A 144,179-nucleotide genomic window follows, 5' to 3' on the forward strand; every position below is an offset into this window, starting at 1 on the left:
GGCAGCCGCCTTCCACTCTGCCCTTTGCTCCCACTTCTCCAAATGCCTTCCTGTCCCTACAAACAAGCACATGGATTGTTAACTGTCTTCAGAGTTTTCCAGTTCCTCATTATGGAAAACCAGCAGTCATTAAAAAGAACAATGAATCTGCAAGGAGGAAAGATTTCAAGCCTCTTAAAAATCTTGGTCCTTGGTCTAAAATGAGTAGATCCGTACCTGGGTTTGGAGTTAAATACTAGTAAGATTTGTTTCTCAGTTTTTATTTCTCAAGGGGAGATCCTCACTAAACCCACCCCCCACATTCTGACCCCATCAAGGCAGATAAAACGGTTGTCCCTTTGCCTCAGTGGGAGTTCTGCACGTTTGAGAAATGATTACCTTGATGCATCTTCTCACTGGAACAGACGGGGTCCCCGCCAGAGTTCTAACGTTATTAGTAATTGCCTTCAGGGAGCTGATTCCTTTTTGTCCATTTATTTGACCAATAAAGCATGGTGTGTGTTGACATAGTTATTTTAACTTTTTGCACTCATAATCTGACACGAATTGTGGGGGAAGTGGTTGGCAACCAAAACGACAATGCCGCGTCAAACAAACATACGTGTTAATGTTCGTAATCCTTTCCCAAACAGCCCAGTGCTATGAATTTCCAAATTCTGCTGTGAAGTTTTAAAGCTCGCTTATCTTATGATGAATTGTAGAAAATACTTAACCAAGTAAAGCAGCTTCCTCTAGAAAATGCCATAGGACTGCTTTGCTATCCATCCTTCCCTTCCTTGCTCACTAAATGTGTCAGAGTTCGTTGAAATAGGGTCCGTTAAAGATTGCTAAGTGAAAGTTTAAAAGGCAGATAATTTTATCTTATGAATGCTCTTCCAGAAAAAACAAAGATAGCACAAGTCATTTTATAAATTTAATATCTTGATATAAAATTGAATAAGGACAATATAAAGGAAAAAGGGAAATAAATAGTCTTAGTTCACGTCTGAACACAGATGAGAAAATGAGAAAGAAAATTGTAGGCAAATAAATTCATAATCAGTTAAGAATAATACAGCGTGAATTGGTAAGAAGTATCTTGGGGATGCTATAATGGTTTACTGATCAAAATTCTATCAATGTAATTCATCATCATAATGGACTAAAAAAGTAAAATAAATTATCTCAGTAGATATAGAAAGGACTTAATAAGTTTCACACCTATGTAATGATAAATGTCAAACTAAGAAAACTGAAAACAAATATGATGCCTTTAACTTGATAAAAATATTTACTCAAAAGCCTCAGTTAGTGCTTATGGAAGAATTTTTGAACTCAACAAAGCAAGGATATCTTTTATCACCACTACTATTCACTATAGTACTGAAGGCCCCAGCCAACACAATAAGACAAGGAAAATAATTAGCAATGATAAGAATTGGAAAGGAAGAGATAAAACTGTCATTATTTGGAAATGATAAGATTATCTACATAGAAAACCCAAGAGAATGAACAAACTGGTGTATCTAATGAAAGAGTTCAGTGAATTGCCAGATACAAGATAAACTTCAAAGATTAATAGCGTTTTTCTACCAGTCTCAAAATATTGGTTCCCCTAAAAGTTGATAACTAAAATTAAAAAAAACTTTAACTTAATCTTTAAAAAGCAAGCCAAGTCCTCCTATGAGCCTCGCATGACTCCAATATTCATTTATAAATTGCAATTCTGTACTTTACATATGATGTAGTGTATGTATTACGAGCAAGATTGCCTTGGGTTCAAATCTTGGTTCTGTTACTTAACTCCTTGTGTGTACTTAGGCAAGTTACATAAGTCCTCTCTGCCTTGCTTTTCCTTTCTGTAAAATGAGAATAGTAAGAATAATAATAGCAGCACTTACCACTTGGGATATTGTGAAGATGAAGTGAATTCATACTTGGAAGGCTTTTGTACCTGGCACAAAGGTAGTGCCTCCTAAAAATTAGCTATTCTTATTATTATGGAACTAATGTATTAATACACTAGATACATTTGCCTAACATAAAAATGTTAAAGTAAAATAAAAAATAAGCATACAGAGAAGTGCTAATATTTTCTTTCCTTCCCCCACAGGGTGTATATGTTTCACTGTGTAGTCTAGCACGTCATATAGGAAAAACAACCACAACAACTAAAACTATAATACAAAATAATATTCCACTTGAAATATCAACCCAAACAATACAATAGTGAGGAATTAAACCCAGGGAGAAAACACAATTTCTTTACCTAGAAACTTATAAAATTTCTAAAGTTGATTAAATGAGACCTTAATAAAAGCAGATATGTTAACATTGCAAAACTATGAATGGCTTCCCAAGCTTATCTATACGTTTTCTGTATTTATAGCCAGTATTTCTGCAGAATTTGGGGGAGAACAGGGAACGTTGTCTAAATAGAACGTGAAAGCTTAAACACTCATACAAAGCCAGTATAATTTTGAGAAGGAAGACTGAAAAGGGAGAACCCACAAGACATTGAGACACAGTATAATAGCACAGTCATAAAAATAGTATAGAATTGGTGCAACAGCAGATAGGTCAATGAAATACAATGGAGCCACCACACACATTAATATATTAAGGATAACTTTGCACATGACAATGACGGCATCGTCACTAAAATGCCTAAATATAGACATAAGGGTTTTAATCAAAGTTTCCTGGATTATGCTGTATAACAAACCGTCCCCAAAGTCTCCAGCAATGAACATTTTATTTCCCATTCACAAGTTTATGATCAGATAAGAGAACTCACACTCCACTGAGCCAAGGTAGTCGAACGGCCATTTCTGACAGTGGTATGGTGAGGTCTATCCCTCTATAGGAGCATGCGGCAAGGGTGGGGTTAATAAGTCTGCTTTGGCGGAGTGAGTGGATAATTGGGAACAATAATCTATCATAAGGAAACTATAAATAAAGTTGGTAGAAGAAAATGTAGAGAGATATTTTATGACACTGAAATGACTTTGAATGGGGGAAGAGTGTGAATCATAATGTGAAATACTGACAAGTTTGAATAAATCAAAAGTAAAACTTTCTGTTCAAAATAGAAAACGTTAGCTGATGTATAATGGATTGGGAAAGGAAATTAGCCTTATGTAAGGGATTATCTTCTGGAATATAAGAAGAACTCCTATAAATTACTGGTTTATAAACATCAAGAGAACAGGAATTCTGTTAGCTTCCTGCCTTGATCACTGTTGTATCTCCAGCACTCAGATAAGTGCCAGGCGATGTTGACATCTCCTTCCTGTTTATTCTCCCTTAAGATTTGCTTCCCATTCACCCCATCCTCCCAAACAAATGTATTAATTTCCTATCGCTGCTATAACAAATTGCCACAAGTTAAGTGGCTTAACGCAACACAAATTTATTCTCTAACTGTTCTGGAAGTCACAAGTCCAAAGTCAATCTTCCTGGCCTGACATCAAGGTGTCAGTAGAGCTGGCTGGTTTTGGAGTCTCTCAGGCAGCCTCTCTCCTCACCCCTTCTAGCGTCTAGATGCCCCGTACTTTCTTTGGCTCCTGGCTTCTTCCATCTTCAAAGGCATCAGCCAGGTGACATCACATCTCCTTCATTGACTGCTTCTGCGCTCACATGGCCTTTTCTGACTCTCCTGCTTCCCTCTCATCAGTGCTTGTGATTACATTGGGCCCCCAGATGATCCAGGATATTTGCCTCATCCCACAATCCTTAGTCACATCTGCAGTATTCCTTTTGCCATGTAAGGAGACAAGGTGACAAGTTCCAATGATTGGAGCGTGAACTTGGGGAGCGGGGCATTAATCAGCATTCCACACCAGGGTTTCTCAACATTGGCACTATGGACATGTTGGCTGGAGACCTCGTTGTAGTGGTGGCACTGATAGCTATTTAGCAGCGCCCCTGCCTTCTGCCCCTTAGACGCCAATAGCACTCCCATTCCCCTAGGTGTGACCAACTGTCCCCAAAAGTGCAAAACCGCCCTGGTTGAGAATCACGACTTCACACTTTTCTGGTGATTATTGACTAAAGCTTATGTAATCATGTCACTTCTGCATAGGTTGCTTTATTTGCTCCCCCCCCCCCCGCACCCATTACTTGCGAAATAATATCCATACTTCTTTGCATCTCATATTAGATTTTTCACCATGCTAACTTCTTTGGGCCCCAACAGCCCTCACTCCCTGGCCTCTTTCCATCAGGTATTCTTAACTGTTCCCATAACATGACGTTCTCTCACACCCCCGGGCTTCAAAAATAGCTTCTTCCCCATCTGCCTGAAAATCCCCTTCTCCTATTCCTCCTCAAAATGTAGCTGGAATATCTGGAATCCCAGTCCCCTTAGGACGTCTTCTCGTGGTGCTAGGAGTTACCTGTTAGAGAACCCGTACTTCCTCTTTTCCCGGCACTAGTCTGGGAGCTGCTTAGATCTCTGACTTTGATCTGTACCTGTGGATCTAGCATCTTTCCTGCAACATATGAGGTGCCCAATGATCATGGTTTTTTTTAAGTTTATTTATTTATTTTGAGAGAGAAAGTGGGGAGCGGGGATGGGGCGGCGAGAGGGGCAAGGAGAATCCTAAGCAGGCTCCTTCCCGTTAGTGCAGAGCCCAATGCGGGGCTCAAACTCACAAACCGTGAGATCATGACCTAAATTGAAACCAAGAGTTGTTTGGGTTTTTTTTTAATTAAAAAAATATTTTTTAATGTTTAATTTTTTTTGAGTGTGTGTGAGAGAGTGTGTGTGCAAGGAGGGGATGGGCAGAGGGAGAGAGATACAGAACCTGAAGGAGGCTCCCGGTTCTGAGCCGTCAGCACAGAGCCTGGTGCAGGGCTTGAGCTCATGAACCATGAGATCGTGACTTGAGCTGAAGTCAGGCACTTAACCGACTGAGCCACCCAGGTGCCCTGAAACCCAGGGTTGTTGGTCAGGTGCTCAACCGACTGAGCCACCCAGGTGCCCCGCCCAGTGATTGTTTTTTGAATGAATGAGTAAATGGTGCATTTCCTGCCTCACCGGGAATACATTCTCTGGTGGCTGAGGCTGATATTAAGATGCCTCAAGATATTAACAAAAAAAAAAAATAATAATAACTCGCTGTTCTATTTCAAAATACAAAAGAAATCAATCCGATCCTGTATCATGGAGGGAGTCACAAAGGGATTATTTTGGCTTCTGTGACTGTTTAATAACTATTTAGTTATTAATTTCCTCCAAATCAAGTTCATGCATAGAAACTACCTCTGCTTACTTATGCTTAAATTACAACATAAATGAGAAAAAATCCCTTCCATGGAGAATTTTGCAAAACGCCACAATCCTGGATTTCCCAACACTGTGAATAGACTAGGTAATGTCAGGGTGGTTTCGTGTATCACCTAGGAGGCCATGGTCGATTCTGCAATTTAGATTGTGACTTTGCTGGCAGAAAAGAGCCGCCTGGCACCTCCAGCCTTCACAGTGGAACAAAATCCACCGCTCTGCAAAGTCTCAACATTTGGTATGTGCTTCCAACAATAAAACTGTCAAAATGGTTTCTGTTGCTGTGCGTTTTATTATTCTTCTGGTAGTCTAATGTTAAAAGTTTCTCTTAATGGCTGGAAACTGGAGACTCTTTAGTAAATACCACCAAAACACCTGCACGTAATGTTCACTAATGACTGTTTCCTCTATTCAGAGCTTAGATGAAGAGGATGTTGAGAGAGGTTTGATGTTATCTTTCTATCTGTTAAATATATTCAGGTAATTTGTGTAAAACACAGAAATTAAAGAAATTTCCCCCTTGCTACATTTTTATCATTCCACCTAAAAATCTGCCCACAGGCTTTGTCAAGAGAGGGCTAAAAACAAATTTTCACTATCCAAAATATGTCAAAACTTAATATGCTAAAGTAAGGTTTTTTAAAATTGTCTTTAATGCCTGTGTAAGGCTAACTAAAAGGTTGCTTTTCCCCTAAAACACCATTTCTCAAGTCATTGCTAAAAATATTTGGTTGAAGGCCAGTGTAATATAATTGATGTTGCTGAAAATATTTGGCTAAGACCATGGCTTGCCTGGTTGAATCCCAACTCTGTGGCCTTGAACAAATTACCTAACCTCTCTGTGCCAGTTCCTTCATTTGTAAAATGAAGATAAGAATAGTACTCATCTCAGAGGATTATTGTGAGGATCAAAAGAGTCTGCAGAACACTTTGAGCATTGCCTGGCACATAGAAGCACTAAATAAATATCTGCGATTATTGTTAGTGAAAACAGAGGGATTCTGAACTAAGGACTCTTCAAGGCATTATGAACTCAGCAGTATATAAGCATCTGCCTCCCTACTGTGAGCAGTTGTGACCCATCTATTTCTCAAGGAGGAATAAATAAGCAAATAAGGGCTCCAAACTGCAGAGCCCGGTCTTCTCCATGGTCGGAATGGAGTTCTGAATTTCAGTTTTAAGAAATAAGTATGGTGAATTCGTGGGCTTGGGGTCCCTACACTGGCTCAAAGGTGTCATGGCTGCCCATATCCCAGGAAAATGAATTCTGCTTTTCAATTGTCCTGGGTTCTCCATGTGGCTGAGGAGAGGAATCTTTCCAGTGTTATCTGCCACTACTCCCCTCCCTGACAATTTCTGCTTTAATCATTGTGTCTCAAATACATCACCTGTTTTTCTGTATTCCTGTTACTTAAAATTCTCTTAATTGACCTTTCTACTTGCCTAGGGCTCTCCTTCTTGAAGGATGGGCTCAGACCCCATCTCTTCTCTGAACATGTTCCACAGTATCTTACTTCTTTTTTTTTTTTAATGTTCATTTATTTTTGAGAGAGAGAGAAAGAAAGAGAGAGAGAGAGAGAGAGAGACAGAGTGTGAGCAGGAGAGGGGCAGAGAGAGAGGGAGACACAGAATCTGAAGCAAGCTCCAGGCTTCGAGCTGTCAGCACAGAGCCCCACGCAGGGCTCGAACTCACAGACCGTAAGATCCTGACCTGAGCTGAAGTCAGACGCTCAACCGACTGAGCCACCCAGCCGCCCCCCGAGTATCTTACTTCTGAGTGATGTGTCCCTTCAATGAATTTCCTTAGCATCTAAGTCCTTTGTTGTACATGAGATCTCTTTTCCTTTTATGGTTTTTAAATGTCAGTATCTCTAACCACATTGTAATTTTTTGTGTGCAAAGGCTTCTCTACATCCCTTCTTACCGCACAGCCTGACTCAGTGTCTCCTATGGAGCAAGGATTCAGTATGTTTTTATTAGTGAAAGTCTTTGCAAGTAAAATTCATGTTTATTTTCAGCCCCTCTCCATCTCCTTTTGGTGATTTCTTACCCTTTTCGACACATTCTCCACTCATGCCGTGGACCCATGTCGTATGTAGTAGCCACTTGAGGTCCCGGAGAAAGCTATCTTTTCCAACGTTTTAGACATTTTTATTTCATTTACGCTCACCTGCGGTGTTAGTGAAAAGAATATTGGTATCAGAGTCAGAAAACGTTTCATTTCTGTACCTTTCTTGGTCCCTAATGTCACCGTGGAAAATAACGACTGGTTTAAACTCAACTTCTTTATCTATAAACTACTAATATCATCTATCCTGACTATCATACAGGGCTATTGTGAAGATAAATACACACAAATGAATGAACACAAGTGACTGCACATGTGGTTGGTCTGATTTCCTCAAGGATGCATCAAGATTCTTGGCTTGTTGATCTAATAAAGAAAATATGCCGGGGCGCCTGGGTGGCTCAGTCGGTTGGGCGTCCGACTTCGGCTCAGGTCACGATCTCGTGGTCTGTGAGTTCGAGCCCCGCGTCGGGCTCTGGGCTGACGGCTCAGAGCCTGGAGCCTATTTCAGATTCTGTGTCTCCCTCTTCCTCAGACCCTCCCCTGTTCATGCTCTCTCTCTCTGTCTCAAAAATAAACAAATGTTAAAAAAAAAATTAAAAAAAGAAAATATGCCATAGGGTAATGATGTATTACCTAGTTTTGTCGATGTTGATTTCTAACAAGGACTTCTGAAAACATAAAACCTCAATTCATGAGAATGACACTAAAGATATAAGGAAAGGTATTTGGGGACAGAAAAGTCCAGTATTTTCATTTATAAGTTAATAATGCTAATCCAATTCAACAAATATTTGTTGAATGTCTATTCTGTGCAAAAGAGCATCCTGGGTGTTATAAGAAGTATCAACAGGACACCCACTCTACTGTCTTCAAGGACAAAGCTAGTAGGAGACTTGCAGGTACCCAATTAACTTTAACACAAGGGAAGTTTGGTACAATCTGTGGAAGAACCAACTTCAAAAGACAAGAGATTAGTTCTGACCATACCTGGAAGATTTTTTAGAGGAGATGCATTCAACTAGGACTTCAAAGTTGGGCGGATTTCAGTGAGCTGGGTTGAAGAGTTCAAAGGGGAATAAAAGGTATGGGGCGCCTGGGTAGCTCAGTAGGTTGAGTGTCTGTTTTTTTTTTTTTTAAGTTTATTTATTCATTTATGAGAGAGAAAGAGTGCGCATGAGTGGAGGAGGGGTGGAGAGAGAGAGAGAGAGAGAGAGAGAGAGAGAGAGAGAGATTGAGAGAGGGAATACCAAGCACAGAACCTGATGTGGGGCTCAAACTCATGAACCGTCAGATCATGACCTGAGCAGAAACCAAGAGTCAGATGCTTAACCGACTGAACCACCCAGGTGTCCCGAGTATCTGGTTTTTTATTTGGCTTAGATCATGATCCCAGGGTCGTGGCATCAATCCTTTCTGTGGGCTCTGTGCTGTGCTTGGAGCCTGCTTGAGATTCTCTCTCTGTCTCTGCCTCTCTTCCCTGCTCACTCACTCTTTCTAAAATACAAAAAAAAAAAAAAAAAGTAAGAATAACAGCACGGGCCAAGAAACAAAAAGTACAGAAAATACTCTAGGAGTAGCAAGTCGAATTTATCTTAATTCCTTCAATTTGTAGAGTGTCTTCTATTTCTCAAAGTGCTTTCGTATGTGATGTTTGAGAATTAGAACAATCATGTGGATGCTTATAGTAAAGTTGTATTTGATTTTACCTATGAAGAAAGTGAGGTTTAAAGAAAACAAATGATTTTTATGAAGTCATCAGTGAATAGATCCTGCTTAAGAAGATTACTCTGATAAGAATGTGACAGGGTAAGTGCAGGAAGGATGGCACTTAGGAGGTTTCTGACGGTTTTGAGAGAAACACTGAGACTGTAAACCAAGGTTGGTTTGTTTGCAGTGGTGAAGCAGCTCTTTATAGCTACTGCAGATGCACCACCATGTGATTTTACTGTTCTTTTTAATTTTTTAAATGTTTATTTATTCTTGAGATAGAGAGACAGAGACAGAGTGAGCAGGGGAGGGACAGAGAGAGAGGGAGCCACAGAATCCAAAGCAGGCTCCAGGCTCCGAGCTGTCAGCACAGAGCCTGGTGTGGGGCTTGAACCCACAAACGGTGAGATCATGACCTAAGCCCAAGTCGGACGCTTTACCTACTGAGCCACCCAGGTGCCCCTTCCCCACCCCCCACCCCCGATTTGGAAGGATAAGAAAGAAGCATCAAAAGACTCAGAGGCTAGTCACGTATAAACAAAATCTGGCTTGGCTGTTTGGGGCACATCAGTGACGTCTGTTAGTATTTTCAGTGTTCCTGCCCAACTCTTACTGAGCTCTGTGGGGAATGGTAAACTTAATTCTAACTAAAGATTATATTTGATCTAAATGTGCACCCAGCACAACCTGAAGAGAAATGAGAAGTCCATGATGGAGCATTCAGATTAATGATCATTGTGATGGTTTTAAAATATGTTCACAAATTATTTAATACTCCTCCCTTCAAGAGATAAAGCTTCATTCCCCAGCTCTAAACCCTTATGGGCCATACTGACTGACTGGATTCTAAGGAATAGAAATCGTGAAGGTGTGGTTGTATCACCTCGGAGACTAGGTAATAAAGATCCTTGCAAGCTTTCTCCTTGGCTTTTCTTGTAGATCACACCTCCCGGGGAACCCGGCTGGCACGTTAGGAGGACAGCCAGGCAACCCTCAGAAGATGAGAAACCAAGGCCTCCTGTCAATAGCTGCGCAAGTGAGCCACCTCAGAAGTGGATTTTCCAGCTAAAGTCAAGCCTTTGATGGTGGCAGCTTTGGCCAACGTCTTCACTGCAAATGCTTGAGAAACTCGGAGGCGGAACCAACCAGCCAGACCACTGCCCAATTCCAGACCTGCAGAAACTTTGACATAACAAATGGGATAATTTACAAGGTAGCAATAAATAGTTAATGAAAAGGGAGAAGCAGATAAGCAAATAGCACTTTCCTGCACCAAAGGGGCAGAGATGATGACTGAATTTGGCCTGTAATGAACAGGATTCTTTCTTGATTATTCAGTAACTGGACCTAGAAGAGTAAACACAATTAAACAAGGGACTAACGTACAAAGAATCTTGAAGGTGATCACGCTACCTTGACCACTAATCTCTCCCCACAAAGAAAAAGGTTGAATTCTTCTCAAATGTTTGAATTCAAGTCTCTAATATATATTCTTCTGGTTTAAGTGCAGCACAGTGATAGGCTTATTGAATCACACACAAAGTAACATTTTATTTTAATGCGCTGTATTTTAATTTTCAAAAAAGATTTAAGATTTTTCATTATTTACAAAATTGTATGGAGCCATTAGCTTCATGTATTTACATGGAAGATCTTCGTATAAATTTGAAAAGCTATGCATTGCCCTCATATTTGTATAGACCCCTGGCTTTTACAAAGTGATTTCATATGGCATTCATGCAGCAACCCGTAACAGGGTTGATGAATTTGGGTACAACTTACTTAGCTTAGCCATCTAAAAAATGAAAGGGTTTTTAATATGAGACACTAAAATATATTTGGTATATAAAGCCACATTTTCGAAAGCATGCTAACTCTATCCGAGAAAAAATACAAGCTGCTTGTTCTAAAAACCCTCCTCCAGGGGCGCCTGGGTGGCGCAGTTGGTTAAGCGTCCGACTTCAGCCAGGTCACGATCTCACGGTCTGTGAGTTCGAGCCCCGCGTCAGGCTCTGGGCTGATGGCTCAGAGCCTGGAGCCTGTTTCCGATTCTGTGTCTCCCTCTCTCTCTGCCCCTCCCCTGTTCATGCTCTGTCTCTCTCTGTCTCAAAAATAAATAAACGTTGAAAATAAAAATTTTTAAAAAAAAAATAAAAACCCTCCTCCTTACCTACATCTGAAGAGGGCATACAAAAACTAAAGCCTGCAAGGCTGTGACGACCTTGAATTTTTGAGCAGACTAAGAGGACAAGGTCACAAAACATGCGTGTATGGAGTAGTTCAAGGACAAGAGCAAAAACCTCAAAACAAAAAGTTGGAGTTTCTGACGTCCCAGTTGCCCGGGCTCTTAGAGTTTAGCGGCGTTGGGTGGGCTTGGTGCACCCTGGACGGGGAGGAGCCTGGCAGAGCTGAGCGCCGCGGGGCCGGGGCGGAGCCAGGCGGATCTCAGGGGGCGTGACGGGGGCGGGCACGGGGCGGGGCCTGGCGGATCTCGGTGGGCGTGACAGGGGCGGGGCCAAGTGGGCTTGGGCGGGGCCGGATGCGCGGGAGATTTGAACTTCCTCTCTGCGCCAGCGAGGTCCCGCGCAGAGCTTCAGGTGCACAGCGGCTTTCTCCGCAGGGCCCTGCAGCTAGTGAGCCACAGTGCCGACCGGGAGATGGTGGAAGGACCAGGCTGTACTCTAAATGGAGAGAAAATTCGGGCGCGAGTGCGCCCGGGCCAGGCGGTGACGGACTTGCGGGGGAGCGCCTTGCAGAGCCTGGGTGTGGTCTCTTCCCAGGTGAGCCGTTAATATAATTTGCTATGGGGCCAGCAGGGGGAAGTGGCATAAAGACCCCATTAGGTTTCCAGGGCCCAAAGTGTCATCTCTTTGCTCTGGAACAGACTCGCTGGGGCTCCGCGTTTCCCAGACTTTAACTTGATTTTGCTGGTGGAAGGCCGTGCTCGCGCGCCTGCGTTGTAGGGACTACTGGACCGCTGCGCGAAGGCCACCAGAGAGAGCTGCCCAGGCAAGAAGTGATGGAGATGTTTCATTAAGAATCACCTTGCTTAACTTTTTACAACCCTCCAAAAGATGGTCTCTGTATAGCTATAGGTGCGTTTTCTGCTGTCAGTATTATCAGATCTCTACATTTTTTTCGCGTGGTTAAAACAATAAGCTTCTAGCACGAAACTCTCGCTTCTCGCTTGCCTGCTATTCTGCAGTTGAGAAGTGTATCACAACTAACATATAATTCTAAAATTGCGTATAGAAAATTTAGCCCTGACCCTCCCACTCAACTTAATATTGCCATCTAATGAAGGGGCTGTGAAACCCAATTCTGGTTCCCTTAAGTGAATTTCTTTCTTTTTCAAATAAATTGTAGCACAGCTTCTGGCCACTCAAGGCATTCATTGCAGATGGTGTGATATTCATTTGGTAAGAATTTATAACTTGTACTAAAAATATTCTGATTAAGCCGTCATGCTTTAAAAGCCCTTTAGATGTGTGGATGATTGTATTTCACGGATGTATGCAATATTATAGTGCATTCATTTCTCCTGCAAAGCTTCCTCCTAGCCTTTGGTCCAGGAAGAAAAGTTGCTTGCTATGAAATTAGCATACGCTTACAACTTGAAAGAAATGAGGCTCTCGGTCTGGGGAAATACATTTTCAAACTTGGAAAGAGAATAAGTTTTGTATGTTCTTCCATTTGTCCTTGTATTTTATTCCTTTTAACTTTATATGTCCTTAAGTGCTCCGCATTAAGCATTAAGTGCTCTTACTGTTTTTAGTGTAGTGTTTCTCAAAATCATGTCAGGGTAACTCGGGTTGATCTTGGGTGAACTCTCAGTAATATCAAGGTTTATAAAAATCACGCATTCCACAAAATTCCGAATATGAAAATCACCTGGGGAACAAAAACAAACGCTTCCCCTTGTGGAGCCTACACTTTAGTTGGGAAGATACACGGGCAGTCGTTAAGGAAGAACGTAAATATAAATTGGTCAATTCCCTGAGGGCTTTCTTGTATGGTTCTGTAAGAGCTCAGGAAAGTCACGAAAGGCTTGGGTGGGGAAGTACAATTACACTCAGTTGTGGAAGTTTGGCAGGGAGAACAACTTCAGGCAGAGCGTTCGCAAAGGAAGAGAGCTTCAGACATTGGAGAGATTGGAAGAAAGCCATTGTGACTGGAAAAGGGAGAAAGAGCTAGAAGGAAGGCCATTTGAAATAAAACAGAGTTGGAGTTGCTGGGCAGGAGCCAGACCATGGAGATGTTCGTAGACTTGGTTAGGGACTTTGTATTTATCTTAGGAGTAATGGGGGTCTTCAGAGTGTGGTGAGATCTACTCACACTTTGGAAAGATCACTCACCTTGAAAAGGAAAAACGAAAGACTGGAGGAAAGTCCAAGTAGATCCTGCAGCCTCCCTTAGGAGAGGGCCACAGGAATCCAGGGGCGCGGGGAGGGGGGTGGGGGGGGCTGGTGGTAGAGGTGAAGAGGAAGGGACAGAGTCGCTATTTCACAAGTAAAGGCAGTAACATGAATTGTGTATGGGTACCATGATTTACATATTCAGCAGTAATGTATTTCATGTTAGGTTTTATGCTAGCTCCTGGGGATGCAAAGACGAGTAAGATAAAGTTCCTGCTGTGAGAATCCAACTTAATGTTTTAAATAGATATCACCTCATTGGTATTTAGGCCAAAATAGCATGAACATTTCCTTTAAGTTTGTTGTGATTATCTCTAGTGGCAAGGCATAAAGTGCCTTTGAAGAACGTTTATGTTTCATGTAGCTGAGAGAAATAATAACCCTATGATTCTACAGTTGAGGGATGTGAGATTCAGAGTGAGTTTAATTAAATGGCACAAGATCACATGACTGGTAAGGGGTTGAACCTCAGGGTTTGATCTCCCTCTTTCCCTCCACAGCTGATTCTCTTAGCTCTAGCTTTTCTCCGTTGTAAAAGATTCAGTAGGGAAAGTGGCCAATTCAGCGGCAGGAACACCATATTTCTTAAAATGTAGTACTGACTAATTAACTAGGAAAGTGAGACCTTGGGTTTTTGGTGGCATCTCCCCACAATTTGTAGTTTTGTTTACCTATGCTGTTTGTTTAGCTAGTTTTGTTTACCTTCGATTTACCTACACTGATAATTCTCTTCTGAGGGCTTCCCGTCCTACATCCAGATCGAACAAGAGAGTGCAGCCTCATACTATAACACGAATGCTTCATGAATTGTTGGGCATTTGTTAACATCAGTTGGCAGCAATATGAAATAAGCAGTACCTCTTAAAAAGCTGTGCACTTAAAGCTGTTAAACATATCTTGACATAAGGAGGTGTTAACAATTGGAATACATCATTATGATTGGGATCAAAAATCTGGTTTGATGGGAGCTGGATTTGAAAATTAATATGGAGGGGCGCCTGGGTGGCGCAGTCGGTTAAGCGTCCGACTTCAGCCAGGTCACCATCTCGTGGTCCGTGAGTTCGAGCCCCGCGTCAGGCGCTGGGCTGATGGCTCAGAGCCTGGAGCCTGTTTCCGATTCTGTGTCTCCCTCTCTCTCTGCCCCCTCCCCCATTCATGCTCTGTCTCTCTCTGTCCCAAAAATAAATAAACGTTGAAAAAAAAAATTAAAAAAAAAAAAGAAAATTAATATGGAATTAATAATCTCTTTGTGGTTATTGAGAGAGTTGTAAATATTTTGCCATCGTTTCACTTGCTGGGCCTTTGATCATATAATAATAGCAACAATAATAATCTTTATAAACATCAAAAGTCTCTTGCATTTTAGAGGGTTGTTGGATCCATGGTAAATTTAATCAAAACGTGGTAGGTTGTCCCCAGACTTCCAGAATGCTCATTACCATTACCGATGATCCCACGTTTCCCAGGCATTGATGGCATGGAATTAAAGGTATTAAAGGTATTCAGATGCTACTAGTTTTCGCAAGGCAGAGTTTAAAAATAAATTAACAACAGCCTTGTGTATTCTTTACATTGTACTAAACATGCGAAAATACAAAGGAGAGTTAAATATTAACCGGGCATTTAAAATAATGGGCATTTGGGGCGCCTGGGTGGCGCAGTCGGTTAAGCGTCCGACTTCAGCCAGGTCACGATCTCGCGGTCCGTGAGTTCGAGCCCCGCGTCAGGCTCTGGGCTGATGGCTCAGAGCCTGGAGCCTGTTTCCGATTCTGTGTCTCCCTCTCTCTCTGCCCCTCCCCCGTTCATGCTCTGTCTCTCTCTGTCCCAAAAATAAATAAAACGTTGAAAAAAAATTTTTTTTTAAATAAAATAATGGGCATTTAAAAGAATTCAGATAATCGTTGTACTGAAAAACCACCCCCAACCCCCCACCTATGTAGCTACTGCCATTTTGAACCAGTTAAGCCTGTCGTATGATGTTCCCTCCTCCTTGCTTCAGTTTGGAGTTCACAGAGAACACACTTTAATGTGTGTCTCCTTGTGACAGCCCATCCTCATTTTGAAGAAGAAAGCCTAGCCATACAAGATCTCAGCATCTGCAATTCGTGTATGCATTATATTATTTTTCCGAATTTTGATCCACTGTCTTGTCAGCATAAAATTAGGCGACTGTATAAGCACGTTGCATAAAAATTGTGCTGGAGCTCCTGGAACCGTATGGTAAGAAACCGTGTTGGAATATCAGTGACCATTTCTGCTTGACGAGCTGTGAAGAGTCAATCCTCCCATTTTAATTGTTGGGTGGGTACAATATTTTAGTCAAGTCGGTATGTAATCTGCATATGTTTTTAATCTCCTTTCCCGAAACTGGATCTGAAACCCAGTTTATTTGCAAGCATTCCTTTCATTTGAAACGTGACCCTCTGGCTGGTCTGTCACTCCTTATGATTTGATACATGTATTCAGTATGCTGGCGAATGTTGTTCATCTTTTTTTGTGTCCTTCACAGTGTTGTGAAGAGAGTAGGCATTTAGTAAACATTTACATGGATGGAGAAGAGCAAAGTTTTGAATAGTCCAAAATGCATAAGGATTTAAAACTAAATTTAGTTCGGAATCTGGGGCGCCTGGGTGGCGCAGTCGGTTAAGCGTCCGACTTCAGCCAGGTCATGATCTCGCGGTCGTGAGTTCGAGCCCCGCGTCAGGCTCTGGGCTGATGGCTCAGAGCCTGGAGGCTGTTTCCGATTCTGTGTCTCCCTCTCTCTCTGCCCCTCCCCCGTTCATGCTCTGTCTCTCTCTGTCCCAAAGATAAATAAACGTTGAAAAAAAAAATAAAACTAAATTTAGTTCGGAATCTTTTGTTATGAGTATGTGTATCTTGTTATGTTTGTTACTTGGAAATTCCTATCACAAAATACTGGAGACGTTGACTAAAAGATTTCCTTCTTCCTTTTGTTCATAGTGGGGAGAAAAATCATAGCTTGTTTTATTGTCATTGTATGAAGGGATGAGCTAATCCACAGAGATTCATTTCCTAGCTAGATGAGCTTATTCCTTTAAGTCCAAAAGGGTTTTAAAATTTTATACAACATGCAACGTAATACTTAGCTGGCCGGGGAGATACCATGATCGGGAACATGCATGATATGATTCCTTCCCTTAAGTACATACTAATGGTTCCTTAATGACTGAGGATCATTATTATAAGCATATTCAGCATTATGTGGAATCATGGAATCAAAGATAATGGAGAACAGGTAACAATCTTACAGGTGAGCAGGCTAAGGAAGGTGATTGTCCGTGACCATTGTGGCTTAATCAGTGCAATCCGACACTGAAGTATTTGGTTTGAGGTAGAGAAAAGAACATCTGACCGTCTTGATTTTGAATTCTAGCTCTTTTGTTACTTCCTCCTATAGAAATGCTTATACTGAAACCTTTGCTTATTTGGTCAGGATTAGATGAGAGGATGCATGAAACTCTTAGCTTAGTGTCTAACAAAGTAATCTTAGATGCCCTGGTAAATATCCTGGTAAATGTTTGCTCCTTTTTTTTTTTTTTTTTTTTTTTTTAATGTTTAGTTTTGAGAGAGACAGCGTGTGAGTGGGGAAGGGGCAGAGAGAGAGACACACAGAAGCTGAAGCAGTCTCCAGGGTCTGAGCTGTCAGCACAGAGCCTGATGTGGGACTCGAACTCAGGAATGGTGAGATCATGACCTAGGCTGAAGTTGGACACTTAACTGACTGAGGCACCAGGCGCCCCAATGTTTGCTCCTTTTTTCCCCCCCAGATCAGGGCTTTCTCACTAGACCCATATATTGGAGGAACGCCCTATTCCCTAATGCAGGGTTTGTAATCATTTGGGGCCTTCACATTGTGCACAAAGCATTTAGCCTTTAGGTAAATGCTTGAAAGCTCTGCTTTTAAAAAAAACTGTAGAATGTGTTTTGATATATGAACCTAAAGACCTCTCTTTTGGAATTTAGAGACCATTTTAAAGTTAGGTTCTTATATGGTTTAAATTGGTAGGTAAGTGACCTCTGATTAAGAAAAATGTTGTTGTATTAGGTGGGAAAAAGTCATGTGGGGAAAAAAAAAGGAGAGACTATGAAAGTAAATATGGTATTTTCTTTTCTCTGTGGGGAAAATATATAGTTGCAAGGTGTTGAAACATTTATCTATGGAAAAGTCTTGCTCTGTTCTGAAAAGTTCATCTTCCTTGTTCACCCATGGATAGGCAGGATAAATGGTAATCAGCACAATAAATCATGTGCTGTCTCTGAAGATGTATGTTGTTTTGATGATTTCATATTATTAAGCCACTTGAAAATGAGAAGGTGAACCCTTCTCAATCATACTTAAAATTGTGGCAAAGGAGAATTTCGTCTCTATTTCAGGGGGAGAAAAAGGATGAAATGTTCAAATAACACAGTAACAGGATTGTAAGGGTCAATGTGAGAAAGTCAAACATATATTGGGCAATTGTGTACGGTTATAGCAGAGATAATAGGCTTGTGGAAATTAATTTTTGAATTTGTCTGGCCAGCTGGAGCTTGTACAAAGAGGTGATAACCCCACATTCTACAGTAGGATGAGTGGATATCTTGCAAATCTTAGATTTCTTGCAAAAGCCATGGCCAGTTCATACACAATAGATTTCAGAATAAGTGGCACAAACTATCACTGGTATACCAGAATTACCTCTTAAAATGGAATTAGAAAAAAAAAAAAAAACAACAGTTAAAAACATATGCAGGTGCTTGAGATGGTCAGTCACAAGTGGAAAATTTTATTATTTGCCACGTATATTATCCAAAGCTGATTATTTTATAAATGATAGTGTACCAGGAAACAGTTAACTTGGGTCCAACGCCCACATGATGGACAACTGAACTAAAAGATCTTTATCATTTCCCCCAAAACCCAAATGAAGTATCAGAATGGGTGTTTTTAAAGCAACCATTGAAATGCTGAGTAAACATCTCCAATAAAAGCTAGGGTGTGCTAGGACTGGTTGCTGAAAATACATCAGTCCCTTCCTAAATCCCTCCCCATAAAGAATTACTAAACAGACTTCCTAAACCTTCCCATAAAGTTCTTCTTACTTTATGGCCAGTTCTGGTAAACATTAGTACTTTACTCCCATCTAGTTTTTGGTCCTTACGAGAATTTGGTTCTCTAATATTTAAACCTCACTCCATTGCAGAAAATTAGAAAACAAGAGACTGGAGCGTTCATCATGTTCAGTGGTAGAGTGGAAGTTGTTGCCAAGAAATCTGGGGAAAGGTTAAGCAAGGATGGTGATGGTAGGTGGGGAGACAGTGAGCCTGTGTTTTTTTTTTCAATCATTGAAGTGTAGTTGATGCACAATGTTACATTAGTTTTAGGTGTACCACACGGTGATTGGGGCAAGCCTGTAGTTTAAAGCCACGCTTAGTTTTAGGAGGAGGGATCTGATGGATCCCCCAGATGTTTACTTAACTCCAGGCAGCGTGTGATGGGCTCACGAATATTAGTCAAATGCTGTAGTCTCTGTCCCCAAGGAGCCTAGAGACAAACAATGGAGAAATGCAAATCACAGACAAATAATCCTTGTGCATCGTAAGTACCATGATAGTGGTTGCCGGGTTTGGCAGGTAGAAGCCTCAAGATTATTCTGCTTCCCAGGTGGGAAAATTCTAGCACCAGAGAGAAATACAATCTGTGTATGTGAGCAAGGAAGAAGTTACGCTCCCATTTCATTTTAACTCCCAAGCACCTCATCGAGTATTAAAAAACGGATTCTGGAATGTATTCAAGCCGAGGTCACACGGCATCTGTAGCTGGAAGAGTTTGTGCTGAACCGAAGTCATTTGACAGTTGCAGATCTGTTTCCACGGCGACTGTTTCCCTACCTGCCATCATTCCTCCGCTTGCCCTTCTGCTGACATCTGTGTTGTGATGCTCCCCATCGTCAGCCCGTAACCGTCTTTTTTCAGTGTTTGTAGAGACCTTAGTATCATAACTGTTAGAACATTTCTTTTTTCGATGTCATGTTGTGTGTTATTTTTAATCATGGAGAATAGGACAAAACATCAGTAAAATGAGCCCTGGGTTACACCTTTAAGGATTTGGTTTGTGGTTCTCTTTGAGGCTCTTTCAGCCAGAACGACATACTTCGCTTTTCACTGACAGCTGTGCAAAGAGATTTAATGGTCTCGTGCATTTTAAGTATATTGGCCTTTATATTTTTGGATTCATCCTCCTATGCACAACAGAATTTATTTACAAGGGCATGTACTCCCCTTTGTCTATTAAATAGGTGGTCTAGTATCTGTAAAATTTTGGAGGGCCATCCGCTGAGACTTTATTTTGCTAAATAACCAATTTTCCCATGGTTGGATCCATTAGGTGTTCTAAAATCTCTGATAGTTGACAGTAATTTGAGGAGCATATAGATGTCTGCACCAGGACAGTCTCTGGTGCCTTGAGGAATTAATCCTGGCAGTAAAAACTTTTTTTTTAACCTACCCTTTAACACTGGTTATAAAGGATGTTTCAGCTCTGCTCTCCCTAAGCTGTATATGGAACTCAATTTCCCACAGTGCAGGCAGGCTCTGTGCAGTCCAGAGACAGGAACTTACAGACCCCATTAGCACATAGTTAGATGTTCCCTGGCAGGGCGGCGGGTGGGGAATTGGGATAGAAATCAGGATAAACTGGGCTTGAATTTCTTCTTAATAGACATTATTAGGAGCTCTGGGGCATTTGACTATTTGGATAAAAAAGGTAGAGGTTTTTTATTAGAAACCCTTATTATTATTTTTTAATCAGATTTTTATTGTTTCTTTCAGTTGGTCTCTGCTGAAATATATGTTATGGAGTGGTTGAAGAAGAATGAGTGACACAAATTTCGTAAGAATTGTGCTTAAGTGTTTAACCAGCTACAACAAAGCCCAGTGAGGTATTACTGCTGAATTAGATGTAGATGTTTTGATAATGGGGCAGCTATGGATTGTCCAGTCTAGTCATTGAACAGTGAGCAGTAGTCCTTAGGGAGTGGGAAGCTTCCTAGAGAATAATCTAGGTTTTCAGAACGCATAGAGTAAAATAAAAATCAGGGAAAATTATGATCCTGGTAAGTGCAAGATTGTGTAGACAAATACAAACAGGTACTTACTTTTAATATTAACACCGTCAACTGATGAGCTTTAGGTTGGTGTCAGTAATTAAGGGTACCTAATGTGGTCCTGACAGTGAGGTGTGAATGACATTTTTTCTTGGCTGTCTCCAGGGTGCAGTGAACGGCACCATTTGTGTGACGCCATGGGCTTCTCCCTGCGAGTGATGACGCTGGAGACATAATGTCAGAATCTGGCAAAATTGAGTCTTACTATTAGGTGCTACGTGTGACTGTACAGGAACAAGGGCCTTGGGGCCTGCCTGTCTCTTAGCTGGTACCTTGATTCCCGTTTTACTGAGAAAATTCATCACCACGAGAGAATGTGTGCAACCACAGGCCCCTGGCAGCACCTGGACCTGTGTAATACGCCTTCCTTCCTGATGCTGTAGATGGGCTGTCCTTGTTCCTGTCAAGACCAGCAGGTGCCATGCGCCCTGTGTGTCCCTCCTTCCCGGTGGAGACATTGCTCCAGCCATCCTGTCCCCCGTGTCACTGCGTTCCTCTCCGCTGAGATGGCCTGTCTGCAAGCAAACAGACCCTCTCGCCTCTGCTTGCCCTCAGCCGTCACCGCGTTTCTGTTTGCCCTTTACGGCGTCCTGTGTTCACCCTACCTCGCCGCCTCTGATGCCTCTGCGCGTAGCCCCTTAAACCCACTTCAGCCAGGCGTTTGCTTCCTGTCACTTCTCCAAAACCCTTGTCACGGATCACTTCCGTATTGCTAAATCCGGTGGTCGGGTCGCAGTCTCCATCCTGCTTGATGTGTTGGCCGTCCCGGGCACGTGTCTTCTTGGCGGTGTTTCATCCGTGGCTTCTGGGACACCACCCTGGCTTGGTTTTGTTCCTGCCTTGCTGGCCGTCTTCTCTCCTGTGCCGTTCTTGGCCCGCTTTCCTCTGACGGTTTGCTGGCCCCTCCTCCTCTCCCCACCACCGTGCCATTGGCGTGCCCTAGCCCTCAGCTCTTGGGCCCCTTCTCTTCTTGAGCCGGACTCCTTCTCTTGCTGATTTCATCCAGTCTCAAAGCTTGAGAAGCCGCTGCAGTGCTGACGACTGGACAGATTTACATCTGTAGGCTCGACCTCTTCCCTGACCTCCAGACTCATACCCGACTGCCTGCTCGACATCTCACCTTAACTTACCAAAGCCTAACCCTCACCTTCCTCTGCTAACCCCTTCCGCCCAAATCTTCATCTCAGTTGATAGCTCTGCTGTCTTTCCAATAATCCAGGCCCAAACTCTCCCCCGTTCAATGTACCAGCAAATCGTCTCCCTTCCACCTTCAAAATACATCCAAAAATACATCCAAAACTCCGGCCACTTTGCAGCACCTCTGCTGCTATGACATTGCCCAGATTTCCTTCGTCTCTTGTCCGGATTGTTGCAACTGTTCTTCTGAGATCTTTTCCAGCTTCTACCCTGATCCCCTTAGCCAGAGATCCCGCCCAGCACCCAGAGAGAACTTTTTTTTTTTAGTATTTATTTATTTATTTTGAGATTGAGGGAGTGAGTAGGGGAGGGGTAGGGAGAGAGAATCCCAAGCAGGCTCCATGCTGTCAGCATAGAGCCTGACACAGGGCTTGATCTCCGAACCGTGAGATCGTGACTTGAGCCAAAATCAAGAGTCAGACCCTTAACTGCCTAAGCCACCCTGGTGCCCCCAGAGGGAGCATTTTAAAAAGTAATGTTAGATCATATTTTTCTTCTCTCTCATTTTTGTCAGAGAAACCGCCAGACCGTAGAATGGACCCTGTGGGCCACATGTTCTGATTCTCACAGTGTCAGGCTTTGTCTGTCTGCACCTTCCCCTGTTCTCTGTGCACCAGCCATCCTGACCTGCTCACTGTCCCTCATACATCAGAAACACCTTGCCGCAGGACCTTTGCATCACCGTTCCCTATGTCCAGATCATGACTCACTCAAAACCCCTTTCAGACCTGTTCAGATGTCATTTTCTTCATGAGATTATGACTGCCTTATCTAGAATTGTAACCTGTGACACGTTCCCCTAGTCTTGATCTCTCTTTCCCATCTCGATTTCTTTTCCAAATGTTCGAATGCACTGTCATTATATTCATTGCTCACTCTTCCCTGCCCAGAAGACCATAAACTCCGTGAAGGCAGGAGGTTTTTAATTTTTGTGTTAGTTTGTTTCTTTGTTTTTGTTTTTCACCGATGCTTCCTCAGGATCTAGAACAAGGTGTAATACGTAGTGGAGGGTCAGTTAGCTTTTCTACAACGAATGAATCCCACGAGCAGCCACGAAGGGTGCATTTTCAGTGGCGAGGGACGTCTTTCCAATGTCACGTGCCACCTTTGTTGTTGCCAGAGGGTGTCAAATTGAAGACACAGCCAAGTGAATAGCTGACCTGTGGTAGCAGTTGTCTGTGAGCGCGTTAACCTGAACGGAGTAAGTTCTCGTCAAAGCCGTTCATTTAGCGACATGAGCAGACTTCACACGAGACAGTTGGGACTCATTTACTGTTTTATTAGGTGTTGTGACAACCTGTCTGTTTCAAGGTTACCGTGTCTGTCCCTTTGCCGGGAACCATCATAAAACCTGGTAAAGTTGGGATTAAGTAGAGGAAAGGAGGTCTGGGCAGGGCACAGGGAAGTGGTGGACGAGCTCAGTCATGGGGTTTCCCGTTGCGGGTGGGGCAGCAAAACGGGGCACAATTAGCTTCCGGGCAGCACAGTGTGAAACAGTGATGTGCAAGTGAGCAGGACAATCTTCCGCTGGCCAGTGAGCTACTGTGTTTCACTGTTCACTAGGGCATCAGTCTGTGCCGCAGGATAGATTGTATTAACAGGAGCGTGAGCGAGGTTAAGTGCCGCTGGAAGTTACTGGTGCCTGATTCCAAGTTGTTGAGAAAAGACACCTTGTACACCAGGGTCAGGTGGTACGGTAGGTGCTCAGAGCCTGAGGCCAGACAGGATCGAGTCCCTTGCAATGCCTGGGTCCCCATGGCCAGTGGGTCTGCCGTGCAGTTGACACGCACACTGTGCCTGTGCGCGCACCCCACTTTGTGCTGAGGTGGAAGGACCCCTCTCCATCCCCCTCGGGGGTGCAATGCAGAAAGCTGGGGTCGTGCCCGAGAGCCATTGATGCACACAGGCCTGTACATCAGGCCTGGAAGAGGGAAGGATACTGCCCCCCAAGGCAACAAGGGGAGCACAGGCTGTGCGGGCCGTCTGTCTCTAGACAGGAAACGTTCCAGGCCCGAGGGCCATTCTTACGCAGCCCAGGGGGGTGGGGGTAGGACAGACCATTGCCTTCCCAACACACTGGAGAGAGGGTGAGTTAGAGATGCGCTTGTAAAACTTGCAGGGTTCAAGGAGATTAAAGCACTGTGGTGGCAGTGGTCACCAATTCCCTCTTGGCCAAGAGGCCTGGAAAACCCCTGTGGTGTCTAGGGCTGTGTGTGTGAAATGGGCTCACGTTGATCACCCAGCCTCTGCCGGAAGCTTAACGGAAGCCAGAGGACTTCAGAGGGCATGGCTGAAACCGCTTGCTAGTAACGGGTATTGGGCGAGAATAAGGGATTGTTGACATGGGAGGTGGTGGGGAAAACATGAATTTAGAAATGAAGGTTTTTTAAATGTCTCCAGGACCTTAAATCCAAGATCCAAAAATGTGTAAAACCTAATCTATGTTGAGGCAAAGGCCACCCCTAACAGATCTGTATCTGCTCTGTGTATCGTCACGTCAGAGGTGTCCTGGCTGGTTTAGAAGCGCTTTTTACCTCCTGATTGCTTGTCTTGGGAACCTGCACTGAGGCAGACTGTCTTAGTCGGCACCTGGCTCCAAGCACGTAGATGTGAGGAGGGCAAGTCTTCTCTTAGGCAGACTCCCGTGCCTTCTCAGTTCAGGGCTGTAACAGGTTCACTTACGAAAATGAGGCAGACGCGCAAGCGTATTTTTCTCTCACCGAGAGAAAGTCACCTGCCGCGATAGGGCTTGGTCATCACCTGGGCCCCGGGGTTCAACCAAGAAGGAGAAGGGGACTGAGAGGCAGATGTTCTGAGGATGTGACATGCGCCTCCGTAGCTAGAACCTCCCACGGGTACTTTTTTTTTTTAACGTTTATTTTTTGTTATTATTTTTGAGAGAGAGAGACGGAGACAGGGGGGGAGAGAGAGAGGGAGACGCAGGCTCCGGGCTCCGCGCTGTCAGCTCAGAGCCCGACGCGGGGCTCGAACTCTTGAACCTTGAGATCATGACCTGAGCCGCAGTCAGACGCTTAACCCACTGGGCCACCCGGATGCCCCACCTCCCACCGGTTCTTTTGTGGTTTGGGCAGAACTGGAAGGCTGCCACTTGTAATTACCCCCTGTGCATCTGTTGGTTGGTCGCTCTGAGCCTGTGATGACCCCCCGTTCTTACGGCGTGAAGGAGGGATGTGAAGCCCGTTCCCCGAGCTTCGGGCAGTTGGGGGGATCTGCAGCCCGCTGTCGCCATGATCACTGAACGTGGCCTGGGTGGGAGGGCGGTGTCTGCTCCTGCCCCAGTCGGCTTGGGCCACCATGATGAATGCCATAGACCGGGAGGCTTGCGGACATTTATTTTCTTACAGTTCTGGAGGCCAGAAGTCCAAGCTCAAGCAAGGTTCAGGCCAGTTGGGTTTCTGGTGCAAGCTGTCTTCCGGCTTCCTTCCCAGGTGGTGTCTCCTCTGAGCACAGGGGACTGAGCGCACTCCTCTCTCTCTCCTTGTAAGGATCCTAATCCTGCTGGATCAGGGCCCTCACCCTTATGACTTCATTAACCCTAAGCACCTCATAAAGGCCCTCTTGTCAAACGCAGTCGAACGCTCTAACTGGAGGTTAGAGCGTCATTGGAGGGGACAAAACTCAGTCCCTAGATGTTTTCAGTCTTTTTTGTTTTTATTTATTTGTAAATCCATTATCCCTCTGTTCCTTTGAACTAAATACTATGTGTCTTTTTTCACAAGGGCTAATTTCGTAAACTAAAGAATAGAGTGGACATATCATCTTAAATATTTAGAATGACAGATGTCTGTAAACCACAAGTTTGAGAATCACTGAACAGTATCCTTTGACCATAAGTGGAGGGCAAGTTGGGATTTGCTCCTCGACTCTATCTAAAGTTGTTTTGTAATTATCTCCCTGTCACCCCCACCACCACTATGTCACCCACAACCAAGATTTTACCCTGGACCTTCTGAGAATGCTGAGGTCCTTTTGAGAAAAAGGAAAGAAAGAAGTGTGTGAAGATAGGAGATTAAGGGTTAATGTGTAAATATAATTATATGTACTTATGGTATCTTATAGTTAGACCTTAGTTTTAATTTTTTTACTATATTTTGAGGGCAAATTTAAATGATAACTTCCAAAGCATATCTCAAGAAGGAAGAGTAAGGATACGAACCATACCAGGATACCCACTGCCCACAGAGAAAAAGAGCCTTACTAATGTCTAAACAGTTGCATTCCTGTCCCTTCTGCACAGAAGGGCTGATACTTTGTTTATAACTTCCTCCATCCTTCCCGTGTTTAGTACATGGATTGTGATCCTAATAATAGATTGTTTGGTTTTGCAGGGTGATGGGAGGAAGTGGGTTTCTTTTTCCTTTATTGTTAACATTGTGGTTGGGGAGGAAGAGAAGAGCAGGTCTTGCATTAGATCCCTTTCTTGGGGGAGCCCCAGGCGTCACCACTGATGCCCTACCCCCAACAAGACCAGGGAAACGGCCACTCTCAGTCCTTGGGGCCCAGCAGTGCCCTTCTGATAAAAACCTGCTGCCGTCTTTGGGGGTCCCTCCCACTCCTTCTTGCTTTGCAACCTCTTATTGTGCCTTCCTGCCTTCTGAGTTCATCATGACAGGTAAAAATACTTTGTTTTCATATTTTATCCACTATTTTTAGCTGTTTCGATCCGAATGCTCTACTGGGACATTGACTAGGCTTCTGGTCAATGGAAGGCTCTATCCTATGTTTAGTTTTAAAACACTTCCATCATTTTTCTGTGCTTTCTTTTCACAGAGCCATATGGTCCTGGAAGAAACTCATTTTGATTGTGAGCCAATTACTTTCTTTTCCATTTATTTATTTATTTATTTATTTATTTATTTATTTATTTAGGCCTCCCTCTTTTAAATGACTACCTAGCAATTTGACAAGATGTATGTAAACAGCTGATTACATTGCTTGACTTGCTGGAGATTATTCTTTTCATTGGGATGCACCTGGGTAGGAAGTATTATAAGTACATTGAAGAATGGAATTGTCATTTTGTTTAGAGTTTGTATGTGTGTTTACATGTGTGTATGTATTCTCTACCAGGCTGCTGCACTGAATAGTAATAAAGATTCCGGCCAGAACTTCTCGAGATTGTTTAATGGACACGTTTACAGTGGTGTACAAACTTTGGGGAAAGAGCTCTTTATGTACTTTGGACCAAAAGCTTTACGGTAAGATAAACCTGTACAATGCATCTTATCTCTCTCCGTTGAAAGATGTGTAGGAGGCTTTTCTTGTAGTTCGCCGGGTGTCACATTTAATCATGTAGAAAGTACTCCATTTTTAAGAGGGCTCTCGTATAAGAGGTTGAGATTCTATCATGGAAAGCCATAAGCAGCAGCAGAATAAATTGTGATGTCATCGTTACTTGGAAGGCTAGTCAATGTCTTTCTTCTAAGAAAAACCGATAGGCTGGAAGGGCTTCTGGGAGATGTTGGAGGAGCGCGGCGGGGCACTGCTCTTTGCGGATTCCCCACACGGCTCTTCTCCCCTCCTGTTTTCACCAGGCATTTATCGTATCAGTGACAGCAGTTTCTCTGCATTTCTCACAGCTCCTAGTTTGGTTTAAGCCTGTCTGTAGATTTTTATATTTTTCCATCTCCCTTCTTTTTCTGAAGTCTTGTATGCAATCAGAAGCTTACTTGTAGAATTCCAAAACTGTGCACAGAAGTCACAAATTCTCCATTCTTTCACAGCGCTTTTGCAAAGTCATTGCTAATGTGTTGGCAGTGAACGACGAGCAGTCCGCTACCTTGGTTGACTTAACTACAAAAATGTCACAATGTTTGTACCTGCCAGAGCGTGATCCCCTGTTTAACGTTTGCAGGAAAATGAGAGAGGCCTGTGGATTTGTATCTTTGTCTTCTCAGAGTTTAGCCTAAGGTATCGCAAACTGTAAAGAATGGTAGCGCCTCCTTGAATCTCTTTCAACGTGTCTTTAAGATACTGAGCGATTTCACCTTGACAGAAGAGTCCTGTTCCTAGAGACCTCGTGTTTCTAACTGAAGGCGGCTGATGGTCATGAGGAGATCATATGACTGGATGATGGTTATTTACTGCACCTCGTCTCCCACACGTTTAGAGAACTTCGGAGTTGATGACATGGCTTTTCCTTTGAAATGGGCTCTCTGTGTTGTCAGCAGCTGCTGTCCTTGGACAAGTATCACTTCATGGTTTTGTCTTAGTCTGGAAATGATCGCATCAGCGTATGCTTACTGGTTCACGCAGTAATGACCCACGGAAGGCTGCATTATCGTTTTGGTAGATGGATGTGATTGAAAACTGTTGACTCTGAACGGAGCGGGACACAATGGAGCCCACGTAAGGTAGTTGAAACACTGATGTGTTATTGATTCTCTGGTGTTAGGTGCAGATTTATTTCTGTAGGATGAGAGGGACGTTTTTATCAGGCATTCTCCAGCAGACTGAGAAAGGGGGAATCATTTCTCAGTGCTCGGCTGTCAGTAAGTGTTCCCTGAAGTTCTAAACAAGGGCAATCACCTCTTTAAACGAACTGAACTGGTACCATCCCTGGGAACTACGTGTCTCCACGTATGGATGGAGAAAAGTGCAGTGTCTGGCTTCCTTTCAATTTCCTACAGCCCTAACGACTATTTGATGTAATAATTCAAGGTCGGTGGCAGATCAGCTATTTGAATACGAGCCGAGTAACCTAAAATCAACTGTATCCCCCTTCGCAATTTAATATAAGTTAAAAATACACACACACATATGCATATATACACTCCCAACCTGCGCTTCTTAGAATGGGTGACTGTCAAAGACATGTGATCGCTGCGTGAAGTTGCGAGTCTGTGGGCGCGAGATAGAAATGTAGTGTTCATTTCTGACCTCGTGTTGCTACCCACCGGGCTGCTCTGCATCTTAGAGAGCAGGTAGCAGGAAACCCACTTAGTGATCGCTTCCATTTATCCCTTAATGCGCAGCTTTTTACAGTTAAAAGTGCCCTGGGCTTTAATACATCTTACAGGGCAGGCCATGAATCTTCCTGGTATTCACGCATAATGGAAGTAGAACATGGCCCGGCACTCTGTAAGAGGATCTGCCTTGCAAACATCCACACTTCAGAGGGATACAAATTAGAGTGAGTATTTCTGTTGCTAAAAGATGTATCAAAGTGCTCCAACGTTCCTGTGAGTGCCATAGAAGACTGAACTTATTTGCTACGCGTTTATTTTTTGGAGCCCAGTTGTGGCGTCCTGTGTGACTAATACCTGCACTCCTTCTGAACACTTTAAAGAAGCTTGTCACCTATGACAAAACAAAAATCATTTTAAGTTTTTGGCTATACACGTGGCAAATACTCATTAGAGGAGGCCGAGCCGTAAAGAGCAAGCAGGAATAAATGTATACGTTGGCGGTCTCGCTCCCAAGGATCACCTCCCTTAACTGTGGGTGCATGCACCAGCACCTGGTACTGTGTGGGCACACAGACACACACACCCTCCAAGCTGCCATTTTCCATCAAACTGAACCCAGCTGTTACATCTTGGACCAACATTCAAAAGATATTTTTTTAATGAATCTCTCTTTCCAAAGCACTTCGCTATTTCCAGCTTGTGACTTATATGACTCCGGTGGCTTGTATCGTATTCGGAAACTGTTATCTGAAACGTTTCGGAGGCTTTGCCATTTTAGAGAACCTTTATACATTATCGATTTTGTAATTTATTGGAGTTTAAGTGATACTATCCTCTAAACAGATTTGCATGAGACAACATGTTTGCTGAACAGCCTTTAAGGAATCTATCCTACGCTACTCACAAAAGGGTTTTACAGCTTAGACGTGGTTCTTGCGATCTGTCACTTAACATGTTAGAAAAACCGAAGCGTGGGGAGAGATTCTAAATGAAATCATGTACTTTAAGAGGAGTCACTCCTCCGATGCGTCTGCCTCCCTTGCTGACTTGTCTCTTAAGGATAGCACTTCTTCTGGAAACTGGTCGTCTGGCCACACTAACTGCAGAGTTCCTGTTGACTCTGACACAGTGTTACTGAACCTTCTCTCTCACACAGTGGGTTGGGTCAGTGTGGGTTCTTCTGTGAGACTTTCTCATCTGAAGGCTCTGTGATGTAGGCAAGCTGGGATATGAGGCCTCAGGACTTGTCGGTGGCCATGTTCCCGGGCTTGTGAGGTGGTGCAGGATAAAACCAGCCTCTGCACAAAGGCTTTAGCCCCTCCTTCCATCCATTCCTGCGATCCGGCTGCTTTCCTGCCTTTGCTGTGCTTGATTCTTCAGACTTCCCCTCCGATTCCATGAGCTCAGTATTCCTAAACCTGTTTCAGTTGGGTTTCTGTTACCTGCAAGTTAAGAAAACTGACCATTATCCAAAGGTACAGACTTGCAGTTTACCGTGTATTTTCTCTAAATACATCCTGCGATATAACATACAGCATGGGGACTACAGCGTTTGATAACACTGTATTGCATGTTTGAAAGTTGCTAAGAGAGTAGATCGTAAAAGTTCTCATCACAGGAAAAACATTTTCTTAACTGTGTTTGGTGACCTATGTTAACTAGACTCACTGTGATCGTTTTGCAATGTATACAAATACTGAGTCATTCTGTTGTACAGGTGGAACTAATATAATGCTCTCTGTCAGTTGTACCTCCGACTTAAACGAAGGAAAGAAAGAAGGAAGGAAGGAAGGAGGAAAGAGCGGAAGAGAAAATAAGAGCACTCACCGTTAAAAGTAATCTGTGGGCAGAAAATTAAACATCTTTAGTTCGTGAGATGATAAATTGCTGACATTTTTATTTTCTTTTTCGGTTGTGATGGTCCTGTCAGGCGTAACTGGAGAAAATCTGGAAATCTTCACCTCTTTCTCTCCTTTTTCCTCCTGCACCTGATGGCCTGCGTGATCACCAGTCCTGCCTGCCTTTTCCTGTTTCACTTAATAATACACGCCATCCTATTGCAATTTTTTTCCTTATTTTAAAAGTAATGCATAAGTCGATTATAAAACATTAAGAGAGTTCCAAAAAGTCTAACGGCAAAAGTAAATACCACCCATAATTACAATCACCAAAAAAGGGCACTCTTAACAATGTTTGTACACATCATAGATAAAATGCAAATTGTATACATACCATATATTCATACACAGTTTATATCACATGTGCACGGATCATATGATATTTATGTATTACAGTCTTTATATAAATGGGAATTTTAATTATGTGAGGCTTTTGTTTTACACAGTATGCATATTGGTGTCAAAATATACGTGTGCCTTATTATTTTGCATAGTATTCCACTAGATCATGTATATCTCACTGCTGATTAGCATTTCACCCCATTTTTCGCTCTAATAAATACCTCTGTAGTGAACATCCTTGAGCATGTATCTTTTACCATTGTGATGTTTCCTTAGGATAAATTCCTAGATGTGGATTTGCTGGATCTTGGTTACTGGGGCTTTTTTTTTTTTTTTTTTTTAATTTTTCAACATTTACTCATTTTTTAAAAAATATTTTAATGTTTGTTTATTTTTGAGAGAGAAAGAGATGGAGCACGAGCAGGGGAGGGGCAGAGAGAGAGGGAGACACAGAATCTGAAGCAGGCTCCAGGCTCTGAGCTGTCAGCACAGAGCCCGACGCGGTGCTCGAACCCTCGTGACCTGAGCCAAAGTCGCTCAACCGACTGAGCCACCTCGATGCCCCTACTGGTGCTTTTTTATATCCCTTTTGAAAGCGTATGGAAATCTATCATGAGCAGAAAGCACAGGCGTCTGCACCTGGTCATACAGTAGAGAACGGCCCGTGCGTGGCCTACCTCTGCTCTGATTGTGTAGTATTTATCCAAACCTCTGTGTGAGGTTATAAAAGCCCAGAGACGTGTTAATATAAAACGCATGCGCAGCACCATTATAGCTGTGGAATGGGGGGCACCTGGGTGGCTCAGTCGGTTGAGCGTCCGACTTCAGCTCAGGTCATGATCTCGCTCGTGGTTCATGAGTTCGAGCCCTGCTTTGGGCTCTGTGCTGACATCTCAGAGCTCTCTACCCCTCCCACACTCATGCTCTGTCTCTCTCTCTCTCTCTCTTTCAAAAATAAACATTAAAAAATTTAAAAAAAATTGTGTAAGGTTAGGGACCTTATCATAACAGATTGACCTGGCCTGCTATTCTCAACTGATAACTGTAATTTTAATTGTTAAAATGATTTAAATATACCTGCTTCATAATTCAACATCTGGCACATCTTTGGATCTGTTTCTGTTGACTGCTTTATCTCTTGACATTGAGTCCCTTTGTTTTTCTTTCTTGTTTTTTGTTCTTTATCTCCTATTTTTATGTGCCATAATTTTTTTGGATCCCAGATAACCCTGTTGAGAGCAACAGTAGAGACGGGTAAATAATATTTGAGCTCAAAAATAGTCAGGCCTCTTCCATCAGGTCATGTGGGAGATTGAGGAGTTGAGCTTGGTTTGGATCCTGTTGTGTTGTCATTGGCTCTGGGGACAGTGACATCGAAAACTTGAGCTGCTGCTCAAACCTTATGCCTCGAGCATGGCCTGGTGTGGCTGCGGCTGGTTCTCTGTGTTTTTGGCCTGCTCTCAGCTTTTACAGACCCTGCATATTTGTGTCAGGGGATTCCTCCACACGCTTCTCCTCCCCACCCCCACCCCCACCCCCACCACTGCTGTTGCCTGTCGTCCAGTGAGAGGTGCATGATGGGGAAAGTGGTTCTTCTAGGCCACTGTGCATTTGGACCTCAGGGTTGCACTTTGCCCAGAGCTGCTGACCCTCTCTTCCCCCAAGGCAGCCACATTCTTACTTCCATGTGGGGGTGGTCTCTAGTCAAAGGGCATTTCTTTCTTCTAAGTGGAACAGATGTCTCGTCATATCCGTGCAGGAATCCTTGACAAAGCTGATTCCCAGTCTCGCCCCTAAAGACTGACGGCTTTTGCTCTGCTTGTCCTCAGGCACGGTGCGTTTGGCCTGAGCCCACTGGCCAAGAGTTTCCTGCCCTCCCCGGTGGCAGCCTGCCTGTTTTAGCTCCAAGGAGAGGACTTCCTGTGGGTGCGGGGGGTTCCCGTTACCCCTGAGGACCCCGGGCTTTTTGTTTGTACCTCTCCCTCGGCTACAGACAGGTGCCGTGCCACCGGGGGGCCTCCTTCAGTCCCCTCCCAGGACTCCCCTTTCTCCCGCCCAACTGCTGCACGCCGTGCAACAGAGCTCACACACCAGCCCTCACACACGAGCCCGTGCTCTCCGTATCTGGGACTCCAGGAATTCTCAGCTGTTCCAGCAGCCACACTCAGGAGTTAGAGGTTCTTAGATTCAGCAGTTTCCTTCTTACCCATTTCTACAGTTAAGTAATTTGTGTGTCTGTGTTTCCACATGGAGGGACTCGGGACTCTTCGGAATTTGGCTTACCTGGCTGCCTGCAGCCCCATGTCTCTGACGGGCTCAAGAGAACTTAGCATTTTGTCAATAATAACAGTTTTCTCTCTGTATCGGGAGACGAGCTCTATGTGCTTTCAGCTTCCATAGCCTAAGCAGATTCAGAACTCCCTGCTGCTGCTTTCGCATCGTTAAGTCCAGATTGTTTAATAACTTCTTTCTTTAAATCCGTACCATAAGCTTTACAATAATTGTATTCAACTATTTTACACCTGTTATTATCCTTAGGTCACTTCTGACTACTTGCTAATTTTCATGAGCAATTGTCTTGTTAGCAATGTACAGTTGTCACTAAGATGAACCTCTGACACCGTCGCTGATGCTGTTTATGTTTGTGTAAGGATGTTCCGATCTTTCTGATGGAATGTGGCTGCTGTTGAAAACAGGATCAGGTATTACTTACTGGTCTGTGTTAGGAGGTTATTTCTAACTAGAGGAATTTTCCCAGTATCACTTCACTTTTTAGTTTGGACCTAATTCTTTTATATCAGAACTTTGGCTGCAGGTGACAGAAGCCAAACTCCACTGAGTTCAGTGATTGTTTATTATAAGAATACGGAGTATCGTATCTGAAGATAGGACAGTCGGGTTTCAGGGAGAACTGGAAGCAAAGACGAAACACTCTGAGGACTCTGCAGCTTTTGATTCGGTCTCTCACTGTCATCTGCTGCAACCTTCCTTTCTGCAGACAGGCCTCTCTCGGCTTCTCTGCTGCCCATGTTGGGTAATATTCCCGGAGACCGTTCCCACATTAGATCTCCTAGTACTCACAAGAAACTGATCTCTCTGCATCCCGAATGCATAAATTCGTCAGGAGAATGCTGATGAATCCAGAGACTGGATACTCATGGATCCAGCTTGACTCAGTTGTGCATTTCTGAATCAGCTATGTCAAGGCATGAGATCTTGAGGAAGGGACAAGAGGTGAACTCAAAGTTGGGCCTAAGGCCCCCTGTTGGCAGGCAGTCATACTACGCAGAGTAAATGATCTTGGGTAACCCGTCTGACTGGGGTTGGAAGGAGCTTGACAGGATCAGGAGATAGAAACAAAGATCTAATAAAATTTTCCTAACGGGTTGATGATAATGAGTCTTAAAAAACATATCTAACTCTTGAATGTAAATGTGATAATGAGCCTATGTCCTGGTCTATAAAAGATCAGTATGGCAATTTTAAAAACAGTACAGATGCTTAGTGTGCCTCAGAAATTTTCACGATGCTGGTATGTTTTTCTTAGTTTAGTGTCAAGGGTACTTAACACAAAATGTGGTACGTTGGGACTCAGTAGTGACAACGTTCTGGTGTTCAATTAAAAGAAATAAAAATAAACTAAATACACTTCTGTACGCACATATTCTTCTAAATTGAATAGATGTATAAGACCACAAAAAAAAAAAAGCCTACTTAATTTGATTCAGGGCTCTTATTGGGGCTACTGCCGCAATTCGTTTGGGTCTTAACCTTTGAGATATTTTATGTGGATGCAGTTTCATTACAGAAGGTGATTTAGAATCCACTTTATGAGCCATGCAACTAAAAAGATTTTAGATGTGATGGCTTCTGGGCATGACAGCTGTATACCTTCCGCTGGGGTTGAACCTCCAGAAGCTAAATTATGGAGTACTTACAGGCACACATTTTTCCTGTCAGGAACTATGGGGCATGTAAAATGCATTTGTGATTGATAGTAGGGCACACAGAGTTTAAAACCCACATTTTTAAAGTTAGACTGGTTAACCTTGTACAATACGGTAACATGGTGCCTCGGAATTAGAAGCACCGTGCGGTAACATTTGCTGTCAAAAGAGCCATATTTATTAACTCAACAAAGCTGTAAGGAGAAGGATCGGAAAGGCGGAACACAGTATTTCATCTCGAGAATCATTTGCGATCTCCATCGTCAGAGGCCTCACAAAACCACTTTTTCTCTTGCTTTCTTTCATGTGTGCGTGCGTGCGTGTTTTTACTGGACATGCTGATCAATCCTATAAACACTGAAAGGTTCCAAGTTTTTCTTCACTGCATTGTGGCTTTCAAGCTAACCGTAAATACTTATAAATCCCCTCTTCCCAATACGTATAAAAGTAAAAGAAAACTAAAAGAACTGAAGACAATAGCATTTTGACTTGTTCTCTTTTGATAACGTAAGATTTTGTTACGTTAAAAATTTTTTTTAATTTTTTTTTTTAATTTTTTTTTTAACGTTTATTTATTTTTTTGGGACAGAGAGAGACAGAGCATGAACGGGGGAGGGGCAGAGAGAGAGGGAGACACAGAATCAGAAACAGGCTCCAGGCTCTGAGCCATCAGCCCAGAACCCGACGCGGGGCTCGAACTCACGAACGCGAGATCGTGACCTGGCTGAAGTCGGCCGCTTAACCAACTGCGCCACCCAGGCGCCCCAAAAAATTTTTAAAATTTTTAAAAAAAATTGCTTCATTGTGCATCCCGGAGCAAGGGGGAACAAAACAGGGTCTTAAACCGTAGATACCATTTTGGAGTCGGTAAACACTTGCCATCCATTGTGGCTAGAAATACAGAATTTGAACGTTAGTGGCTTTATAGAATTTATATAAAAAACAAACAAAACAGAAACAACTAGAGGCAATTTAAATCTAGCCTCATCTCATCCAAAGCCTTTGAATCTGAGAGAAAGTGGAGACGCTAGATTGTTCTGTGAATAAAAGTACTTCATCTGACAAGAAAAGAAGAACAGGGTATGTGTTCCTGAGCTTATTGTGGGGCCCTATTATTTTCCTAGGAATTTATTTTATTTGTGGTTTGAAAAACTGATTGTCACACTTAGTTTTATAAGGATACAATGCCATAACAGAAGAATATATAATATGAACTACATCGTTTGCCCTCTGAAAGCGCCTGTCTTGACTATCATTTGTTTTCTTATAATCCAAAAAGTGAAACGAAGGAACAAAAACTAGATATACAGTATACTTTCTGCCACTCAAAAATGGGTCTGATGTTGTTTCAGGATTCATTTTGGAATGAAAGGCTCCATCATGATTAATCCACTGGAGTATAAAAATAAAAATGGAGTTTCTCCTGTTCTTGAAGTCCAGCTCACTGAAGATCTCATTTGTTTCTTTGACTCATCGGTAGAATTCAGGTAAAAAGGAGAAGAAAATAAAAGTACTTCAGCTGGAAAAGTCTAGAGTTAGAGCTGCGGTTTGAAATGTGGAGACAGGTAGATGTTTTAAAAATGGTTTATAACTGATAAACACTCATTTTGGAAGAGGCATCGGATAATCTAGTTTGTTAGGGTCTTTATTGTTGGGCTCTAGAACTCTTCTGCCCTGATTAACGGAAGGTGTGTGTATCCGAGATCATTTTAAATGACACTGTGTGAAGACTTATGATGAATGTCTTTTATATTTCCTTTCTACAGAAACTCTACAGAAAGCCAACAGAGAATAAGAATGATGGAAGAATTAGATGTATGTTCGCCTAAATTTAGTTTCTCAAGAGCAGAGAGTGAAGTTAAAAAGCAAAAAGGACGGATGTTGTGTGACGTGTTAATGGACCAGAAAGTATTGCCTGGGGTGGGGAACATCATCAAAAATGAAGCTCTCTTTGACAGTGGCCTCAACCCAGCTGTCAAAGTAGGTGATATAAGTATTTTTTTTTTAAATGATTTCTGTATTTTTAAATACTGTTAAGGGACCAATGTGTGACACTTGAGTCCGTGTTGCAGTAAAACATTCTCCCCAAACAGAGACTTTGAGGGTGTTTGTTGTCGTCAGCTTCTTAATGAGGCCAACACAGACCACTCTATTGTTTTTAAGTTTATTTATTTATTTTGAGAGAGAGTGGGTGAGGAAGGGACAGACAGGAAGGGAGACAGAGAATCCCAACCATGCTAGCGGTCAGCGACGAGCCAGACGCAGGGCTTGAACCCACAGCCGTGAGATCATGTGTGACCTGAGCCGAGATGAAGAGTCGGACTCTTGCGCGACTGAGCCGCCCAGGTGTCCCCCGACCACTCTGTTTAAAATTGCCCTGTGCATCCCTTTGTCCCCACCTCATGTCCCCCATCGTCCCTAACTTGCCTTGGTTTTTATTATCCCCATGCCATGGATCACTTTTTGATCAACCTAACTTTCACTTGTTATACTTACTACTTAAAATCTGCCCCCGCCCCCTGCGGCCATGCAGTCTCTTAGGAGGAAGGTGTCCATTTTGCGCATTGAGGTAGCCAAGCATCTAGAATGCAGCGTCTAGCACATGGAAGGCATCAAAGAAATACCTGTTGGGGGGTATGAACGAAGTAAGCTCACAGCTTGCTTTTTGAACCCGGCCTATTAAATTGACACTCCACACACGTATTCCTGCGTGTAGCTGTTCTGACGTTAGCAAATGCTTTGTTGGTGGGATAAGCAAGGAAGAGGTTGAGGAGTAAGAGGTTAGTGGGGGGATGGAAACAAAATTTGGAGCATTTGTTAACTAGCTTAGACTGGAATGAAGGGAAAATACAGATTTCTGGGGAGGGGCGCGTTTTCAGGACAAGGACCGGGTTTGGTTGTTTTTTCCTTGTTCTTCAACAGAAGAGACACAGACTTACTTAAATGAGAAAAAAAATGGTAAAGAAGGGCAGGTTAAATCTGTAGGAAAGAGAATGGTGATTTATAGGGCAAAGTTGTAAGAAGGTCAGAGAGCTTACAACTCAGACCCAGGTAGAAGGCTATGTATATTTTAGTTTCTAGGGAAGAAATCTACCTGAGGGCTTTTACCTATATCCAACTAGTCTCTTTAAACTAAATCATCTTCTACATGAATCCAAAGGTACCTTTTGATTTTTGTGTAATTATTTCGTAGTTTTTATTAAATCCAGTCCAGTAAGAAATAAGTCTTAAAAGAAACCAGTTAATGACTTTTCTAGATTAGATTCTGCTTTTTGACTCTTGGAACAGGTTACTTAAATTTCTGTAACATGGGAGCAATTAATAAAACAGATTTTTAATAAGAATGAGCTTTTTAAAATTACCCAGACCTCTATGGAAAACGTTTTTGAAAAAAAGAACCTGGAGTATTGTTATTATCTCTAATAATCTAAGAATTCACTTCTTACTTGTATATCCAGCCAGCCATTCATCTAGTAAAGGATCATCTGCCCATAATGTCTGGGAGTTTAAAAATTAACAGCAGTTCTCAAGTTTAGCTATTCGCCCCTTAAGAGCACATGCACGGTTATTGAAAAAGTACAGTTTAACATTGCAACGTATGAGTGAATCTGTTATATAAGATATGGGAAGAGACAAGTGTGTTGTAGAAGCGTATGTGTTTTAAGCTTTAAATAAATGAAAAATATACAGAATACTTTCATACTGTTTATGTCGATTAGATGATTTTAGGTTTTATGGTCACTGATAAATGAGTTTCTCTTGTATATAGATGTATGTATACATTCACGTACATAAACAAGGATAAGTCATCAGAATTTTTCCTGGCCTCACCATTGAAACCAAATGCACATGGGGAATAATTCTACAAGGATAACAGATTTATGCCAGGCTGTGTCACAAAAATTTCTTCAGGAAGGTCTATTTCTGAGTTCTTCCATGTGTTAATAAGTGCTCTGATATTAATGCATGTATGTAAATTCATATCTTTTTTAGGCCAAATTGTATCCTTGATGGTCATCTATTCCTGTGCTGATTTTTCCCTCCCTTCCCCTTCCTTCTTTTTCCTTTTGTTTTCTTTCTTTTCTTTTCTTTTCTTTTCTTTTCTTTTCTTTTCTTTTCTTTTCTTTTCTTTTCTTTTCTTTTCTTTTCGCAAATCCAGCAGGACTCTTCCAGGTGGCTGATAAACAATGCTGGGACTTTGAAGATGTCTGAAACAGAAGAGATATTCAATAAATACTTGAATTTAGATATAAAATTTATAAATAAGAGTGGCAGTTTTTATTTATTTTTTTTTTTAAATTTTTTTTTTTCAACGTTTATTTATTTTTGGGACAGAGAGAGACAGAGCATGAACGGGGGAGGGGCAGAGAGAGAGGGAGACACAGAATCGGAAACAGACTCCAGGCTCTGGGCCATCAGCCCAGAGCCCGACGCGGGGCTCGAACTCACGGACCGCGAGATCGTGACCTGGCTGAAGTCGGACGCTTAACTGACTGCGCCACCCAGGCGCCCCAAGAGTGGCAGTTTTTAATCCATAGTCCTATCACGTCAAAATAAAACCATCGTTACTGACACTAAATAAATGTGCGAGAAATAGAGTTCTGGAAAGTATGCATGTATTTGAAATCTGTTGAGAGTTCTCTTAGAACTGGCAACTGGTATTATTTTTGTAGAGTAATGAGCAAATTATGAAACTGTCCTCACTTGTTTTTCTATTTGAAGGCTTGTCAGTTAACAGATGAACAGACCCATCACCTGGTGAAAATGATACGTGACTTCAGTGTTCTTTTTTATAGGGTAAGAGCAAAACTTTTTCTACTTGTGAAATGTCAACCGCTTCCCTTTTCGTTGCACCAAAAATGTTTTGGCTGTATGTAGCCATCTAGTGGCCAGTGTGTAGAGGTACAATAAGGGAGAGTGATGTGTGGGCATAATGAACATCTGGAAATTTTATGTCATGGCTCAGTCCAAACTTGTCTCACGGTAATTATTTTAAATGTAGACTAAGGTGGGGAAACAGCCATGTTAGCATTTTACTTACAGTCTCATTCTGTTTTGGGGTATATAAAAGTAAAATGTAAGAACTCTAGAGAGAGAACTCAATTCTTTGGAATAAATAGTCCTCCGTTCAGTCAGATTTTGCCACTTGCTGTCTGTGTGTTTTACATCATGTAGGTAATTTAGGTTTAGTTTCCTCATCTGTAAAATGGGATAATAAATTTTCTCCATCTATCAGAAAGACTATTTTGAGAATGAAATAAGTACTTGCTAACCTGTAAATTTTGAAGTTGTAAATATGCGTATACATGTGCATATAGTGTTCAGAAAACAAATTTTATCTTTTAAACAAGGTATCATGAATGTGTCATTTTTTCTCCACTGTCCATTTTCTGTATTCAAAATTTTTATTTTCACTCTGTTCAGAAAGGCAGCTATGATAGGAGTTTTCATTAATTGGCCTGGAGTGTTACTGAACCTCCTGCTTTACGTGTGTGCCTTGAGTATTATGACTATTTTACTTCTTGAGAGAGAGAGAGAGAGACAGAGAATGAGGTGAGTGGGGAATGAGCAAAGGGAGAGGGAAAGAGAGAATCCCAAGCAGGCTCTGCACTGTCAGTGTAGACCCTGATGTAGGGCTCGATCTCATGAACCACGAGATCGTAACCTTAGCCAAAATCAAGAGTTGGACGCTTAACCTACTGAGCCACCCAGGCGCCCCATAACTTTTTTTTTTTTTTTTAGTTTTTTTAAATGTCTATTTTTGAGAGACATAGAGTGGGAGCAGAGGAGAGGCAGAGAGAGAAGGAGACACAGAATCTGAAGCAAGCTCCAGACTCTGAAATATCAGCACAGAGCCCAACGCAGGGCTTGAACTCAAAAACCACGAGATCATGGCCTGAGCTGAAGTCGGGCGCTTAACTGACTGAGCCACCCAGGAGCCCCACCCCATAACTATTTTAATATTCTGTATGCTTACTTATTCTTCCAGGGGAAGGTGATTATAGAGAACTATCCATTTTCTGCCCCTGTTAAGTTGGGTATTTTAATACTTCGTTTAAATCGATAGAGGTTGTTTGTGTAATTTTCACCTTACATATGGTGAGTCATATTTCTGGGTCTTGAGATTTTCACAGTGCTGATGTAAACCCAAAACATCCTCTTTTTAGGAGCTTTAAGTATATATATGTGAGTAGAATAAAACTGTGACAGGGAATATCAAAATATCTTTTGAGTTAGAATGTATACCAAATGGAACATGTTCTTGGCTAGGAAGGCTTTTGAATTTTTATTTTCTTTTTTAGTGAATTTGTAAGATGAAAAGTGAAAAAGTGTTGTCAGATCAACAAAGAAGATGATCTCAAGTTTTTGGCCCCAGAAATAATGTTTTGTTTTTGTCTGTTGAAAGAAAGTGAGCAGCTTTAGTGTTCTAAAAATAAATCAGATTTCAAGCTAATCTAGTCTTTTTCTTATAACCACATAATTATGTTTAATTTAAAAAAAAAACCTTAAAAGCATGAGAGACATTTTACATTGTAGAACTTTTATATCCCATTTAGATAAAAAGATAATGCTATGCAAAGGATAATTTTGAATACTAATAAGTTGTAAAATAATGACTTAATTATTTCACACAAATGTTGTTTGACAAATATTGCTGAATCTTGTCAATACCTTTTTCTCAGATGAAAAGAAAAGATTATATGGACATATGTACAAGCATGTAAATTTTAACCAAATTATTTTCAGAAATGACTTTCAAGAACGTATCTTTGGCTCCTTAGCAACACTGTCTTATAGAAATATTATAATGTTTGGTTTTTTGTTTGTTTGTTTTTAGTGCCGGAAAACTGGATCTGTTATCTCTAAACACTGTAAGGTTTACAAGCGTCCTAACTGTTGTCAGTGCTGTTGCAAAATAACTGTGTGTCGCTTAGGAGAGAATAACAGGATGACATATTTCTGTCCTCGCTGTCAAAAAGAAAATCCTCAACATGTTGACATATGGTGAGTTACCTAATGTAAACGTATATACCATTTGCCCTAATTGGCTAACTCAAAAGCTATTAGTAAGAACATAATTCAAAGACATTTGAACCCTTGGAAGGAAATGGTAAATAACATTATCAAAACACTAGGATAGGGCTCCTGAGTGACTCAGTCAGTTGAGCGCCCGACTCTTGATTTCAGCTCAGGTAATGATCCCAGGGTCGTGGGATCGAGCCCCGCGTCGGACTCCGCCCTGAGTATGGAGCCTGCTTAAGATTCTCAGTCTCTTTCTCTTTCCCCTTTTCTCTCTCTCTCCCTTTCTCTCTCTCTCCCTCTCTCTCTCTCTCCCTCTCTCTCTCTCTCCCTCTCTCTCTCTCCCATCCCCCGCTCACGCTCTCTCTGTCTCTCTCTCTCTCTCTCTCTCTCTCTCTCTCTCTCTCTCTCTCTGTCAAATTATAACAACAACCACAACAAAAATCAGGATAAGCTGAAGACGATAAATGGACCACTTCTGGATTCAGTAGAACAAATGCAGTTCAGATGTTAATATCCAGCGTTTGGTTTTTATCTTGTTTGTAAAATGATTACCAGGAGGTGTAGATAGGTCAATAATTGGACAAATGCAACTCTCTTCAAAGGTTTTTGCTTTAGTTAGAAATAATATTAAAAAACCTAAGCCACATCTCTTTACAAAATTCTTGTCTTATTCGTTAAATAATTGGCTGCTTGCTAAACAAGAATGCGGTGACTCTTCCGGCTGCTGAGTATGTCTATTCCAATTACACCTTCCAGAACTAGGGAAATAACCATAGGATAGGTTATTCAGGGACCCACTGAGATGGGTCTGAGCTACGACTCCATTGATCACCTGACCTCTCTAAGCCCCTACTTTGTCAGTGGAGCACAGTGCTGTTTTGAGTCTCTTTGAATTAGCCTCTGTTTGGAGCCAGTGTCCAGTGGTCCCCAAAAGGTCTGATTACTTCCTCTTCCCCAGTGCTCAGTTACCCTGGTAAAAGGCTTTAGGTCCCTTTGGGAAAGCCTGGGACAAATATCAATAATATAAAGGAGTGTTGGGCGCCTGGGTGGCTGACCCAGGTGTCTCACTCTTGATTTCAGCTCAGGTCATGATCTCACAGTCCGTGGCATCGAGCCCCACGTCGAGCTCCGCGCTGAGCATGAGCCTGCTTGGGATTTTCTTTCTCTCCCTCTGTCTCTGCTCTTCTTCTGCTCACACTTTCTCTCTCTGTCTCTCAAAATAAATAAACATTTAAAAAGTAATAATATGAAGGAGTGTATGTGATCATAAGCAAAATAACCAGTACAGACACAAAGCACATGAAGTGCTGTAAGAGTTCAGGGATGTTAAGTGTTTATATGTACACACAAAGCTGGAAAGATGTCATAGAAAAAGTGTGAAGTTTGCTTTTCTTTTTTTTTTTAATGTTTTATTTTTGAGCGAGAGACAGAGCATGAGCAAGGAAGGGGCAGAGAGAAAGAGAGGGAGACACAGAATCTGACACAGGCTCTAGGCTCTGAGCCGTCAGCACAGAGCCCGACGCAGGACTTGAACTCACGAACCGCGAGATCATGACCTGAGCCTAAGTCTGATGCTTAACCGACTGAGCCCGCCAGGCGCCCCTGAAGTTTACTTTTTTTTTTTTTTAAATTTTTTTTTCAACGTTTTTTATTTATTTTTGGGACAGAGAGAGACAGAGCATGAACGGCGGAGGGGCAGAGAGAGAGGGAGACACAGAATCGGAAACAGGCTCCAGGCTCCGAGCCATCAGCCCAGAGCCTGACGCGGGGCTCGAACTCACGGACCGTGAGATCGTGACCTGGCTGAAGTCGGACGCTTAACCGACTGCGCCACCCAGGCGCCCCCCTGAAGTTTACTTTTAAAAGACAGTTGGCACTTTGGTGAACTGAGAAAACAAACACCATTGGGAAGGTGGAGCAGAGAGACCCTGACCGTTAATGAATAATCACGACATGGTCGAGGGATGACAGTTACACTGGCCAAGCCACAGGAGGCTCTGGGTTGGTGGATCATAAAAGCCAGTTTTACAGGCAGAATGGGATCAAAGACTAGGAATTATTAGCTGTTCTGGGAATGGTTGATGTATTGCCTAACTCAGGAGATTAAGGACTCTTCATTGGGGTGGGGAGGCCAAGAAGCTGGTGCAGTGACGGTTGCCGGGCCTGAGGCCAGGACCCTGGGAACGGAAAAGAGGAGCGGGACTTCGGTTAAAAATCTTAAAAGTCAGCGAGAATTTTGACAGGTTTGCTATGTAAGGTGATGTAAGAAGTTTCAGACCAAATAATAGAAATGTTCACTCAGAGGGTCTGGGAGAGTTGGGATAGAGTAGAAAAGATGAATTTTGTCCATGTAAAGCAACAGTGGACTGTCTGAAGAGATGTGTTATGGGCCCTGTCACAGTTGGCAGGTCATGGCTTGATGGTTATTACGGGCAAGTCTTCGTTTTTTTTATTTATTTATTCATGTTGGAGAGAGGGAGAGGGAGCACCAGCAGGGGAGAGGCACAGAGGGAGAGAGAGAATCTTAAGCAGGTTCCATCCTCAGTGAGGAGCCTGACGCGGGGCTGGATCCCATGACCCTGGATCATGACCTGAGCCCAAACCAGGAAGGAGTCCAACGCTCAACTGGCTGAGCCACCCAGGTGCCCTTACTAAGTGAAATACTCAAAAGAAATCAGTTCACAGGGAATGTAGAGAGGCAGGAACCAAGGTCTGAGCTTCAGGGAATATCCAGAGTAGGAGCAAAAGAGTGAGCCAGGAAGACACAGTGATGTGCTGAGGAATAAGTGCCCAAGCAGGGAAGGAAGCAGCTGTGGACCCTGGGGAGGGAGGCGCCATCTTGCCCAATGGCAGGCTTAGGCCCACGGCCTGGAGGTGATGGGCCGGAGGCGATCTATGGGGGAGGCCCCCATCTGCACCTTCCCCTGTGTGTCTGCGGCAGTCTCCCCGCCCTCCCTGCCCCTGTGGTTTCCTTTTCATCCCCCCTTCTCTTTTTTTTTTTTTTTAATTTTTTTTTTTTCAACGTTTATTTATTTTTGGGACAGAGAGAGACAGAGCATGAACGGGGGAGGGGCAGAGAGAGAAGGAGGCACAGAATCGGAAACAGGCTCCAGGCTCTGAGCCATCAGCCCAGAGCCTGACGCGGGGCTCGAACTCACAGACCGCGAGATCGTGACCTGGCTGAAGTCGGACGCTTAACCGACTGCGCCACCCAGGCGCCCCTTAACCCCCCTTCTCTTGTTCTAAGCTCCCCAACCACTCACAGCTTCTTCCTCTCGGCTTCTTCACCCCACCGTACTGACACCAAGATCTGAGGTATATTTAGATAATATATTTATTGTGCAGATTTATGGCTTTCTTAGTTTTAGTGTTATAGGTGTACTCTTATCTGACCAAATGTGTATGACGCAGTATCTGGCAGAAGGACATTGGATAAATGTTTGTCTCCTGAATAAATGATCGATGTTCTATATTTGTTTTCTGTGAATTGATAGTTTTGGGGATTTAAAAAAAAAAGTATTCTTCCACATGATCAAAGAAATATGTTGATTATCATGTAAATGTTGATTCCAAAAGTTGTTGGAAACTAGGTTTTAAAGACTGAAGGGTTCCCTGCAACAGACGTAGGGGCATCTATGAGCTAGGGGAGGCCTTGCTCTGCTGCAAATATTCTGAGCCCTGCAATCCGTCCTCTCCTAAGCTACTTCTGACTTACGCATTGGCATTCAGCTTAAGACATCATTTGGAAGAGCAACTGTATATTGACAAACAAATGTGTGTATAATAAGACATTTGAAAACTAGTAGCATTTGTCCTATTCTTAGAGATTTCTATACCGAAGTGTATTCTGTTCATTTTCTGGATGAGTTTTTTTTTTTTTTTTTTTTAAATTTTTTTTAACGTTTATTTATTTTTGAGACCGAGAGAGACAGAGCATGAACCGGGGAGGGTCAGAGAGAGAGGGAGACACAGAATCCGAAACAGGCTCCAGGCTCTGAGCTGTCAGCACAGAGCCCGACGCGGGGCTCGAACTCACGGACCGCGAGATCGTGACCTGAGCCGAAGTCGGACCCTTAACCGACTGAGCCGCCCAGGCGCCCCTTCTGGATGAGTTTTTGAACATTTTTAATGTTGATTCCATTTTCTCATCCTAAGTTAAAGTCATCTCAAATTTAGTTGAAGAAACACAAAAGCCCAACAGCATTGATCCCTTTTATTCTTTGAATCACACAAAGTTTATTTAACTCCTTCATGAAGCCCTCCCCCAATTTTAGTGTTTATGGATTACGCCACACTGAATACTTACACCATTTATTGTTGGCTCTTTGTACACGAGCTAGCGTAATATATACAGGTGAGTGTTTTTTCCTTATGAGGAAACTGCTGTCTTTTCCTTTTCTGTGCTAGTCTTTGTTTTATAAATGTTTGAAAATTTGTTACTACTGTCTTAATTAGTGTCTGTTATAATTCAGGTACTGCAAATACATAGACAAAGTTTAGGGGCGCTTGGGTGGCTCAGTCGGTCAGCGTCCGACTCTTGGTTTGGGCTCAATGTCACGATTTCCCGGTTCGTGGGAGCAAGCCCTGTGTCACGGTCTGCTCTGTGTCTGCTTGGGATTCTCTCTTTCCCTCTGTCTCTGCCCCTCCCCGCTCACACGTGTGTGCATGCTCTTTCTCTCTTTCTCAAAATTAATAAACATAAAAAAACAGTTAAAATTTAGCCCATCAGAGCCCAAGGTGGGGAGTGAATGAGTAAGTAGATCATTAACCGCCTCCCCCCCCCCCCCCCCCCGGGTTTGGAATGGAAGTGCTGCAGAGGGCACTTTTGTACCAATAGCAGTGGAGTCGTTCTTCCACTTTGGGGAGGGCAAGGAGAGGTGAAGAACGTGACCTTTGAGATCTGTGGAAGGAATTCCTCCAAGACATGAGGCAGGAACATGCATGTGAAGAGCTGCCGGGGCAGGGATGGGGGGGTGGGGGGGGGTGTTTGTTCCTACCAGGAGACACGTTCAGGTCTCTGAAAACCATCTAATTTGGAAAGTATTGAGAATTGGTTGCTAGTTAATGAGAAGTTACTGATGTTCACAAGCCAGTTCTTTTTTTTTTTTTCTAATGTTTATTTTTGAGAGAGAGTGTGAGGGGGGAAGGGCAGAGAGAGAGGGAGACACAGAATCCGAAGCAGGCTCCAGCCTCCGAGCCGTCAGCACAGAGTCCGACAAGGGGCTCGGACTCAGCGACCACGAGATCATGACCTGAGCCCAAGTCGGACACTTAACCGACTGAGCCCCCCAGATGCCCCTACGAGCCACTTCTTAAGGCGGGTCTGAGCTGGCAGAGATGTCTGAGGGGAAACGGAGCAATCACAAGGCACTTAGGAGACATGAATGAGGAAAATCTCTAACAGATTAGTCTTGACAGCCTTGTTTCGGGAAGCAAGTTTGATCACACAATTGTCGTGTTTAAAAACATAATTTAAAAGGGATTCTTGGGGCGCCTGGGTGGCGCAGTCGGTTAAGCGTCCGACTTCAGCCAGGTCACGATCTCACGGTCCGGGAGTTTGAGCCCCGCGTCGGGCTCTGGGCTGATGGCTCAGAGCCTGGAGCCTGTTTCTGATTCTGTGTCTCCCTCTCTCTCTGTCCCTTCCCTGTTCATGCTCTGTCTCTCTCTGTCCCAAAAATAAATAAACGTTGAAAAAAAAAAATAAAAGGGATTCTTCTGAGTACAAGGAAGGAAACCCAGCTCAAATTATCTTGCACTAGCATGGGAATCTGTGGGTCTTGTAGCCAAAACGAACATTGGTGTAATTCATGGCATTAGTAAAACAGGTGTAAAAGCTCCAGTCTCGGGAACCGGAACCCCCTGAGGCGCCCTTGGCTGGGCACCCCACAGACAGAACAGGTGGAAAGAATAAAGGCAGATCTAAGGTGCTTCCTGCTTAAGCCTGTTCTCTCAAGACTCATGATAGTAAATTCCTTTCAGCAGAAGAAGCATGTTCTGGAGGGCTCCCAGGAAGGCCCCGTGCCCCATGAGGGAGGGTCCCGGTGAGACTGGAGTCACCCCGGGAAGTACCAGTGCCCCGTGAGGAAGGGGCCCGATTAGAATGGAGTAGCAGTTGGTTCCATTGAAATAGCAGTTGGGCAGCAGCATGGATGTTCTTTCTATCAATGTTTATTTTTCAAGAGAGAGAGAGGGTGTGTGAGCAGGGGAGGGGTAGAGAGAGAGAGAGAGAGACAGACAGAATCTGAAGCAGGCTTCAGGCTCTGAGCTGTCAGCACAGAACCAGACCTGGGACTCAAACCCACAAGCTGTGAGATCACGACCTGAGCCGAAGTCAGACGTGTAACTGACTGAGCCACCCAGGCGCCCCTGGGTGTTCTTTTTATTCAAACGTTCTTTAAATGGTGCTTTATTTTGCCTCGCTTTCTTTTTTAATTAACGTGTACATTTCTACCTTTGAAAAAATAGTCTGTTTTGTTTCGACAAAGCAAAATGAGTTGTTTCCCATACTTGTACGTAGTTTCCATTGAGAAGTGCAAAGATTTCCTTGGCGACACCCTCATCCTCCACCTGTATCTTAAGTCTTTGGTTTCTGAGAACACAGCCCCTCCCCATTACCTGATAACCTGAGATCATAGTTGAACCCGCTAGTGTTTGCAGTCACTGACAGTATGTCCTAAGAGAAGCAGGGAAAGTCCCGGAGAAAGCCTTGAGGTTGCCTTCACTTTGCTGATGAGAAGAAGAAAAGGAGCACTTTGGAAGAGCCCTGGGAAGTGATTTAGAGAGGGACATCCAGGCCGTTAGAGCAGGTGGGGCTTGACGGATGACAAGCAAGAAATGGTGATCTTCCAGAAAGCAAATTCAGTAGATAACGTAGGACAAAATTCGTTCATTAAGCCTCTCTTTGTGGCATATCTGTGGAACTCTATATTGCAGTGGGAGGAGATCTTCTGAAGAAAAGGCTCTATGTCCATGTATGTGTAAGATGTCAGATAATGACACGCAGTGCTCGGGAGAAGCATCAGTCTCAGTGAGGGGACACATGGCGACAGGGAAGCCCATTTTCAGTAGGTTGGGTGGATGAAGTCCCTGAGGAGACTTTTGAGAAGGTCTGATGTCTTGTAAAGATCAGGGGCGGAGGAGAAGGCGACTGGAGAAGCATGAAGAAGTCTCTGGTGTCACGGAGAGAAAGAAGGCAGGCATGACTGAGCGGAGCAGAGTGAATGTGGGCGCAGGGCTGCTCCACTTCGCAGGGCCCGCCCGGCCATGAGAAGAAGTTGCGGTTTTATTCTGAGTATGCTAGGATGCCATCGGAGGTGTGGAACAGGAGAGAAGTAACCGATTCATATGTCAAGTGATCACCGTGGGCAGTGTGGGGTCCACTGACTTTGAGTTAGCCAGGAAGCCACTGGAAGGTTTTGAGCAGACGGATGACGTAAACTGACTTGCGTTTTACGAGGATCTTGCGGCCACTGTGTGGAAAAGGGACTGTGGTGTGACCAGAGTGAAGGAATGACATCTGGGTGCCCTCACTAGTGCCAGTGGTAAATGATGGCAGCTTGGCTGGGGTGGGGTGGGGTGGGGTGGGGTGGTAAAAAATGGTTCAGTTTAGGCTCTTTTTATTTTATTTTTTTTAATGGTTTGATTTTTATTTATTTATTTTGAGAGAGAGAGAGAGAGAGAGACAGTGCGAGTGGGGGAGGGGCAGAGAGAGGGAGACACAGAATCCGAAGCAGGCTCCAGGCTCTGAGCTGTCAGCACAGAGCCTGATGTGGGGCTCGAACCCATGACCTGTGGGATTACGACCTGAGCCAAAGTCAGACGCTTAACTGACTGAGCCACCCAGGCGCCCCTTAGGCTATATTTAGAAGTTCAGGTAGGGTTAAGGACTGAAACTTAAACAATTTAGGGGACTTCTTTATGAAAAGAAAATATATTAAAAAGTATGAATGCAAAGTTTGCTCCTACTGTGAATATTTAGAATAAGAAATAGACAACAAATTTTAGTTTTTAAACACCGCGGACGTCAGACAAGTAAGACTCTCTCAGCTACCTGCCGCGGCTGGGTGATTACCTTCTTCCATGTTTTGGCTCCTTGCCTACTTCTTGCCTTGTAGTTTCACCATCAACAGCATCGTATTTTTCCATTATCGATAGACGAGCAGATCGTGCTTTGGCTTCACAATCGGCTGTCAGTGGTGGCACATCTCTCGCTTGCCCTGTACCGTTTTGCTCAAGCGCTACTTGCTGTCTGTGGGGAGGCCCTCGGAGCGACGGTTCCTAAAACGTCCGTGTGCACCACAGTTTTGTGGAGGGCTGTCCGCACAGATGGCTGGGCCTCGGCCCCGAAGTTGAAGGCCCGGGGAGGACCTGGCCTGAGAGTCTGGGTGTCGGACAAGTTCCCACACGATGCTGATGCTGGTGGCCCGAGGACCTTGGAGGAGACAGCCAGCCCTCGGCTCTCCCTCGGCTGCCTCTGACGTCTCACCTCTTCCAGGCTGGTCCTGGGCTGGTGGTAGGGTGGTGCGCGTGGTGAATGGCCTCGCAGCCTGGGTCACCCTGGCCCTTGAGCGAAGGATGGGCGGGCTGTCTCAGGTCCTTCTCCTGAAAGTCGAGACGGTGCAGCGCTCCCGACGCCACCAGGGCACGTGGTCCCTGGCACCGGGCAGGTGCGGGATAGTGCTGGCGGGGCACGGGCCTTGCCTACCAAGAACCCCGGGGCAGACACCGCCGAGGGTGCTGTCGGCCCCCGGCAGGCAGCTGGGGTTCCTGCTTGCGTTGTTCCCGGTCCCCACTCCGGTCCCTAGAGGAGAACACACTGAGCTGTGGAAGCTTCTTGAGCTTCAGGGTACGTCTGCCCCTGGAGCGGAGCCTACGCGATTTGCTGGTGCACTGGATGTGGGATGTGAGGGTAAGAAGTGTTAGGAATGACTTCTTGAGGGTGTTTGGCCTGACGGGTGGAGTGCACAGTGATGGCGTTTACTGAGATGAGACAGACTGGCAGTTGCAAAGGAGTGTGTGTGTGTGTGTGTGTGTGTGTGTGTGTGTGTGTGTGTGTGTGTGTGTGTTGGGGCTGGGGAAGTGATCATACGTTTTATTTGCACTAGCTTCCTGTGGTTGCCATAACAAACTACCACAAACCTGATAGTTTAAAGCAACTGAAATGTATTCTCGCACAGTTGTGGATGCCAGAAGTTCAACAGCAGTTTCACTGGGGCCACAGGTGTGGGCAGGGCTGTGTTCCCTCCAGAGGCGCTAGAGGAGAACCCACTGCCTTTTCCAGCCTCCGGTGGTTGCCCGGCTTCCTTCGCTTGTGGTTTGCGTCACTCCAGTCTCTGCCTCTCTGGTCACATCGCCTTCTGTTGCATGGGCATCAAATTGCCTCTGCCTCTCTCTTCCAAGGACACTTGTGTTTGGAGTAAGGGACCACCCAGATAATCCAGGGTAATCTCCCCCATGTCAAGAGGACATCTGCAAAGGTCCTCTTTGTAAATTCACCTTTACAGGTTCCTGGCATTATGATGCGATGCCTTCAGGACACCGTTCCGCAGTCCGCTACTACATGAAATTGGAAATTCCTGTTGCACATCCAAGTGGGGATTGGAAAGAATTTCTCGGTAGTGATTAACAGTGGAGCAGTAAGGGGAAAAATGCTTCCAAAGCTGCCGTATGTAGGTCACAGTGAATATATGCTTATGGTTAGTGAAATCTATAGGCTAGAAGATAAGAGAGGTGAAAAATTGGAGCTTGTTGAAAATCTGAGGATTACTTAAATTGTGTTTATTTAATTATGAATAAATACATCTTGCTGCCTTTCAGAGTAAGTTGGGAGGAGGGCAGGAGTTAGGTGAAGCAAATTCTGTGGAAGGTCTGGTATTCCATAGGAATAAGAAAAAAGTCAGTAAACATCAAAGGGCCACAGTGACGTGTCTGATTTCCAGATTTGCTTATGTTGTTTGTTATTTCACCAGACAAGGGTGAATTCAACAACTGGTGTAATTATATGTAAGGAGCAAAATGTTACAGGAGACCAGGTACCTCTGGGAGTCAAAGAACTCGTGTTGTGAGATGTAAGGCACCGTGGCTTTTACCAAAAGAGCTTTTTCTGTATTAATGTTGGGAATAAAGGGACCTGTGATGCTGCCATGGTGCTTACCCACGTGACATGCTCTACAGAATGGAGTGCTGTTGTTTTGTAAGTGTATTTATTCATTTATTTAGAAAGCAAGAGACTGAGAAAGAGAGTGAGCGGGAGAGGGGGAGAGACAGAGGGGGACAGAGGATCTGAAGCGGGCTCTGAGCTGACAGCAGAGAGCGTGACGTGGGGCCCGAGGTCGTGAACCATGAGATGGTGACCTGAGCCCAAGTCGGACGCTTAACTGACTGAGCCCCTCAGGCGTCCCGGCACGATGTGTTTAAGAGTAGGACTTTATCAGAGCTTTTGAAGGCATTTTGTGTAACGACAAATAACCAGTCAGGAACTCCATTTGGAAAATCATGATTCACTTTTGTGTCCAAAAATCAGGGTTGGTTTTACTGTTTTCTTACTAATCTATTATTAGATATCTAACATGAAACAGATTTACCCGAAGGAAAGTACGCCGAGGCTGGGGATCTTTCTCTTCGTTACAGATCAGCTATTTGGTGTAGTGCTTAGTGGATAATGTTGAGAAATTCTGGAGAGACCTGGACATGAAGGAAGTGTAAAATGTTTCTCGTTCTGCTTTCCACGTTCTAATTTCTGCCCAAGTCTTTGCTTCATCCCCACCCACCAATTGGGTTGAACAGAGATATCTTAGGTTGGTTTGGGAAGAGTGCCGCTTACTTAAAACATTATTTGAGAAATGCTTCCTAGTGGTTATGTCAAATGTTTTTAGAGGGTTTTAAAAAAACAAAACCACAGCTCTGACTGTAAACAAAAACATTTATTTGTTATTTCTGTCTTTAATAGCAGTCAGTGGGACGCAAGCGGAAACATTTTATTCTGAGATAGTTAGGGCTTGTACACATTTGGGTGTTAATGTTTCTGTAAGAGTTTCTAAAATACCCTGAATGTATAGGAACAAGGCAACCGTAAGAGTGGTAATGGTTAACGTTACAAAATTTTCTGGTAGCACGCTGCCAAGGAGAAACACTACGGTCACCTGGCCATCCAGCAGAGGGGACCATGTGGCTCGGAAATCCGAAGAGCAGTGGACGTGTGTGGTCTGCACGCTCATAAACAGGCCGTCTTCGAAGGCTTGTGATGCTTGCCTGACTTCAAGACCTATCGGTAAGACTGAATTTTGATTTTGAGTTCAAAGGCGGCTAATTATACAAAGCTATATATCTTGTTCCATCTTGATATTTCCTAAGTAAAATGCTTTCTTTCTGCAAGGTTTAAAGGAATTGCCAGCCTTTGCATGTAAACCATGCTAATATTCTGTTCAGTCCTTTTTTTTTTTCTTAAACGAGGAGTGAAAACATGCTTGTGCTAAAAGAGTATGTGCCTTTGTATCTCAAAAAACTGAGATGATCACATCTGTTCTCTACTATTTCTAATGAATTATTCAATAAAGCTTTGTTTTATGCAGATTTCAGCAACTTTTGAGTTTGTTATTCAGTCCAAGCACTTCATAAACTGAAAGGGAGGATTTCTGTAAGAATATCTTTGCAGGTGGAACAGAAAAATGCTGAATTTTTTCTCTTCTTTATCCTTCCTACCCCTTGTTATTAAAATCTTTACCCAGACAATTGTACTGATTTCATTGAAATCCTTCAAAATAACTCTTTTTACAGCTCACAATTTCATGCGTTCAGAGAATGTAAAACCTCAGAGCGAACCCGTGATTAGGAACCAGCTCATTGATGCAGTTTCTATTGTGTTCTCAAAGTGTTCTCTCTCCCTTCAATTAGAGATGAGAAAGTTCATTCTTGACTTATGGACCCCACATTGTGGTCGCTGTCACAGGGTGTTTTGTTCTCTGGGCGAGAAGGGTGGGCTCCACCCCTTGCACAGCATTGCTGGAAGGGACCACGCCTCCTCTTTCTATCCACTCCCCCCCCCCCCCCCCCCCCCCCCCCCGTTCAGTATCTTTCAGCACAGAGCCCTCAGAAGACCACAGTCTGAGGCCTCCTCATTCATTCCAACATTCTGAAACGCCTCTCTGCATCCCATTAACTATTTTCTTGTTATTTTTCTGAGTACGAAAGACTACAATTTAGAACATAGTATGGATTCCAAAATGCTAGGATGCTTTGTTGAAGCATTTTTAATTAGTGTCAAGTCTTTGTAATTCATCTTTGTCCAATTTTAATAAGGCTTTCCCATTATGTGCCATTCACAGAAAGGGGAAAATGGGTGATGGGCACTGAGGAGGGCCCTTGTTGGGATCAGCACTGGGTGTTGTATGTAAGTGATGAACCACGGAAATCTGTCCCCAAAACCAAGAGCACGCTGTATGTTAGCCAATTTGACAATAAATTATATTTTTAAAAAAGAAACATTTTTAATTAATGTCAAGTCTTTGTAATTCATCTTTGTTTAATTTCAGTAAGCCTTTCCCATTATGTGTCATTCACAGAGACATTCCTGATAATCCAGAGACAGGCCGCTAACTGCTGATCTATATACCATCCCTTAATTACCACTGCTTTATTGTGTTGCCTAATAGGAACAAAATTGGTAGCTGAATGACTTTTAGATGGTAAAAAATAATAACAAGCAAATATAAATCTCTGTTAAAGCCACCTCTGCGCTGCTAGGAGTTGGTGAAATATTGCCCTTTCTATGACACTTTATTTCCTAACGAGAAGACAGTTAATCCTGAATTGTCCAAACTAACTGTGTTGATAGTTCTATGCATTCACCATCATAAGTGAACTAAAAGTTTTAACGATATAAAAAGATGTTTCGGGGCACCTGGGTGGCTCAGTCGGTTGAGCATCCGACTTCGGCTCAGGTCATGATCTTGCGGTTCGTGGGTTCGAGCCCCGCATCGGGCTCTGCGCTGACAGCTCAGAGCCTGGAGCCTGCTTGGGATTCTGTGTCTCCTTCTCTCTCTGCCCCTCCCCCACTCACACTTTGTCTCACTCTGTTTCTCAAAAATAAATAAATGTAAAAAAAAAAATTTTTTTTTAAAGATGTTTCAAATAGTCGATATATTATCACACTTCTAGGAACTCTGAAGTATCATTTCTCTCTCCTTCCAGATTCAGTAATCAACAATGAAGACAATTCTATTGTGTTTGACAGCTTAGTGAAGTATCCTTGTAATAGTTTTGGAAAACCAAGTACAGAGGTGAAGGTCAACAGGAGAACAGTATTTGGAACTACAACCCTTGTCTTGACTGATTTCAGCAATAAATCCAGTGCTTTGGAAGGAGAAACAAGCCAAAGTGGGATGCTAGATAGAGAATTTCAAAACTCTCCTCCGACTGATGTGTGTTTTAGGGATCCACTGCACCCTTCCAAGGAGAGAGCAAACCATAGAACTCAACCATCTAACAGAGTAAACGGATCACCTACGGCCTGTTCTCAGTCCAAATTATTTAGTCCAGCCTATAAAAAGTTAAAAACAACCCACTCCTCATCACCAGACCTCAAAAGCGGTAGCCCTGGATTTTCTAACAGGTATGATACCTCTAACCTTGATCTTGAAGGTATTTGCATTAAGTTTTGAGAAGGCAGAAGAGTCGGCCCCTGCTAAGGAAGCTGCATTGATTTTGGTAAGGTGAATCAAACCCGGAAAGATGACTATAGCCATCTCCTTCCCATGTTTTCTCTAGCTTATGATGTTAGGGAAGGGAAGAGAATGAAAAACAGAATCTTCTACATCTATCTGTAAAAAGTTCTTTTTTTTTTTTTTTTTTTTTTTAAGTTTATTCATTTTGAGAGAGAGAGACAGCACGAGTTGGGGAGGGGCAGAGAGACAGAGAGAATCTCAAGTAGGCTCCTAGTTGTCAGTGCAGAGCCCGACGTGGGGCTCAAACTCACAAAACCGCAAAATCACGACCTCAGCCAAAATCAAGGGTCTGACTCTTAACCAACTCAGCCACCCAGGCACCCCCAAAGTTACTTTATTCTGACTGTACCCATGTACGTGTTCAGTACAGAATATTTGGAAAATACTGGAAAGTATAAAGAAAAATATCACCCGATAGCAATTACCACTGTTAGCATTATTTAAAAAAAAATTTTAATGTTTGAGAGAGAGAGAGAGACAGAATGCGAAGTGGAGGGCAGAGAGAGAGGGGGACACAGAATCCGAAGCAGGCTCCAGGCTCTGAGCTGTCAGCACAGAGCCCAAAGTGGGGCTAGAACTCACATGCTGTGAGATCATGACCTGAGCCGAAGTCAGAAACTTAGCCAACTGAGCCACCCAGGTGCCCCTGCATTTTTTTTATATTTCCTTCCAAAGAAAGATAGTTCTTCCGAAAGGGAGACTATTAGTCATGAGAGTTTAGTCTGTGTCTTCTAAAGAGAGAGAGAGGAGATACTTTCAGCAGCATTGCTGCCGAAGAAGGTGGCTGTATTCCAGCCGTGTGGGATGGTGTGTGTTTCAGCCACGAAGGCCCAGAGAGCGTGTGTGCCACAGTTGTAGCTGAACTTGAAAAGTTGTCATTGCAAATTCGTGAATACAGGCAGACCAGGTATGTTTTGAGACTCTGACCTTCCCATCTAGAAGCAGCCTCCCGATGGCTGTCGCTGGAGATAGAGAAATTTTACTAAACGATGTCCCCCTTCTGTGATTACGGCAGCACCTAGAACTACCTGTCCACACTCTCTCGTGTAGGTCTTTATCTGGGGCTTCTCTACTCTGGCCACCTGCTCTTGGGCCTCCATCAGAGAGAGACATGTCTCCACAGTTGTCTTTTTCAAGCTGTGTTTTCCTTTTTCCTTCAGAAAGCAGGTGCCGTACATCCTGCGTTTTTAAATAAAGCGAAGTTGGAGCGTTTCCTTCCCATGGGTGTTGTCTTGCCAGTGGGAGAGAGGCGGAGGGAGAGTTGGTGTGCATGGGATTTCATGCGATCACAGGCGGGATTTGTGTTACTGGCTTCTCCACCGATGGGCTGTGTCCTGGCTGAGGGGAAGGTTCTTCCCTTGGGCCGCACCACCAGGGGCCACTTGATGTGCAGGCCCAGACCAGGCTCTCGGAACCCTTCGTTCGAGCTTACTTGCTAACAGATTTCTGAGGCGGTGTGTGGTCAGTACATGATTTTGTCTCCAGTTTCCTCTCCCGACACTAAATTTGCCATAGGTTAGTCGTGATGATTTCTCCTTGACCGTCTCTCAAAAAATCTCATTCACAGTCATTTATAATATCTGTTTTAACTTGTGTCCATAATACTAAGAAATGACAGATGTTTGAATTAAGCTATGGAGGCCAAGCATTTAAATGACTGGATCAGGACTAACTTTACATTTTAATCCCAATTAACATCTAATGAGCCCTAATCAGAGGTCACGAAGGAGGTAGGGTCTGGAGCATGAGTTGGGAGACCATCCTGTAAGAAAGTCATTTGTTAAGTCTTTTCTGTAGCTTAAGAGCAAAGATGTAGATGTGATCATTTTAGTGTTGTGGCATTCTTTGTACTCAGATGAAATATCTTGGCATATTTTTGTTTCCTTAGTGCTTTGTAGAAAATCTTAGACAATTTAATGAATTAGGGATTTAAAAAAACATTACTGTAACCTTAAATTTAAATGATTTCTTCATAAGCCATTAGTAATAGGGTCATATGATTAATCACAGTGCATAACATTACTTAGAAACGCCGCAGCCTATGTATGTGTTGAATATAAGAACCCCAGGACTGAGACTCTAAAATCAATCAAGATCAACTAGCAGGAATAAATGTCAAGTGATGAAATACATTCACCCAGCAGCCCTTCTGCACCCAGCTACTTTACAAGGAATAAATTGCAAATTACTGTCATTTATTTCATTTTTCTCCTTGTCTGGCAGCTTCAGTGTTCATCTTGTGGACAAGATGCCCAGCAGAAGCTCACAACATAATACGTGAAAACAGGTGGTCCACTCAGAGAATTTATAGGCAGTTTATTTTTTTTCTTTAATAATTATATGGTAATTAATTCGCCTTTTGTTCTCTTAATTACTGATCCCATCACTACATGATACATGCTCTGTTGACGAGGCATATTTTCGGATTGGTCTTTGGATATACTGGAGTTTTATCCAGTGATAGGATTATGAATTAGATGGTCGAACCAGTTTTTTAGCAGTTCAGAGTACCTGCTAGAAACAGTTTAAAGTCTTTGATCCAATTAGTGTAAATACAGAGCACAACACAGTGGTACATATTCAGAGAATCCATGTGTTTGTTTGGGTGAAGGTTTCTCCTGAGCTGGTGCAGAGGTTTGCTTGGGTGAGGAAATAAAACTGGCAGAATCACTACCATTTTCTCACGTCTGCTACATCAAGGTTGGCAGTGCCACCTCTAACACCAGGGAAACACCCCTTCTTCATGCTTCCTGTAACCTTCAGGGTATTCGATCCCCAAGAGAACCACCTGGGGCCAGCTAGGATGAGTCATTTTACCTCCCTGTGTTTGTTTTCATTCTTGAAATGCCACTGAGCTACAAAATCTACATTTGGTGAGACTGAAGGGTTCAAAAAAAGGTAGATAGTGGTTTTATTATAAAGAATCACCCTATCTGTAAAATTAGTTAAGCCATGATGAATTGAGCATTGAAAACCTATCCATTTTAAAATTACACAGTTGTGCGTGGTGATGTATTCTCTCTTGAGAAGAGTTTTTATCTGATCTGTCTTCAGTGTTATTTATGTATTCATTAACAAATATTTATTGAAAACTATTATGCATCAAGTGCTGCTCAGTTCAAATGACTTACTTTAGGAAACTACGGTTGGCAGAGCCAAATCCAGCCTCCCACCTGATTTTATAAATAAAGTTTTATTGGAACACATTCCATTCCCATTGGTTTCCATAGTTTCCTTGGCCGCTTTTCATGCTACAATATCAGACGGAATTGAGTAGTTGCAACGGAGACTGTTAAGACCCACAGGCCGAAAATATGTGCTATCTGAAAACATTTGTCAACCCCGATCCATTAACAGACCATTTATAGTCTATTAATGTTCAAAGTGATGGTCCTAATTATAAAATAAGTTAAAGTATTCTTATGCTAAATTTACCTGAGAAAATGTTCTGCTACAGTTTACAAAGTTCTTAATGATGGAAACAAAGAAGAACCAGGAAGTCCTCGATTCGTCAGAACATTTAATTATCCTGGATAATGTTTTCTATCATAAAATTAAGATTAGCTGTGCATATTTAGAGTTGATGAGATCACAGGTGGCATCAATATCTCGGTTATGTTCACTCAGAGCTTCGCGACTCAATGTGCATACGAATCACCTGGGAATCTTGTTAACATGCAGATTCTAATTCAGCAGGCGATCTGGAGCGGGGTGGATAATTCTGTATTTACTTTTTCTTTTTTAAATTTATTTATTTATTTTGAGAGAGAGAAAGAAGGGGGGAGGAGCAGAGAGAGAGAGAGAGAGAGAGAATCACAAGCAGACTCTGCCACACTGCCAGTGCTGAGCCTGACAAGGGGCTCGATCCCACGAACTGTGAGATCATGACCTGAGCTGAAACCAAGAGTCAGACGCTTCGCAGACTGAGCCTCCCAGGCTCCCCTAATTCTGTGTTTCTCAGGCTCTCCCAGGTGATGCCGAGGCTTCCAGTCAGCAGCCCATACTCTGAGTGCCAGGGATAAGAGAGCTTATGGCTGTTGTTTTTCTTTAGCTTTATACCAAGGAAGAAAATGGAATGAAAGACAGAAATGAGGAGCCAGAGGGGACCCCTGGAGCCTTTTATCCCCAACTGAATCCTACCTTCCACCCTTCCACTTTACCCCTCCCCAGGAAAGCTTTACTAGGAAAGAGAGTTTAAACCTCTCTTGGCTATATGGAACTCTGGAGATTTCTAGGTTGAAGCAGATGGTTTGGAAGTGTTCAACTAATTGTTATCTAAGACAGCCATTTCCATAATAATGTAGAAAACTGTTTAAAAGTGTGTATTTTTTTTTATAAGAGAGCATCACTTCACTCCTATCAATATTCTTTACCTTTTTTTTCTTTCTCTTGACAGTTTCTTTAAAAGCACATTTATGATCCACTTGCTTTGGTTTCAGTATTTCTTTTTTTTTTTTAATTTTTTTTTAACGTATTTATTTTTGAGAGACAGAGACTGAGCGTGAGTGGGAGAGGGGCAGAGAGAGAGAGGGAGACACAATTCCAAGCAGGCCCCAGGCTCTGAGCCGTCAGCGCAGAGCCCGACTCGGGGCTTGAACTCATGAGTAGTGAGATCACGACCTGAGCCAATGTCAGACGCTTAACCGCCTGAGCCACCCAGGCGGCCCCACGTTTTTGATGTTTCTTGACTTCTCTGCAACCACCTAGATACTTAGCTTCTCTTGAAGTTAAAATTTTAATATACCCTCTTTTGGAAGGGGCATCGGAAAAATGGAGGGAGTCTGGAAAAGAAGATACTGTTGCCTTCCAGCTTTGCTCTTTCTGGATGTTAATACCTAGGATTCTAAAGTAGAAGCAACTGTCCTCCACCCTGACGGACGTACAAACAAAACAGTTGCTGGCAAAACACTTAACAGTAATGATTTCCTTAGCAATGCCTACTGCATGAACAGCTTCGGAGACTACCCTCAGAATATTTGACTCACTTTAAAGCAATTTACTTAAGCATCTGTCTTACAGAAGAGTTTAAACCAGTTTCATCACAAATAAAATATCTCTTCTATGTCAACTGTGTCTCAATGAAAATGGAAAGAAAAAATACCTCAAACTCTGAACATTTCACTTACATAGGCCTTGAAGCATCATTACTGGAACATGTATATGAAGAATGTACTTTAGGGGGTGCCTGGGTGGCTCAGTTGGTTAAGCGTCCGACTCTGTCTCAGCCCAGGTCATGATCTTGTGGTTCGTGAGTTCGAACCCCGTGTCAGGCTCTGAGCTGACAGTGCAGATCCTGCTTGAGATTCTGTCTCTCCCTCTCTGTGCCCCTCCCCTGCCTGTGCTTGCTCTCTCTTTCTCTCTCTCAAAATAAATAAATGAACTCAAAAAATTTAAAAAATAAATAAAGTATGTAGTTTAGGAAGCAAGAAATGAGAACTGTTTATAATTTTTAAGTATTTCTAAAGATTATTTAAGGATGATATTTTAACCAAAAAAATAAGAAAGGATGAATTTTTTTTATCATTAAAAAGCTTTAAAATAGTGATATTAAGAAGGACTTCTGGGGGCACCTGGGTGGCTCAGTCGCTTGAGTGTCCGACTTCAGCTCAGGTCACGATCTCGTGAACCGTGAGTTCGAGCCCCGTGTCAGGCTCTGGGCTGATGGCTCAGAGCCTGGAGCCTGCTTTCTATTCTGTGTTTCCCTCTCTATCTGCCCCTCCCCCATTCATGCTCTGTCTCTCTCTGTCTCAAAAATAAATAAATGTTGAAAAAAAAATTAAAAAAAAAAAGGACTTCTTCAATTAATGTGAGCTCTGTTTCTCTTCAACTGGTTTATTAAAGAGACTAACTCTCATAAAGGCATTATAAAAATATGCAGAATATAAAAAGGTTAAAATACCCATGAAGCTCTTTTTCTAAGAGAAAATTTGCTTCTACGATACCAATAGAAGTCCGGCTTCTGACCTTCGTCCCCTGTATGCAGGAATAACCTCCAGGTACAGTTGATCCTAATTGTGGGGGAGAATAAAGCTTCCCTACTGGCTTGACAAAATACACATTTCTTCTCTGCCAGGCAGCCCAGGCCTTGCTGAAATACGACTGCAACTATTATAGTAGCCTTGATCAAAGAAAAGCGTAGAAAATTGTCTTTAAAATGGACGATAGAAAGAGTGATCTTTTTGGCCTTGTCACAGCCATCCACGAGAGCTTGCTACCGATGAGGAAATAATTAGAGAAGACTGTCATTCTAGTTACTTTGGGGGCTGGGGAGCTACTGAACTTGAGAATATTTTAGAGGAAATGAAAGTGGCCACCCTATACTACTGAGTAAGGGAAGAACCAGTTATCACAAATAAACACTAAGGAAAGTAGGTGTGCTGGGTACACATTTCAGCTGTTCAGAAATTTTAATTGCATGCTTTGGGTGCACAGGTGGCTTTGGAGGTAAGTTAGGATTACCTGAGAAAAAACAGGAATTAAACAGATGTGGTAGCAGTGTGTGGAATGACCTGCCATTGACCCTGGTCCCCTTTTTGGCACCTCGTCTTTGTACAAGCAGAATTCTTTTTTTTTTTTTTTTTATGTTTATTTTTTGAGAGAGAGAGAGAGAAAGAGAGCGTGAGCCCAGGAGGGGCACAGAGAGAAGACACAGATTCTGAAACAGGCTCCAAGCTCTGAGCTGTCATGACAACACAGAGCCCCATGTGGGGCTCGAACCCACAGACCATGAGATCATGACCTGAGCTGAAGTCTGACAGTTAACCGACGGAGGCAGCCGGGTACCCCCCGTACAAGCAGAATTCTAATGCAGGGGAAGGTGGTGGGGATTATCCCTTTAGCGCTGTTGGGCTGTAGTAACTTTGTAACCTGTCGTTACAGTGAACTTGGAATTAACATGACAGATGGTACCTGTGCATTAAATGCTGGCAGTCCTCGCTGCGGTAAACACAAGCTCCTGTGTGTTCTACGAGTTGTGCAGAAGGATGGCGAAAACAAGGGCAGGCAGTTTTACGCTTGTCCTCTACCTAGACAAGCGCAGTGCGGATTTTTCCAAGTACGTGTAAGATTTTTTCAAGCTCGCTGTGCTGTCATCACATGCTTCCATTATTACGATGTAATGAATAGCGATCTTGTTTTCCGCTTTCACCTTTAAGTTTTATTTATTTAATTTGTTCACCTTTAAATTTTAAAGAGCCACACTGACATTCAGTCTAAAGCCTGAATGTTGAAGAACAGAAAACTCAAGGAGCTTCATGAGAAACTGAAAAACTAATCAAATAATAGCCGTTAGATGATTCTGGTGTAGCCCGTGTGTAACCACAGGTGCAGATGTGTGGTCCTTGGTTTATAAAGGTAGAAGGGGACTGAGTGATTTACGCAGGTGGCGAATAATTCAGGACACAAACGTGTTTTTCCTCCCTTCCACAGAACCTTTGGTGTATGCCCTGGGGAGAAGTACACGGGGGAAAAATCACAGACAAACCTTGGATTTACAGTAAACGTAGTGAATCCTATCACACAAGCTTGCACAATAACAATTTAGATGTAGGGCGATTCCTCCCCCCTTCCCATTCTGGGAGCGTGTCCCTGGAAGTGAAGACAGGACAGGACACTAGAGTCTGGAGTCCGTCTTCCTCCGACTCACCTTCTGTGTTTCTCAGAATGTGAGTCTCTCACTATGCTGACTGTGGTTTCAATGTTTAAATACATATTTCTCCAACCAACTGCTACATCTGGTGCATAACAGCAAATACTGATCTGTCTCAGTGCTGGAGCAAAAATTTTCTGATTGGGCTTACTGAGCTTGAAAACCTCTGTCTTCAGTGTGGTACCTTCCTAAGGAATTTTCCAAGGAAAACTGGATAATGACTGGGTCTGAACCCCTGCATGAGCAGTGACTGCATCCTGCTGAACTGACAACATTCCCTCAAGGAGCTTTCGTAGATATAATGGAAAAAATATTAGGTAGAAAATTAATAATATTACAGCCTGCTTTATAGTTCCCTTGAGGCCAACGTTTATAAGAGTAATACAATGGAATCTGCCTAAATTCATCCATGTAATTCTGTATTGGATTCTTTTTATTCCTAAGAGATGAAAGAAGGAAGTTGAGTATTAAAATCATAACAAATCTTTGATCTTAATCGGTTTAACATAGCAGAAGCACTGGTGATGGCTTTACAGCAAGATGCTGATCATTCTCAATTATTTTCAGTAAAGCAAGAAAACCCCTGTAAACATGTCTGTAGACAAAGAGAAGCTGAGCATTTTGGCAGTTTTTTGTGTGATTCAAGCAAATTTGCAGGAGAGATGCTTCGTACAGGATGTAAGCTTTTTTCAAGGGCAAGCACTAATGACTTCTGTCTATTTTCCAATGTCAGATTAACAGTGGCAGGGAACACGGGATGCACTAACCAGATGCACCCAGGCTTAGGCTGTACGTGTTTCTAACCTGCATCCAAACTTCCCAATCCTTCTGTTTTAACCCTGTAGTGGGCGGATCTGTCCTTCCCATTCTGCAACCATGGCAAACGCTCTATCATGAGAACGGTGTTGAAGATTGGACCCAATAACGGAAAGAATTTTTTCGTGTGTCCTCTTGGGAAGGCAAAACAGTGCAATTTTTTCCAGTGGGCAGAAAATGGACCAGGAATAAAGATGATTCCAGGATGCTAATATTTTCTCCTTCTGTGTGTGGAATATCTGGCATTTAACTCCTTTAAACCATACATAATGTTTAGTTCCCTTTTGTTTAATAGAAAGGTTGTAGAACATCCTGGCACATTGTATAGTGACAGTAATATATGAGAGCTGTTCACTTTTTTTTTTAATGTATGCTGCTTTCCATTCTTGGCTATGTATTTTTTTTACCCTGATAAAGGCTATATGTGTTCCATCGAATGTATAGTATATTCCACTTATCATGTTTATATAATGCATTTAATAATGACAATAAAGAATTTTTAGTGTGCTCTTGGCCTCTTGTAACTTCTTTGGGGAAGCATTGATTTTTTTTTTTGTTTGGTTTTTTTTTTGGAGAGGATTATGTAGTCCAGTGAAATAGCTAATTATTTTGTCTTCAATGAGTCATTTTCTCAGGGATTGCCAGTCTTCATAGCATATGATTAAAGGTACTTCTTGTTTTCGTAAATGAAATTTAAGATGAGATCACCTCTGGAAAAGAATATTTTTGTATTCTTTTCAATAGCATCAAGTTCCTCTTAGACATTAGAGATAAGCCAAATATTTGGATAGCTTAATACATTTTCATGGAAACTTATGGAGATTCAGAATATAATGAACAGAAGAAGTAGTCTGTATATCTTTAAAAGAGAAGTTGATTTAAATGTTTCTGATTGATTTTAATATCTGAAATTAATTTTTAAAAATAAGTCCATTTATAAAGCTTAATACTGTGCTTTTCTTTTTTTATTTCTCATTTTAGTTTCTCTCCCTTATTTTATCCCCCCAAATTTAGTGCAGGTAACTATATAATTAAAGAAAACTTCAATGTTAGGTTATTTCTGCATGTTTGTGCAAAATTCCATTCAGAGCTGATTCAGTCTAGTAAAAAGGTTTTTTATAAAGAAAAGGACAAGGGCGCCTGGGTGGCTCAGTCAGTTAATTGTCTGACTGTTGATCTCAGCTTTGGTTTTGATCTCAGGGTTGTGAGTTCAAGCCCCACATCAGGTGTGAAGCCTACGTAAAAAAAAAAAAAAAAAAGATGGGCTCCTGGGTGGCTCAGTTGGTTAAGCATCTGACTCTTGATTTTGGCTCAGGTCATGATCTCATGGTTAATGGGATCCAGCCCTTTGTTGGGCTCTGGGCTGACATCACAGAGCCTGCTTGGGATTCTCTGTCTCTGTCTCTCTCTCTCTCTCAAACATTAAAAAAAAAAAAAAAAAAAAAAAAAAAAAAAAGGACAGCAGAGAAGATAGCTTGAACCCGTCTCCCATTCTGTCACTAAATTGTCCGTGCAGAGTTTTGAGAATCATCAGCATGTGAAATCAGCAAGGGCAGAACATAAGGTATCATGTTGTCAGCGTTTGAGCTCTATGCTGAAGACACAGATTTGGAACCAACCTAAAATCAGTGATCCTACCTGAAGAACTGAACGGGACAGTGACCACAAGGCAGACCGGGAACTGAGCTGGACCACGGGTGATCTCAGCTGATCTGAAGTGAAGTACACAGTGTTGTGCGTTCAGAAAAAAAGCTGTGGATTCTTTGTGCCACAGGGAGGGAAAGGCACCTCTCAAATGAGGCTTCCATAAATTAGCAAATTAATGCCAAGGAAGTCCAGGCAAATGAAACACAACCAGGGGCGCCTGGGTGCTCAGACTTCGTCCAACTTCGGCTCAGGTCATGATCTCAAGGTCTGTGAGTTCGAGCCCCCCCATCAGGCTCTGTGCTGACAGCCGGGAGCCTGGAGCCGTCTTCCGATTCTGTGTCTCCCTCTCTCTCTGCCCCTACCCCACTCACGCGCTCTCTCTCTCTCTCTCTCTCTCAAAAATAAACATTACAAAGGAAATTTTTAAATGACAATTTCAGTCTGATACAATGTGATACTCTCTAATAAGAAATATACAGGATGTATATGAAGAAAATGGTACCGGGAAGCATCCATGAACCAAATGGATAAGCAGAACAGGGTCTTATTTGGAAAGAATGCTTGAAAAATGGCACTCATTCAAACCTCATTTTGAGTTTGGACTGAATTTCCCCTCCAAACCTCGAGGAGGTTTATGCTTCCATTGCGGAGCAAGCTGTAACTGAGCCCAGCTCTAGGTTCTGGACAACCTGATCAATAGATTCCACCCACTATCAGACAACACTGGAGAGTGAACGAAAGCAGGCAGATTCCGGATTGATGTAAGACTTGGAAGGGGAGACCAGCTGGAGGTAACCTCCCGTTTTTCTTTCTTTAGTTTTTTTCCCTGAGGGCAGAACAAAATCAGTACCCAGTGGGCAGGCCAAAGTCTGGCAGAAAGGGGGCCTGAAGAGGCCACGGTCATTCTGGCCAACCACGGCCACTGGAAAAGGGGGGAATAGGAGAGATCTGAGATGGCGAGCCCCAAGTTTTGTGCTTCAGCTCTGCCCTTGTCCTCGCCTGACCCCTGAACCGCACTCGTGTGTGGGGGCCGACTGAACACAGAACAGCTGAGGATACGAGAACCCAACCAAGATTTAATCCATTGCCTAAGAGAATCTGCAGTTTGAGTCTGACCAAATTAGTGGCCTGCTGAGACCGACACATCAGCCTTCTCCAGAGGAATATTCCAAATCCAGACCCGCCTCCATGTAATATTTAGGATTCCATCCAAATTATGCAACATAAGAGGAACCAGAATAACGTGACCCAGTTTCAGAGAGAAGACAACCAACCAAGACCGATGCCACGATGACTGAGATGTGGGAATTAGCAAACGAGGACTTTAGAGCAGCGAGAGTAACTGTGCCCTTGGTTGTTGACATGATGCCAGATGGAAATGCAAATCGTTAAGAACCTGAAAAGGCAAATACCTAGAACACAAAGTATTTCATATTTTCTTGTGGTTTCTTTACATGGGACTGCAATATAACATTGTCCTGCAAGAGTCATACTGTATGCAGGTAGATTACAATGACCGTAGCATGAAGAGAGAGGGGTCGAAGGAACGCTAAGATGCAGATTGCCTACATTTTATGCAAGGTGGTGCCATTTTATCTCGGTTGTCAGAGGCGATAGCTGTAATACCTACGGATTTTCAATCACTCCTCCAGTATTTTCTCAATCCCCCACACTCCCCCCATCTCCTTCGGAGATTGCGATGATACAGATGTTAGTTAGCTCCTTAGATTGCTGTTGTCCCCGAGTCTCTTCTGTGTTCGTCACTAGGGAGACTCTCCAGCAAGCTTTTTTATTTTGGTGAATGTGCTTTTTCAGTCGTGGAATTTCTACCTGGTTCTTTTGCAAAACTTCTGTCCGCAGAGATTTTCCATTTTTTCCATTGTTTTCGAGAGAATTTATCACTGATTCCGGAAGCACTTTTGATATCCTTGTTGGATAACCCGAACATCTGGTTCACCTCATTATTGCCACCGGTTGAGTGTCTTGTCTTCTTTCCATTGGGCCTCTCCTGGTTTGGGGCACGAGAGGTGATGTTTTTGTTGTCTCCTGGGTGTTTGGTGATTAGGTGAGGAATCCCTGGAGCCTCTCTGCCCGAGCCTGCTGCTGCTCCGCTTTGACTGAATGTGCAGGTTCTGCCTTACACTGCGGGCTTCAGTCCCGGGAACAGTGTAGGTTACAGAGCCCTCGCGATGCGATTCCAGTCTGCTTCATGCTATTCCTGCCATTCCTGCCGTGGCCCCTGCTCCATGCTTCTGGTCGGGCAAAGAGGTGACTCCCTAGGCTGCCCGGTGCTCCTAGGCCATCTTCCGCAGGGGGGGGCGAGGGCAGAAGCCATTGTGTCTCTGACTCCTGATGCTTCCAGGTCGAGGGAAGCAGGTACCGTCCTTGTCCCACGTCAGTGGCTCTGACGTCCGCAGCAGCAGGACCGGGACACAGCTGTCAGCCTTCGGAGCCTGTGTCTGCTCATCCTCGTGCCAGACTTTCAGGAGATGCTGTGTGGTCTCCCGGTTTTCATGTCTTTGGAGTTCGTCTGTCTGTTTCTTGGTCTTTCAAACCAATATCGTATGAATATAAAGGCTTGTGGTGATGGGGGAGAACCGGGGATGAGGTAGGAAGCGAAATGAGGAAGATGGTTTTAAGAGCCGCTGTTTCTTGGGGCGCCTGGGTGGCTCAGTCGGTTCAGCGTCCCACTTCGGCTCAGGTCATGATCTCGTGGTTCGTGAGTTCAAGCCCCACGTCAGGCTCTGTGCTGACAGCTCGGAGCCTGGAGCCTGCTTCAGATTCTGTGTCTCCCTCTCTCTCTCTGCCCCTCCCCCGTTCATGTTCTGTCTCTCTCTGTCTCAAAAATAAATAAACGTTAAAAAAAAAAAGTTGAAAAAAAAGCCGCTGTTTCTTGAGCCCTTACTTTGTGACAGCCGCTGTCATTTCCCTAGAGCATTTCACTTCATCCTCTCAACCACCCATGAAATAGGCTTTATTACTCATTGTTATTTCTCATTTCCCGGGTTAGGAAACCTGGTTAACGTAGGTTAAGTAGGAGATGTGCGTGTGTCACACAGGCCGTGCTCATGCTCACACTCTGACATAAACTCTTCTCCTTTCTATGCATTGAAGAAAAGTGCTCTTCCCAGAATTGCGCATCTTAAATATGTACAAATACCTAAGATACACAAATGGAAACAACTGGTATGATGATAAAATTATGCTAATGTTTTCCCTAAAACCTATCTTGTTAAATGTGCAATATTAAAACGTCTACAAATTTATGAAGCGCCTTGGGGCTCAGTCACTTAAGCGTCTGACTCTTGATTTCAGCTCAGGCCATGGTCTCGTGTCATGAGAGCGGAGCCCCAAGTCAGAGGGGAGTGTAGAGCCTGCTTGGGATTCTCTCTCTCTCTCTCTCTCTGCCCCTCCCCTGCTCACCCACACACATGCGTTCTCTTTCCCTGTCAAAATAAATAAATAAACTTGAAAAAGATAAAATGTCTATAAACTTAGGTTAAATTGCCACTGCCTTCTGTTGTTTTCATTTATTTAATTTCCATTAATTTTTTTTTAAACCCATTGTTTTCGTGTACTTGCTCAAGGCACCTGTCGCTACATATTCCGAGTCACCGTGGCCAGCAGGTTGGCATGTGAAATCAAAGAATAGATGTTCTAATGAGTTTCCAAAAGATGTAACCTCTTTTTCCTTCGTGGGTTGCACAGCACTTGTTGTCTCTTCTGGAGCTTATACTGTGTCTCAGGCTCAGTTACCTGTCCTGGCAGCATTCCTGATGTTCACCTCTTTAAGGGATTATATATACCTCTTTTTTCTTCCCCACAGAATCTTACCAAGTATCATGCCTTGTGCACGGTAGAAACTTGGTAAACATCTGTTGAATTTAATGGATAAAAGTTTAATATAATGTCAGTCTGTTGAACATTTTTAACCTCGTTACCGCTACTCAAATACGAGTGCACTTAAATGTCATTGACAAGAGTGTTGCGGGTTTATCATAAAAGAGAAATTCCTCAGTGTCTAAAAGCTGTTAAATCTTTGCAGCAATTTAAATGAAAGTCTCCTTCTCTCTCTCTCTCTCTCTCTCTCTCTCTCTCTCTCTCTCTCTCTCGCCCCCCCCCCCCCCCGTCTCTGTCTCTTTCTTTTGTAGCATTCCATAGATAGTTGCTTACAAATGGACAGGCCAAAACTAATCAGATCAAAGAGTATGCATTCATTGAGAAGGAAAAGAAAGATAAAGGTAATGCTGTCTTACTCCAACACTGTATTTAATAACATAAAGATGAAAAAAATGTAACTACGCGCCATGAGTTTGAACCTCTTCATTTTATAGGAAACCAAGTCGACTGGTTTAAATACCTTGTTAGTTTTGAATTCATTTAATCTCTATCATGCACCTACTATGTAGAAAACTCAATAGTAGGTGGGCTGAAAGGAGTGCCTGCCCATCTGTAGGTGAGGTGGGAAATTAAAAGGAATGAGAGCCCCACAAGTCAGGTGCAGAAAGGACAGTGAAGGAGAGCTCCCATCCGATTCAGGAGCTAGAAGCGCTCCAGGGAAGAGCGGACGATTGGATTTCCTCCTTGGTGAAGATTTGCATAAGTAGAAGGGCATTTCAGGCGTGAGCACAGCACACACAGAGGTATCTAACAGCAACGGCACAGGGTGTGCGGGGAATAGCAAATAGTCCCGTTTGGCTTGAAATCGTGTATGTGAAGGAAAGGTATGTACAGAGAAAAAAAAAATGGACATAGGGCACGTACAGGAAGAGAAATCTGTAAGGGGAGAATTAATTCCATTTCACCGCTACAAATGGATTTTCTGAGAAGGGCCAGTTCTTTGTCCTGAGGATGTGAAAATAAAGAAGTCGCTCTCTCCCCTGAAGGAACCCACAGGCAGCGAGCAAGCCAGGGTACCCCGGGACCCGTGCTAGATTAGCGATGCAAACAGAGGGCGTTTTGAACACATAAGGAATCTATTCTGCGGGTGTGATGAGAAAGGGTAGCTACAATGTTTAATTACACAGAGTCTGGAATTAGATGGAGTTCTTCAAGACTGCCGATTTAAAGACCTGCCCTCTCCCTTACCTACACCTTGACCATGTGACTCTGAACACATTTGAAGCTTTGGCTCCTGAGTGCTAATCCCCGGTTCACTCATCGGATGAGTCTCGGGACCAAAGGGCCCACCGCACAGCGCTGTTTTGAAGATAAAGTGCTGCATCCATTTAATGGGCTTAGCACAGCACCTGGCGGTTAAAGACTCAAGTTCATTCCACTGTCTTTATTATTTATAGTGATGCTCTTACTAGTATCCCTGCAACTATTGTGGGAGGTTTCAGAGGGGAAACAGCAATCGCAGTGGCCCGAAGGATTTGATTTCACCAGACAGAGACCTGTGTGGGCACCTCAGGAAATACATGTTGTGTTTGGGGAACAGAGAGCCCAGAACTTAAAAAAAAAAAAAAAAAAAAAAGTATCAGAAAGGAGATGCTGGGGTGAGTTTTATGTTTCCAGTGACACACCAAAAATTTAGACATAGAAAACACAAAAGAACTAAGAACCTTAATTCGTAAAGGAGATGCAAAGGTTTGGAAAAATCCAGGTGTTCTATTTCTACATGGAAATCGTACATGCCAATAAGGAGTATAAATCACTGTACAATTACTTTAGTCTTTTCTCCCCCTGTTTCGTTGATGGCAGAAGAGACCTGGGTTTAAGTGCATTGAAGCTCTGCGTGTGTCGTGTTTCTGAGAAAGCAGGTCATAGGATCGCACCACTTCACCCAGCGCGATGGATCCGCACAGTCCGCAGGGTCCCGTTCCTTGAAGTCTACTTTAAAAGGGGCAAATCCAGTGCTGAACAAGGCCTGGGGCAGGCACAGGATGGAAGGACCCCGTTCTTGGAAGATGCAGGAGGAAAGCCGAGGGTTTGGGGGTTGAAACGCTTTCTACTTGTTATATGGATCCTGTTGGCTTCTCTAATGAAAGAGTAGCGAGAGACGGAAAAAGAAGTTTAAAAGAGATGAAGAAATGAAAACATGATAGGAATAAAAGTAGAGCTTGTGAACAGCAAGGCAAAGAGGAAGAGACTCCAAAAGCATCTGTATGGGCCCTTTGCATCCATTGTTGGCAATCAGAAACACAAATATACGGATAGTCAACAAAAGAAAAAAACAGCCTTCTAAATTTTTAACACTACACACTGGCTTTTTGGACGAAACTCCATCATGAAATGGAAACTGCAAAGCAAATCAGCATTGTCCTTACCACAATTCCTCATCTACCTTCCGTGTCAACGCCTCTGGGTCACACCCAACCACTAGCTTTGGCATCTTGGTTTACATGTTAATAAATACTCGTCGGCTTTTAATAGGCATATTTTCCTCATTATTGTGTGATTACATTCAGCTTGTTTGGCCGCATTTAAGAAGAATTTATTTAGCTATCATTGGCAGAAAACAATTCAGGAAGCTGAACGGAGCAGGAAGAATGTGAAATCTAAGTATTTGAGTTGGTTATTGACTCATTAGTTTAATAACGCGTTTTCTCCCAACTTGAATAATTTAAATGCATTAGAAATGATACAGCATTAAAAAGTGCATTCTTAAAATGGTAAACACTGGATCTAGGATCTGAGTTTGTAGTTATGACTTATTTAAAATAAACAAGCAAATTCCATTGAGATATGGTCTCATTTTCAGGAATGGTCTATTAGCAGGCGGCAGTGAGTGCAACAATTAACCATATCAGCACATTAAAGCCTAATGTCTAAACTCAACATAGCAACAAACACACATCCTACCACGGCCTATTAAGTAATCAGAAATGATTGCAGATAATTAGCTCGTGAACAGCTGCACAAACTCAAGTATTCCATTTTTTATCAGACATGGAGACTTCCAGGGGAAGGGAGGTTTATCAGCTCTGTCCTGAACTGGGTGGGAATGTCCCCATGAAACGAGATTAGGAACGGGATTCTCACATTTGATGGCATATTGCCATTTTTAATTTTCTTTTGATAGTACTGCTAATGTTCACATGAATAAAGTTCCGTAAGTGAAAAACCTATAGAAACAAGGATATTACCAATGACCAAAAAGCACTTATGAAATAGAATAGGGAAATCAGTTAGTAAAATTCCTTCAATGAGTGTGTATTTTTTTTACTTTTACATCACACTTGATTTGCACACTCCCACATGTCCCTTCTGAATGAGCTTATATTCAGATATCTCAGTGATCATATTTTTACAGTAAATATGTAGTTGTATTTGAATCAATAAATGTACTTGATAAGTATTTCTTAACAAATGGGTTTCCTTTTTCTCGATCTTTTTTTTTTTTTTTTTTAACTAAAAAAAACCCCTGCTGAACAGAACATGATAACTATCTTTAGAAATCTGAGGGACTGGGGTGCCCGGTCGCTCAGTCCAACTCTTGATTTCGGCTCGGGTCATGATCCCAGGGTTGTGAGATCCAGCCCAAAGTTGTGGAGCTGCTTGGGCTTCTCTCTCTCTCTCTCTCTCTCTCTCTCTCTCTCTCTCTTTCTCTCTCTCTCTAAAGTAAAATAAAATAAGAAGTTCTGAGGGACTGATATGAGAAAGAATTATGTTGTTTCACACAGGTCCAAAAAACAGAACTAAGGGATGTGGGATTATGGATTTAATAGAAAGGACAAAATTTCCAAAATTAGAGATCTTAAAACTGAACTGGGTACAGTGAGATATTTAGGTCCTGCCCGGATATCATCAAATAAATTCAGTGACTGACCTCCTCCAAGGGCAGATTGGTTAGAAAGGACCTTAGGTTCTAACAAAGGCTCCTTCCCATTGTAAAATCCTAGGAATTAAACCTCTGAAGGAAATGATTTGGCAATAAATGAATGATCATTGATGGTGGTAAAGTTATGGGTGGCACTTTGTGAATATTTGCTTGGAAGATGCATGTAACATTACATTTAACATGTTTATTATCCTTTGTTGACAGAGGTTTTCATTTTATTTACAAGTCTACCAAGGAGAAGATAGATAGATAGATAGATAGATGATAGATAATTGATAGAAAGATATGCACATAGATGAGATAGGCGCATAGAATGGATATATAAATACATAGATACATAATACATGGAAGGTAATAAATACTGAATTAAAAACCACAAATTTCACTCACAGAGAATTAGTTCTGTGGTATGTATTCTATATTTTCTGTCTGGTTATCCTCATTTTTGTAACATCTTAACAAATATTTATGTGCCTGTTGCTGTGCTTGACTGAGTTGTTTAAAGTCTCGGGGGGGAGTGGGCATTCAAAGCAACAATCATAGTTACAGTCCAGTGTGGCAAGAGCTGTTGCAGAGAGATGGAAAGGGCAAAGAGAAACTCGGAAAAAGAGCTCCCGTGGAAACCTGAGGGATGCCAGGAAGGCTTCCTGTAGGAGGAAACGCTGGAGGTGAGGAGTTTGCCAGCTGCAAACAGGTAGGGAGAGATTAAGAGGAGCCTGCAGTCCCAGGAGAGTTTATACAAGGTGTTTGGCGTGGGCGAGGCTATTTACTGTATTATACCTATGGAAGGTGACTCCAGCCCAAGTCAGCCAACTTGGGTTGTGGTAATTATTTTCATGTTGTTCATTCATTGCAAATTGTTGGTTACTCTCACCCCGATTTCCCAGAGTAGGCTTCCCATAAACACTAGCCAGGGGCTCCTGGGTGGCTCAGTCAGTTAAGCGTCCGACTTCGGCTCAGGTCATGATCTCACAGCTCCTGAGTTCAAGCCCCGGGTCAGGCTCTGCGCTGAGAGCTCAGAGCCTGGAGCCTGCTTCAGAGTCTGTGTCTCCCTCTCTCTCTGCCTCTCTCCCACTCGTGCACTCTCTCTCAAATATAAATAGGCATTAAATTATAAAAGAAAATACCAGCCATTTCTTGGAGCCCTGCTAAGCAAACTACTACTAAAAATGTGTGCCAGCCGCATCAGCATCACCCAAAAGCTTGGGAGACTTTCCAGGTTCATGGCCCAGGAATGTTTGCTGTAAGAAGCCCTCAGGTAACTCTTAAGCAAGCTCAAGTTTGTGAACCACTGTTCCAGAATGGACTATTTTCGTGGGTTTTAGAAAACTTTTTAATCTACTATATTAGAATCAATGTGTCGCGCTTTTTTTTTTTTTTAATGTGCTGTAATAATAACTTAATTTGAAATAGAATGGGAATGTGAGGCGGGGGAGAGAGCAATGAATGGTCAGGCGACCTGGTTTCTAATGCCGGGCCTGCACTACATAATAATAAAAATTGCTGCTAAATAATGTGCAAGCCGGGTAAGAGACTGAACTCTCTTGGACCTCAGTGTCTTCAGACATAAAACAAGGAGCTTGTGTGGGCAGAGCTCCAAAACCCCTTTCCAAGTCGAAAACATTGTGACTCTGAATGGTTTTCAACATTACTTACTTGCCTAACTGGATGAGATAATCGCAGCGGTCTCCTTGCAGCTTCCCTTCCATTGTTTTCGCCTCCAGTGTCTTTTGAAAGCCGTCCAGCCTGCTCTCCGCTGTGTTTCCGTCCCTCACTTTTAGACCTCCTTTTATTCCTGCTTCCCCCTCCTTGGGGCAGCGGTGGGTTCACTTACACAGTCGTTTCAAATGAGATACCCTTACTTTTCTCCACAACTCCCACGAAGGCTCCTTGTCTAAAACTCCCTAATAGAATTTTAGATGCAAACAAAGCAAATAGCACCTCAGAGTGTGAAACATCCTGTCTTGAATGTAAATTGAGAAATTCACAAGGGATGGGAATGAAGAAGAAAACATTCACTGAAGTTAAGATTTCAGAAGCTAGAGACCCAGGGAAAAGAATTCAGCTGGGTTTTTTTTGTGCACAGCGCCCTAGAATTTATTTCCTTCTCCCTTCCTTCCTTCCTTCCTTCCTTCCTTCCTTCCTTCCTTCCTCCCTCCCTCCCTTCCTCCCTCCCTTCCTCCCTCCCTCCCTCCCTTCCTCCCTCCCTCCCTTCCTCCCTTCCTTCCTCCCTTCCTCCCTCCCTTCCTCCCTTCCTTCCTCCCTTCCTCCCTTCCTTCCTTCCTTCCTTCCTTCCTTCCTTCCTTCCTTCCTTCCTCCCTCCCTCCCTCCCTCCCTCCCTCCCTCCCTCCCCCTTCCCTCCTTTCCTTCTCATTTTTACAGTTCTTTTCTGCAGACTTTCTTTGGGTTGAATTGCTTCCTCGCCAAATCTTGCATATGTTAAACCGTAAACTTCCAAAAGGCAAGATTTGGTAAGAACCCTCCATAACATTTAGCATAACACCCTAAACAAATAATAAAAGCTTAAGGAGCACAGACTTGAAGAATCAATGCTTACTTCATGCTTATAATGCTTAATGCTTACTGGCCCCAGTCAATGAGTTGGTTTTCTTTACAATCCCTGGAGCTTCTCTCCAAAATATCTTACCTGTATTTTTGCGAGAACGTACGGGGTTTCGATTTGCCCAATTTCTGCTTCGAAAACTTTTCCATAACCCTTCTCTGCCTCAGATACGGAATTACAGGGTAATGCTCTCTGTCAGTCAGCGTCGCTCTGCAGTCATTCCACCATATGCCTGATGGACTTCCATCCCCATGCGGGTCTAACTGCTGTAGGTGACTGTCCGGTTCTTTGCCATTTGGGACTCGAGCCACAACACGTTTCCCGCACTCTTGTTTCGGGAACGCACGTAGGTAATTTTGATCCATGGTCAACGCCAGGGGTGTAAAATCTTCCCAGCTCTTCCCAGCTCTGAAAATAGCGAAGCTGTTCATTTCTAAACAGTAGATCGTCTTTGGGACGTGGATTACTCTCAAGGGGACATTAGCAAGAGTCTTCCTAAATGGTCTCTGTGAGTAATTGTTTCGCCACAGATCACTTTCGAGCTACTTCCCGTTGCCCTCTTTACTCACGCTGTTAGTCTGATTTTACTCCTCGGCCTGTATTTATTCTTGTCTTTGTCCATCTCCTTCCCTTTGTGAGATAGGCCTAACGGAGCCTCATAAAAGCTATCTCTGGATGTCCCGTCGGTTCAGAGGCCTGTAATTTTTTCTGTTCAAGTAAATTCTGTGTATTTTCTTCCTAGAAGTAGTCACAATTCTAACAAAATAATTTATTGTATAGTCACTTGTTTGACATCTGTCTTCCTTAGGACACATGCTTCATGCGGGCAAGGATTTCCTTGTTCCCCAGGAACTCCCCAGCTCCTAGGCCAGCGGCTTGAATACAGCCGGCATTCCATAAAGTGTTACTGAGCCAATATTATCCATTTACCTTGTTAATTCTGTTCTTCAGCTGTCCCTGTAATTCTAAACTGGATTCCTTTGGCCTCAAAACTGCTAAGGACTCCTTGCTCTGCTGACAAGTGCTCTCTCCTCGTGGAGGAAAGGACAGGCGTCCCAGCCTTCGGAATCCCCATTACCATGGAAACAGCCCCCGGGTCCTACCTTTTGCCCAGCTGACTGCTGAGGCTGTGTTTCCCACACTGGAGGGAGCCGGAGTCACAGACAAATCCCGGGCTTCCCACTTCCTTCTGGCTGCTCTTTCTTCAGGTGCTCTACAATACAATTGATTGTGATTAGAGTACTTCATCTATTCACTATAACTGATTAAGTTACCGCTTGATTGTGTTACGGCTTCATCCATTTACTTTGATTAGATTGTTGCCGGAAATATATGGATACCATCAAGCTTCTGCTATTGTCGAATTCCTCAGGGTGTTTCTAAATTTCTGCACACGGTCTTTTTGGCTAGTCCTTAGGGCATGTCATTTCTACCGATAACTAATCTCATCCATCATGTTTGGGACCTTCCTGATTCTCTTCTTGGAGGGCGACTTCATCTCAAACTGCCGGGGTGACTCCTGTCCTCGCCACTACTAACCACGCCTGGCGCAGAACTCCTGGGCCTCCCGGAGCTGACAAACCCCAGCCCCTCTTTCTCTTCCTTTCCTGCTGTCCGTTTCTTGTCTCGAGAGACTGGTGGCCGAGACTTCCTCGCAGATAGCTCCTGACGAAGAGTGGGAGAGCTTTTTTGTGAACTTTTCACTGGAGGCCTAGAATGTTAATGTCCATGCCTTCCAGATCTCAGAGGAGCACAGAGCAGGCAGAAGCAGTTTGGTAATAATAAGACATTTCTGATGGCTCAGTGTTACAGGCTCTGAACAAACACAACTCGGTTTGTATCCAAGCACTGACACTCAGGTTCACGTTTTGCAAGGTGAAGTGGGGTCAGGTGAACGTTCCAGCCACACCGCCTTCCAGCCTTCCTCACAGTGGCCACGACAGGTCAGAGACACCGGGGCTCAGCAACACTCCATTTAGAAGAACTTGGGCTTGGGGCGCCTGGGTGGCGCAGTCGGTTAAGCGTCCGACTTCAGCCAGGTCACGATCTCGCGGTCCATGAGTTCGAGCCCCGCGTCAGGCTCTGGGCTGATGGCTCAGAGCCTGGAGCCTGTTTCCGATTCTGTGTCTCCCTCTCTCTCTGCCCCTCCCCTGTTCATGCTCTGTCTCTCTCTGTCCCAAAAATAAATAAAAACGTTGAAAAAAAAAATTTAGAAGAACTTGGGCTCTTTGTTGTCCCAGGAGGTCAACAGCGGAGTAGGCTACGCTCGTGTACATATTTGCCTTACAGAGATTTCTCCTTCGGAGGAGTCATGAGAAGACTTCTCTTGGTTTTCAGGAAAACCAAATATCAGAGACTTCCCTATGGCAGCTCCAGAAACATTATAGTGTAGCTAGCTGTTGTCAAAGCACATGTTTCCCCCAAAGATTCAATAGAGCATGAAGGATCTCCTGGTAAACATTGACATTCTTTTAGTCTGTGAATAATGAATGCATTGGCTTTATATTCCTTGTGTACTGGGGAATTAAATTAATGTTTGGAAGTCCTGGGGCGCCTGGGTGGCTGAGTCGGTTGAGCGTCTGACTCTTGATTTTGGCTCAGGTCATGATGCCAGGATTGGGGACTTGAGACCCAAGTCAGGCTCTGCACTGAGCTTGGAGCCTGCTTAAGATTGTGTCTCCCTCTCCCTCTGTTCCTCTCTCACACTTGGGTGAGCTCTCTCTTTCTCTCTCTCTAAAATTGAAAAAAAAGAAAAAAAGTTAATGCTTGGGAGTCCTAGTTTTCCAGAATTTCCGGAACCTTCCATGTGTGCATTCAGGTCCACCCCTATGCTCTGGCTCCAGGCCTACTTCTAATTGCTTTCAAGAGATGAGAAGTACATACAGGTTTACAAAGTTAAGTGTGCACAAAACGCATTTTTGTTTTATTTCCTCAAATATCCCTAGCCTACAGGAAATGTAATCTCTTGACATATAGCCCACAGAACTTTACTTGTAAGGGATAAACAAAAATACAAATAACTCCGTTTTTTGAAATTTCAAAAATAACTTTTTTGTTATAGAATATCACCATTCCCAAAAGGCTTCAAGTTATTCTCTTTATCAAAATGAGTGGTCGTGCATTTCAGAAGTGGAATACAGTTTTAGCATATCTAGGGGCGCCTGGGTGGCTCAGTTGGTTGAGCGACCAACTCTGGATTTTGGCTCAGGTCATGTCATGATCCCAGGGTCATGGGATTGAGCCCCACCTTGGGTTCTGTGCAGAGCCTGCTTGGGATTCTCTCTCCCTCTGCCCCTATCTCACTCATGTGCGTGCTCTCTCTCTCAAAAACAAAAATAAAAGTTTAAAAAAGTTTTAGTATATCCTTAGATACCTCACTGACAGATTTAATAACATCTGCATTCAGAACCATGTATCCAACTGTCAACAAAGGTTGTGCACTATGAATACAAAACGTGCTTTTGAGAAGATAAAATATGGGTCCCCAAATCCAGGCACTACATTTCTACAACTTGCCTTCAGGATGAACTACTACTACCCTAAAGATGAGGATCAGATTCTGAGCCTATTTACTTTTTGTACATTATTTTCATAAAATTGGTTGCCCAGTGCTCCAGACCTTAGGAGACAAAAGCAGAAATGATGGGGCAGGGGTGGGGGGGGGGGGTGGCACCTGGGTGGCTCGGTCGGTTGAGCTTGTGGCTCAGGTCATTATCTCTAGGTGTTTGAGTTTGAGCCCTGCATCAGGCTCTACGCTGACAGTGCAGAGCCTGCTTGGAATTCTCTCTTTCCCTCTCTCTCTTTCCCCTGCTCTCTCTCCCTCGAAAAGAAATAAACTAAAAAAATAAAAATTTTAAAACAGAAATGAGAGATAGGGTGGGAGGGAGCTTCTTGGTATCCACACTGGTAAAAGCAAGAAAACGTAAATGCCAGAACTACAAAAAGCAGAGATGAAGATTTCCAAACGTAGGGGGCCTTGCTGTCTCATTCTGTGTTAAAGTCAGCCCTTATTACAGCATAGAATAGTAATTCATGTTCGCAACATTAACCTCGGGTGACCAACTCAGTAAACATTTAATGGTAGATGTCCTGTTTACAGTATACCATTCTGTATGCTGTTTCCAATACAATTTCTGGCACAGACTCGGGCTTTATGTTGGGTGATTCGGTGAGACAAGCTTCACGGAAACACAATGAAATTAGGTACATTGCACTGTGATTTCTTTGATGAGGCTGTTTCCATAGAAGGGTGTGAGGAAGTTAAAAAGATAGCAAGAATGGACCACAGGAGCTGAGAGTTTCTGATGAAGAAGCCATCAAAGGTAATAGGAAAAGGTCGAGAATATAGAGCTGTGAAAAATGCAGAGGTAACACAGTGTAGCAGCAGAACTCTGGATCTTCTGAAGCTCGCAGATTAAAGATTTAAGAAGGCTATAAATGAGGTAGACGTAGAATTTGATAGAGAAAATGATTAAAATATAAGTAAGAGTCCCAGTGTAGGCACGACTCTGGTGAGGGCGTATATTGGAGATGTTCAGGAGTGGGTGACAGATGGAAAGGCAGAGGAGAAAATGGTGAGTTCACGTCAAGGATCACTTAACTGTTTGGGGTCTTGGGAGCAATATAAAATGAGACACTTTGGAGGGAAAGAGAGCAAAATCAAATTACTGTCTAGCATAACTAGTAGGTGGACTGCGGTCTTTCAAGAGTGAAGAGTGGATTGACGTAAAAGTTCAGGAAGGTAACAGATTCAAACTAAAGAGAAGAGGTAGATAGAAGAGGTTTGAGACCAGTGTTCTTGTTCAGTAGTGCCATCAGAATTATATTGGGACCTCCAAACTCAGGCTTCCTTGCCTCCCATGAAGGAAGTATTTGGTGGGTTAAGAATGAGAAATATGTTAACAATTATAGAAAAACACACCAACGAAGATGGCTGTGCATTGAAAGTTAGGACCTGCCTAATAGGACCCAGCCCCCGTCACATTAAAGTGTCTGGGACTTAGCTTCTTGTAATCATTCTTCCTCTGATCTTCTAATTAAAGTGTGTTCACCAAAGAGGATAATACCTAGGGACTTTGACAAAATTCTGAGAATACATTGCTATCATTCTTGCCTTAGCAATTAGAATGATTTTTTTCCGGGTCTTCTTCTTAATTATAAAAAATGGAAATCATGAGACTGGGTGCTTTACAATAAATATTCAAGCCACCAAAGCTGTAACATATAACCTGGCAATTTAAGTGATTTATTACAGCAGCATAATGCTTGAGACATTCCTCCTATTCACTGAAACCTTGAAATATTTTCAAGTAAAATATTTAAAGAAAATAAGGTGTCTTTAGACGAAATGAAATCAAGACACTTCAACTGAGCAGGATAACTCCTTCGTCTCACACAAATGTCATCAAAATAACCCTATACTGTATTTCATTCTATAAGCACTACCACTTTATATACTGCTGTATAGGAAATGATGAGGAAAAATCAGCAACTGATTGCTCACTGGAATACTTACTGTCATTGTAAGAAACGTAGACGTGATTTTCATCATCACCTGTTATTTTACGATGCCTAAGTTGGTTATTAGATGATGCGTTTGTGTGCAGTCATGTTCGAAGAAACGAAAATGAGCAAAGCCAAGCGGTAAGATGACCGTCATAAAAGATGGTCTCTGGGGCTCCTGGTTGGCCCAGTCCGAAAAGCAGGTGACTCTCGATCTTAGGGTTGTAAGTTCGAGCCCCACGTTGAGTGTAGAGATTACCTAAAAATAAAATCTTAAAATAAAAATAAAAATAAAAAATGTTTTTTCTCCAGAAAGATAATAAATTATGAGTAACTTGCAATACTTTAATATCTTTCTGGTGTCCATTTAACTCCCTCGGGAGTTATGGAAAAGGACTGTGGCAGAAGAGCACAGACTATTTCAAAATTCATTTATACTTTGTCTTTTTTAAGTTTATATATTTTGATAGAGAAGGCACAAGTGAGGGAGGGGCGGAGAGAGAGAGAGGGAGGGAGAGAGAATAAATCCTAAGCAGGTTCTGCACTGTCAGTGCAGAGCCTGATTTCGTCTTTATTTTTGAAGGAAAATGTGGCTGATCTTAGTTAAATTCTCCTTAGTTAAAAGAAAACAACGAGGCCCAGCATAATTTCACAGGAAGCTATCATGTGTAAGTATTCTGGAACTTGGAGATGTAGTTTTGGCCAACCTAACAAAATCTCAGGCATGGCTCTTGACTCCAGGGGTAAGGTGACAACCCTCCCGCCCTCCGTGGGCGGAAAGGAAGTCTGTTAGAGTCACAATACAGACTGCATTTTGCAGATGCTGCGATATTGCTTTAAAAAGCATGGTTTTGACAAGAGAGGAGATAGCTCAGAGAAACCCACAGAGTCACATCAAGCCTGTTCAGAGCTATAAAGATTCCACTAATTGCGCACATTTCTCTGAAGTCAGCAGTGCAAATTTCAGCCAGTGCTTTTTGGCCTGCCCTGTTGCGTACAGCTCCTTATTTTAAATTGTTTGCCAACATTTAAAATTAGAAGCTGTGACCTAGAAGTCCAGATGTATTGGTTCTCTCTTAAAACTCTATCTCCTAACAATGGATCTGTGTTCCCACATGGGCTGCTCTGTCTGTAAGGTGTTTGCTCACGTTTGTCCCGGTCCCGACCTTACTGCCTCTGCATGCTGAGAGCATCCATGGTCCTTAAACATGTTACCAACTCACAGTCCCTTGACTTCTTACACTTCTGTCACATGCCTGGCAACACACTGGGGTTCGAAGCCCTCTCTGAGAGCCTACAGGGCTAATCCCGTCATCCGTTATCTCCCAAAATACTGTCCCTAATGCTTGAGGCAACTTCCGAGATCTCTCTGCCCCTTATGGTATGTATTTCTTCTGTAATCTCTGGGTTGGATTAATTGTCATTCAGTCTCTTTTCAGTTAGAGTGTTCTGTATCTTTTGTGATAGAGGTGAATCCCTCTTAGATGAATATTTATTCTCTCTTTAATTTGGCCTAGTCCAGAGTTATCTTCTATATCTAGATTTATTTATTTATTTATTTATTTATTTATTTATTTATTTATTTATTTGTTTGTTTTGAGAGAGAGAATACCAGCAGAGGAGGAGCAGAGAGAGAGAGAGAACCCCAAGTAGGCCCCAAGCTGTCAGCACAGAGCCCAAAGCTGGGCTCAAACTCACAAACCGTGAGATCAGGATCTGAGCTGAGATCATGAGTCAGAGGCTAAATGGATTGAGCCACCCAGGCACCCCTCCTATATACTTAGAGTTTATTGCAAAGTGTGTTTTTCTTTGCAAATGTGTTAAGTGTTGCTTTGTAACCATTTGTTACTTAGCTTCCCTGTGCTGTGTTTCATGATTTCTTGTTCTTTCTGCCCTAGACATATTATTTATTGTGATTTTCAAAGTGTTCTGTTATTTTCATTTTTTTCTGGAGTGCATTAATCTCCTGATTGCTTTGTGTTTAGCTCATTAGTTGCCTTTCCGAGCTTTATCTTTTTCCTCACGTTTGTAATTGTAACTTGCATCAGCACCCCGGATGTTGGTTTTTTCTTTTGTTCCTTTTAGCTCTCCTTTTTCCTCCTCCTTTAACTTCTCGCTTTCTGCTTCCCTCCCCTCCCCTCCCCTCCCCTCCCCTCCCCTTCCCTTCCCTTCCCTCACCTTCCACTTCCCTCCCCTCCCTCCCCCTCTTTCCCCTCCCCATCTCTCCCCTTCCCTTCTCTCCCCTTCTCTCCTCTTCCATCCCTCCCCTCCCTTCCCCTTCCCTCCCAGTCACAAACACTTAATCTCTCTCCAAATCACTGTTCTCAAGTGCTGTCACCTCCTTGTCTCCCCATGCTGACTCACAGGTCTGGAATGATCTCTCATTAGGATGACTCAGGACTCCTGCTGGTGGGATCACCCCAGCTCTAGTCCTTGAGACTAATGGTCCACATTCTGGCTGCAAAGCTCTTTGTTTCTCTGCCTCCCCATGTGAGTCTATAAAAGCAACAGTCAAATAGTCTGTAGTAGTTTTCCCTTGTACTTCTTTCACAAGCATGGCTATTCCAAAGAAGCACATGGTTTCAAGCAGTGCACTGGGTCTGGCCCCTGCTTTGGTGCGAAGGAGACATTTCTTATTGCGTGTTGCTCTGGAGAGGTGACCAATCTCGGGAGTATCTGCTGACTGTTGTTATTTCAGCTCCAGTTGCCATTGTGTGTCTGTGTTCCATACCTGATCCTGGAAACGGTGGTCTCCAGTGGAGCCTGGTGAGACCTTACCTTTTTCATTTCTGAAACGTGTTATCGCTGTGTGTCTGAAGGAGAGGGGTTGTCTCTAAGACAATATGTCAGATACCCTCTTACCTGGAGACTTTCCTCTGCCTCCCTCCTCACTCCCTAAGCTGCCTCCACCGTTTCTCTCTCATCCCCCCATCCCCCTCTCTAGAAATATGGAATCTCACAGCTGTAATCAACACAACCTGCCCTATCTCCGACTTCTGCTGCAAACATTCCAGTTACCTTTGGTCTTAGCCGAAACTTTGAGGACACGTGAAACACTGTTTTTTTGCAGCCCTTTTCAATGAAGGCCTTTATTTTTTCATAGGCATCCCAACTAACTCAAGATAAAGAATTCGACCTCCTTGCTCTCTATTGACACATCTAAAGTATTTCCCCTCTTTCCTCCGTGAATACCTCCAGCTCCTTTGCAACTATTTGTCCCTGTTCTTCCTTGTTGTCGTATTACAATTTCTCCTACGTAGATGTCATCACCTTCTCCCCTTAAGTCGCTGAAATCTCCTTCCTTAATTCATTGCCGGCAACTTACAGATCACATGTTTGGAACAACCTGGAAATGCTGGATACACCCCTGAAAACACCTAGAAATGCTCAGTAATATAAGAAATGTCTTTTAAAATGCTTTGCTGAGCTTACCAAAACCCAGGGAGATTACACTGACCAAATTCTAAATGGGTAGAATGCAGAGAATTAAGGAGATACCAAAGGCCTGAGAAATTTTTAAGATTTTCTTTACCTGGTGCATCGGATTCAAAGGCTGATCGAGGGACAGAATTTGTGGAAGTGAAAATATAGCCAATGAAATGTAAAATGCGATGTACAAACTCAACAGCATAATAGAAAGGGTTGAAGGGAGGATGATAAACTGGAAGACAGAAGAAAAGACATCACTCAGATTGCAGCACAGACATGCATAATGTAACATAATAAATGGAAAATATGAAATGGAGTTTGAGACAGGGTAGACAAAGCATGAAAGACATTGCCAAAGATACTATAGCATGCTGTTGAGAGTAATTTGCAACATTTAGAAGTGTTTAGATATGAAAAAAGTTAAACTTATTATTTTGTCATCTGAAAGAAAAAAGTAATAGAATGACAGAGAACAAATATTTTGGAAAGTGATGAGAATTTTAAATATATGTTGAAAGATATGAGTCATTAGATTTAGAAGCACAGTGCACTCCAAGCAGAATAAAAAACCATAAAAATAAACTCATATATACACACATCATTTGGACAATTAATGACACCAAAGGTAAAGAGATGTGGAAAGTATTCAGACAAAACAGACTCCCTGCAAAGACAGGAAACTACATGTAGGGTTAACTCTCAACAGCAACCACTGAAGCCAGAAGCCAGTGTAATTAACTCCTCTAAGTTCCGAGAGGAAATAACTAGCGGTTAGCAATTGTATGCCTAACAAAATTAACTTTCAAGAACGAGAATGAGACTCAGAATATTTTCGGACAAAATCTGGGAGAGGTATTCAACATAGAACTTCGTCAGAGGGATTTCTTCTCTGACCTCCTTCTCCATTTCTATTTTTTAAAAATATGTATTATATTCATATGGTTCAAAGTTGCAAAATACAAAAGAATGTAGAGTTAGAAGTCTCCACTCTTTGCTCCTTTCCAAGAAATCATTTCCTCTTCCAGAGTCAATCGATGCGTACTGGGGACGTGTGTGTGTATCTTTATGTGTATATCCTTTGAAAGCACGTTGTAAATATATAGACAAATATACGTATATCTTTGTTCCTCATTTTTATGCACCTGCATAATAGTCCATGATGGAGATTTGTGTAGTCCATTTCTTATTAATATATATGAAGGCTGCAGTTAATCACCTTTTACAATAAATGTAAGATAAATTTAAGTAGAATTGTTAGATCTAAGGTGTGTGTATTTTAACTTAGATATTGCAATATAGCCTTCCTTAAAGCCTATACCAAGGTACCCTTCCGCCAGCAAAAATAAAATGACAACTTTTCCTGCATTGTCACAAAAGTAGTAGGTTTTCAAACATTTTGATCTTTGCCAATCTGATAGAAGGTAAGAGTTGAATTTTAATTGGCATTTCTTCTAGGATCGGTAGTGCTCAGCATATTTTCACTTTAAAAATTTATATTTTGGGGCGCCTGGGTGGCTGAGTTGATTGAGCAACTGACTCTTGTTTTCAGCTCAGATCATGATCTCATGGTTCAGGATGTCAAGCCCTGCCCTGGGCTCTGCACCAACAGGACAGAGCCTGCTTAGGATTCTCTCTCTCACTGTCTTTCTCTGCCCCCCACCCCCACCCCGGCTTGCACACACAGTCTCTCTCGAAATAATTAAACATTTAAAAAATAAAAGAAAAATCTTTTTATAAGAATTAAATTAAATATTCATTATTGAAAAATATAATTCTTATAAAGTTACTACATTTTGATTCTTCCATATAAATTATAGAATTCTTAAATTTTTTTCCTCCAAAAAATTTTTGGACTGTGTCACACTGACATCCTATGTTAATTTAGAAATAATTAGCACATTTTTACGATATGGGTATTTCCTAAGAACTTGGTATTTGTCTGTCTCTCTGATCTAATGTACGTTGTTTTCTTCCGTTGCATTTTACACTTTTAGTCGTAAGCACTCAGTAATAAAATTTGCTACTTTAACCATGGTTGCTTTTGACCACATAGTAAAAGGTCCAGGCACTTTCCTCCTTTTCTCAAAATAGATGCCATTTATTCTCTTGTAGAAACAGGTCGGATGGCTTTGAATGGAAAAAAGAAGAATTAAGGGAGGAATTATCCACTTGGAAGAAAAACACCAAACTCCTTCTTTACTCCTCATTCCAAATCAGATTCCACATGGAACAAGATTTTAAGTACTGAGAAATAAAGGTATCAAACTAGGTTTTAAAATACGTCCATTGCTTTTATAAACTTGGCATGGAAAGATTTTTCTAATTATCATAATAATCAAAACAAAGAAGAATATGGATTTAAATTACATAATACATATCTAATATTTATCCAAGTATATCTTTAAAAAAATTTTTTTTAATGTTTATTTATTTTTGAAAGACAGAGTGAGGGGGAGGGGTAGTGAAGGAGGGATACACGGAATCTGAAGCAGGCTCCAGGCTCGAGCCCAAAGCAGGGCTCGAACTCACACACTGTGAGATCATGACCTGGGCTGAAGTCGGATGCTTAACCGACTGAGCCACCCAATCCAAGTATATCTTAAGAAAGCAAAGACCAATGGCTTATTGAGAAGAATCCCAAGACTGCATGTTTGTCCAGATCGAGTTCCTCAATTCCAACAGTGCTCCCAGCAAAGTAAGACCTAAAATTAATCAAACCTACTACCTTTACACTCTGGCTCTCTACCTGTTCCCTTATTGCTCTTCTTAGCCAACTCAAGTGCATGGTCCATCCTAATAATCCATCCTCCCGCTTGGCTAAACCATAACCCCAGTTAAATGAATCTCTTTCAAGCACCAACATCTCTGGATCCCCATGTGATGGGATTTCAATCACACTGTGCGTCTCACTTTCCATTTCCATTTCCTAATATCCAGCGGGCTCTGAATGCCTCCCGGCAACCGTGATCCCTTGTCTCATGACTCTCTGACATTATTTCACATCTCCCTTCCTCAGACATCAAATAACCACCCCCTTCTACGTGCTCACTCTCATCTGATTACCTTCCTCTCTAGGTCACTCAAGAAACAATTAAAGGAGAGCTTCCATACGCTTCCTTTTCCACATCAGCCCAACTACCCGGATGGAGCAGGTAAGATCTTATTTGTGTTTCTCCAGAGAACCTCTTCAGTGCCAGTTAATTAACAGTATTCTTCACTTGTACAGAGGAGCCTTAACTGATAATTAGAGAAGCTCTTACAGTCAATAAGCTGGAAAGGAAACCTTTATTTTGGTCATTTCATCAAGTTTCATTATTCCCCTATCAATGCTGTTGATTCAGATATTTGAGGCCACTGATAAATGAACTAATTAAACATCATGTTATGTTACGATGTTAAAGTGTTAGTAGTTTTCTGGGTCCATGATGTCACCTCAGCGTTGACTTTCTCAGAAAAGTACGTAATGCATAATGTTCACCTCACTGGTCTTGACGTACTTCCAGCGTGATTTCCGGGTACATCTATCTGAGGCCGATTTGAAATTATTTTCCCCCAGTTGGGATCACGGCATGAACTCAGTATTAAGAAACCCATGTCATTTAGTAAATTTCTGGAAAGCCAAATTTTATACCCATCCCTGAGGACGCACGCCCTTTCCCAAGCAGTCTCAAATGACAGCCTGTGCACGTCTGCAGACACGTGGCTTGCACGAGGCTCCTGCGCGTGAATCCGACCGGCACGAAGAGGTCAGAAGCACGGTTGTAAACGAGGAGTCAGGGAAATGTTGCCTTAGTTCTAAGACTACGAGGAAACTTTGTTTTTTTCCCAGACTCTGCTTGATCTGAACAGGCTCTCATGTTTTAAGAGGAGTCTATGATAACTTACTTTGGCATTCTTCCCACGAAAGCAAAGCTTCCGTGGCAATATCAAGCTGGTTGCTTATTGTTCTTCTGTGAATAGCGTACCCTGACCAATCTATTTCCAAGGACAATACTCCAGGCATAACATATGATGCAAATGTAACGTGGCAATTTGATTTTCAAGCAGCACTTCATAGGAAGCGTGGTTAAGCAGGAGCAGTGTGCCAGTCAGCTCTGGTAAATGTATTCTAGCAAACCTCCTCAAGTACCACAGAATAAAGCAGCAGCCTCAACTTTCTGACAAACAGATCATATCCTAGAGATGGAAACTGTCTGGTTCTCTACGGCCTTCAGCTCCTAACCTTGATTCTTTGCCTTTGCCTGCGCGTGGTTTGCTGCTCCCACACTCTTCTCTAGAAGAGGAGAGAGCCCTTGGGCACCTGCGTGGCTCAGTAGGTTAAGCGTCAGACTCAGTTTCGGCTCAGGTCGTGATCTCATGGGTCGTGAGTTCAAGCCCCCCATCTGGCTCCGCGCTCACAGTGTGGAGGCTGCTTGGGATTCTCTCTCCCTCCCTCCCTCTCTCTTCCCCTCCCCTGCTTGTGCTCTCTTTCTCTCTCAATATAAATAAGCTTTATAAAGAAAATAAGAGGAGAGAGCCCTTCCTTTGTGGCCTCTCTCTCCACTTGAGAGATCCCAGTGAATCTCTTTCTGTCTCTCTCTCATTCTTCCCAACGTCAAACCTGGAAATGTATGTTGTAGGACACATCCATGGCCCAGATGATAAACAGAACTAAATGGATGTATTCAGAGATCCTCATACAGGGTGTAAATACTAAAAATAGGATAATTGGCTAAATTATCAGGAAGAATTTTGGGTCAAGAAACAACCTTACCAGAGCAAAGCAGAGTTTACTTTCTTACTGGCCCCTCCTCACGGCTAGCTCCCTTCCTGCCCCGTAGACACCGTGGGGCACCTGTGTATTCATGGCTCTCATCCAAAGACAACCTCTTAGAGTAAATTGCTCACTCCTTGCCTTAAAATCAGAATAATTTCGGGGCTCCTGGGTGGTTCAGTCAGTTAAGTGTCTGATTTCGGCTCGGGTCATGATCTCATGGCTCATGAGTTCGAGCCCCACATCGGGCTCTGTGCTGACAGCTCAGAGCCTGGAGCCTACAGCCTGCTTCAGATTCTGTCTCTCTGTCTCTGCCCCTCCCCTGCTCACACACTATCTCTCTCTCTCTTTCTCAAAAATAAATAAAAACATTTTTAAAAATCAGTATAATTTCCTCTGGGGCTATCAAAGTATTCATGTCTCTTTCCACAGATCAGAATCACATCTCTGCATCAGTTCTCAGCCTTATCACGCCTGGACCACTGTCATTTTCTCCATGTGACAGCCATCTCTCTGTGTGTCTGTTCCCCTCAGCTATGTCACATGGTTCCTCCAGTTTCCCGGCTCCCCTTGGGCTTCTGTATCAGATTCCATCTCTGCTCCCTCAGTGTCCTTCTGTTTAGCCATAGCTGCATGACGGCATTCCTCTGACAAGGTTCTGTTACCTGTGTCCCTGGTTTGGGGCGGCAGGTTCTCAAATGTTGTGGTCTTGGGACCCCTGCACGCTCCTAAGAATTACTGAGAGCCACAATGTTGATGTGTGTTAGCGTCCATTAATCTTCACCATCTTGAAAACTAAGATGGAGACATTATAAAAATCTATTTCTTAATTAAAAAATAGCAAACTCATTGTCAACGTAAATTTTTTTGTGTGAAAAATAACTGTATTTTGCCAGACAAGGTTAGTGAGAAGAGGGATATTGCTTTGCATTTGTGCAAATCTCTTTAATGCGTGGCTTAAAGGAAGAGGCCTGGATTCTCATTTTTGTTTCTCCATTCCGTGTTGCAATATGTTCTTTTAATTGAAGTCTTAAAATTTGGCCTCATACAGCTATGCCATTGCAAAAGAGAAGGGTATTTTAATTGCCTTTTCAGAAAATGTTGGATTTTCTTCTTTGATAGGACCTCAAATCTTGACAAGTGGTAATTTCTTGAAGTTCAGCATATTTATTTTTGAGAGAGAGAGACAGAGTGTGTGTGTGTGTGTGTGCATGAGTGGGAGTGAGAGGGAAGGAGACACAGAATCTCAAGCAGGCTCCAGGCTCTGAGCTCTCAGCACAGAGCCTGATGTGGGGCTCGAACTCACAAACTGTGGGATCATGACCTGAGCTGAAGTCGGTCGCTTAACCGGCTGAGCCACCCAGGCGCCCCAAAACTGAACTTCTTTTGGTATTTCATGATAGGGTATGCAACATCCTATCGGTGAACTTCCTTCACTCTGTTACGTGGAAATCCATTGGTTTATCTTATACTTGAATGAGTCTCTTACACACACATAGTATTGTACCCTCATGCACTGCTCGTTTGGAAAATACCGTGTAACTGGTTTATGCAACTCTTACAAATGGTGATGATTTCATCATATAGTATCAAGAGGTATATTATTATAAATACCGATCTCATCACAGAAGTCGTTAAGTAGTGGGGAGCTGTTACGTCCCACAGTTGTGAATATAAGTATTCCAAAATTTAATTTTCACGTGAAAACTCAGAGTTCATCATGAACGACACACTGACAGTTATTTTCCTTTGAAGCATCAGGCTTATTACTTCATCCCATAACTTGCCTACCAAACACCTAAATCCTTCTAACCAGAGTTTGCCTGTTAGCCCTTGTTTCAAATGAAATTGTTGTTCTGCGAAAGTGGTGGCTACATTCAGCTCACCACTCAATCACACGAGGGTGTTCCTCAAGACAACATTATACTTTAGTTTACAGCAGGCATACTTTATATACAGAATTCCCATTTTGTCACACAGAGTATCAAAAAGACAGTCAAGGTTTGACAGGTAATGAAATTAATACTATTTTTCCTCCATCAAGGTCATTCTTAAGAGAAGCTGGTATTTTCTTTTAAGCACGATGTCTGATGGTAAAGAAGATGACAGCACTTATTATGGTTCAGTGCCACTGTCTTGATTCATGGCAACACGCTAGCTCTTTTGCTCGTTGCTGCTTTTACACCGTCACTGTGAATGTCAACACGGAGAAAAAGGCAAACGGTGCCTTAGTATCATTATGACAAGCGTTATGACTTCATGGACTACGTGAAAATGTCTCAAGAGCCCCCAGGGCCCAGGCACCACATGCGACGCGCTAGCCTATTACAGGGGACTCCCAGCCCTGGCTATACATTGAAACAAGGTGGAGAGCCTTTTAAAAATACCTATGCTCCAGCCGCAAGCCAGACCAATTAAATCGGAACCGTTGAGACCCGGGCCCGGGGCTCCTTATGCTTTGAAAGCCTCCCAGGGGTTTCGACTGTCAGCAGGGTTGAGAAACTTGAGGCTGGTCTTTGAACCTGCTTTCAAACCTGGGTCCCTTCTTCCTTGTTTCCTTATTTTGACTCTTCCCAAGTTCTTTGTTGGGCTGAGAACATGTACCTATCACTCTCCCAACTCATTCAGATCTCATATTCTGTGAGGACAATTTTCAGGCTTTAGATGAAGAAAGTGATAAAGATAAAGCATTGGGGCGCCCGGGTGGTTCAGCCTGTTGAGGGTAGGACTCTTGATTTGGGCTCAGGTCGTGAACCCAGGGTCTTGGGATCAGGCCCCGCATTGGGCTCTGCTCTGAGCGTGGCATCTGCTTGGGATTCTCTCTCTCTCCCCCTCTGCCCCTCTTTCCCACTCTCAAGCTCTCTCTCTCTAAAATAAAAATAAGATAAATAAAACATTGATAAACTATCACCTAGCTTGTGTAATTAAATGGTAATTTTTTCTTTACTGTATTTATTGCTTCGGTAAAAGACGAATGTCAAAATAAAAGGCTTATGTCGTTTTCTGTTTTTTTTTTCTTTAAAAAAATCAAGGGGCTCTCTTGGCATAAGTATTGATCTAACTCTTTCTCTTGTAGTTACATAATGGGGGTGATACTCAAAAGGTCGGTCTCTTGTTGTAAAAGATGATTACATACTGCTTTCTATACTGTACCCAAGCAGAATAGTACTAGTATACTTTAAATAAGGAACCAATAATGGATAAATTTCTTCCTAGTTCATCACAGTACTTTATCTTAAAGCCATTTGATTCACTGAGGGTTTATTCTACTCTTCCCTTTGGTTTTTAAAATGACTGATTACTGGGCACCTGGGTGGCTCAGTCGGTTAAGCGTCCGACTTCGGCTCAGGTCACGATCTCACAGTTGGTGAGTTTGAGCTCTGCATCGGGGTCTGTGCTTACAGCTCAGAGCCTGGAACCTGCTTTGGACTCTCTGTCTCTCTCTGTCTCTCTAACCCTCCCCCACTAGCACTCTGTCTCTCTGTCTCTCTTTCAAAAATAAATAAACACTAAAAAAATTTTTTTTAAACGATTGGTTACTACATGATCTTGTTCCTGGGAAAGAATCCACAGTGGTTTTTATTTGCTAATAAGCAAATAAAATCATATTTATTAATATAATACATTAATAAATAATAATTAATAAATCAAGTTTATTAAATTCCTTCTTATTCATAGCACTTTGCTGGAGTTTGAATTTCAGTGGGTAGGGTACTCTGGTATCATGTGCACAAAGAATTAAGCCTATGATACAAATTACATAACTCTCTGTAAGTGACAGAACCTCCTAATAAAGATTGGATCATAAAGCAAAGCTTAACAGTATTACAAAAATAAAGTTTTCTCTTTACGACATCTTTTCCTATGAAAAATGTTGAACACTTTTAAAGATGACCTATCGTTTTTTATGGTAACCCTCTCACATCTGAGCACACGCTTTCATTCCTTCCTTAAAAAAAAAAAAGACAAAACAAAACACCTAAAAGGCCAAGCGTCTCCAATGACTAATGGCACTAAGAGAGCTGATGTCAAAAATCCACGTTTCCCGCTTCTGAGTGGAGCATACCAGCCTCTAGCATCGTTGATTAAACTATCCACAGAATAGCATTTGAACACTTTACTGTGTGGACCTTAAGATGGGCATTTGCTGGGGAGAAAGTGTTTTTCTCCCTTCACCCAGACTGGAGTTCTGAGCCGTTATCAAGTTGTCTGATAGAACACCAAAGAGTGGCTGTTGCTCGGAGTGAGAAAGAGGAGAGGACCCCTCCGGGTCAGAAGAAGATAATGATTTTTAAGAGTATATCAAGAGGTTGATGTCATGAAGGGGAATTGCAGGCAGGCAAAGGAGATGGCTGCGAATACACGTCTCAAGCTTTACTGGTTTTCCACAGTTGTCTTTCTGAGCTGCCGTAGGGACCCACTTGACAGCCTTATTGACCAGGAAGCAGTTAAAGTTTCCAGGGAAATTTACTAAATTAACGCTCTGGGTGCTTTTGGACCAATAGCAAAAGGTCAGGCGTGAGGTTTAACCGACTTGATAATATCTGCTTTTCTCTTATTTATCATCATTATTTTCACTCTTCTGTTTAGAATTATGTTTCCACTGAATTATTTAGGCCATCGGTACATCAAACCCTTATGAACTAGGGAAGTGATTGACACAAGTCCAATCGTGTGTCCCTGCTTGGACCACCTAGACATTGAACTGCCGTCCTGGGCTTTCTCTCTTCCTTCCGGACCGCAGCCTCTGAGCCGAGTACATCTGAGCTCACCACACTCTCGTCTGTGACAGTGCCTGGTGCCACTTGGGGATAATCTTGGGGAAGAAGTTACATCTGCACATGATTTTGTACTGTGTTGTCTTTTTTTCCTTGCTGATGGTTACCTAATGATTCGTTCACTTGTTGGATTATTTGGTTACTCTGTTTCAGTCATTTCTACTACAATTTTTCACATCCGCTTTTCACGTTAACTGAGCAATTTTGATGCTCCGTTTATTTGGCTTTTCCTATAGATTTCCTATTCGAAATATCCCGGCTTATTTCTATTTTTAAAAAATCCCTTTTTTTCCCCCTCCATATTTCTTGTTCCGCCCTTTCTTTCTTCCTTTCTCTCTTCTTTCTTTCTTTCTGGCTTTCTTGTTTTCTTCCTTATTTCAGCATTAGAGGGAAGGGTCATAGATTTCCAGCCATTGTTCAGACTTATCATGTTCTGGGCATGGTGATATCTTATAGATACCTTTTTCATTTTCACAATCATGGTCTACAGTAGGAAGTGTCATTTCCCCCATTTTGCAGATATTGACCTTCAAGTTTAGGAAGAATGTGGAATGGACCGAGTTAGTGAGCGGGGAATCGGATGGAATCAGGCTACATGGCCTTTCCTGATGGAGTGAGAGGCCTAACCATTCTGTCTACGATTCTGGCTCTAACCATAGCCACAGAGTATTCTTTAAAAAAAAATAAGCATAAGGAACACCTGGGTGGCCCAGTTGGTTAAGGGACCGACTTCAGCTCAGGTCATGATCTCATGGTTCACAAGTTCACGCCCTACATTGGGCTTTGTGTTGATGGCTCCCAGCCTGGAGCCTGCTTCAGCATCTGTGTCTCCCTCTCTCTCTGCCCCTCCCCTGCTCCCGCTCTGTCTCTCTCTCAAAAATAAATAAAAACATTAAAGAAAAATTTAAAAAGGAAGAGTAACTGGCATCCGTGAGAACCTCAAAAAATTAAAGTGTCCTGCAAATATCAGAAGCTTCCTTTAATGATCTTTTACAGGCTGTTTTCTGTAGATTTATCCAAAGCCATCTTCAAGTCACTGATGCTTTTTATACTTAGCATCTCACAATGTAGAATATTCCAGAAGTCCATTATTCATCCTGTGAAATGGCTCTTCCTTTTAGACCTTTCCAAGTTCTCCCACTCATTAGTTCTTTCAGCATCATGGATTTTTTTTGACTTGCTGCTTCTATCTGAGTTTCCTCCCTTAGCCTTCTTGTATCCTTGGCATCAGCCATAGCTGGTCTCGGCTTTGACTTCTCATAGTCCTGATTCACCTAGTCTGTTATTATACTCTTGTCCCTCCCTTCTCTTAATTTCCTTAATTGCTTTCCGTTGGATCCTCTTCCCATCCACTGTGTTGTCCTGAAAATACAGATAAAACAGATTTCTCAATAGATTGCTGATATAAAAGCTTTGCTTGGGAAAACTGTCTTGGAATTGCCTGCAAAAGATGAGTTGAAAGGAGATGAGTCTAAAAGACTTGAAGCTCCTGGAATAAGAGTAGGTGGTGATGAGGCCATCTTGGGGGAGAAAATGAAAAGAATTATAATGAAAGAAAATGGGTTATGACGACTCTTAGCACTTGCTACCGACATGGCCTCAGGTGCATCACAGACAGTCTTTTAGCCTTAGTAATGAGGGCTGTACTGTCTACCTTACTTGTGGTTTGCAGCATTAGAGACAGTATATTCATTAAGGTTTATAGGCAGTACTCCAGAAGTTGTAGTTACTATGGTCTCTATTTGGGAAAATTAGGGTGAAAAGGGACATGGAGGGACTGGAGGAGAAAAGAATAAAAAAGGACTCCAAGATGTTCTGCCTCAGAGCTTGCAATAATATTAATATACCTTGAATTATTATTGGCCTTCTAGATTTCTAGTTTGTCACTAACCTGCCACAATATACGCGTTTGGGGTTCTCATTCGAAAAAGATGTGTTTTTGACAACACTAGCCTACTATTTGCCAGATGTCTATGCTGTCTGTGGGTTTCTAGGTGTGGGAGGTTGGGGAAGAGGGGGCGGTGATTGGTGGGGGAGAAATGAGCCCAACGGGGGAACAGGTAGGAAGGAGGAAGATGTACGTGAAAGATGGTAGCCGTGAGGAAATACATGATCTTTCTCTTTGATTCATGCCATACACTTCTGGGTTGGCCCTAGGGTGTTTTCAAACAGTATACAGATTTCCTGCTGATTATTGACTCTGCTTTACAGTACCTGTATTTTATCATACTTTGTTTCTAACGTTGAGTCACCAAGTGATAGATTTTTTTTAAAAGCCTTCACTCTCCAAGAGGACATTGATTCCTATTATACTGTGGCTTCATCCACAGATACTTCCAGCAAGGATTTCTGTTCGGTGCCCAGGTTCAAGTCTACGGCCATTTATCCTTCCCTAAATAATTCTTGCCCAAAGGAGAGCTTTCACTAACATAATATGGATAAAGTCTTTCATTACAATTACCATGGTTTTAAGTTTGTATCCCTCCCTCTCACTACTCGTACTTCTAGCTTAGATTAATTTATCCTTGTCAGATTTCTGAAATATATTCCATTGCGGATTTTTAAGGGTATCTGGCGGACCAATACAACGCACACACTTTACATACTAAGGCTTCAGTACCGCATGGCTTCCGCTTTCTCGGGGCAAGGCTGCTCCTCGACCCATCTTTTTGTGTCTCTCCTATAGATTTGTCACCTGCTTTCCCTCAGTCCCATTTCATCTTCCAAACATCTGACTTTCAAATTAGATGCAGGCTTTCCCTTGCTGCCCTGCATGCTAGTCATCCTTCAATGTTTTGGGGTTTGTTTGTTTATTTATTTAGTATTTAAATCCAAGTTAGTTAACATACAGTGTGGTCTTGGTTTCAGGAGCAGAACCCAGTGATTCATCTGTTAACGTTTGTTTTGAAGAATTCACCTAATGTGACTTGGCCTTTCTGTTTCCTCCTGCAGTTCAGTGGACTAAGTGTATAAGAAACACTCGACTCCTTCTGATTCTCCTTAAATACTCCACAAAATACCATTATTACTCTTAGCTGAGCCCCTGGATCTAAATCTTACCCTTTCTTAAGAGTTGGCTTTCCAGAATGTTTAATTCAAAAATTATATACTGCTATTTAATGGATTTTATGGGGAGCTAAAGTTAGTTTATTTAGGGTGAACTTCAACTCTCCTTAATTAATATAACAAGCAGGGGCATCTGGGTGGTTCAGTTGGTTAAGCGTTCTACTTCGACTCAGGTCATGATCTCATAGTTTGTGGGTTTGAGCCCCACGTGGGGTTCTCTGCTGTCAGCGTAAAGCCTGCTTCAGATCGTCTATCCTGTCTCTCTCTGCTCCTTCCCCTCACACACACTCTCTCTCAAAAATAAGTAAACTTAAAAAAAATTAATATAGCAACCACATGGATTCCCTGACTGTTCCTGCCATACATGTGTTAAAACTTTTGGTTGCATTTATTAAATGTTGTCTTGAAACACCATCAGAAGGTTTGGGTTTAATTCTTCAATCCACTGATCAAAACGCACCATCAGCCTCTCCGGTGACAGAGGTTTTTCCTCTGTGCCACTAAAATCCTTTGTCAGATGATAAAGGTCTCCCCTGTCTTCTCTGTGGTATTCTGTCTGATACATTCCCATCAGGACGGGAAATCACATTCTCCAGATTTAATCGTAATTAATATAGTTCTAGCCATTTGTACTCCTACAGTCCCTTTTCTCTCTCTCTCTGTCTTTCTTTTTAAGCTGATTTATTTTGAGACAGTGAGAAACAGAGGATCCAAATCAGACTCTGTGCTGAAGCGGAGAGCTCAATGTGGGGCTTGAACTCACGAACTGTGAGATCATGACCTGGGCCGAAGTTGGACGCTTAACTGACTGAGCCACCCAGGCCCGCCTCCTTTATTTTATTTATAAATAAATAAAATATTTTCTATTTCCGAATTCCCTTCCTTAACTAATGCTGAAGCAATTGCTACAAGATAAGTTATACCAAAACTTTTTGTTTTCTTCTTTGTCATGTGGAGCTCCCCCTCACTATCCTGTTTCCCCAACCCTGAGAAATTATTGCATGTGCTTCTGCCTGATTCTCAATCAATCTCAGATTTAAAAAAAAAAAAAAAAAAGCCTGCCATGTCATTCTGAGATAAATATCAAAAATTCTGTGATCAAAAACTATTCAGCTGTTCTTCAGTTTGAGATCACAGACCATAACAAATAGAAAGCTTGATTTTTATCACTGAACTATTTTGACTAGTATCAAAGTAAAAATACCTTGATAAGCATGGATGATGCTTGAAAAATGGAGACAGGAAGGAGGAAATGGCAGAAGACCTCTGAGAGACAAAATTATTGTAAAACAACACCCACGAGGATCTCCCCTGCCAAGATTTGGTTAAGTACAGGAAGGTAGACGTGAGGGCGTGCTTTTTGCTTTGCTTCTCCTTTGTCCTCAGGCCTCTCCTCTAATCCTCTCAGATGGTTTGTTCTGAAAGGTCTGGACTGGCTGTGAGGACATATTGGTGCGTTGGATACTTGACCCCATCACCTTTCACTTTCACTGTATAGATACAGCCTGGGAGGGGTTACTCATATTTCACAGTATATAGAATATTTTATTTTAAAGAGCCCAAAAGAAACCAATGTAAAGTGTGATTTAATATTACCATAATCTGTTACCAGAAATATTGTTGGAATTCAGAAAAAGGAGCATTTCTATGGGCTAGAATTTTCCAAATAGTCTTCACAGAGCAGTTAAGATGCATAGAGACCTAAAGATATGTACGCTCTGGCTTCATAAAGTATTTGTTCTAGGCAAGGAGACCACTGAAGCAAAGGCCCAGAGATGGGGCTTTGGTTGGCACGTAGGCAGAGGGCTGGAAGGAAACCCACGTGACTAGATGGAGGCTATAATTTGAAAACAATGAGAGATTGTATATTGAAGGGCCAGTTGGTGTAGGATCTTGAATGTGAACCTGAGGTATTGGCGTGAGATCCAATCATTTAAGGAAGTGGATCTAACTGTAGAAATCTACCAAAGAGTTTCAGCAGAGATGTGTCCCGTGAATGTGAGTCTGTGAGGAGAGTACCGTATAGATTGAAGTAGGAACACAATAGCAGCATTTGCAATAATCCAGTCGTGAGGTTGACCAGTCATGAGGGGTATAGACTAGTGTGGTTATTGTGGTAATAAAAATAAGGAAGGATGAGGCACATGCATGGAAAATGTCATCTATCCTTGAAGCCGCTGGGGAGGCAAGAAGTTTCAGAGGTAGTGCTGAGGACAGAAGAAACGATTTCCTAACATCTTGTTTCATGCATTTTTTTCTCCTTTATTTTCATTGTAAATTTTGTGATTAGGATAAAAATGAAATGAAAAATGTTAGAGTAGATCCTCCTGGGGAACTGAAGGTGATTGAAGAGTCGGCGATTTCAAGACGTGGGTCCTTTGTTTAGTTTCTAACTCAAGATCCACTTGTAAAACTTGATCAGCAATACTGTATAGACACAGCCTGTACTTGTGTATCGGGGAGCATTTTTTTTTAATTTGTATATTAATGACAAAACACCACCAACCTTAACAAGTAGGACTTCAAAATGCCATTAGTTTTGGTTCATTAGTTCCATTAAATGTTTTCTGTTTCAACTAAAAAAAAACCAAAAAACCCGATATCCCAAATTTGTCTTTGCTCATTCAGGACAAAGTCCTTGTTTTCCCATTTTTTTTCTTCTAATGTTAAAACACAGGGTCTGATTCCCTTTTCCACAGCATTTGCTGTGATTGCTTTCTAAGAAGGACCTCTGTGACTCTCCTGCTCCTGGAATGAGAAGGGGTTTTAGGCATGACTTTGTCTTAGGAGGAATCCTCTTCCAGGCTGTTTGTTGCCTGAGAGACTGGATATCCTTAGGGAAAAGAAATTCTCTAAAATACTTTCCTGCCACTCATTATCAGATGCTTACCTCCCTGGGCAAGAAGGGTTAATAGCTACCTGCTTGCTGTCTTACTATTTCGTCGTGTCAGCTTAAATGTAGGCAGGTGACATAATTATATCCCGAGCTCCGTTGCTACCATCTTGAACGACAGTGATTAAGACCTTACAAATAACTCCACTATCCTGATTCACTCGAAGTCATGCATGAGTCTGGAGCTGCTTTTAAAATGTCTGTTTCTTTCCACTTTTTCTTCCAAACCTAACTTGGACAAAGTCTACATCTAGATACTGAAAACGTTACATGTAAACACAGGCTATGTATAGGGATTTCAAAACGTATGTGTCTTTCACTACCTTCAAACATTAAAAGCGGTCTTATTTGACCAAAGATGATGATCGCTAACCCTCACGTTGCACTTAACTGTACACGGGACCATTCTACGTGTTTTTAAAATGTGTCATTCTCTTAATACCCCTAGCAAGTAGAGGTTTTATTATCCCCATTTTCCAGATGAGGAAGCTGAAGTCTGTAGCGGTTACATAGCTTTCCCAAGCGAAGGGGCAGAAACAAGACTTGAAAGCAGCTAGTGTGGTTCCAGAGTCCACACTCACTACTATCAAATAGCTCGCAATTCATGCCAAGCTGCTAACATCACTCCTATCAGCATTCAGTTTTGATTGTTCTACTCCCCTATTCTACTTACACAGTACTGATTTCATGAGACCTTGGCGGCTTAGAAATGTGACTTTTAGAAATGGCCTTCATATTTGTTCCTTCCTTCATTCTCTTCCATAAATATTAAGCATCGGCTGTCCTCTGTGCTTCGTGCTGAACATGCTGTGGCATTCAGAATTAGGGACCATTTAAAAGGATTGAGCTGGGGGACCCCTGGGGGGCTCAGTCATTTACGTGTCCGACTTCCGTTCAGGTCACAATCTCACAGTTGGTGAATTTGAGCCCCGCACTGGGCTCTGTGCTGACAGCCCAGAGCCTGGACCCTGCCTCGGATTCCGTGTCTCCCTCTCTCTCTCTCCTTCCCCTGCTCTCTCTCTCTCTCAAATAAACAAACATTGAAAAAGGAAAAAGGATTGAGCCGGTGGGTAAGGCAGTAGTGCACTGCAATGTATACTTTTGCAGAGATTCCTAAAGAAAATAAGCTGAGGAACAAAAATGTTTGCTAGGGCGTTATAATCTTCCTATCGAAATCATACAGTATGTGCTCAGACATTGAATCTTTACCGCTATGACCAAAACACTGACTCCAGAAGATATTTATCTATATTCTCTGCATGCCAGTATGCCCGCAAACTAATGAGAGTCAGGAGTTGAAAGATCAGAGGAAGACAGAAATTGTGCAGGACTCCCTCTTACAGGAAAGATACGGCCACGACAGTCTGCGTGGAGAGACAATCCCGGAACTGAATCTCTCTACTCTAATAAGCAATCAGGGCATTCATCTACCCGGAATAATTCACACTGGGAGGTTGAATGAGGCTTAATCCTCTCAAAAAAAACTAATAATTTCCATTTTAAAACTGTGCAAACTAAGAAAGGGGATTAGACGCAAGAAACAGTCAGATCTTGCTTTCTTGGGGGCCTCATACCTGCTTCTCAGGAGGGCCAGGAAATGAAAGTTGTTCTGGATAATTTATCGATATATAGATCTGAACGTTATATTGGTATAACAATCTGATCTATATTGATCTATGGGTCTATATATGTTGCTATATAGATCCCTACCATTTCTTTTTTTTTTTTTTTTTTTTCAACGTTTATTTATTTTTGGGACAGAGAGAGACAGAGCATGAACGGGGGAGGGGCAGAGAGAGAGGGAGACACAGAATTGGAAACAGGCTCCAGGCTCCGAGCCATCAGCCCAGAGCCTGACGCGGGGCTCAAACTCACGGACCGCGAGATCGTGACCTGGCTGAAGCCGGACGCTTAACCGACTGCGCCACCCAGGCGCCCCATCCCTACCATTTCTAAGCAGGTGGCCAGGCCTTTGTGCACCCCTGCCCTGGGCCCCAGGGAACGAGTGTGGAGAAGAGAGCAGGGGCGGTTTGCAGCCTGTACTTCTTCCTGGACTTTGATGTCGGGAACCCCGAGCCCCTTGGGGGTTCTATACCAGGGCAGGGAGGCCAGGTACTCTGAAACGAAACAGCCCCAGGGTGAGCTTGAAGAGACTGGACTCTCGTCACAGGGGCCGAAGCCTTGTCAGACACCATGGATGACCCACCAGCAGCAGAGCTGACCCTCGGGCGATCACGTGGGTCTGGAACATGAACACACTTGAGGCATCCAGAGCATTGGTGACAAGAGCATCCCCAGCTGCTCAGCGTGAGTCTGCATATACCCCAGGCACTCTGAGGACTTTGGAAAAGAAAGACACCAGTAGTGACCGGAATAGAATTCACCTCCAGGCTGTCAGAATGGGGCTCAGACTAACTTAATTTGTCTTCCAGTAAATAAGATTTCTTAGCACACAGGGGTTTGGGGACTCAAACTTATACTCCCTTGAATAGAATCAATGTTGGAGCCACGTGTAATCCACTTTTCCACCACCTGCTTGTAAAAGGTCACCAAAAATACAAGCTAGAGCAAAACTCTCCAAGCGTCATTTAGGAAACAGGTCGTGTGTACATACCTTCATGCTCCCCAGGTTCTCCGTGTCTTCGTTTTCCTTGATGCTTGACTCTGAGGAGTGGGTGGAGTTTATTTTTAAATTGAAAATACAATATGTGAAATAACATTAAAAACAACAACGTATCTCCCAAGAGCCCTGACTACCACAACTGTGTCTATTTTTACATATTTTCCTTCACTAGCATACTTTCACATATTTGCGATCATATCTTGTAGGCTATTCCATTTCTTCCTCAAAGCCTGTGTTAACGGGGAAAATCATCTTCTAAACTCAAGAAGAATGGAGAGAAGTTACTAATTAGATGCAGACAGTTTGAGAGGAAAAGTGGAAAAACAGGAGAGGCCCGGTCCTCGTGTGTGACACCGAGAAGGCTTAATGGGAGACTCGAAGGTATATCAGCAGTTACTTGAATATTCTGCGGTTCTTGGGCTGATGTGTGTTTTGTTTTGTTTCCCCCATTTTTCCTTGACCACACATTTTCTGTCCTGCAACACCTTTGGTTCTCCATATGACCTGGGCTCTTGAAACAGCTCAGACCTACACTAGCCACATAAGCAAACCAGCAAAATCTCCCTTTCGCAATGTCTGGTTTGTCCTCTTCTGGGACTAGTTTGATGGAAAGACAACTGGATGAATCAGACCCCAATCTTGAGCTCCCTTCGCCAACGTTTAGGGGCTTCACGGGCAAGTCATTTGGCCTTTATGAATCTTGACAGAATTATCATCAAAGTGTGAATGGAAACACTCCTCCTCTCTACCTTATAATGATGTCGTGAGGCTCAAAAGCCTCAAAATCTGAGGAAACATTGCAGAAACTTTGACAAGGAACATAAATATAAATGAATGCATAGGACCAAGTTATAAATCTTATATTTCATTGCACTGGCTTTTCCCATTTATCATTTCTAAGCAGCATGGCTGAAATTAAGAAATAATTAATACATGGAGTGGCCCATTGTGTGTGCGTACCATTGTCTGGAAGATGTTGAATCAGCTCCGGAGGATACAGAGACAGCCAGTCTTATAATTCCCTGCGTAGTAACATTAGTTAAGGGAATGCTTTAAGTGCAACCAGGTGAGCTATTTTCTTTCTAGAAGAACTCAACAGTTATTTATTTTATTTTTTAAATGTTTATTTATTTATTTATTTTTGAGAGAGAGAGACAGACAGAGTGTGAGCTGGGGAGGGGCAGAGAGATAGGGAGACACAGAATCTGAAGCAGGCTCCAGGCTCCCAGCTGTCAGCACAGAGCCCGAGGCGGGGCTGGAACCCACAAACCATGAACGAGATCACGACCTGAGTCAAAGTTGGACACTGAACCGACTGAGCCACCCACACGCCCCTGAACTGTCATTATTTTTAAAAATTAACTATTTTGTAAGCCACAGAAAAGCACTAAGCTGACATACTGAGCAACAGCAGTTACTAAGAGCCAGCGCTGTGATCCTGTTTTCTTTTTGGAATTATCACTTTCTCCTATAGTTACTCTCTGTGGACTTGACCGATTTGGAATGGCATTTGCTTAATCAAAATTGTCTTATTTGGAACATAAAAAGCAAATTAAGCAGGTGCCTTATCTTAAAATTACTCAATGGAACCACCTAGAACATATCTTACCTGCAAAGACATGGATTGGTTTAATGACTTTTTTTTTTTTTAGTTTTATTAGAAAATTTATCATAAACTTATGTGAGATATATTTGGCTCAAATGAAATTGGAGGGGAAGGGTGACTTTGGGGACTATACTGGTTTATAATAAAAGGCTGCAAATTATTTGATACGCCTGACCCGGAAGAGAGTTTGGGACTGCTTTAATGAATGGAGAAGTGCCATGTGATCTCCCAAATTAGATCAGAAAAGTCTGTGCCTTCTGCCCTATTTTCAGACTCTTGTTGAGGGAAGTCAGACTTCATAGAAACAGTCCCGCTACACTCAGATAACCATGGTGGAGAGGCATCTTTTGGGGGATCCAGAGAGAGAACCCCCACTGATACCCAACCAACAGCCAGTGTCCAGTGCAGCCACTAGAGTGACCCTCTGGCACACCTCGCTTAGCAGAGCCCCCCGACGACCAAAGCCCCAGTGGGCATCCGGACCAAACCTGCTTCAGGGATCTCCAGTGAGACCCGCCCAGCCCAGCCCCTCCGGTGCTTCTGATCCACAGAGTCTCGAGCAGAATGAAACAGCTCTAAGTTTGGGGTTTGTTTTCTACACGGAAATATTAAACAGAAGAGCAGCCCCCGAATTAATTCATGTGCATCACGGGTAGTTGATAAGGCTAATGTGCAACCTGAATTAATTCATGTGCATAGTTGATAAGGCTAGTGTGCAATTTGCAAGGAACCAAATTTCCTACCCCTTATTATTATAAGGTTTAAAGGAGAATCCACGGAAATGTCCTTTCAGAAGGGAGCATGTGTTAAAGCCTTATCGTTATACCAGACTTAATAAGTAAAAATTAAAATGTAAATATCTGACAATAGCGATGTTATATTTGTTGTTTGGTTTCCAAATCAAATTTTCAGAGAGAGGTTTACGATATTTTCTTATTTTCCACCATAATATTTATTGTTGGATTGAGGGAGTGGGTAGAATGAATACAAATCCAATCAAAGTACATAAAAGCATATGCCTATTTAAAGTTTCATTTTCTTTCCCCTCTCATCGTGATATTACTCAGCTTGATGTATTATGGGTTTTAGGGGTGATTTGTATTCATCATAAAATTTTCCCTCAGTATTATTAGAGCCCATTGTGGGATGTTTAGGACTGCCTGAAAGTCATTTATCATCAGAATTTATGATAACACCACTGTTAGGCAGTTTCTAGACACTCCGTCATATTTACACTTCTGGAAAGCAACATGCTATTTGGAAAGTGACCTTGATGCTTTCATATTGTGCTATTGTGATAAATATCATTAACGCGAGAACTTTTTAACATCAATCCTATCAAGAATCAACTGGTAAGATGCCTTTAAAGCTCCATTCCCACATTTTATTTCTGACCGTTTTCCTCAGATTGTAAATGAGCTGTTTCTAGCAGGCACGGTCCTTGATGTGGCATTGGGAGTGTACTTTTTAAATCATTGACATGTACCGAGGTCTTTCAGGAGCTGAAGCCTGCTTTCTTCAGACTGTATTTTTCAGAAGGATAAACATATTCAGCTAAATTTCCTTTTCGGTGCAAGCAGGAGTCTTGCTGCACAGACACACGGGCTGCCCCCTTGGATGATCCTCACTCTTCTGAAAGGCTGGTTGGGAAGGGAAGGGCTGTGTCTCTGGCCCGGCAGGTATTTACCTTTTCTAGACTCCTACGTTACCTAGGACAAAGGAGAGATGCCCGGGACTTCTCATCATCCTGGCGATACCACCTGCCTTCAATTCAAGGTGGCGGAGAATGGTGCGTCGCGTCTATACTCTTTGTATGTGTGTACGCTTCCTCTTTCTTAATGCACTCAAGACAAAAACCAAAATCAGTCTTCCTGAGTGTAGAGAGAGTTGTTTCTGGCCTCCCTTGGGTACTTGAGCTGTGCACTCAGTTCACAAACCATCTTCCCTTCAGCCTCGCCTCCCACACACGGCCTCTGGCAACTCTGATGCCATGTTTGCTCACAACCACGTCACGCATATGCGTAACATGCTGTGCATATGTTTGGCTGGTAAATACACAGAAAATAATGATAGAGGCAGAGCAAGATTGCAGGACTACTGACTCTCGCTTGTTAAAAGCAAGCCTTAATTTTATAAGGACACTTTCAGAAAATAAACGGAACCTGTTGTGCTTAGTGCTTGGGCTACATCCCGTGAAATTCAGTTGCGTCAAATTTCACATCGCGCGGGCCATATCAAGTTTTGGACTAGTTGACCTTTCTGAACCTGGGCAGAAACCTGGTAAATGTTCCCAGGAAAATATACACATGTCCCTCTTACCAAAGAATACATGTATTTTTTTCTAGTATTATTTCTAATAAATACATACTCGTCTCCCTCACCTGTTCCTAAATTCCTGCTCATTTCACATTTTCAGCAGAAGCACATTTCCTGAAGGAAAAATCAGGGAGCAGGCGAGTCCTGTTCGCACAGGAGCTGACCTAGAAAGGAGCCACATATTTGCAAGTTGGAGGTGTAATCTATCTCTCTGTAGATAACCGTCTGTTTCCCTCTGTGTCCCTAGGGTTTTCTTAATTCATCTTGCGGATCAAACCTGGTTACTCAGAGCCTGAGGTGTGCTGTGAAGGACAGAGAAGGGTGTTTTTAGGGGGAAATGTCAGCCAGCTAACACACAGAGAAAAAGTTACTTTGAATTGGCAAGTCTTTCTTCGATGCTCTGCAAGCTTGCTTTTCCCTGCTTGTCTACTTTTTCCCCAGGTCTCTTGCAGATGTTAGAGGAAGTACCATTGGTCTCCTGCTCTGTTTTCTTCTTCCTACTCACCCCACATCATCTCCCATTTCTGCTCACTATTACCCTAAGTGATAAAATTGACCGTCTCTACAGGGCTCCAGTAAGGGCCGTGTTGATGGCTTACTCGGTTGAGGAGGCTTGTTGCTCATGGCGAGACATCTTGAGAATGATCAGGGCGGTTTTCTTTTTCTGGCGATGCTTAAGGACTGAGCTGAAGAGCACTGGGGACCGGAGGTCATTGTTACAGACCGACTACATACTAAGAGGAACTCAAGTCAAGAGCCTCAACCGAGAATGTTTTGCTTTTATTGAAATGCTAGTAATCAACTAAATGAGAGTGAGGGCCTGAGATTATTTATGTTTGCAGGACTACATCTGTCACGAAAGGAAAAAGGAGTATGTTCACTATGGTGCTGAGAATGATTCAGAAGTTTTTGGATGGAAAACAGCGAACAAATCAAGCGAGCTGCAGTCTTGCCTCGTGGAAGTCACGATCCCCTCTGGCAGGTCAGAAACATTTCTTGTCTTTGCTTTTCATTCTGTGAAGGATTAGCAGAGAGCCCTGGCTTAAACCACAAAATTTTGTTTAGTGGTTTTATGTCACCGTGATATCCTGATATCACACTACGACACGGTGATAAAGTCCATAAGGCCAAGAACTCAAGTTTAACTCCCTGCAGCCCCTTTCTGTCTCGTCCGTGTAAGTAATTACCCGCTTTTCTCTTTAATCTGACCTCTGGACGTGGTTTCTTCCTCTTACAAAGTTTCCAGATCGGTGTCCTTGTCTCAAAAATACGGGCAGCGTTTTATTTTTTTTTTTATTTATTTATTTTTTTAATTTTTTTTTTCAACGTTTTTATTTATTTTTGGGACAGAGAGAGACAGAGCATGAACGGGGGAGGGGCAGAGAGAGAGGGAGACACAGAATCGGAAACAGGCTCCAGGCTCCGAGCCATCAGCCCAGAGCCTGACGCGGGGCTCGAACTCACGGACCGCGAGATCGTGACCTGGCTGAAGTCGGACGCTTAACCGACTGCGCCACCCAGGCGCCCCACGGGCAGCGTTTTATATTTTAACTCTGATTCAAATTCTCTCAACGTGGTAAAAAGATACAGGTGATTTATCAGGGAAAACAAGAAAAGTTGTACATTTAAAACTTTTAATAATAAGCTATCATGACACAAATAACAAAAGTCAGAAACTGCAGGCAGTTCTGTGTAATCAAAAGGCTTTGGGGCGCCTGGGGGGCTCAGTGGGTTGAGCCTCCGACTTCGGCTCAGGTCATGATCTCAGGTTCCTGGGTTCAAGCCCCTCATCGGGCTCTGTGCTGATGGCTCAGAGCCTGGAGCCTGCTTCAGATTCTGTGTCTCCCTCTCTCTCTGCCCTTCCCCTGCTCATGCTCTGTCTCTCTCTCTGTCTCTCTCTCTCAGGAATAAATGAACATTAATTTTTTTTTAAAGGCTTTGAATGAGCACACAGGCACTTCAGCCTCCTCTTACCACCTCAGGACACAAAAACATAAACACAAAGACACACGTGGTCACCAGATATTAACCGTTGTCCCAGATATCTCCTTAAGGCAGTGACAACCCCGTCTTTCTGAGATATGACCTCCTGTCTGACGATGTGAACGAAACAAACAAACAGAGGAAAACTCAGGTGTCGTGAGGAACACCTTCCATTCTCATATACAGATGTAGAAGGAAATCAGGTAGAGCACAACATCGACGATCTCAGTTGGTCTTCTCTAAAAGCAAAAGTTGACATGTGCATGGTAATCTTTCAGCCAATTTGGCAGGAAAAAAAAAAAATCCAATTCAGATATTTCAAGTGAATTCTACCTGTCTTTAAAAACGTTCTTGGAGCCCCATCAGTGACAAGAAATACCTTTCAAGCCCTCCCTCCAGCTCTGTCACATTTACTAGGTGACATTTTCTTCTACTTCACATAAGTTATCTGACACAGTAGCGTATCAGCAATATACTACAGGGAAGATAATTGGAATCAAGAAAGCTAATCCACCTTTCTGCTTCAGCTGTCAGAGGGAAAAAAAAATGAAGTTAGAGCAAATACTTTTAAAAGCACAACAGGAGAATGTCAGTTTCCTGACTCAGCAGCCCAAACAAAAATGGCAGCTCTGTTCCCGGGGCTGTGAGAACCGGCCGCTTCCGGCCTCCGGGGCCATGATGTGCTTCCTCCAATACCTGGAAGGAAGTGGTGGGAAAGGAAAGTGTGACACCCTCGGGGTATAATGTGCTTCCGCTGCTACCTCAAAAGGAAGTTGTGGGCAGGGAGAATGTGACACACCTGCCCCAGCTTCCAAGTAAGGATAGGATGCGCTGCCTGAGAGTATACTATCCTATAAATTGGGCCAGGCTGAAGTCTAAAACTAGGACTTTGGTCCAACAGAGCTAAAGTTTCAGCAGAGTGATTTCAGATGCAAGAAAGAGCAATGATTTTCACCCAAGTCTTGTAGAAAGCAACGTCCCTCGGCCACAGTGTTAATCCGGGAACAAAATAGACCCGGGCAAAGTCTTGCCAAAGCAATATCCGCGCAACCCCCCCCCCCCCCATATAAAGATTCCTATATATTAGACAGAAACAAACCTACCGATTATAGAAATGTCCCTCGATGGAAAACCAAAGAAGAAAAAAAAAAATCTGATTTGATGAATGTTTTCTGTTTCCGTCACGTCAAGATGTGACTCTGAAGGTGTAGTTATTTTGCTGAGTGCATCTTGGAAGGAGTAATTATTTTGCTGAGGAAAATCCCCACCAGATATTTCTTTCCTTCTTTCTTTCTTTCTCTCTCTCTCTCTCTCCCTCCCTCCCTCTCCCTCCCAGAAGTCCCTGACTTGGGTACATCTACTAACTATGCCAACATGTTAGACATGGGCGTTCTGAAGTTGAAGGATAGTCTCACTGGAGAGCAAACATCTCAATACCCACTGGGCTAGCAGCCACTGTGTGAAGAGATTCCCTTCTTGAAGGGTGTCAGAATGCCACGGGGCTGGTGACATGGGGTAGCAGGGGATGCCCCCTAAGTTGACCCCATCCTGCCATTGCTGCTTCGTACCTGGCTGAGCCAGGGGAGACGTGGTTAGTTCTGAAGTTGATTCACAAGAGTCCGTGAGTTAAATAAAAGAGAAGGCTCAGATTCCTTTATTTTCTAGTTTGATACTAAAGTACTTAAATGGGAAAGATCCAGGGAGAAGATTTGTACAAGGAAACTTGAAATTTAGTATTTTACCGGCCAAGGTCAGAACCCTGTTTAATGCCAAGGTGGCATCCTTTTCTCTGTCACATTTGCACAAAACACCTGAGCCGTGAATTATTGCAGACTGTCACATCTTAATTGTCATACACCGATGTAAACAGAGACCATTTGTGTCACTCGTAGATGTGTTTTTATTATTAGAGCTTTAATACAGCTAATTCTCTTTCTAATTTCAAGCTCAAGAAAGCAAGATGTATTTGCCTCCAGGTACGAAGAGCAGTTAGGAAACCTGCCTTCCCCCTGCCTTTTACGCTGTAAATCAATCTCATCCTGTCTCAGCTACCGCGCAGCGTCCTACGCATTTGCAAAATTCCCTGATGACCAGTCCCAAGGCTGCTCTGCCTAAGAGTTTTATTGCTTCCTTCCTTCTCTTTTATATGAAAATATCTATTGATTGCCTACTAAGGTCAAAGCCTTACATCGGAACTGGGAGGATGATAGTTAACACTGAAACAGTGCCCGCACTGATGTGGAAGAGTTGGGGTTTGGAGCTGATGACCAAGAAAGAATTCTTGTGATGTCTTCAGGGCAAAACGGTGCTTTTTCTGAAAGCCTGGGGACAGGACCCGTGGGCAGAAAGAGCTGCACTGGGGTGCTGAGGGGTGGCTGATTATATACGTCCAGGTTGGGAGGGAGTTAGGGACAGCACAGGCCTTTAGGGAATTTGGGAAATAAGGTTTCCAGGACCTTGAGGTTAGCTGTTGTTGGAATAAGGTCATTTGATACTGTCTGGTAAAACCTCAGTCATGAGACCCTTCAGAGGTCTCTGAGTGGGCCATATGCTTGGAGAATAATTGCTAACATATATCTTGGGGGGGATGGGTAGAGATAAAGGAAGTCTCCAAAGGGATTTTGTTATGCTAAAGAAGTCTCACAGGATCCTGGGGGGTTGGGCCAAGATTGCCTTTTGCCCTTAGAGAAGTGTCAGCATCCGGACAGCTGAGCTCCCAGAGGGAGGTCACTCTGCCGGTTTCAAGAACTTGTCATTTCAAACCATGTTAAAGACAAGCGCTCTATCCTGACACCAATGTCACTGTAAAAAAATTATATCTGTTCTCACGTTCGGGTTATTGTAATTCAGTCCGGCTGAATTTTTGAGAATGGATCTGAAAAGAGCCATGAGTAGAAGTTGGAAGATCAGTTAGGTAGCTTTTGGAATAATCTCCATGAGAGAAATGACGGCCAGTCTGAGGAATTGCCGGTCAGTCTCAGTCAGGAGAGGCATGTACGGATGTGAAATATGAAGGAGATAAATTGGATTGATTTCATATTTGGTGACAGACCAGAGAATATCAATGTCTTGAACAATTGGGTGAATGGTGCCGCCATCTTCTGAGACAGGAAACGTGGAGGAAGGAACATATTTGATGAGAACAATGAGTGCCACGTGTGCCTGATGAGTTTGGAATGACTCTGAACTCCCAGTTGAGTTTTCCAGTAGGTGTGTTTATGTATGAGTCCAAGTTTGAGAGAGAGAGAGATGGATGGATGGATGGATGGATGGATGGCAGGAGAAACAGATTAAGAGTCTTCAGTTTGTAGCTGAGACTTGGAGTCAGACGAGTGGATGAGACAACGGAGGAAAAGCGTGGAAGAGGATGAAAAGGCCAGGGCAGGGCTCAGAGGAAGACAGACATTCAAGGTAGAGGCATAAGAAGAGAAATCTGAGAAGCATCTAGAGGAGCAAAAGCAAACTAGGAGAGTGTCACCACGGAAGCGCTAATGGCTTTGGCCCGCTCCTTCCAGCCCCTGGGCTGCTGTTACCTGCCACTCGTGTCTGGCTTGTCCGGCTTCTGCTGTAAGTACGTCGTAGTCACGGGCTTCGTTAAAGTCCTCAGTGATTTCTGTGACCCTAAGCTCAAAGGATATTATTCTTCCCCTACACTCCATCCTTTTAGAAATGCATTGTCTTTTCTCTTGCACCAGTGTGAGGAGAAAAACAAGTGAAAAACAAGAGGCCTGGTTCTCCTCTTCGAGAGATTCCTCCCTGCTTTTTCTCAGCGCATTTCCTTTGGACAACTTGTACGTCCTTGGTCTTCTGTTTGAAAACGTGATGGTCCTTTGGTCAATTTCGCGTGTCTTTCTAAAGGACCTGGGAACCATCTCTTTGAAACGTAAGCCTATAGAGAGACCGGCACCCCCATTTCCAGGTTTGTGGGGGAAGGAGGAACAGGATTTTAGGGGGTGCCTTGCTTCAAACTGCGCAACCACCCCCTGTCAAAAAGGTCGGGGAAGTGTGTTCTTTTCCCCTGGGTGAAGCCAGTTCGCGAGCCTGGGTGGTCTCCCCCCAGTTACCCGGTAAAGTTAGGCTGGACTCCGTGTAACCAGTAGTGCTGGCCGGTCCTCTCACTGAAGGACTAATTATTTACTGAGAACCGGTGTGTGATGGGTTGTGTCTGCTTGGCTGTTGGGAAAGGCAGGCTCATGCGCACAGTCTTCTGGCAGCACAAGAACAGGCCTGGGGCTAGAACCTTCCTACGGAGACCTAAGGGGCCCACACAGCTGTGTGGGGTTTATCATCTCGAGTGGGACTGTCTTTCCTTGTTTTGGGCTCCACGAGGGTCCGTTGATCTTCACGCCAAGTGTGTGCATCATATGACACCTGTCCAAGCCTCCTGCTCTGTTTGTCCTCTGCGAAGGGGGGGACGGGGCCCTTTCACTGCACCCGTGGAGGGGTGCACGCAGGCATATCGCACTGTGGTGGCTGCAGTGGGCAGAAGTGTTGGGACGTTCGTTCCTGGTGGCTGCCACGGTGATGATCTTTGCTGTCTCCCATGCAGCTGGAATCTTCCCCTGGGGTCGCCGAACCACGCGCGGGTCCCAGTTCTCTAAGGATTGGTGGCCGGTGCCGGGGAATAGCCGGATACAAGAGTGAGGTCCCGTTCTGCCTCGGCAACTCCGTAGCGGATTGCCCACGATGTGCAGCCCTGTCTGGTTTAACGCTTGCTCAGTAACAAGGATTTTCTTTCCCTGCTCACTTCATGGAGAGGATTCCTGGGTTGTGAGGAGGTTTTGTTTTTACGCTCCCACCATTGGTTACCACAAGCGTTTCTCCTCCATTCTGGGCATGCCGCCCTGCTTTCTGCCACCTGTTTTTCCCACAAACGCAAATGATTTTACAGATGTGAATCTGACAACATTAAACCAAGGTCCTTCTCTCTCCCCATGTCTCTTGCTTAAAATACTTCAATGACTCTTACGATGCAAATGAAAACAAGGAAGACGGTTCACAAAGGCCCTCAATCTTGGGCTTCTCTTTGTCACCAGTCACACACATCTCCCCTTTTCTCAAAGGTACCATGCTCTCCAAGTCTGGAAAACTCTGCATTTCTCAGCGCTCCACCCCCCCACCTTTTTTTTTTTTTTTTTTCAACGTTTATTTATTTATTTTTGGGACAGAGAGAGACAGAGCATGAACGGGGGAGGGGCAGCGAGAGAGGGAGACACAGAATCGGAAACAGGCTCCAGGCTCCGAGCCATCAGCCCAGAGCCTGACGCGGGGCTCGAACTCACGGACCGCGAGATCGTGACCTGGCTGAAGTCGGCCGCTTAACCGACTGCGCCACCCAGGCGCCCCCACCCCCCCACCTTTTGTCTAATTAACTGTGACTTACCATTATGATATTGACTTAAGTATCACATCTTTGGGGAAACTTGGCTGTCGTCAGGCGAGGTCAGATTTTTGTGGAATAGTGATCAGAGTACTCTTTGCAATCATTTTGATAAACCTACTGCCGATTGTGTTGTGGAATTGGTCGATGGCTGTTTTTCTTCTTCATTTGACTGTCAGCTCCAGGAGGGCACAGTTTTTATGGGTTTTTACTTACCTTTAGATCCCCGTGGCCCAGAGCAGTGCCTCAAATATGGTGGGAGTTCGTGAAATGTTACATCTGTCCTGTTTCCCAGTGGAATAAAATGTTTGCATTTGTATACAACAAATGGGAAACATTCAGAAAGTTCTTTTTTTTTTTTTTTTTTTTTTTTTTTCCCAGCTTTTGGCTTTCTCTTGAGTTTTAACTATGTGGGTATGTGGCTGAGAGATCACCTGTGACATTGAAATGTGTTTCTTGGGTATTCCATCTGCAAAATCCATATTGACATGTGACAAAATAATGCAAAACTTAGTGGTTTAAAGCAGAAGTTAAGGGGCGCCTGGGTGGCTCAGTTGGTGGCGCATCCGACACTTGGTTTGGACTCAGGTCATGATCTCACGGGTTCATGAGTTGGAGCCCCGTGTTGGGCTCTGTGCTGACGGTGAAGAGCCTACTTGGGATTCTCTCTCTATCCTCCCTCTCTGCCTCTCCCCTGCTCATATGCATGCTCTCTCTGTCTCTCTCTCTCTCTCTCTCTCTTTCAAAGATAAATAAATAAACACTAAAAATAACAAAACAGAGTTAAACTTTTTCTGTCAAGGGTCATGCGGTAATATTTTAGACATCTCTTTTGGAATTATTCCACTCTGCTGCAGGAGCCCGAAAGCAGACAGCGACGGTACGTCAACCGATGAGCGTGGCTGTGTTCCGGGACGATTGTACTGCACAGGACAACTAAACTTAGTGTGATTTCCTTGTGTCACAAAATGCTATTGTTACTTTGATTATCTGCAACCATTTAATAATGTAAGGGCCATTCTTAGTTCACAGGCCATGCAAAAACCGTCAGTGGGCTGAATCTGGCTCCTGGGCTGCTGCTCACCACAATATTTTTTATTACCTTTCATTATTTCAGGGGATAGGAATTAAGACAGAGCTTAGCGGGGCAATTCTCCTGCTCCTCTTGATGTTGGCATGGTCACCTGAGAGCACTCAGCTTGGGGTCTGCTGGCCTGGAGGGTCTGATGTTCCTACGTCTGGCACGATGGTGGGGGTGCTTGGAAGGCAAGGCTCAGATGCTTGTGGCCGCAGCGTTTGCTCTGGCTTGCAGAGGGAATGGGGATGACCTGTCTACATTCTGACGCAGGGCAAGATGTTTTCTGGTGGCAGAATGAGCCAGGTTTTGAGAGGAAGGAATGATGCTCGTCAGCATTCACAGAGCAAAGGGAGCAAGTTTCTTGGTTTCCTCCTAAGAAAGCGCTTACGCGAATGCGCACCGTCAGGTTTTGTACACCTGCTCACTTTTCATCTGATCATCTCCTTTTTTCTTCACCCTTCAATTGCCTTTCCTTTTCAGTTCAAAACAAGCCTGCAGAGTAAATGCTGAAGCATAATCCTGTATTAATTTATGGGCCGTGGTGTGTCTTACTAGAAATGAAACGCTCTGGTCCCATGAAATCCTAATCACTTTCACAGCCAGCAGGTGCCAGAGTTAAAGCATTTCCAGTGAAGTGAACAAGAACATTGAATAAAACCAGTGCTAGGGACTGGACGCATTTCAGTCAGAAAGAGGAAAGTACCGCGCTACTGATCAAAGCTGGCCGGGCAGGCAACTCTATTTGGCTTTAACTCAGTGGGAAAGGCAGTAACTTCAAATCCATGGTCAGATCAATTCAATTTATGAGAGACTTACCCCGTTATTTCTGTATTGCATACCAAGCAGAGAGGTTCTGAGCAGGCTTATGAAAAATCTCCTAGGTGAAAGAGAGATATAAAAATTGTGCCCCGTGCACATTCTTTCAACTATCCCTGACCCTGTGAGCCATTCTCCCAAAGCAGATCAGAATCTCAAAAAGAAGGGAAAGGAACTCCCAGGAAGGCGTCTGTGTTTAGAGTGGACAGCTCTGCCTGCATTACCTGTAGAAAGTTCTTTGTCATACGGCAGAGGCTTTCTGTGGGAAAGCCCTACTTATTAACCACTGGCTAGGACTTGCCCGGATGAAGGCAGGTTTGGGGAAAACACACATCTAGATGTGCTGGGATTAATGGATTTCCTGGATTTACAGAGGACTGTCAACGATTTTTCTAAAATGCAAGACCAATACATATCATGACATCTGTAAGTGCATTGTAAATCCCAAATAAGACGAAGACAAGGTTAAAAGTAATATAATTAAGTGTGGTTCTGATGAGCAATTATGCCAATCCAACCAAAACAACTTCTCAAAGCTGGCAAAAAAAAATTTTTTTATATCCTAAACAGCAGAGGGATGTTATGTCCAGCAGAATAGTGATGAGAAATAGAATGGTAAACCAAAAAGAATACAGAATCGAGAAATTGCTGATGCAGTGTTAGGTCTGGATTGAGTACCTTGGCAGGAAATGAATCTTCTGGATGATGTCCAGTAATTCTAGAATCCGCTTGCTTTCCCTGAATATAACTTAGGAAGTCATGCAGAATATTGCCCACGTTTTAATTTTTAGTTTAATCTTGATTTTGAATACCAGTTTTTCTTGAAAATGATTTTAAAAGCAGTGTAAAAATAGCTCATTTTTCCCCCTGTAAGGTTGCCTTTAATGTCTATGCTAAGTAAATGACATTTACACACCAGACAAAAAGTAGTTCAGTTAATGCGTAAGTGTGATAGCATAGGGGCTTTAGAATTAAAATATACATGCTAGCATTGACTGTAGTGCCATTTCTAAGTTTAATACGGTATTTAGGGACACCTTGAATTACAAATGGAGTTATAGTCCTACTAGCCAGTGGGACCATCCAAAGCTGTACACAGAAAAACCTGGGAAGCATCTGTGCGTGTCGCGATATGAGCTGAGAAAGCATAGAGAATATCTTCACAAATTTGAGGAAGGGGTGGAAGGAAGAGGGCAGGGAAGGACTTTGAACGAAGCCAGTATGTACTCAAACATGAATTCTCTGGAACAGACAATAACCCAAGAAGGGGGAAAAAAAGCAGGGCATGGTGTCCGTGTAACAGGTGGGTGCCTGTGTGTGTTTACGCTTCCTCCTTCCCACCGGGTAATGAAGTTGTGTCCAGATTTGCAAGATGACAGGAGGAAGGCCTTCAGAAGTTTTTGTATTTGATACTTTCTGTTAGTCTTTCTTGGAAGAATCACTACAAGAATGTGTTCTTAGCAAAGACCTCCAATCCCCTTCCTTCTTTCAACCCCTTTTGTCAGAAGCATAACACAAATAATTCAGTTTTGAAAAACAAAGCCCTTCTAAACTCTGACTGCTGGTGGAGGACTTGAAAGCCCTTCTTGTTTTGACAAGTAGTGTTTGCGGGCAGGACAGCACGGTTGGTTTTTATCTGCATCCAGACATCTTATCCCAGGAAAAGTTTGGTGCCCCGAGTTTCAAAAGAAACACTGTCTGGAGTTTTGACAATGCTCTCTGCTGATCACCCTTAACCAATTAAAGAGGACCCACCAGAGACCTTGTTCATAAAAGATGTGCAGAAAAGTCACAGTGTAGTTGAATTCAAAATGAAGAGTGTAAAAGATAAGTGAGCATTTTTGAATAACAACGTATTCAGTAAAAGACAAAACATATCACCTCAAAATACGATGGAACAGCCTTAAAAGGGATATCTTGGGAGACATTTCTCTCCCCTAACAGCTCTTAAGAATAAACAGATTTCTTCGGGGTTACTTTGAAAGACTAAAAGCACGAACTAGGTAATTGGGTCCACAATTGCCCTGTTCTGAGACAGCGCTCTGGGGATCCACACACCCTGCCCCCAAGCAACAGCATCAATTTGGTAGTTTGACAAACAAAAATGTTAGCTTGATTGTCTCTTAGCTGCACTGACAGCAGTAGAGGGAGAAGCTAGTTTATGCCTAAGAGGTATTGCATATGAAGGCCTCGGTTCATTCCACTCTTCCACTCGCCGCCACCCGGTAACTGTTAGCTTTTAGAATTTTGCGGGACTTTTGCAAGATTTGATACTTTAGTTTCTTTTTCAGTTGGGGGCAAAGGCGCTAGGATATGAGTCTGTGGCAGGAAATAAGATCCGCAGATTCATAAAATATTGGTTCTGCGGGAGAGAGCCAGCAAGGAAGGAGAATTAAAATGTGTTCAATTCCTATTGTATGCCAGGCATCGTGGTAGGGTGCTTCATAATTTATAGTCACCGCATCAGCCTCGTAAAACATGTAGTAATATCCCTAATTTGACAGATGCGAAGAAGTCAAGTCGTTTCTCCAATGGCACATAGATACTGTGGTAGCAGAAAAAGAGTTCCAATTTCAGGCGCTCAAATCCCAGCGTTGTGTTTTCTCAAATTCACGAGGCTGATTCATCAGGGAGGGAACGTGCCATATCTCGCTCAGATGCTAATGTGCACATAAGTCAGCTGAGGGTATTGTGAAAATGCAGGTTCTGAGCCCCTGGGCCTTGGGTGAGACCTGAGGTCCTGCATTTTTTCAGTAGCTCCCAGATCATGCCGATGGTGTTTGGTTGGGGGCTGTACTCAGAGTAGCCAGCCTCTAGTTCACCTCACGAGTTCTGTTGTGGAAACCTAAGGCTTAGACATCAAAACCTGGGAACGCATAACTAGATCATGGCAGAGCTGAGTTTGAACAGGTCTCAATGCCAAACGATGGTTTGAAGGGCGCCCCCCTATTACCCATCAGCCCCCACCAAGGTAGACCCATAAAAATGCACATGTATTCGCTCTGCAACTCAGGAGGACAGCCGGAGCCCCCTTTTCAGTTCCATTGCTGTCCTTCCCTTCTGTGTGGAATTCTGGAGTCGAGCCTTTGTGTTTTCTGACTTTCAGTTGGTGCTTTTTTAGTGTAGCTCAAGTATAGCGGTTCAAAGCCTGAGAGACAAATAAGTAATGGAAGGAGACCATTCCGGTTCCTCCACGGTGGGGATCAGAAGCGCAAACGTCCGTGGCCGGGCAAGTAATGTGAAGGAATAAGCAGACCCGGGTGGGTGCCAACACACGGAGAGCGTGTGTCCAGACCCAGAAGGCAGCCCTGCACAGCTCCCGGAAGGGCAAGGAAGGAGGCAGGACTGGGCTGCCATGCAGAATCGGCAAAGGCCTCAACCAACCCCATGGAGACCTTTGAAGCCAGGATCACCATGGCGGTGTAGGTTGGTTTCCAGGCCAAACCAGGAGAGATTCTAATTAATTCAGAAAGGCTGATTGAGCCTAAACTCCTCTACAGCTTAGTCGAGTTTGGATCTCCCTAAACAACGCTGTTTGCATCTTCTTTTGATGATTAATTCCTCTGAGAACAGGTAGGATCCTCTAGGGAATTAGGGGTGGTGTGATGGTGGAGGATCTCCCTGTAGTTGTAAAAGATCAGATGATTATGTGTCTCTGGCGTTTCCGCTCTTTATTCACTTCCAGCACCGACATCTGGATAAACGAGGCCCCCGAGGCAGCAATATCTACTTAAATGTTTTTATAAAATGACGGGTGCTTAGGTGGCTCAGTCAGCTGAGTGTCCAACTCTTGATGTCGGCTCTGGTTGTGGTCTCACTGGGATCGAGCCTGAGTTGGGCTACGTGCTGGGCGTGGGGCCTGCTTGGGATCCTCTTTCTCTGTCCCTCCCCCGCTTGCGCGTACGTGCGCGCGCTCCCTCTCTTTCAAAATAAATAAATATTTAAAAAATGTTTTTATAAAATGAACCAGATCTAGCAGAAGAGGTAAACAGGTAAATAGTATCATGAGTTTTTTTCTTTTTCTTTTTTTTTTTTTTTTTTTTGCATATTACTTTAAACTGCCAAGGATGCCTGATAATTCAAACAAATTATCTTACAAGATAGGTGTGTGTGTGTGTTTGTGTGTGTGTGTGTATTTAATTACCCCAAGGGTAATAATCCCTAGTAAGTGGCTTTAGGTTCTATAATCACAATTCAAAATATAGACTTGTCCTCTGTGCCTCCAAATATCAGAATCAGAGATTGATTCTGTAATTTTGTATACAAATTAAAGTTTTAGAAGCCTAGTGTTATGAACCGAATGTGTCCTCCTGTTACAATTTGTGTTGAAATCCAGTCCCCAATTTAATGGAATTGGGAAGTTGAACCTTGTGGAAGTAACCAGGATTAGATGAGGTCGTGAAGGTTCCACTCAATTAATTAAGGTGTTAATACCCATAAAAGAGTCACAAGAGGGCATGGTTCTACTCTTCTGTCCTCCCTGTGAGAGGACAGCAGGAAGCCTGCCATCTGGAAACCAGGGAGCGGGGCATCACCAGATCCTGGATCTGCGGGCACCTTCTCCTCGAACTTCCCACCTTCCGGAAATGAGAAACAGGTACTTGTTGTTTAAGCCACCCATTCTGGGGCTTTTTGTTACGGTGGCCTGAACTATATCCCCTAGTAACCCACCAAGAACATGGAATATTGACCGAACAGCATAATTTGTTAAGAGAATGTGGACACTTGGGGTTATCAATTTACCTGGGATCTAATTTCTTAAGAATCTCGTGAAGATATTGGAGGTTACCTGGTGTCCTATCTGATTTTGAATTTGCGAACCTTATAATTTACTGATACTGCTGAAGAAGGGGAAAGAAATGAAATACCTGATTCCCGAAGAGCAAAAGTAACTGTAGCGGTTGCAGGATAAGCTTGGATGTCAGAGGTAGAGACAGGTGACATGTGCCTGACACTGACTAGCTATGTGGCCTTCTCTCTGAATTATGACTCACTTCTCTCTTAAGCTCAGACTCTTCATCTCCAAAATATGGGAGATCGACTTGGGGATCTCATTCGTGTATTTCATTTTTAAAACTAGAATCCTGCAAACCATGTTTTATATTTACAAAGTGAACTCTAATGAGCTCTCATATATTATCAAAAAGACAGAGAGAGAGCTAGAGCTGAATAGAAATACTTTTTAAAGATTCTAGCAGGGGAAGGCTTATCATGGAAGCATCCGTGATCTTCCTTTGTCCTATTTCCACACCCAGTGGTGGTTACTTCCACGTCATTAAGGGGGAGTGATATTTCTGCCTCTTCTATGATTGATCAAGTTTAGATGATGCAGGTTTTGTATCTCTCACTGTACTTAAATCACTGCAGTCATATTATAGCTTCTTTCTTGGTTACTTATAAACATTTATGCCTTTGTTTCTTGTTTAATTTCCTACCGACAGTGTTCCGATTTTCTGCTTTGTGAGATGACACTGTTCATCTCCCTCTCCTTTATTTGATCTTTCTTCCCCTTTCCATCGCCCACCTTCTGTTATTTCTATTTAATCGTACTGTTACCCATGTATGCAAGTATACAGTTAGTCTAGTCTTTAACCATATTAAAATTGTGTGTGGTTCAAGAAGTTGACATGATGATTCCAACCCTAACACTAGCTTCTCTAGTTCTGCGCACACGTTCATTCAAGGTGTGTAGTGTGCGTGCGTGTGTGTGTGTGTGTGTGTATGTGTGTCGTGTTGTGGAAGGAAAAGCTAAGGCTTAAATGATTCTAATAGCTGAAAATCAACAACAGTGCTTGCGTAATTCCATCGTTATGTGGGGAGGCAGATCAGAGGGCAGCAGAGGTAAGCCTAGGGCATCGGCCTTGTGGCCTCCTACTCCCTTTTAAACGAGGCTTCCTTCTATTCTGCCCTGCTTGGCAGGCTGGGAATGGGGTGCGTGTGTGCGTGGCAGGGAGCTTGCGGAGGGGTCTATATAGGTCCGCTTGTTTTTAACGCTACATTTCGCGGGTGCGCTGTCATTCCTGACATTTCTGATTTCTTCCTCTTTTTAGAGTTTTGGGAGCACGCCAGTCCTTCTGCACCACATCTGCGCATAACCTCCTTCACTCTACATCTTTTGACATCGCTCTTCCGTCTTCCAAATTTCCGAAACCTCTTCCACTTGTCCCCTTGCGTTTCCTTTGATACTATGGGCTTCCTTCTCTTCCTCTTCCTTTTTAAAGTCACTTCAAAGTAGTAGGGGAGAGGAAATGAGCATCTTGACTTGTAAGCTCCTGAAAAGGTCTTAAACATGAAGGGGATATGAGAAGCCAGTCTTTGAATACCAGGCAGCAATTGAGAAATAAACCAGTCACCCGTAAGTGAAATTTCACACGTTAAGTAAGCGGGCTCAGGAACACATTTCGTTGAGGCGCTTCCTGCTCCGGGTTTGTTTACCTGTAGGGAGGATGCAGTGGGGACTAGGAAAGGAAGTGTGCAAGTGTGCACGAGTGCCATCTTGGCTGTCCCAGGCAGGGAGCTGGCGCCACACCTGTGTGTTCGTGCAGTTTCTAGCAGCATATGGAGGACAAGGGAATCAGGGTGTAAGGAGCCCAGTAGGACACAAATGGTGGCCGGTGAGACTACGTGACCTCTATCAGATACACTTGCCCAAAGATACTCTTCAGAATCTAATTTCTTGCTCCGGTCTAGGTAACAATGATAATCCCAGACAACATTTACTGAGCACCTTCTGCGTGTGGCACTAAATACTTTAGACGAGTCCCCCAAAACGGTCCTGTGAGGTAGTTACTATTATTGTCCTCGTTCCGTTTTTACAGGCGCAAAGAAGGTAAGTTAATTGCTCAACAGCCTGCAGCTAATAAGTGATAGAGGCAGAGTATGAACGCAAACAATCCGGTTCCAGAGTTCTTCTTTTTTTTTTTTTTTTTTTTTCAACGTTTATTTATTTTTGGGACAGAGAGAGACAGAGCATGAACGGGGGAGGGGCAGAGAGAGAGGGAGACACAGAATCGGAAACAGGCTCCAGGCTCCGAGCCATCAGCCCAGAGCCTGATGCGGGGCTCGAACTCCCGGACCGCGAGATCGTGACCTGGCCGAAGTCGGACGCCCAACCGACTGCACCACCCAGGCGCCCCTCCAGAGTTCTTCTAAGATGGGGTGTGTGTGTGTGTGTGTGTGTGTGTGTGCACGCGCGCGTGCTGCATATGCTACAGGATCTCAAAATGCTTCTGGCCAATGGTGTGCTAGTAAACAGTTTCTCCAGAGGGAAAAACAAGTCCTAATAGTAGTGTTTGCTGACAGGTGTGGTATGCCTGCTCCCACCATGGCTGATTGCAAGGTATTAATGATTGAACAGTTGGCCCCATTGGTAAAAGTGGGATCCAATATATTGCTTTAGCCTCACTGGAACTGAATTGGGGGAGCTTCGATTGTCTGCTATTACTTTTATTCTGAACTCATCTTTGGTTTAATTTTCATTTGGCCTTAACTACAATGAGCAGAACAAAATAGGAAGGCAAATGATTTTGGTTTTACTTAGGAGTGGAAAGGATTTTGACACTGATGGCGGTGAAGGGTTTTACCTAAGTTAGAAAAAAATAGAGATAGATTGCTAGCAATCGGAAGGGACTCTGTTTTTCTACATCCACGCTTAGATCTGATTTTCTCATAAATATTATGTCACCATCCACATTATAGGAACCACATTTTAATTAAAGAAAATAAATGAGCAGGCACATCTAATGCAGCATAGAAAGGTCCCAAGTTCAAATCACTTGACCCATTTTTTCGTGCACGGTCCATGCATTAGAACTATAAATAACTTCCTGTCCCTTTAACTCAGAAGCAAATAAGTTTGATCGTGGCAGCTTTAAGTTCCATTCGATCCATTTACTTTAAAAAAATCTTTTTTAACATTTATTAATTTTTGAGAGACAGAGCATGAGTGGGGGAGGGGCAGAGAGAGGGAGACATAGAATCCAAAGCAGGCTCCAGGCTCTGAGCTCTCAGCACAGAACCCAACGCAGGGCTCAAACTCATGGACCTGAGCTGAAGTCGGATGTGTAACTGACTGAGCCACCCAGGTGTCCCCCATTATATTCATTTTTTATTTTGATTATTTTATTCTTCAAATGGGTGTGCACTCCATTGGCACATTGCTGGCTGAGCCTGGGTTGGGTAGGAAAACATCATATGGCACATATGAGCCAGAAGCAATTATATTTTTTTGTAGACCTCGTTATCTCATTTTAACTTCTTAAGACAGGGGTTGGAATTATACTGAGTAATCATAAACAGCGTAATATTCAAGAAAACAAGTAAAAATTTTAAATATGTCTTTTTGGAAGCTTTTTCAAAGGTCTAGGATTCTTTTTTAAAAATGCCAGTAAAATGACATAAATAGGTCTTAATTTATCTTCATAATTAGCATCCAATTAAGATATATATTTATATGTCACCAGTTTTTATTCAAATGAATTTAATGAAACTGTTAAGATACTAAATGACTTCAATTATGTCCATAGCTCCAAATTCAATCACCAAGCATCAGATGTAATGACACTTTAAAAAGGAGTTCAACAAGGAAAAATGATGGGCTTGAAAAGTATATTATACTCTGTATAATATCTCAATTAAAATACATTATGCCTATTTGCCTTCTGAAACCAAAAGCAATCACTTGAGTAAATGCTGGTGTTGGAAATAGACATGTTTTTTTTGTTTTTGTGTATATAGTGTACATGTATATTTCTAGCAACTTTAGGTCAGTATCCTAGAAGAGTACTTCAAGATCTATAACAATTTTAACAGGGAAGGACTCTTGAAGTATCATTTATCTATCCATTATTTGGTATGTGTTATTTAGTTGTACGCCTTGTTATAATTTGAATTATATTAGTTATCATCCCTTTGATTGTTTTCTTTAAAAAAATGTTAATATCTAGGGTTGTAGATGAGATTCCTGAGTAGAATTTGATTATTTCATTTAAAGAAATGATAATATCTAGGGTTTCAGATGGGATTCCTGAATAGAATAAGGAATCTTTTTGAAATTTTATCACAATCACTTTAACATTTTTTGCGTGAACAGCTTCAGACGGTTGTCTTTGGCCTTTGTAAAACAATTCTTTAGAGTCTGCATTTGTGAAACTACATTCCTTGTCCTTATCTTCAACTTAACTGCAGGTCTATAATCATTTACCTCAAATAGACAACAGACAGGGAATAATAACAAAATAAGGGATTTCCTACTAATAACTGTTGACAGAGTGCCAAGAATTGTGAAGAGTTGGAGATCTCATCCTACTTGACGGATAACAAGGTAGCCTGCTAATTTCATGGAAGCTGGCAGAAGACAAGAGATACTGGGTCAGAGACAAAGGACTTGCTTGCTTATACAGCACAGCAAACAGCATGGCCTTCCTATTCAGGTCCCTCCTAGGTCCGGTGAGGGTACAGAGCAGTGGACTTGGGTGGGCACAGCACACAGTAAGGCTGCATCACAACTGAGGAAACTCAAGCTCAGGAAACCCTCATTTTTATAAGGAGGTTGCAAGCAAATCTGCCTAACATTTGCCTTAAAAAAAAAAAAAAAGAGATTCTTTTTATTATGCTGGACAGCAAGCAAACTGCCCCTTGCCCGGGAAAGGGACACTATCTCAATCAAGGTTTTGCTTTAGAAACGTTGAAAAGAATAATCCAGAACAGAAGCCAGTGCTATGCCTGCCTGAGAGGGTTGTAGTCAGTGCATGTAAAATATCAAAACTCACAATACTCGTATTATCTTCCTTAATCAGTTTTTGGTAGAATAAAACGACACCACACATAAAATTGTTCAGTATTGTTCAATGCTGAATCAATGCAGGCTATTATTTATTTATCTATTTTTTAATGTTTATTGTTTTTAAAAAAATTTTTCGTAACATTATTATTATTTTTTTTTTTTTTTTTGAGAGACAGAGATGGAACACAAGCAGGGGAGGGGCAGAGAGAGAGGCAGACACAGAATCCGAAGCAGGCTCCAGGCTCTGAGCTGTCAGCACAGAGCCCGACGTGGGGCTTGAACCCACAAACTGTGAGATCACACCCTGAGCTGAAGTCCGACGCTTCACCGACGGACCCCCCCCCACCCCCGCGAGAGCCCCGATGCAGACTATTATTATATAAGACTCCAGCCCATAGTCACATGCAAGACCTTCAAAACTTGAGCTTTCTTCCTTGTTACTGAAAACAGTATTTGCATTTTGTTTCCTTTCAGACTTCAATTTTTTAGAGCAGTTTTAGGTTCGCAGCAAAACTGAGCAGAAAGTACACAAAGTTCCGTTAACAGCCCTTTCCCCACACAGGCCCGGCTTCCCCCTACTGTTGCACGATGTTGCGCCCCAATACCTGGGGTTCGTTGTTTCTCCGCTTCGAAGAATGAGGAGGTGGACACTATTAGAGTACAGGATCAGAAAGGAAGAGTAGGAACGTTCTTTTTACAAAGAGGGGGATTTGAAGGTGAGTACTCACGAGTCTAGGCAAGTCCTGGTTTTCTAAGGTCAGCACCCCCTTCCCTTCCCTCTCTTTCCTTCTCAGGTTCTACCCCTATTGGCTTGACAGTGCTAGGGGCTGGGTTGCCCATTCCTGACTGGCTCGATTCCATTGTATGGGGGCTGGTCTATGGCCATATCATTCCTTGTGGGGTCAAGTGTTCTGTGGTCCACTACTTATTTTTTTTTTAATTTTTTTTTTTAACGTTTTTATTTATTTTTGAGACAGAGAGAGACAGAGCATGAATGGGGGAGGGTCAGAGAGAGAGGGAGACACAGAATCCGAAACAGGCTCCAGGCTCTGAGCAGTCAGCACAGAGCCCGACGCGGGGCTCGAACTCACATACCGTGAGATCGTGACCTGAGCCGAAGTCGGACGCCCAACCGACTGAGCCACCCAGGCGCCCCTCCACTACTTATTTTTAATCAGGTCTTTTGTCAAATTCCTGAGGAGAACCTGTGGGGCAGTGGGTGGTGTCTGTTACATTCTCAAGAGGAACCTTACACCTGGGGGGTTTGCTGTGGTCAGACCCTCCCAGCGTTGTTCCAACCTAGTGTTTTTCCCCACCCTGGGACCTCAGGTCCTGACCTTTCCCTCTCGGCCTGTTTCATCCCATCTTTCCCTATTATATTACCGTCAACATTTGCAGCAGGATGGGACATTTGTTACACCTCATGAACCAACATGGACACGGGTCTGTCACCCAAAGTCCAGTAGTTTCCATGAGGGTCACACTTGGTGTTCTATGTTCTGTAGGTTTGGACAGATGCACAGTGACCCGTGTCCACCACTGTAGTATCATGAGGAGCAGTCTTACTGCCCTGAAAATCCTTTGTTCAGCCTGTTCACCCCACCCTCCTCCCTAATCCCTGACAACCACTGATCTTTTTTACCGTTCCCATCCTTGTGTCTTTTCTAGAATGTCATAGTTGGAACCAAACTACACATACAGTCTTCTTAAACACATAAGGGAATTCTTAACAAAGCCATCCATAACCTTCCTCCCCAGCAATGCCTTTGACTTCTTGATTAATTTCTAACCGATATCTTTCTAGGTATTTTTTGTGTTTTTTTTTTTTTAACTCCTTTTGTCTTCTAAACAGTTCATTTGTAGTAAGTTTAATAACCTCCATAAAACTTTTCAACTACTTAGGCATATTTTACATATCAGTCAGAAGAAGGTAGTTTGTTCTGGTTCACAGTCACAAAGGCTTATTTCTGTCTGTCTTTCTATATCTATCTATCTATCTATCTATCTATCTATATTTATGAGTGCGAGGTGGGAGGGACAGAGAGAGAATCTGAAGCAGATCCCACATGGGCTCAATCTTATGGGTGAGATCATGACCTGAGCTGAAATCTAGTTGGATGTGTAACCGAGCCACCCAGGTGCCCCTGCTGCCCCATTATTTAAAAAAAAAAATATTCCAGGGATTAATCAAAGTAAATAAATGAAGATGCAATTACCAACATATTTATTACCTAGTTGTGGCTAAGGTTTTCCTCTTTACCTGTTGTGCTAAAAAATACCAAACAGCTGAGTCTTGTTCACCTAGGGTAACAATCAAGAAACTTTGAGACAGTTGACACCATAATGCTTTGTTTTTCTGATGGCTGTTTTTAAACTGAGCTAAGGTAATGCCCCAGTTAAAGCCCAGGAAACTCCTTTGTTATGTTAGAAACCTTACAGGAAAGGAAAGCTGAAAGTCAAGAGCGGAAGAGGCAGGAACAGAATGAGGTGGTGGGAAGGGTGTGTGTAACTCTTTGTATCCACACAGTATAGAAAACCTGACTAAGGAAATCCAAGTGGCAGCGTTAATGTTCTCAGAAACACTTAAAGGTGACTAATCGTGTGTGTGCTAGGACAATTTATTTTCTCCTAAGTACTAACAGATAGTAATAGGCAAGGAATAGAACATTTTCTGTGGGGTCAAAGACAAAACAAAAACAAAAAGCCAACCTGGCAGAATGGAGAGGAAAGTGTCGCAGTCTGATCTTACCTTGACCCCAAGCACCTGATAGCCTCGCACCTACACAGAGGCACAGCCAGGATAGATGTGACGCAAACCCCCGACTACTGTTTGCCATAAAAAGTTAGGTCATGATGAATGTTTCCAGGGTTGCCGTCCCACGCACTTTCTCGCTTTCACCAAGTTTTACCAGTTCTAAGTTCCATTTATGATTGGCTCACGATTCTCTCTTCAAACTGTGCTATTGCACTAGTTTCCCACGTGTCTTCCCTGCAAACCCCACGGAACGCTGCTAACCAGAAGCTCATCATCAAAGAGGTGAGCTCCCTCTGTGCACATCACCAGAGACAACAAAGCATTTCTAGCTTTTCAAAAGAAAAGATAACACATCTGCAGCATTGAAATAATACAGTATTCAAATCTAGAACCTAAAAATAGTATTTCCAAAGCTAATTCTATTTCTGTCTTTCTACATGAGATATATAGGGAAATTATTTCCATCAGGAAGAAGAAAAGTGAAAGAGTAAATATATTTTTTTTAATATTTATCTCTGAGACAAAGAGAGAGAGTGAGAGAGAGAGAATGGTGGCAGGTGCAGGGAGAGAGGGAGACAGAGGATCCGAGGCGGGCTCTGTGCAGAGCCTGACATGAGGCTTGAACTCACAAACCATGAGATCATGATCTGAGCCCAAGTCAGACCCTCAACCGAGCCACCCAGGGGCCCCGAAAAAATACTTTTTAAAAACATAAGTGGGTTGTTTTTATCAGCTAAACTCCTAATTTGCTGGGGAATGATAGGTCATAAAGACTTCCCATTTTTCTTTTTTTTTTTTTACATTTTTTTTAACGTTTATTTATTTTTGAGACAGAGCATGAACGGGGGAGGGTCAGAGAGAGAGGGAGACACAGCATCTGAAACAGGCTCCAGGCTCTGAGCGGTCAGCCCAGAGCCCGACGCGGGGCTTGAACTCACGGACCGCGAGATCATGACCTGAGCTGAAGTCAGACGCTTAACTGACTGAGCCACCCAGGCGCCCCAGACTTCCCATTTTTCTGCTGGTAGCACCTGGCTGCCTAAAATGTGAACAGATAGCCACCACACAAAACAGGGGTCCCACCTTAACATAAACATTCTGCAAGTTTGAATCTGGCATCCTTTCCCTGTTCCAAGGCTCAATGTCAGGTTTACACAAATCCCCATACCTCATGAGAACCGTCAAAAGTTAAGATTTTCTCTTCTGGTCTGTAAGTGTAAAGCTGTAGGATTATTTCTCTCTTAGTTTACAAGTTCCCATTAGTCGCTGCTAATTCCAGATTTCAGATTTTCATTTGTAAAGACTCTGATTTGGTGGGCTAGTGTCCCATGAAAAGGAGGTATTTGCAGAATGACCTCCAAAGGCCAAAGCCACCATAAGACCGAAGAAAAAGGCCGCCAAGTCCAGCTTGACAAGAAATGGTTTATTGAGGGGACTTAGGGACAGACGCGTATCTTGGGAAGCTGCAAGATAAGCAGAGGTTCACAACCCCACCTCCTGTAAAACTGCTTTTTACAGCCCTAGTGGCTGGGGGAATCACCCAGAAGGAAATGTTTAAGCATTGTGGTCCCATCTCCAGAGCAGATCAAGGATGTTTTGCCCCAAGGATGTACTTTAAGGTGTGACTATACAAAAGTGTGTGTGTGTGTGTGTGTGTGTGTGTGTGTGTGTGTGTTGGCGGGGGTGGGGGGTGGGGGGCTGGGGCTGTGTTCCAGAAGTCTTCAGGTCACACACAGGTCCTCAAGGCAGATTGGTTCAAGATGCCGTTAGGTTCTCACAGCTCGAGCTGAGGGTGTTTGTGAAGAGGTTCTCCAGGCAATTATACAGGCCAGGTCTGAGAACAAATGACCTGAAAGCACTCTGAAAACTATAGGTTTCTAGCCCTAAGTAAGTTATAAAGAACACTGCATATTACGATCAGTGCAGAAAAAGATCAGAGCAGATATACTACGCTTTGAGAAGAATATTGTACATACAGGTTTAAGAATGACTCCCGATGTAAAAGATGATGATTTTGAAGGAAAAGATGATGCTAGAAAGGCACATGTGCACCTCTCTTGTTGTCAGATAGTTGACTGAATACTGACGAAAACAATACCAAGCTAGATGCCATTTTAGTGCCTATTTCTTTTGTTGTTGTTGTTGATTTTTGAGAGAGAGAGAGAGAGAGAGAGCAAGCAGGGGAGGGGTAGCAAGAGGGGGAGACACTGAATCCGAAGCAGGCTCCAGGCTCTGAGCTGTCAGCAGAGAGCCCGACGTGGGGTTCGAACTCATGAACTGTGAGATGATGACCTGAGTCACAGTCAGATGCTCATCCGAGATACCCAGGCGCTCCATTGCCTGTTTCTAAGTGCCATCACCAACCTCTACACATGAGATTCGTAACACCATAGTATCAATCAAGTGCCAGAAAACATTTTCAGAACAAATTATCATACTAGATATCAGTAGCTAAAAGATCAGAGATTTTTCTGGAGAAAAAACTTCACACGCTAAGAACTCCATCAGAGGAGGGAAAGGAAAAGAAAAAGAAAAAAAATTAACACAGTTGCTCATCAGAAGACTGCCCAATATTTTCGAATACATGCAAAAATCAACTTTATTATTAACAGCATTGTTTCCTCTTCCAGTCAGTAGGGAGCATTATGTAAAACTGATAATCAGTGATAAGAGACCCATCACTGTAAGGTAATGAAAGTGAATCAGGACTAATCATGCTGTGATTCATTGTTAGGTTGTTCTTAGGGTCTAAAAACTTGGGTATTCTAATTACTGTAAGTATCCAAACACCCATTAGTCCTTTTGGCCTCAATATGTCACTATGGAAATTAATCCCCAAAGTTGCAATGTCTTGAAACACTGAGCAGAGATCCAAGTATCACTTAAAATTTAAACATACAGAAAATACACACACACACACACACACACACACACACACACACACATTCATGTTCAGGGCATATACAAAGCTTAGATAAAAAGATCATCAAAAACGTTTCCGATGTAGAAACCGCAAGTGCTAATTCAGAGCACGTTTATTTTTGCGCTTCTCTTACACAGAGAAGGTAGGATACACGAGGCACGTGAGCTGAGGACGGTGCGTGACCTCTTCAGCCTTTGTTTCTTTCTTCTTTAAACAGAGATGGTGACAGACGAGAAGGATTAGATGCAGTCTACTTTTTCTTCACTCGGCTGAGTTTTTAGAGAATTATAAACCATGAAACTAAACTGAGTAAAGGTTGCAAGTTTACCGCAAGCGGCACCTGGGGCCAAGAAGAGAGAAAGTTATCCGGGTAAACAGAACGCACGTGAGTACGGTCAATACACACGTAGCTTCCTCGCCTTGCCGGTGGCGGTCGTGAACCCAACGCGAACAGAGCCACGCAGAAGCACGCTTTGTGCACGGACTAGCTGGAGGTCCGTGAGAGAAGGCCATCTCTTTGAACCTCAGAATACAGGCTGATCTGGGACTCTAGGCAGGCACGCGGTCATTGCTACCACTACTTTGTTTTCATATCCTTTTCTTGGCAAAAAAATAATTTTTTTTAGGCAAGGGCTTCACATTTTATTTCCCTAGCCACTAGGACGTGACCACGATCCATTCCTAATCCTCCCCTCCCCTTTCTCCCTGCTCTTTCCTACTTTCCTACTCCCGCGCAAAGCGAGACAAGCTCTTTGTTAAGACACTCTGTGTCTAATCCAGTTAGCCTCACTGACGCGGTTCCCTGCTGCCCTACCAGCCACACACCCCTATGGCAATAGGGGGCTTCTTCCCCGCCACCCCCCCCCCCCCGCAAACACCTTGCAGGGGCCTCTTCTAATGCCAATAATTTAAGGAACGAGTCAATTTTAAATTCATCTACCATTATATAATTGTCATTTTTACATCTTGTTAAATCCAACTCTGAGCCTTCTACGGTTTCTTTCTTAACACCGAATCAATCAAACCGACTTTAAATGTAAAGCCTTCTCCCCCGCCCCCCCCATAACGTCTATTGACTTTGGTATCTCAGCACTTAAAAAAGAATAAGGAATTCCTCAAACAAGTTTTTCAAATACAGAACTGTGGGAAGGAAAAGATCAAAGAACAATAATAAGCAGTCTAACCTAATAAGTTATATTGATCAGTAAGCTGTATCTCTTCCCCATCTGAAAATGCACTAATGAGAAGCAGCACTGGTTGATCTTGAAACACTTTGAAACGGTGATAGGCTCATATAGAAAGTTAATGAAGCAAAGGACATGCCTCAAATGCTGTGCAAAAATAATTCTGCCAACTTCTTTGGTTTACTAATTAGTAATACATTTTGTATCTTGGAGCCCCAAGAAGGTCTAAATGACTGAGACATTAATATAATGAATGGAAAAGAAGCAGGGAAGATAATTTGTCCCTATCGACCTCGAATTAATAAAAGCATCTGACTAGAGTTAGCCCATCTCAGCATGTACTGGAGCTGAAGCTAAACCTGACGTAGGACCAGTGTCAAAGATAAGAATTAAGAGCCAAAGAGTAGGTCATAACCACTAGCAGTCAACCAAAGGGGGGGTTTAGGTATATTTAAGGACTCTGGAGGTCTTGACGGATCAACAATGAACATAACAGGACCCGATAGGTCCCTGTTTCCATTGTATTGCGGCAAAAATACACCAGAGTATTTTTTAGCATATGTTTGCAACAACATTTACAAGTTCACACAAATACGAATTCCACATAAAACTTACCATAACTTCCGGTCACGTTGGCACATATCACAGCCCCAAAGAAGTTTGGAAAATACTTCTGAATTCTTGAAACCACTTTCCGGCAAGCTACGGTTGGATCTTCTCCTCCTCTCATATACTCTACAGCCTGGTAGCTGGTTTAAACAGAGGCGAAACTTAAGCATCACAGAACAAAGTCCAAGGGTGTTAACGCGAAGTTAAGACACCTAAAACCATCCGAGCTGTCACATGTGTGATGAAATACATACAGAGAAGTTGGTAGCACCTGTGAAAGCATCAACACGAAAGGAAGTAAACCTTGACCCCATGTCTGTCTTTTCAGCTAATCTGTCCCTCAATTTCAGATGAGGACTATTATCTTCGGCTCTGGCTGAGTAACTGCTACCCAGTAACAACAGCCAGAAGTGATAAAAAAAAAAAAAAAAGAGAGAGGTTGTATTTATTTATTTATTTTTTTTTTTTTTAAATTTTTTTTTCAACGTTTTATTTATTTTTGGGACAGAGAGAGACAGAGCATGAACGGGGGAGGGGCAGAGAAAGAGGAAGACACAGAATCGGAAACAGGCTCCAGGCTCTGAGCCATCAGCCCAGAGCCTGACGCGGGGCTCGAACTCACGGACCGCGAGATCGTGACCTGGCTGAAGTCGGACGCTTAACCGACTGCGCCACCCAGGCGCCCCGAGAGAGGTTGTATTTAAACAGGAAATGGGGCTACAATCAGTGGGGGAAGTACTGGGCATGTGCAAAACATCCAGTCATAATGATCATCTTTCAGTAATTAATTGCACACCGTGACTGACTTCCCCGCTTTTATCACCAATTATCACCCTTCCTTTACTCAGTGGCCTTGCATAAATCATTTAAATGCATCATAAGTGTTCTCATCTGTGAAGTAAAGCAAGAAATATTCTATTTCAGAGGACAATGATTACTTAATTTAAATTATCATCAAAAATGATAGGTGGAGAGTGTGGAGGTAGGATTTCTAAGCAGGGCTGGTACCCACAAAATCAGACTGCGTGGCACAAACCATCACTTTCTGTCTTGACAGACAACATCTCCCCTAAGGATCTCCAAGGGTCAGAGATGTGAGGACTCACACCTTGGTAGAAAGCGCATCAGGATGTCCCCATCCCCAGTGGCCGCGGCTGCTCCTGCGGTATCATCAGCATAGGCACCAGCTCCAGGTATCGGTGAATCTCCGACTCGACTGTGTGAGGGCACAGCACAGTGATTTAGGACAGGAGACCAAGAGTGAATTCACACACTGTTTTATGGGAGGTTTCCACAATAGGGGATGTTTCTAATTCGCCACTCAGGATCGTTTTAAGTAAATTCTTCATCAGAACACACAGATCAAAGGTTTTCATTAGTTTTTCAGCTAAGGTTTCCATAACCCTAATTATGTAAGAATTGGATAGCAGTTGGTTATATATCAGGACGGCACAGATTTACAGTGACTGTTCAATTATTACTATCCTTTATCATCAGATTTCTGGATTATCTCAATAGGTTCAAACTGGTTTTCCTCATCTATAATCTACTCCTGCTTTCTATCTGATGTGCCAAAATTTTACCAAGGTTTTTCCTTGTAATAAACCTTCAGTGTTTTTCTGCTATTTTAAAACAAAATCCAGAAATCTTTAAAGTGACTCAGGACTCTCTGAAATCTGGCTCCGGTCCTCCTCCCAGGTACCCGACATTCATGCTATTTCTCTCCCCTCCAGGGGGAGCCCTGATCTCGAGCGTGTACTACTCAAGCTCCCTTCCCCTCCTGAGGCTCAGGCTCAGCCCCCAGGATCTCTCTGCTGGTCTCCCCAACTGCCTGCCCTGCTTACTCAGGCACCACTCCCATCCCTGAGCTCTGCAGCACTAGCTGTGACGCCCACTCCTGTGGCACTTAGCACGTACTAATTTATTTTCGTTCACATTTACTTATCTCAGCTGTGAGGGTAGGGTTGTGCTTTATGTTTTGCATCTCCCATTAGCACCTTGCACATATTGGTTTACACTCAATACATATTTGCGAGATCTGTTCTTTTCGAAACACTAACCCATGTATTTTGAATTTTATACCATTTGTAGATGTACCAGCAGCAGTACGCCCCATCTTATGGACTACAACCATGCCTAGAAGTTAAAAAAAAAAAATCATTGCATCAACTCTGAGGTTTACCTCAAGTATAAAGAAATAATTGAACTGTTGGTAATATAAATATCCTCATTCATTAATTTCAGGTAGAAGAAAATAGGAAGCTCAGGAATACTGAAACTTATACTGGCTGTGTCATTTGTACTGTTTCAGAACCCAGTGTCAGCATCATTTGGTAGACTTTCCATATCCTTACTCTTCAAGTTACTCAGTTACCTTTCAAAGGTAATTCCAAAAAAAATCACTGATATAGAATAAGGGAAATTTTCAACATTATAGCTCAGATATGGCAAACAACATAAAATTATTAAAGAACTAACTACACATCAAATAGGGGCACCTGACTGGCTCAGTCAGAAGAACATGTGACTCTTGATCCAAAGGTCCTGATTTCGAGCCCCATGTTGGGTAAAGAGATTACTTAAGTAAATGAATAAATAAAAACTACAAAAAAACCCAACCAAATATCAAATAAAGATTTAAATATCTACAAGTGGATAATCACTAGATTTTAGGAGCCCTGTATAAAGTAATTTACCAAAATGTAAATAGATGTGATGAAAAGAATGTGTGTGCACGCTTATTTAGCAGTTAAAACAGTTAAAATCACCATCTGGCACTGTAAATAGGGATAAAGAAGTTAAGAACTACAGGAAGGCAGTTAAAAATGGCCAAACTTTGGGGCACCTTAGGGGCTCAGTCAGGTAAGCCTCCAACTCTTGATTTCAGCTCAGGTCATGAGCCCAGGGTCGTGGGATCGAGACCTGCATTGGGCTCCGAGCTGAGTGTGGGGCCTGCTTAAAATTCTTTATCTCTATCCCTTTGCCTCCTCCCCAGCTCGTGGTCTCTCTCTCTAAAGTAAAATTTAAAAAAAAATGGCTGAACTTTAACCATAAAAGTTATATAAAAGGCAAATTACCAATTGTATCATGACTGTAATTATCTCCTGTTTCTTTATAGGTAGGACCATCTTGCTTTAAGATACTAGGTGGTTTGTAAGGTCCACAGTATTTTGAAGCATCTGGCACAACATTCTGCAAACAAGATTTAAGTTTTATTTTTTAGGAAAGTTCATTTTAGAAATTGGCAAGCAGTTCCATACAATGACTAAACATGAGCAAGAAACCAAAAGGATGTCTGGTAACAGAAAGCTATGAATTAAAAACCAAAGATTAGCTGAGTCTTATGTGAACAGATAGATATAATTCTATTTAATACCTAGTCTTATCTCAGAATTACATAACGTAGAATAATAGACATCTATGTCTGGAAACGATCCCTGATTTTTCTCTCTCTACGGCTAAAGTTCTCAGCACAGTGGCAGATACAAATGAAGATTTTTTTTTTTATTAGATCTTAATCCTCAAAGGAATCAGGTACACAGCCCTACCTTTAAATTTCAGAATCTGTTCCCTGGCCAATGAAGAATTCTGAGATTTAAAGGAAAATCTATTTTAAAAACCTTTATTTCTGGGGCTCCCGGCAGCTCAGACGGTTAATTAAGCATCTGACTCTTGATTCCAGCTTCGGTCACGATCTCATGGTCGTGAGATCAAGCCCTGCATCCAGCTCCATGCTGATAGTGTGGAGCTTGCTTAGGATTCTCTCTCTCTTTCTCTCTCTCAAATAAATAAATAAACTTTAAATAAAAAAAAAAAAACCAAAACCCTTCTTTATTTCAAAGCTACGTTTGTGTGAACATATTCTAAGTTGTACTTGTAGATTCCTCTGTGGATCACAAAGACACAAGAAAATAATCCAAATCCATTAATTTAGGTTGTATATGTGGATTAGTATTTGATCAAGAAACCTACTACCTATGTCTTACTCATTAGCACACTTAGTGCCTCCCCTGACCTGGTTTTATCCATTTGCCGCTTTTAGATGCTAACTAAGCCCAGAGACTCCTTAGTTACTCAAACGTAATTAGGATTTGGGGGAAAAAACAGATGAGACCAAGGCAGTCCACAGAAGGGTTCTGGATGGCAAAGAAAACCTGAGTTATGCTCAGAGTCCCAGTGATTTAAGGATAAATTATCCTGGTGGTAACACACTAGACACCAAATAGTATAGATCCAGTCAAATAAGGGTAAGATAAGGGGTATACTCCACACAGACAAAATGTAAGACATATTCTAGATGAATGATTTCCAAACTTTGATTTTTTTTAGACTTGGAACCTTCTGTCACAAGGAAATACAAGCAGAGCAGGTCTGACTGAGGATGCCCCCTCTTCCTGCGGCACATCCATCAGTTTGAAAGCTACTGCAAGGAACCAGGAGTTTTCCATCAGAGATGTGCATGAGAAGCAGCTAAGGAACGTTCATGAACATCCATGCCCACAGAGTCACCTTCAGTCATTGTTTCTAAAGTGCAGCCAGGGTGATAACCAGCACCTTAGGCAACAGAGGGCAGACAGGATGTCACTGAGTATTTTCTAATGATCTGCTTGTAAGAATTATGTCTACATACCCTCCAGTAATTTGGCTGGCAATTCCGAGAAAGCCAATCTGAATGAAGGGCTCGGGAAGTATTGGTAGATAAATCCTCACTGATAAAGCCCATACTCTCAGCAAACTTGGTGGCTGGAGATTAGGAAGAGAAGGAAAATGTACATTAGTTAAGCACGGTTTTCTAAACAAAACACATGTACGTGGAGTGTTCTCAGCGGTCTCTTAAGTGGGGTATACCATCCTGGGTCGCACAAAGACTTTCAGAGCAATATTCAGACGGGAACGGTGTTAAGGCAGTTTCAACTGATCTTCTTGAGACCCTGGGGTGCGTATGGTAACAGTTCTCTGTTCCACCCCCTTCACGATCCACCTTCCTGTACATCACAAAAGGGAAAGCACCCCGCTCACCGACACAGAATCTTACTGTTCTAACTAGGGCGCCATACCCAGTGTTGAGACCCCACACAAGGGGCCAACTGGATTCTATGCGTGAGTAACAAACAGACCTTTTTGTTTGTCAGGCAGTTTTTAATTCTGGATTTCCGCACAATTGAAGGACATCTACTGGAGTTACTAGCTAATACAACATTAAAAACCGTATTTTGGGGGGCACCTGGGTGGTGCAGTCAGTTAAGCATCCGACTTTGGCTCAGGTCATGATCTCACAGTCCATGAGTTCGAGCCCCATGCCCAGCTCTGTGCTGACAGCTCAGGGCTGGAGCCTGCTTTGGATTCTGTGTCTCCCTCTCTCTCTGCTCCTCCCTCCCCCCCCCCAAAATAAACATTAAAAAAATATATTAAAAAAAGTATTTTGGTGGTGCCTGGGTGGCTCAGTTGGTTAAGCATCTGACTCTTGATTTCAGCTCAAGTCATGATCTCACAGTGAATGAGTTTGAGCCCCACATCGGGCTCTGTGCTGACAGCGTGGAACCTTCTTTGGATTCTGTCTCCCTTTCTCTCTGCCCCTCCCCTACTTGCTCTCTATATCTCATCAAAATAAATAAAAATAAACTTTAAAAAATGTTTAAAAAATTTTTTAAAGTGTATTTGATTATAGATCATGGTATGATTTTTGGCATATAACTTGGAAGACATTCAAGCAAGGGACAAAAATACACTGTTGCCCATCTTTTGATGTTAAGAATGCTCTGCGCTCTGTGCAACTAGTTTAGGAGGAGAAATGATGTTGACTCATATTTCCATCCAGCAATTATCTCCCCATACATAATGAACTAATTTTTAAAACCCTATTTTACAGATGAAGAAAGTGTGAATTTAGAAGTAACTTATCTGATGGTAAATAGATGTTAAGCAAAACAGCTAGAATTTGACCTTGCGTTGGCTTTTATCTACTATTTTATATTTTCACAGTGAGGAATATAGACAAAGGACTAGATGAAGTTCCAGTGTAGCTAAAATATACCTGACTCTCCCACTAAAAGCGTGTGTGCTGTATGTTCCAGAACTTTCCGTGCCACACCAATAGCGTTTTTAATTCGTCTGAGACCTCCCACTGCTCCTACGTTCATTGTAGTGCTGCAAGAAAAGAAGCACAGTAAGATTTGTTAAGGTACTTTCTCAGGTTCACAGATAAAAACTACATTGATTTACTCCAAGCAATAGCTTTGTAGGATAAACTCCACTGTCTTAACGTAAAGATGATACCACATCCATGAAGTGCATACAAATTCCCATGATCAGATAAATTAAGGAATAGCAAATCAACCTACAGCATACTCCAACAGCACCACAATTCAAAGTTCCTCCTAGCTTTTTTGTTGTTACTTTTGAGATAGCGGAAGCGGGGGAGGGGCAGAGAGCGAGGGGGACAGAGGATCCAAAGCGGGATCTGCACTGACAGCCCCAAGTCCCATGTGGGGCTTGAACTCACAAACTGCGAGATTATGACCTGAGCCAAAGTGAGACACTCAACTGACTGAGCCGCTCAGGTGCGCCCCCCTCCCCCCACTACCTGACTTTTAAACATGGCTTCTAAAGAGTTTTAAGGCTTCAGGTCATGCAAACCACACCGTACATAGAAGTCAGTTAAGTGATTGTTTACCACGTCTAGAGACGTATTTCTGTAGTGTGGGATTCTATGTGTTCTAAGGAGACTACTGCATCCATGTGAAATTTCTATTATTCTAATGACTTTCTCTTAACTTGTGTTTGGAAAGGCTGGGCACCATAAGCTAGGGGTTCTGACCTGATGAAACTTACGTATTCGTCCGTCTTGCTCTCAGTAGAAGCAAGTAGATCAGTAGAAGACTGATCAGTGTGACTCAACATGGGGTGAAGATTTCTTACCCGTCCATGATCATGGCATCCAGTGTGGTCTCTCCAAGTTCATCAGGACTCCCTCCAAAGCCCACGGTACCGTCACACTGTTCCCTCTCACACACAGCACAGCCCTGCTCAACTGCATCCAAGGGAGAGCCTCCAGATGCTAACGTCCTCCACGCTGTTAATCAAATCCCAGAAGTGCTGGTTTATATATTGATTTTTTTTTCCAATGCCAAATGCAACAAACCAGAAATGTTTTGAGCACTCATCTAAAAAAATATTTTCATGTTTACCCTTAAACAGAATTTTACTTTATTAAGTAAATGAGTGATACAGACAAATTGTATAATGCAACTATTTACTGTGAAGAATTTAAACACTATTGATGTAAAGTGAGGGTTTTTTATTTTTTACCTACTAATATTTCTATGCTGTGTAAGAAATGTCTTCTCTCCTTCAATTTTATAATTGAAGCCACTAAAAGGCAGTTAAATTGAAAGTTCATTAAATCACGGGCTTATAAATTTCTTCTGTATCATTAGATTATTAAAAATATACACAACGAGGACTTTTATTAAGGTAACATCAATCATGGCAAGTCTCAATAACCACTTCCTAACAGCAAATAATTACAATGTGGGCTTCACAGCGTTTAATCCATTTAATCTGCACAATAGCTTTTCAGGTAAGTACTGTCCAATTAGTCTCCTCATTTTAAGTTGGAGCAAACAGACCCAGACAGGTTAAGGAACTTGTTCAAGGTCACACAACTGGAACAGGATTCAAAAGCCATTTGGGCACCGCTTTGTTCTCTGGAGCCCCGTACCTTGGCAAGGGGTGGAAAGATCTTTGGTGGTCAATGTCTTACTAATAAAAACAGAACTCTTTGAAGGGAAGGTGCTACTATGGGTCATTTTTAAGCATTAGCTACTGGACCTACAGAATTGAAAGTGTATTTCAAGAAGTTCCCCCTTTCACTACAGAGAACCTTTATATGTCCCCTGCGCTGGCCACTGCACTTTTTCTCTCATAATGGCTTCAAGGCCGGGAATTTCTTTCTCACAGGCTGTTTCCGCCTTTTCTGAATCAGATGCACTGCCTCTAACACCCAAACTTATGTCCGCCAAGCTCTGGAGCCACTTCTGCCCCAGTGAGTTGTACCAGCAGCCTCAGACGGAGGGGGGAAAGGAGTCGGAAATTACTCTTGGGGTAGTAGGTCTTGGAATGAATGAGACAAACATATGCAATCCAATGAATAAATGACAAGTTCATGGCATGGACAGGATTGAATGAAAGCACAGTAGATAGGCACCTCACGCAGACTGGGCATTAAGAGCAATAAATCGCGAAAGAGGTGATAGTTTAGTGGTTCTCCATCTTAGCTGCAAATCAAAATCACTTAGAAAGCTTTAAAGGAAACAAAATAAATGTCTTGTTGCCAGCAGTTAAATCAAAATCTCAGGAGGTAGGGTTCAGGCACGGGAAGTTCCACAGATGATTTTAATGGCCAACCAAGATTGAAACTCTACGGCAGGTGGCAAATACAGAATGTCAGCACAGAACACCAGAAAGTAAATGTAAAAAGGGTCTGTATGGGAAATTAATAGCCGTTTGCAAAGCTGCACTTGAGCTCATGGTATTGGGGAGATCCGAGGGGCTAGAAAGGTGAAGTAGAACAGTAGACAAGAGACAGCCCCCCCCCCCCCCCCCCCCCCCGTGACAGCACTATGGATGTCAGGCAAGACCGCGTAGGCGACCGTGGAGGAGTCCCAGCAGAAAGGCCCTAACTGCTGCGGGTCAGGCAGCAGCAGGGCGGAAAGCATGGGGGCGCGGGGCTGAACAGGGGCGGAATGCGAAGTGGGGACGTAAAAAGCGGCTGCGGGCAGGGAGGACTCCGTAAGGGTCCAGTGCAAGAGGCGCAGCGGTGCAGGAGGTGCAGGAAGGCCCGGAGGTGAGGCTCCGGTCCCCGCCCAGGGGTCAGCCCGCCGGCCGCAGCCCCCGCCCCCGGCCGCCGCCGCGCACCTGCTTCGGTCGCGTTCCTAAAGGGCCAAGTGTTGAGGACCAGGGGCAGAGGGCTGGAACTGCGCGCGAGGCCTGGGCCGAGCAGGAGCGGCACTAGGAGCAGAGGAAGGCTCCATTTCCGCGCCATGGCCGCGCGCCCGGCGGAGAGAGGCCCGCGCGGCCGCTGAGCCCGCGGGGCCGCGCTCGCGGAACTCGTGATCGGCCGCGCCCCGCGCCCCGCCTCCCGCCGCCGGACTCGGCGGCTCCCTCGAGGGCGCGGTCAGGGCTCCCTCTGGTCTCGCGAGATTGGCCGCCGCGGGACCGCCGAAGCCGCGGAAGCCGCGGCACCCCCGGAGGTTCCTGGCCTGGGGGCGCTGTGGCTGGGTGCTCGGGGACCCTTCAGGTCCTCCGGGGTTTGTGTTTTCTTCGAGTTGACCGAATGATTGCCGTCCCCGTTGGTAAAGGCAGACTGAGTCCTGTGTTGAGAAATCAGTATGAAATTTACGCAGTCCGCGGTTGCGTGGCCGTGGGAACATTTTCATTGGCTTTAACCTTATTCTTTACATTAAAAGCTGAAGTCGACAAATTTCCAAATTCAAAATGTACTCCAGGATCCCTGGCCTCAGAGATCTGCGGAGGCTATGGCGTAGGGGTGAATCACGCTTGCTGAGAACCACAGCTCTTTGCAGGATGTGCTGTCATGATAAGTCGCTGAGCCTGAAGAAGCGGAGACGAGGGTTCACCGAAGTGCACCCTCCCCGGGGTTCAGGGCAAGAAGGGCTCCCGTTTCTAGTGTCTTCCACCTTGTGCCTGACACCTTTAAGTGCTAAATGCACGTTTGAATAAAGGTGGAATGGAGACTTGCCATTGTTAAAAGAGAAACTGAAAATAGTAAAGATTTTGAAAACTATTTTTAAGTAGACGTGCTATAAAATGTATTGTTGAAAAGTTCATTGGTAAAGTTTTACTTACATCTTTTTAATAGGGGAGGCTTGGGGGATTGATAAAAGGGATAGGTGGCCTTTGAATTGTTTCTGGAGCCGCATTTCTTGTCAAGACTTAATTTGTAAGACAGGTACAGCTGTATTTAATTCCTCAAAGACTTGGGTTGCATCCCGAATGAAGTCACTTGGCTGACCCACGCATTCAAATCTATTACGGCCACTTTGCATGTTTATATCAGGGAGAATATTTTCGGTTGAGATGGAAATCAAAGCATTCCTGTCTTCTAGCTTTAGAGCTGTGTGTCTTTGCAATGGTTTAGTAAATCCTTCTACAAGGGCTTCATAATGTTTTTTCTTTCCCTTTGGGTACGTAGCTTCATTTTAGCTTAGGGGACAAGGCCTTAAAAAGTTATTTTTTTTTCAGTTTATTTATTTATTTTGTGAGAAAGAGAAGGCTTGCAGGCACTTGCAAGCATGAGCAGGGGAGGGGCTGAGAGAGAGGAAGGGGCTCAGCACAGAGCCCAAAGCAGGGTGCACACCCAGGAACCGAACCGTGAGATGGTGACCTGAGCCAAGACCGAGAGTCGGACGCTTTACCTACTGAGCCACCCAGGCGCCCCACCTAAAAAAGTTTTTATCAAACTCTATCAATTTCCAATTTGGCCACCTTCTGACATTAAAAAGCATCCTTTTGAATATCTTGTCAGGCTTCAGGTGAGACAA

General features: G+C 43.1%; 2 protein-coding genes across 2 annotated transcripts; one reads left to right on the plus strand and one right to left on the minus strand.

Moving 5' to 3' along the window:
* The first annotated feature begins 11,604 nt into the window (after positions 1 to 11,604).
* Positions 11,605 to 64,655, plus strand: NEIL3 (nei like DNA glycosylase 3). The gene is made up of 10 exons (XM_025933108.2): positions 11,605 to 11,824; positions 26,914 to 27,041; positions 36,291 to 36,425; positions 36,705 to 36,918; positions 39,661 to 39,735; positions 41,777 to 41,943; positions 53,073 to 53,230; positions 55,150 to 55,570; positions 62,562 to 62,736; positions 64,176 to 64,655. The coding sequence occupies exons 1-10, from the start codon at positions 11,702 to 11,704 to the stop codon at positions 64,356 to 64,358; spliced, it is 1,779 nt and encodes a 592-aa protein (XP_025788893.1). The 5' UTR covers positions 11,605 to 11,701; the 3' UTR covers positions 64,359 to 64,655.
* A 67,263-nt stretch (positions 64,656 to 131,918) lies between these two features.
* AGA (aspartylglucosaminidase) lies at positions 131,919 to 142,732 on the minus strand. Its single transcript, XM_025932922.2, has 9 exons — positions 142,534 to 142,732; positions 140,536 to 140,689; positions 139,652 to 139,764; positions 138,248 to 138,360; positions 136,695 to 136,809; positions 135,678 to 135,753; positions 134,726 to 134,833; positions 133,624 to 133,757; positions 131,919 to 132,164 (listed from the first exon to the last, which is right to left on the minus strand). Exons 1-9 carry the CDS (start codon positions 142,658 to 142,660, stop codon positions 132,064 to 132,066), a joined length of 1,041 nt encoding a protein of 346 aa, XP_025788707.1. The 5' UTR covers positions 142,661 to 142,732; the 3' UTR covers positions 131,919 to 132,063.
* Positions 142,733 to 144,179: the final 1,447 nt, after the last annotated feature.

Source organism: Puma concolor, chromosome B1 (assembly GCF_028749965.1).
Source record: "Puma concolor isolate L17-30 chromosome B1, mPumCon1.1.hap2, whole genome shotgun sequence".
Lineage (NCBI taxonomy): Eukaryota > Metazoa > Chordata > Mammalia > Carnivora > Felidae > Puma > Puma concolor.

What these genes read in the sequence shown, in the direction of transcription:
- NEIL3 (XM_025933108.2), top strand. Translation starts at nt 11,702, where the DNA reads ATGGTGGAAGGACCAGGCTGTACTCTAAATGGAGAGAAAATTCGGGCG. An exon ending in GACTCATCGGTAGAATTCAG is followed by an intron (nt 36,426 to 36,704) that starts GTAAAAAGGAGA and finishes TCCTTTCTACAG; the next exon opens with AAACTCTACAGAAAGCCAAC. An exon ending in CGCAGTGCGGATTTTTCCAA is followed by an intron (nt 62,737 to 64,175) that starts GTACGTGTAAGA and finishes TTAACCCTGTAG; the next exon opens with TGGGCGGATCTGTCCTTCCC.
- AGA (XM_025932922.2), bottom strand. Translation starts at nt 142,660, where the DNA reads ATGGCGCGGAAATGGAGCCTTCCTCTGCTCCTAGTGCCGCTCCTGCTC. An exon ending in TAGGAACGCGACCGAAGCAG is followed by an intron (nt 140,690 to 142,533) that starts GTGCGCGGCGGC and finishes TTTGATTAACAG; the next exon opens with CGTGGAGGACGTTAGCATCT. An exon ending in GCTTTTAGTGGGAGAGTCAG is followed by an intron (nt 138,361 to 139,651) that starts GTATATTTTAGC and finishes CCTAATCTCCAG; the next exon opens with CCACCAAGTTTGCTGAGAGT.